Consider the following 144,179-nt stretch of genomic DNA (forward strand, 5'->3'; position numbering starts at 1 on the left):
ATTTACAAAATGTTCACCCAAAGGTTGCACTACATGTCAATTTAACTTTTGACAAAAGTCATTTCTTTTTTTTTTCTTTTTTTTTTTCCTTTTGATTAATTTCTTTTTCACTTATTTGGAAAGAGCTCTTTTAGTTTTTTATCCTTTTTTCACACATTCTTTTTCCACAATGTGTAAAGGGCAATAGACATCAATCAAAAATATCCCATGGATATTTGGACTGAACTAGGCTACACTTTTTCTCAGTCTGTATCTCTAAATCCTACATTTGTAACTCCTATACACTCTTAAAAATAAAGGTGCTTCACGATGCCATAGAAGAACCTTTTTAGTCTAAATGGTTCCATAAAGAACCTTTAACATCTGAATTCAGATTATAAAAAAGTTAAAAAAGAGATGGTTCTTTAAAGAACCTTTGAATGGATTACAATGGGTTTGGCATATCTATGGCATCGTTCGAAGAACCCTTTGAAGCACCTTTATTTTTAAGATTGTACTGGACGGAATATATTTAAATTAACACAACATTATATTGCAATTGTATTAATCACATTTTGAATTTTTGTATAACTCAAATTAATCTGGACATGATTGAGTCAAGTTATTTGGAAAACTTTTTGTGTTAAAAAATAATTAATTAAACATTTAAAACATATATAGCTTCACATAATTGACCCATTATTTGTTTTGTTAATACTTGCGTAAAAGTATAAATTGCCATAAGTAACTATGAAGGACAATTTAGGGGGATAAAACACCAGAGTGTGCTTGTGCTTCAGTAACATAATGCAGGCAGGGAAACATTGCTGCTAAATGCCTTTGTTGCCCTTTTTTTCCGTCTCTAAGCGCTGATTAATTTTCTTCCACCATGGCTTTGATCCACGGCATTTTTTCCCCCCACTATTCTTGTCTTTTAATGACATTGATTTATGCAGTCATTTGGCAGCTTGTATTTTCTCTTTCCTGTTGTCCGAGTCTGGTTTTAATTCAGTTTCCATAACAACCTCAGGGCCGTTCCAGTGGTATTTTATATTGTCTTAATCCCACATTGTTGCTTTTCCGCTTATTACATGCTTCTGTTTTCAGCCTTGTTCATGAGTTTCTCTTTCACACTCTCTTTCTCTCATACAGATCCACCTTTTTTTATTTTCTCCATCATTCCTCTAACGTTTTCCCTTCACCCAGGTGAAAACATTTCTTTTAAATACATGTCTTTTGCTGTCTGAATCTGAAACCACAAGCTGCAGTGTCGATATATTGAGCAGAAAGAAGTATAAGTATAAGTATAAGTACTTTATTCAGAAGGAGGCTGTGATGTTTATCAGTTGTGCACGATTGCTGATGGCCCTCTGGCTCTGGCATTCATCCATCCATCAGAGCTCCAGAGAGGCCTTCACCATCCTCCTCTTTCTCCCCCCAAGGCTCTCAGTGTCTCTATCCATCTCTCACACCGGGACTGCTTCTGACTGGCAGGTCATGTTAAGCAGCTCCTCATACAGGCACCCTGATGCTCTCACTGTGCTTATGGGAGCATTTTGGGTGAATAAAACAGTTCTGCTTTTTAGTAAAGAGAGAGAGAGTTCACACACTCCATGTCAAAACAGATGCAGAAAACCAGATGCACACAACTATAGGCTGTATCGTAGATAGACACTTCCAGCATTGACCACATTGTTGATTATAAAGGATAAACGTGAACATTAAAAAAACATCTTCTTCCAGAGGTGCACATAAAAAAAAAAAAAAAAAAAATAATAATAATAATAATAATAATAATCTTTCCAGAGGCATAAAACAGCTGTCGATTGTGTTATAGACACTTCCAGTATTGCCAAATGATTATAATGAAAGTTGTTTGTGAAAGTAATTTAGTTTTGATGATGCGATAGATTGTCATGCTCTTGATAATTATATAGAAGGTAGTAACCTGCTGCAGTCATATAGAATTCAACAGATGTGTCATAAGTATGGAATGTGTCATAATATTGGCTGTTTTATCGCAGCTTTACATGTGGCTCATGCAGTCATATTGTTATTTTATTTTATTTTTTTCAAAGTGTTATGTAATATCAGCCTGTTTTTGTACTGATGCCAGACTTATCATTCGTTTGTTATGAATAATCTTGCTTTTTGTTTTGCATAAAGCCCTGCCCCACCCTCAACCCACACTGTCATTTGTATGTCATTACAATATTGAAAAAATAAACATTGTGTTTACATGCTACATCTATTAATTTGGCTTAATTTGGCTAATAAGACTTAAAAATGAGGAAAATCACAAGCAATTTATCATAAAAGCCAACACTATTTGTAGAAGAGGTTTTATAATTATAATAATTATTAAAGTTAATTATTTTCACACAAGTCAAATTAATTATTTGCATACTTTGAATCAACCTAAATAAATTAGACAAACAAAACTAAATTTTAAGGATTATTTAAGGTACAAAAAGACTTATTACAGGGGACATGGAATGTAAAGTTCACTTTTCAACAGTGTTAGAACCTAAATGTGTGTTGGCAGTGTGTGTACACAATGGGTGTGGACCTACACTGGTCTCACGGTTTGGTTTGGTTCGGTTATGATTATGCACTGCATCCTCAATTTTCGAATTTACTTCACACTTATACAATTTTGCCAATTAATAAAAGCAGTTAAATATATCAAGAATAAAAATTATTGTAGAACAATGCTAGATTTTCATATGAAATTCATATTATTTTTCTATTGCATCATATTGATATTCGTACGGTTATTAAATTGCACAGTTTAATGGGTAAATTAATTTATCAGAGGCATAGATTCAACAAACACATACATACTGTTAGGCTTTTATTTGTGCACGTAACCTGAATCGATCTGTGGAATATGTGTTAGATGCCCCGTTCTACGGAGCGTATTTCACAGGCTTTTGGCTGATATATTTTTTTATGAACCACCAGATGGCCATGATTTACACACAGCATGTGTCTTATCCAGGTTGTGCTTGTTCATAAAAGCCGAAATTTTAGACAGATTTTGGCTTTTAAAGTAGCATTTTTAATTAATTGTGCTACGGTGCTCGATCTTGCCTCCCTCCACCATTAGGCATGTCCGACTTGAAGAAGTGTTGTGCAGCATTGAAGAAATTATTAATTTTGACACCCCTAGTACACAACCACCCTATACTGATACAAATTCAGCCAGTACTTGTTTTTAAATCTCCACAAACCATAAGCACTTTCTCAAAACAAGCCGTTCACAGATTCTTGGCAAAGTGATGTCACTTTGCACAGGCCCCTCCCACGACTGTTGATGGACACTGGTGTTTTAGCATAGACATGTCCTGATTGAGCTGTAAACAGTCTGCCATTGTTTCGACACCGCATCAGGCATAGGCAAAAATGGTTGAGGGGTTTTGTTTTTGGATGTAAGAATGAACATTGCAGTTATCTTTCACATGCATTTATGTCTGCATGAATCATTTTACTCCTATCTGCTTTTCTAAATGAGGGACAATTCAAGGCAGGTTTTACTAAAAAGTTAGAACTCAAGGATGGATCAGTACCCACTGTTTGTGATCCAGCTGCACCTCCAAAGTGTGTAAATCCCTCAATTTAGATTTTTTGGTATTGTTTGCAAAATCGCATCTTCCACAGAACAGAGGAGCGGGGTGAGCAGAGCTCATTTGCATTTAAAGAAATATGGACTGAAATGGATCACTGTGAACAGAGCTGGTTTTGACAAAGTAAAAAGGTGTTGTTTTACACGACCACTTTTTACACATATTTAACTATAGTGTGTTGCATACATTTCATGAAAATCTTAAAGCATCATACCAGTTTGTGGAAAAGGGGCATTCAATGTCCCCTTTAAGTTAATAACATAAGGTTACCATGGTGTAGGACGAGTCTTATGGTTTTAGATGCATGGTTATGTTCAGGGGGTAAAATATTAAATTTTACTTGATTACTGTACTTAAGTATTATTTGGGGGTATCTTTACTTTATTGAAGTACAATTTAAACTTTTAATTGATTGAATAAAAAAATGTATTTTTACTCCTTATTTTATTTAAACTTTAAAAAGTACTCATTACTTTTTTTATCTCATGCACATTAAATATATTAAATAGAAGCTCAAATGGGTCTTTGACATGTGAAAACCAATTAGGTTTGTTTCATTAAGCACACACATTTCAGCTTCAGTTTTGACTGTCATCAGGTATGTTTCTGGCTTAAAAGCTTGCCATATTTAAATTATCATCACTGATTTTATTTGCATTCATCCAAAATATTACACAGCTTTCTTTGATAATTCAAGTTGTGGTTGTCCACAACACGCATACATGCTGCTTATAACACACATTACACACACATACTTATTACAGTCATATACATATGGGATGGCATGAGCGTGTAAAGGATGGCGTATCCCTTTAAAATCTGAATTTTTTTGTGTGTGTGTGTTCCACTTTGCTTTATTTTAATTGCTGTTGCAGCACTAGATGACTTGTACAATTGTGGTTTGTTTTGTTTCTCTCCTTAACCAAACCTTTGTATGTCTATCTAACAAAACATTTTATGCAATTTAATTTTAATTTTTGCATTGAGAAGAACATAGTTGAATAAGAATCTTCTTTTCATTTATTTATTTTATATTTGGAATACTTGAACTTTTTTAATACTCCAAATTTAAAGCTGCACTTTTATTCAAGTATCTGTACTTTCACTTGAGTATAGTTTTGAACTCCCCTGGTTATGTAATATATATATGTTGAATTTCTGTCGAAAATCACCATATTGTGGTGTGTACTGTTAGGATTGTGGCCATACCACCAACTCAACAGAACAAACTGACAGATGTTTGTGTTTTTTTGCCATTTTGGTGGCAATGAATTGTCTATTGGCTATTGTGCCCTTTTTAGATAATGACCTCTGCATAAGTTTGAACAATGCTCTGGATCTGGTTGAGTCAACGGTGTGTTTTGTTATGAGTAGCTTTTGCTGTATAAACAAAAAAGAGTGACCTTTAGCTTGTTATGAGCTTGGATTAGCTGAGACACACTCCTGACACACCTGAGGGATCGGCTTTCTCTTTCTGTGCCCTCACTCTCTATCTTTCTCTCGCTCTCTCTTTATATATTGATCTTAATATGACTCTTTCTTGCCCATTTCCTCTATCTATTAATCTATTATTAATAATGATTTTATATTGATCCAAACCTGGAGCTTAAGGTAATCTTTTTCCATGCCTCCGCCATTAATTCCCACTTCTCTCGCTCAGTCTTTCTCTCTCTTGCTGTTCTTGTGTGTCTCCCCAGCAGAGTATAAGGAAGCAGGTGTGCTGTCACAGGGAATGAAAGGGCCAATCACCTGGGGAATCAAAGAGCCCATGACTGTCACTCCCCACATCTTCTAACAGACAGCCCACTATTTATACCTCTCTCAGGGAAAAAGTGAGAGCAAGGGAGGAATTTCGTTAGAAAGAGGGAAAAAAAGAAATAAATGGAAAGGCTGAGATGCGTTTGTAGGGGCGTTTGAACAAGAGTGAAAAGTCACAAAAAGGCGAGAAGACTTGTTGTTTCTGTTTTATGGCTGACAGTTTTCTGTAATTTTGTCCTTTAGCCTTTTTTCATTTATGCATTTCCATGATGATGCCGTGTTGTCCATAAATGTGTCCTGAAACTGTCTTTAGTTCTGTCGCTTTGCAAGGCAATGATTGTGATAAAGAAGGAAGGTTTAATGAGGCGATGCAGCCGCTAAACGTGGCAAGTGCTGCCATGAGGAAAACACTCTACTCATTAGTATCTGCCATTCTCTCCAACTTGCATGTGAATGTGTCTCTGCATCTATGATGTTTTGTAGACCTTTTTTTTGTTCTTTTTCTTTTTTTTTCTGGAAAATAAACATCAAAACTTCAAACTGAGGTTCTGAAACTGCAATGAGGACATGCTGTGAAGAAACCCATATCATAATACAGTAACGCAGGGGTGCGTTTCCCTAAAAGCATAGTTGCTAACCTCTTAGCAACTTACTTGGTTGGCAGTATTGCAACTTAGTTAGCAACTATGGTTTTGGGAAACGCTCCCCAGGGCAGTGGATGGCTTTATGTTTTGTGTGCTGTGTCACATTCTCAAGATACTAAACTAAATCGCCAATTAAAATAAACCTATTTTCAAATGGCATTTTTTTTTCAGTTGTGTACCTTCTCTAATTTTTGATTTGATACATTCATGAATAAAATCTCTACATTTACAGGTTCAGACTGGTATACAGTAAGAGTGGATTTGACGGTGATGGATGTCAATGATAATGCCCCAGAATGGACGATGGTCCCTTACCCCTACCTGAGTGTGGTGTCTGCTAATGCCCCACCAAACACACTAGTCTACAAGCTTCAAGCCAAAGATGGTGACGAGGGCATCAATGGAGAGGTAGAATACTTCCTGTCGGATGGTAAGACGATTTCCCATCAGCCCCTTAATTTTATTTCAAATGTTTATTTTTCAGGTTTCTATTATAATAAATGCATTCTTTCTTTCTTTCTTTCTTTCTTTCTTTCTTTCTTTCTTTCTTTCTTTCTTTCTTTCTTTCTTTCTTTCTTTCTTTGAACAGCGGTATAATGTTACGCAAGCTTTATCTATCTATCTATCTATCTATCTATCTATCTATCTATCTATCTATCTATCTATCTATCTATCTATCCATCCATCCATATTATTATTATTATTATTATTATTATTATTATTATTATTCATTGAATGGTAACACTTTAATATAAGGCTTAATTTGTAAAATTATTTATTGCATTAACTAACAATGAACAACATTAATGTTATTACTTTTATTAATCAAGGTAGGTATTTATTTATAAATATGCTGTTTTTCATTTCCATAGTTACTTATAATACATTAATATTAATTTATAGAAGTTGGATATATGCATGTTATATGATACCTAAACCATTAACCAATCTGAACCGATTGAACCTTATTTCAAAGTGTCACCATTATAAATTGTGCATTTAATTTGCATGTGGATGAAAATGCTGCATATTTTGTTATACAACAGGAGGTGACGGGAGATTTGAAGTGGACAGGAAGAATGGTCACTTGCGGACGACAGGCCTCCCCCTGCAAAGAGACAGAGAATACCTACTCACAGTGGTGGCTGCTGATCGACAGGGCAGCCGCAGTCCTCCTGCTATAGTATCCATCATCGCAGGCCCAAGAGCTCCTCAGTTCACCAACGTGTCTTATACAATTTCCATACCAGAAAACACACCAGAAGGGCAACCGTGAGTAAAGCCATAACACACACATAAACACACACCCAATCTCGTAAATGCAGCAAATCTTATTTCCATACTGTAATTCTAGAACGCCCTAAATGCATCTCCTACACTGTGAAAACACCACTTATCCATCAGGGTAACACATAAAAAACAGGATCATACTGCACAGCCATCCCTGCTTCCTCTGCTTCTTGCTGGAGCATCACTTGTGTGAGTCATTGTGTACTACACGATGCAAAATTCATGAAATAATAATCTTTGACTATGTCAGTGTACTGTGATATGCATTAAAGATGCATGAACATCAGAACTTTGTTCTGTTTACATAGCCAGCCCTGAGAGTTTAAACGTGTTACACTGGTAACACGTGACATGGAAAATGAGTGATTACACTAGCCAGGTTACAGTGGCTATCAGTAGCTGCTCGCATCAAATTCAAGGTATTGATGCGTGCCTACAAGGCAACCACCCAAACTCTGCTCTCCAGAAGCTTGCATTCTGCAAGTGAACAGTGCCTTGTGGTGCCATCACAAAAAGAGGTTCAAAATCCCTCTCACTGACCTATTCCTGGACTCTGCCCAGCTAGTGGAATGACCACCCAATCTCAATTCAAACAACATCTAAAGACACATCTTTTTTCCTGCACTTGACCAACTAGTACTAGCACTTACCTTTCTTTTTTTATTTTCTTTTCTTTAAAAAAACGCTATGTGTCCTGCGCTACACTATAACGGAGACTTGTCATGGCACTTGTATACTGTTGTTGTTCTCTCGTTGGTCTGATCGCTTCTATTGTTCTCATTTGTAAGCCGCTTTCGATAAAGCATCTGCTAAATGATTAAATGTAAATGTAAATGCTTTACACCAGGTAATATATACAATAAAAGCTTCTATATTTTTTATGTTTTAACAATTTGCTCTCATACATAGGTGACAAATAGTGCCTTTATTACTTTGTCTTTGCACAGTCAGTGTTAACTGTATAGCCCTTTAATATTAGATGAGTCACTGTGAAACGACTTGCATGATACTGCTACAGAGAAGAATGATTAGCCGTGCCCTACACAGATTTATTAAATCAGGCTTTGCCTTGTAGTAAATTATCCTTAAACCCAGTGGAATAAATGCCTACTAGATCCATTTATGGCAGCTGCATGTCACTGAATATGCATTGCATGCTGTGGTGTATATTATTTTTCTCATACACACCTGGAATTCTGCCATATTGTTGATTTCATTAAACTTAAACTTGACACTTGCAGCCAAATCTTACTGAATCTGTCTGGCTTCATCCATATAGATATGCAAAAACATGGTTAATGTTAGGATAAGTATATTGTTCATGGCACCAAAGTGGGGTGACATTTAAGGGCTAGTTCATCCAATAATGAATACTAGGCCATAAATTACTCAACCTGAGTAATCCTTGGTGTATATGACTTTCTTCTTTCAGACGAATCCAGTCAGAGTTTTTTTTTTTAATTGTCTTTGATCTATCAAGCTGTTTGATGCCACTCAGTGGGTGTTGCACTGCATCAGTCCAAGAGAAATGTAATAAAATGCACATTCATAAAAAATAAAAAAAAATTTCACTGTGGCGGATGACGTATAAGGTCAGCGTTGCTCATGTGCTGTTAAGTCTCGTGAAAACCAGGAGCAAAGGAAGCAAAGTTTCCTTACTTTAGCAAAGGAAAACAAGTCTCCTCGTGGCTTATATCAAAATCCTCCGAAATTCTTTTTTACTAATCCATATTTTGTGCTTTTAATTAGTGACCGTTGTTTTGATCTCTCCCTGCGTTTATGCGTGTGTCACTTCTGAGCGGTGCATTTGCAAAGCTGATCTCATATGTCATTCCCCTGAAACTGCTTCATTTACAACAGGGAGCGCAAGCTAGATTCAAGTTATTATTATGTTTTTAATATGAATATTGTTCTTACAAAACAATTGATTCCCTTCAGGATGCCTTTGTCCACCCCCCGGAGTTGTGTGAGACACTTTTTAATGGATGTTCTTTTTGTTAAACTTCTCTTGGACTGATGCAGTGCATCAAACAGCTTGAAAGATCAAAGAAAATGTTTTAAATAGCTCTTACTGGATCCGTCTGAAAGAAGGAAAGACATATACATCTAGGATGACTTCAGGTTGAGTAATTTATGGCCTAACTTTCCTTTTTGTGTGAATTAACCCTTCGATCTTATCCCCAAATGTTCTGGGCTCTGCCAGACAGCAGAGGCAAACCAAGCCAGCAGGCAACCTCTGGCAATGGGAATGGAGTTGAAATAACCACAATGTTTGTCTGCCGTTAAGCTTCTTTGGGATTACCAAAATACATTCATGTCAATCTTGACTGCTTGAGTGCACGATTATAACAATTGTGCCTTTATTTTCTACTATTTGAATGTATCAAGAAACTGATAAATTGGAGATTATGAACTGAAAGGTCACATAAATGAATGATATAACACTTTTTTTTTTTTGAACAATGCTCATATGATGTTTATATATTTATATTGTCATATAAAATGTTACATATATAGGCTATTGGCTTTATAATAATACTACTACTAATAATAATCTTATATTCTCCCAAAGTTGTGTGAACAGCATATCTCATTTAAATTAATATATCACATAAAACATGTTGCGATTTGTAGAGAACTTATAACATATTTTATGGGGGTAATAATAATAGATAAATAAAAAATTGATGGCAGAATATTTATTCTGGAAGTGACCTATTCCTTCCAATGAAAATAACAACATTTTTGTATTTATTTGTTTTGGATGTCTCAGGATGAGACTAAAGTGAGAGATATTTGATCTGTCATCGGAAATGAGGATTAAAACTTTTCCATTACCACTTGCTTTCCTCAGTAATGGATTTTGCCCCAATATATGTGTTAACCAGCACAGTACTGTATGTTTTGTGATGCTGTGTTATTATAAATTGTTTATTCTACATTTACACAAGATCAATGAGTCTGTGGTGAATCTCTTCCCTGCTGTAGCTGTTTCCATTTATCTTTCCATTTATTTCCACAACAACCACCCAACCATTTTTAGAACAACATAATCAGTTATATTCAATAATCATCATCAATTACACCATAATTGATTTTTGTCAATCAGGTTGTCTCTTTCTTTGTCGTTTCTCATCCAGCTTCCTAGTCACTCCAGCAGTGTCCTTCCAAAAACAGCCAGTAACTTACAGCCTGCTCATCAATCCCAGCAGTCTTTTCAGCATCCAGCCAGAGACGGGGGAGATCAGTCTGACCCGTACTATAGACTATGAGAGTGACCAGCACCACTACCTGCTGCTGGTGCGGGCCAGTGAGAATCAGGACAGTCTCAGTAGTGCTGCTGAGGTGAGTGCTGCAGGTTCACAGACAGGATGCCCATTTAAGAATATTATTTCACATATTCTGCACATTCAATCAACTCTCTTTAAATCATACAATGATTATGCTTAGCTATGCACATTTGTATTTATTTATTTGTGTCTTTGGTGTTTATATATTTGAGATATAACAGTTATATATATATATATATATATATACAGAGAGAGAGAGAGAGAGATAGATAGATAGAATGTTAATTTCTGTATTTTCTAAAACATCCACATTTTTGGACAGTGTTAGATTTAGTTTTGAGTCTGACGAGAAACTGGTTCATTATCTCTTGGTTCTAACTTCATTACTTCTAGAGTAAGATCTACTGTAATGAGTAGCATATGGGAAGTTTTTGCTCATAACAAAATGTATTGTAGTGGAAATGTATTTATTAGGTAGTTTATGGGAAAAAAACATCAATATCACAGTACACTGACTGACTGTCAAGACTATTCATAACAATCTTCAATATTATGATTCTTGTTTGTAGGGAATTTGACTTTAGTCAAATTTTTACTTTTATTCAGTAATCATATTGTGTCTCAACATGCTGATATACAGTTGATTTTTAATGCAAAAATGATATAGTTGAAAAGATAGATAGCTAGACAGACAGGAAAAAACATACAGGAACATGGAACATTATCTTTGCTCAGTATCAACGATAATTTTTACCCACTGAGTGTTTTTTTGGCTATTGCTAAAAATGAACCCATGTCATACAGGGTCACACACGCACACACACACACACACACATATATATAATAAAGAGGGTTGTGGCACTGTGGTAAATGTAAGGGCAACAATTGAACCGAAATCAAAGAGATGTCTAGCAGTCGCGTTCATTCCTTTTACTGTAACATTCCCCTGGAGGTTGTAGTCTCGCCTCATCATGACTTGATCTGGCTGCTCAGTGATCCATACATCTGTCCTGGCCTGAGGCAGGCCAGCCAAGATCTCACTTATTAGATGGGGAATGTCACAAAACAATGCGTGCCACTGTGTGTCTAACTGCAAATGGGGAGCAAGAGGGCATGCAGACAAAAATAAAAATAAAAAATAATAATAAAAATACTAAAAGACTGACAGACCCTTTTGACTTCAAGAATCCTGTGAGACGTGGTCTTGAGAGAAATTTGCCTGTTGCATCCTCTGCATTCAGGCACACCGCATCCCATCTGTCAGCCTGAAATCACTCTATAACTCTTCTCTCATCTCAGCTTCTGGAGACCCCGAACACCTGTGCTAAAGCACCAGTTACAACAAACAATACAAAACACGATTTAAAATGACATAATTAACAATGTGCAAAATGAAAAGGCTTCAGAATCAATAATTATGGCCTATTCAGTCACAGTCATTAGGGTTCTCACAGCCAAGGACACTCTGAAAATATCAGCAATATTTGCAATTGCGTTCCAGCCCTGAAAAAGTCATGGGAATTTCAGTACTGGATATACATTTTCTATTTATGATCTGCTCTAAAAAAAAAAATACTGCTTAGAAATTGCCTGTGTAGAATAGCATCTCCTTGCATTCCATATTGATGTGTGATATGTGAATTGATCTTTTGTGTCTGTTTATGTCAATAAATGAGTCAAACCAGTTCACAAGAAGTTAATCATCTGTATATTCCCAGATTGTGTCTGTCATATCAGATCTCTTTTTTTTTTTTTTTTTTTTGCTACGTCTTTGGATATCATTGGTTTCACTATCAACAGAAAAATTACTTAGAGTAAAACTTATATAATTGGGCTCTGAACAGTTACTGAGAACACAGAACTTTCCCTCAGGGATATTTCTGTCATGTAGCTCTTTTTTTTTTTTTGATTCAGCATTTTATAAAGACGTTTTATTTCATGTGGTTTTGGATTATGGTCTCTGTTAGTGTTAGAAATATGAGTAACACTGTAGACTCTGAACTGTTGTCACAATTTTGACCGTTTCTGACGTTTCCTGTCTATTTTCATCTTTCCGGTCTCTGAAATTGAAGCGAGTAGGTTATTAAAGTCACTTAGCATCTGCCAGGAAGCTTGAGCAACAGTGTCAGGGCAAAAGCACTCACAGTGTTTTTCCTCCTCTAGACAGCAACTTTCAGCTTAATTCAGTCTTATGGGAGACATTAAGTGCCTCTTTTAGCTTCCCTGATGCTTTTGCAGCAAACTGGTAAAAAGAGCTATAACAGGGCAATGAGATAGTGGAGGACATTTGTCCTTTTGTTTGGAGATTCACTACTTCACAACTACTGTATTTTCAGGCGCAGATGCTTGGTTATGTAAGAACATAACTGCGTTACACAAAATAAGTTTGCAGTGAGAAAGGGCCAAGATGAAACTGAATGAATGTTATAAAGAGTGATAGGCCATGACATTTTAAGCTTGTTAAAAGAGCTTTTTGGGAATGTGTTCTTGAAACCACAGCAGCTTCTCAGACTCTGAAACACCGGGATCAGTCATAGTGATGTTCTTACGTACTCCCTGATAATAATTCATACTTCAAGATATTATGATCTGCCCATTTGAACGTAATGTTCCATTAATGATTCACACTTTTCTATTCTGTGCCTTCTGGCTTCCATTTCGCTTGTTTCTCACAGGTGCGAGTGATCATCACAGATGAGAATGACTGTGTTCCTGAGTTCCAGCAGTCCATTTATAGCAAAGACGGCGTCCCTGAGACAGTCACGACTGCAACATCGCTTCTGCAGGGTAAGGCTGTGGACCTGTGTTATCTCAACGTCCTTGTATAAGAACACATATAATAGAATGACCTAGTGTTTATTTTTATTTTTTTTTTTACATTTCATTTTAGTCACTTTGTCATGCTTTTCATTTTAGTAGAAGGGACATTTGAAACCAAATATTCAAATATTCTTATTTTTTCAAACATATTACCATTTAACAAAAGAGTTCAATATCTCAATACAATATTGTAAATTCTCATGTTATAGGCTAGGAGCACGTTTTAGTGAGTTCTTGCAGAAAGAGCGTATTAACAATGTGACTTTGTTCTGTCTGGTGCACAGCTTGCTTAATGTTGTGCAGATGCACACTGTAATATTAAATTATGGTCAGTCAGAATTATTATTATTTTTTTTTTTACAAGAAATAAATTAAAGCTTTCATTCATCAAAACACATAAAATGTATCAAAAGTGACTGTAAAGACGTATAATGTTCCAATTAAAAAAGAAAAATCTACTTCAAACAAATGCTGTTCTATTTACTATTCATCAAACAATCATGAAAAATTTGAATACAAATAGAAATTTGGATAATGTGACACTTAAGACTAGATATTTTGCTGATGAAAATATAGCTTTGACATCATAAGAATTAATTACATTTTAATCTATAGTAATGTAGAAAACATTTTTTTAAATTGTAATTTTATCTAACAATATTACTGTTTTTACTGTATTTTTGGCACACAACATTATTGGCTATGATTGGATTATATACTGTATATACCAGTCATTCTCATGTTTCTTCCATATAAAAAAAGAAACATTATGTTTTAGTTGAAAAGGTGTAATTATCGTCAAAATGTGAATTTTTTCCTGTCTGCACTTTTATTTCCAAATGTTACGTGAAATCCACAATTTAGATTAGAGTCTTCCAAAAAGAGCTTTCCAGTTTTGCCTGCAGTATGCATCAGACACGATCCAAAAACAAGCTGTATAGTCAACCTGTGGCTGTGGCATGAGACTAGTATGGCCCTAGAACGTCAGTTTCTCACAGACACCAAGACATCAAGGTGAGAAGATGCTCTCTGCATCCTCTGTCATTCTGTTAAACACCACCTTTGAAGCACTTCTCCCCTGACGTGCCCTTTCTTGTATCTAAATTGCACACCGAATCTGGAGTCTATGTACTAACTCTTGAGTGTGCACTTGTAACACACAGAATGGAAAACACATGCCCTCAACCATGATAAAAAGAGCTTTCATATTCTCATTAAATTGTAGACAACCACAGCTGCTATCAAAGCACCGCAGAAATGAAGTGATGGACAAAACAACAACTGCAAAGGACAGACCAACTGTACATGCAGACACAATGGCAAACAAAAGAGAACAAAACAAACAAACACTGGGAAGTTACCGTAAAAAAAAAAAAAAACTGTTGGCCTGGAGAATAACAGGTCTTGGCAAGCGATTTGGGAGCTTAACACAGAGACTCCTGACAGAATGGGAAATGTGATGCAGGGAGGAGTACAGCAGATGTGCTGATTAGCAGGTGCATGCCAACCAGCATCTGCACACCCGTCTGTGTGAGCTTCATAACAATTATCTCCACCAACAACAAAAAATATCTTGCTCCCTCCAGTTAAACCTGGATCAACAGAAGAAAGGCTACTTTCAAGAATAATATGCAACATGTGGTTACTTATCAAACATTCATAATGAATGAGATGGACAATTTTATGATTTAAAAATCTGGGGGAACAATGGTTTTTGTATTGGCTGTGGTTTGCTGGATTTTAAGGGGCACTTTAACAGTATGTAGAGCAGAAGATTGTAAGACTCAATGCGGATGTATCAGTATGGAATTATCCCATTTAGGCTACATTTACACGACAATGATGTAGTCAAAAACAGAAAAGTTTTTTCCTCGTATACACAACAACATTTTCAAAACCATTCACGTTTCCTGAAAAGTAATCCCTCAATTCTGACTGGTTAATTGCAATGTTGTTCCAGGATCAACAAGCCCTTGTTGAAATCACGGTCACCGTCATGTAAATGGCCTCTTAAAGTTCTGTCTTTAGCTTATTCTTATTCTTTAATGTTAGAATTAGTTGTAATAAATGATAAATAATAAATGAATTTTGTTCAGTGGAGGGGGATTCAAGGCCTCCCACGAAGATAATCTGGAGGACATGACTGAGCACACACTATCATGTGGTATGTGTGGTTAGGATCACTGCAAAGTCAGACATACTCCTAATATTGCTCAAAGTGGAGCTGAAGGGCAATGTTTCCAGAACATGTGAATGTTTTTCAGCCCAAAAACCAGCTCAAAGCCCAAAATATTTACTGTCAAAATAATGTGACAGAAATTAATTGCCTTGTCAGTCAAGGTTGATAAGGATCATAACAAAAAAACAAAACAAATAAAGATGACAAAAGAACATAAAAAAAGATACATTTCCAAATCATATCAAATCAGGGCAAAAACGTTAAAGAGAATTACCAAATATAAATGTTCAGGTAGGCACTAGCCTATGTCAAAACGGCAATCCAGAAATTAACCAATACCCTCTGAAAAACACATGCTTCATTTTCATTGTTAAAGTTTAGAATAATCTAATTGAAAATGAAAAAAAAAATTGCTCTAAAGTGATCTAAAACAACGTTTCGTTTATTAATACTGTACAATATTCCAATAACAAAAAAATAAATAATAATAATAATAATAAATAACAACAATAGCCGAACTGACCCCAAACCAGCCCAACTTTTGTCCACCTCCACCCCAAAACATTTTTTACTTTCAAAATCAAATTCAAACCCTTTAAAAAGATCAGTGTTGGATTGTTGGACTTCCAGTCAAATGTTGCCAGTGAATCAAATCAAATTAGATAACATTTTAAAAATAATTGAATTACACTTTACAGTAAGGTTCCATTAGTTAACATTAGTTAATGCATTAACTAACAATAAGCAAGACATTAAATACTGTATTTATTAATTTTGTTTACGTTAAGTAATACAATTACAACTTACTATTCATGCATTAGTAAATGTTAAAATTAACTAGATTAACAAATGCCTTTCATGTATTTTTCTTTGTTAGCTCATGTTAACGAATGTAGTTGACGTGTGTGTGTCTGTGCATATATATATATATATATATATATATATATATATATGTGTGTGTGTGTGTGTGTGTGTGTGTGTGTGTGCGTAAATATATAATAATATCTTCTAAAAAAATATATAGTCAGATAAATCCATCTATCTACCTATCTGTCTGTCTGTCTGTCTATGCTGTTGTCTTTATTATAACTTGTAATCTGCACATGTACTTTATCCATTCTGATCATGTTGTTTATAAAATAGTACTAAAAACGCTTAATATACAATTCCGCAAACATTGGTTTTCTAAAGTGCACATTCAGGGAAACTGGACAATATTTACTCCTTTATGTTGACACTAGTTGAGTTGATATGCAAAGCAGCAACTCTGTATCTAAGGTTCATTAGAAAAACATTATTGAATTCCACTGCATTTTAATGTCGTTATCAGATGCAATACGACTCACAGTTGATCGGCAGCCATGTATAACCATTCTGGTTGTTCATTTTACAAGTGTATGTGCCCAAGCTATTTACAAATGGATCCTCAAATAAAGATTGATCCTATTAGCTGATTCTGCATTCCTTTGTTTTAATACCCACCTCCTGTATGTCTCTCTCTTTTGCAGTATCAGCCAGCGATTGTGATTCGGAGCAGAATGCAGAGATCACCTACTACACACTTAGTCCAGATTTCATCATTTCAGCCCATGGTACAATATTTCCGGCAGTCCCTCTGGATTATGAGAGGCCTAACCACCTGTATGAATTCGTAGTGATGGCGGTGGATAAGGGCGAGGTGCCCCGCACCGGCACAGCCACCGTGCGTCTTCGTATGGCCAATGTCAACGATGAGCCTCCAGAGTTCTCGCAGCCTGTGTGAGTTTCTTATGTCTGTCGCTACCCTTCAGCCTCAACACACCATGATTCTGTAAGGAGCATGATAATGGAGGCCCGTTGTTTTTATTTGGCTGTAAGCAGCAGACATTTCAAAGAGCCATGATTTTGTTATCAGGCTAGTAGTTAACATTTTAATTAATCCACCTCCCGAAGAAAAACAAAAAAACAAAAATACTCCCTCCTTTGTGTATTTCCAATGTGTTGCAGTGGTTTCATATCCACACTAACTGCATGTTCATATCTGATACACAACATGAAACAATGCTGTGTTTTTTATATGACAAGAAGGAAATGGAGTGCATTTAAGAATAGGTCAAATAATGGAATATAAGAAGGTGGTGGCAAAACACTTTCAGCTGTCATTCATTTGGGAGTGCATTGGATGGTTGGCAAACAGAAACATAGAAACTGCATTAGTTCAGCTATCCTTGTCTGAACTATTAGAGGCCATTGAAGTGGCTGCATTGCACCAAAGAAGCTGTTCAGTATTTTTTAAATTAGATCTGAATACTCACACTTGACAGTGCTGTGAACATAGTCTGGGGCAGGAGAAAGGGATTGTTTTTTTATTTTTTTTTATTTTTTTTATTAATTCATTACATTTATATAGCACTTTTCTAGGCACTCAAAGCGCTTACATTGTCAGGGGGTATCTCTTCATCCACCACCAGTGTGTAGCATCCACCTGGAAACACCTTGATGCACGTCCTTTTAATCGTTTCAGTGTTTGTGCCCTTTTAGTGTTATTTAGAGCAGGATGATGGACTGTTGCCATTTTCACTACTCAGCAGCTAGTCTCTGGTCAGGGTTGTTTTAGTTAACTAAAACCATTAAAAATAAATAAATAAATACAAAAATAGCTTGAAATAAAATAAATGTTAACTGAAAAAAAAATAATACATGAAACCTATATAATTTTATTCCAGACAGTTTTCAATGTAATACTCCTCATTTTCATTGGTTAAACTTGTTCTAAAATTACTAAAACTTAATATATATATATATATATATATAGAGAGAGAGAGAGAGAGAGAGAGAGAGAGAGAGAGAGAGAGAGAGAGAGAGAGAGAGAGAGAGAGAGAGAGAGATTATATTTTAAAAAACTATAAAATTACTTAAACTTTAACTAAAATTAACATGAAAGCAGAATAATATTAAAATAAAATGTATTTCCAAATATAAACTAAATATTAACTATTAAGTATCAATGAAATTAAAACAATACACTGCTTCCTGTACCTGGACGTTAAGGAGATTAGAGCAATTATGGAAAGTGTATATGAGATGAAAATGTGTCCAACTTATGTGCCCAATGTTATATTACATTTGCCAATAATGTTTGGCATAAACATTGGCTGATAGTTGTTACTCAAGGATTTTGTGTTTACACTTAATGACCCACTATGATGTGTGATGAGATAATATAGGTAATATAGGAGAAATAATATATATATATATTATTTTTTTTGTTTTTTGTTAGTTTTTTTTTTTATATGGAAAAAAAGTCTGTTGAAGGCTTTAGTGCAAGTGTAGATTTTTAATAGCAATACTATCTTAAATGATTGTTGAATTTGTTGTTTAATAAATTCTTGAGCTGTTGTTGAGGATAATATTGACAACATTTGTTAACATTTTGGTTCAGTGTGGCTGGTTGGAAGATCTTGACATGTAACATCGCCACCCTCAAAGGGAAAAACACAAAGAGAACAATATGACTATATTCATCATGGCATTGTATGGGAAACCTCCTCACCATTAAGATGATGGCCCTTGATTTGAACAACGTGTCTCAGGGAGATGTTGAATGTCTATAAACTGTCAGAAAAAATATGTTCAAAAGAACAGTTGTTGGTTTGGTGCCTTGCTAAAGGGTCTAACCTTAATAATGGCATTGAGGATGGAAGAGAACACTGGTCATTCACTCCTCCCAACCTGCAATCCCTGCTGGTGCTGAGACTCAAACCTGCAACCTTTGGGTTACAAGTTTGACTTTCTAACCATTAGGCCATGACTTCCCCTAGATTAGTAATATGTACCAGGGCCATAGCTGGGGTTTGTGGGGCCTCAGTGCAGGTTGGACCAGTGGGCCCTGTTTGAAACTTTAAATTTGTTTAATTTGTATGTTTGCTCTACTTATTTATTTATTTTTGCTATTTACACAATGTTTAAGTTTTTTCAAGATTGTAGGTGTCCAGGTACAGAAAACTGAATAATCAAATGTAAAATAGCACTGCTTAGTCTTCAATGTAAAAATTAAATGTGCAATCAAACCAAAATGTATTCAGACACCTTCAACATTGCTTACATTATCAGAGTTTATTTGCTATACTTTCACCGGCGGCGCCAGGGGGGGTCTTGGGGGGTCTCAAGACCCTGCCAAAAAATGCCTTGACCCCCCAGCCTCTTCCTGATTAAAAAATATATATATTCGGGATAAAGATCCAAAAATGTTTCTCTTCAAACTACGCAGAACAATAATAAATAATAATTATTTTGACATTTATTCATACACTGAACCGAGAACCGTTTCTGTCGGACGCGTTCAATTCGAGAACCGATGAGCTGATGATAACTGCGCATGCGTGATTCAGTGTGAAGCAGACAGAGCGCATCTGAACCGAACTGATTCTTTTGTTGATTGATTCTGAACTGATTCTTTGCTAATGTTATAAGTGCGGGTAAACCAAAGGCTTGAATGAAGGGCAATCATCGCCAATGACGGCATTACATCGAGCGCAAAAGAACCGGTGACCCATTTTTTTTCTCAACTGGTTTATTTGATCGAATTGCCCGAAAGAACCGGTTCACTTGAGCGCCTGCTCCTTTGCCCCTTAAGTGCCCTTTTTTCAAAAGCAAAATTTCCTCGAATTTTTTTTTATCATAACATACACTTTTGTGAATGCCTGCCCACGCCCAATCATAATATTAGTACAATTTATTAATAATAATTTAGCCGTAAATAAAATGACCAACATGATGACCGTTCACCTGACTACGACCTCATCCAACCGGGAAGATTCCTCATGCTGCACGCGCATTTTTTAATTGCTAGAGGATATTTTCAACATCGTGGCAGCTGGTAAGTGGTGTTTCATTCTTAGCGAAGTGATTTTGATGTTTATTTACTTATTATTATTTTACAAGAACGATGTGATGTGAGAACATGCAGATACGTTGTTTATATTGCTGTGTGTAGCCTGTAGTGTAGAAGTAACACTAGCGTGCTGTTTGAGGGAGAAAAGTTTCACAGGCATCGAGGGGTCTGGTCTTTTTTATGTTATTTGAATAAACTTTTATTATATTACAGTACTTATTTATTTTTAACATGTAAAAATAATTATCACAACACTGGTAAGGCTTATTCAGATTTTCTCATTCTCTGAATTATCATTATAAAAATAAAAACAATTCAGAAATGAATTAAAATATAATTATAATTTAAATGTGATGCAAATATTTTTTCTACAATAGCAACAGTGTTTACCACAGCAAGACCAATTTAGCCTGTAAACTCAATAATATCTATCTGGAAATAAATGTAAAAATATCAATGTCAATAAAAATGCATAATATACCTGACATGAAAGTTAAGTGTGAAGGATATGAATAACAAATGTAGCCTGTCATTTGTTTACATTGCAAAGGTGTTTTTGTTGTTGAGTAGCAGTAATAAGCAGTTATTAGCCATGTCCACTGTATTTTTTGTTGGTTTTCATGAGACCCCCCTTGAAAAAACCAGGACCCCCCATTGCCCCCCCAATCAAAATTGTCTGGAGCCGCCACTGTATACTTTAGATAATGGTAACAAAATGTGACAAGAAGAGTTAATCTTGATAATGTCAGCTAACTTTGATAGAAAGGAATGTAATGGATTACAATCAACCAAAAATGTAGACAATTGCTAGTATGTAATTATTTACACAAATTGTAATACTTTGTCGACCAATTACCAAGCAACACTTAATTTTGTCTGTGGTGTAAAAAGGTTGCATTAGCAATTAAAGAAAAAACTATTTGGCAAAACATGGTCAGGTCATAGTGTCTGAATAATTAGTGGTCCCAATTTTTTTTAAAGGGGTCATATGAGGTTGCTAAAAAGAACATTAATTTGTGTATTTGGTGTAATGAAATGTGTTTATGTGGTTTAAGAAAAAAAATAACAAAAAAAAAAAAAAAAACATTTTCCACATACTGTACATTATTGTTTCTCCTCTATTGCCCCGCCTTCTGAAACACGTCGATTTTCACAAGGCTCATCTCTCTGACAAGCGAGGTATGCTGTGATTGGCCAGCTATCCAATGCATTGTGATTGGCTGAATGCCTCAAGTGCAAGACGGAAATGTTACGCCTCTCAACATATTGTGAAGCTTTGACTGGCCCGAGCGACTAGACATGATTTCTAGTCGTGTTTTCTTTTGGAAGGCAAAAACAAAGTAGTTTTGTTTTCTGGGCCCCTTTAATCATCACCATATTTCACCCCACTAGCAACGGCCTTGATATGTACACCTATGGTAACATCACAAACCCTTTAGGGGTAAAGTTACAAAGGTGTATTTTTGAGGGTACTGTCTCAGTGACAAGCTACAGTACCCATAGCCTAATGTATAATTTTTACATATTTTTTTTTTTTTCTGAATGTGTGTAAAGAAATCTTATAGTTGAGCTTATGCTCTGAATTTGCATTCTGGGCTAGTGGTGGTTCTACTAACCTTAACTGCAATTACAGATGTGGTTACATGAATGAAGTGGTCATTAAACTCGGTGTAAGCATTTATATAAAATAATTATCAATATAGTTTTAATAAGTGTAAGAAGACACTCACGAGAGAGAAACATATTTTAATAATGGCACAGACACCCAAATAGCTGAAACACATTAAAAAAAAATTAAGTTGTAGAACAAAAGGTCTCAGGTTACGCATGATACCATGGTTCCCTATCAGGGAAAGAGACACTGCGTCCTCTATAGGTTGCTATGGGGAACACCATCAGCATGACACGGTGTCCAAAGCACATGTATAAACACAACAATAACATTGGCTCGCAACACCCTATGACGTCACTATCTGTTTGACCATAGAATAAAAGGGTACTGGAGGAGCACACCATCCACTTCTTCATCTGAAGGACACAGAGCAGGCATCCCAGGGGCATGGCGAGGGGACACAGTTTCTCATTCCCTCTCAGGGAACCATGGGTACATGCCTAATCTGAGACATTCCTTTTCAGGGAATTTGCACTGTGTTCTCTAGAGGTCTCTATGGGGAATGAAATACCCACTCTGCCATGCTGAGGAGAATGCATGCCAAATTATGTAAAAGGCCAGCACTAAGCACTTCACAGGAGATCATCTGGGTCGCCCCTTGACGGCTGTTAGTGACAATATCCCCTTTGGCCAAAAAGTCAAAGCTGCATGCCCTATAGGAACTTACCTGCTAGCAGCCAAGAGAAAATAAGCTTTGTCCCTGGGAAGATTTCAAAGGCTTGGAATCATATCTAAATAGGGGATATGGTCAGGTGTCTGGTTAATATATACACACTCAACCTGTTAAAAGGCTGATCTGCCCTCATACAAGTTACATGGAGGCTAGAAGGCCTGACTACCTAATACTGCTGCATGCAGAGCTTTAGGGTGCAAAGTGCTTGGCATGACAACCCTCTAAAGTGAGAGGAGTACTAATTCCACTCAACCAATGCACATGATAGAGCTCCCAGGAGCAAGTACTTGGCATAATGACCCTCAAAGTGAAAGGAGTATTATCATACTCACTACTATAAGGAGTATTCAGGATAATGACCCTTACAAGTGACGGAGTACTGCCAAGCTCAAACTAAAGGAGACCTTATCAAGGGGGCTCACAGAGAACCTAACACCTTGAAACAGCTGCAGTATAGAGCTCCAAAGAGTGAAGAGATGAGAGGTGTACTGAACATGCTCACACATGCTTTTGGGAACAAATACTCAACATAGTGACCCTCAAAATGTGGGAAGTATTATAGCGCTCAACATCTTAAGGAACAAAGCACTCATCATAACGAGAGCAAGGGCAGTACTACATGCTTAACCTTAAAGGCTGCTATCAAGGAGGCTCACATAGAGCCTAAGAACTTGAACCCGCTGCAGCATGGAGCTCCAGAGAAGCGTAGTCCTCAACATAACGACTCTTTAATGTGAGAGGAGTACTGAACATGCTCACCCATGTGCATAATGAGAGCTCTCAGGAACGAATACTCAATCATAATGACCCTCTCAACAAGGGGAGTAGTATAACACTCACCACTTTATGGAGAGAAGTACTTAGCGAAACCACCTTCACTCACTCACAGAAAGCCTACTGAGTTCTTAGGTAGCAGAGTACTTATTATAACAACCCTCTTGAGCAGAGGTGTCATACTCAATTCCTCAGTTTAGTTCCAACCCTGCTCCATCATACATTCCATGTAGTTTTCAAATAAGTCTGAAGGACTTGATTAGTTGTATCAGATGTTTTTAATTAGGGTGGAATCTAAACTATGCAGGGCTCCGGCCCACCTGGAACTGAGTTTCACACCCCTGCTCTAAAGTGAGAGGAACACTGCAAAGCTCAACCTAAAGTTCAGCTTATCAAGGAGGCTCAAGAAGAGCCTGACAACTCGAACCAGTTGCAGCACAGAGCTCCAGAGAGTGGAGTACTCAATATAACGACTCACAAAGTAATACCTAATACCTAGTTATATCAACAAACTGAGCTATTGAGAATGAGGAGTTGTCGTCATAGCACAGAGCTCCTCCTCTCGATATCACAGTCTCCGCCATCTTGGCAGGACAAAACATGATTGTTTACATGTGTTGTTAAGTCGGTAGTAGAGGAGGTTCTTGCAATTCTGCACTGTTTTATCATGCCTGGAAGTTACTGCTGTGTTAAAAAGCTTCTCCAATACCTCGCACGATACATATGGAAAACATAGGAACAATGGAATTTTTTTTAGGTTACACCAAGTGCATAACAGCTGTATTTTGAGAAGCTCTCAGGCATCCAACATATCGACCCATATGAGCTCCCTGCAGCGGAATGGCACAGAGGAATGGCACAGAGACCTGGACCATTTACCTCCACGCACATATGGACATTGTGAATTATCTCGTTTTTGATGTAAGTTACTACACAATGCATGAGTTTAAAAGCCACAAGTCTTTGGAAAGTTACAAGGCTTTCTGCCTTGTCTGGGTCCATCTTACGTACAAGCCTCCAGGTGATGGAAACTGCATTGTACTGACCAAAGTAAGTAAATTGACATGCGTTTTAGCATGTTGTAATTACACATTGCATTTAGTAGACACTTCTTGACCAAAATGAAAAAGTAACTTAAATAACTGTGACTATTTCGTAAACACTAGATTGTAACGAGGTGACTTACATCGTAAACAAGATAATTCGCAATTTCCATATGTGTGCATGGAGGTATATGGTCCGTGTCTCTGTGCCATTTCGCTTCAGGGAGCTCGTATGGGTCATTATTTTGGATGCCTGCTGTTTTGCGCTTGGTGTGAGCTCGTTCCTGTAAGGTCCCCCTTCTTTCGACTTATCTTTTGCATTGCTTTACTTTCTTCCTTTTCTTTCACGTATTCGTAGATCCGTCTCTGTTCCGCCGCCATAAAAAATCCACACAAATTAAAGAGCTCTGAAATGTTTAGTCGTGCCTTTGTGAAGTTCTGAAGGCATTGCCCCTGGCAATCGATAGCATGTCCTACCATCATGGCTGACTGGCTCAGACCCCGCCCAAATCAGCCCAAAAACAGCACGTGACTCCTCACTCTCAATAGGGATTGGAATACTCGGCAAATTAACTCCTAAAATGAGAGGAGTACTGCCACATTCAACCTTTATGGCAGCTCATCAGGGAGGCTAAGAAGAGCCTAATCAACCTGACATCTGACAACCCTGAGCCCAAGGGAGCAGAGTACTCTCTAAACTCTTGCCCAAGGAAGCTCACCGAGAGCCTAACAACTTGGCAACACTGCCTGACAGAGCAATGACATGATCCTCCAGTACCCTTTTATACTAAGGCCATGCCAGTAGTGATGTAATAAGCTGTTGCCTGCAAATGTTATTGTCATCTTTATATAACATATGACATGTGAGACATGTGTCACATAAAAGTGATACATCAACTTGAAGACAACTCTGTATAGTTTGTTTCCTATTTTTCTTCGGAATCAGGTTATGGTTCAAACATATATGGTTTAATTAATTTAGTATTTCCACTTGCCATTGTGTAGTGTTTACTTCTTCAGGTAACTGAGTGAAAGTGAAGCAGGTAGTCTGAGATTGTGTGATTAGGTGTGGACGTAGGGACTAATTTGCATATTCATGTTACTGTGTAAACAGGATTAGGTAAGAGTGTCATGATAGTTATATTCAAGCCATTTTAAGCATGAGATTATTTTCAAAAGAAAAAAATATTTAAAATATTTTCACCCCAAAGATGGATTAAAATATGATGATTATTAAAGATGATACAGAAGGATAAAATTTGTTTTGAAAGTTACAAGCATCACCTTTATTAGTTCCCAAAAGTTAATGATTGTAACATTAAAAACTACAATAATCAAGTAAAATGTATGTTAGTTTTTCAGCATTATTATAACAATTATATGTAATCATAATTTTACACAGTCATTGTTTGATTGCTTTGAGAATGAACAGTCTTCTGTTGTTCTACTCATAAGCAACAAAAGCTACAGTGTTATCTTCCTGATTATGTGTTCTACTCTTTCCTTTTCTTCAACTCCCCTTGTGTAGACCTTGACAATGAGGTCTTACCTCAGTTGCTGTATTAATTTGCCTTTCATTTTGCTGATATTTCTGTTGTGCTGACTGCAGACTGTTATTGTTGTTGTTGTTTTTTCATCTTGTTGGCAGAGCTATGGCCCTTGGCCATTTTAATTGACTGATTTTCTGGCAGAGAGCTCACTGAATAAGAGAGGCAGATTCAATCAGCCGTGCATTCAGCTGAAGCTGGAGAAACCAAGAATGGAAGCGGGTGGAGGGTGGGTAGAAAGGCTTCGGTCAGAGGGTCCAAAAAAGAATGAGAGAGACAGGCAGATGTTTTGTTTCCAGTCCCCTAAAAGGCCTTTTTTAATTACTTTATACATTTGTATTCTGGTGTGTGCATCTGTTACTCCATGGTTATACCCAAGAGCATGAGTTTGAGATGTGAATGGCTTAGGAGTCTACTTTAAACATTAAAGTCAGTTTAAAATCACAAATGACCCTATTTACTTTCTTTATACACATGGTGTTATTGAACATGCTGCATCCATTCATGCATGTTATTCCAAAAAAAGAAAAAAAAAGAACATTTTAAACAAATTGTAATTACTTGTACCTCGTCTGCAGTGATTATTCTTCTTGACTGACATCACCCACTCCTTTTATTTTACAACCCTTCCCCTAAAACCACTTACTTTTTTTTCTCCTCACAGAATATCCTGTTTCACTCAGAAATGCATCACATTATGAAAACAAAATGGGTTTCGAATGATGCTTCATGTTGAGCAAAGAAGCATTCTTGCTACTAAACTGCTTTTGAAAACAGCTAAAATGTGCCTTCAGTAGACATTTTGAGAAATTTAGCCTCATATGATACGTGCTGCATTCCTAAAAATTCTACACAAAATCTGATTTCCTCTCAGCATTATAGGTGGAAACTTGTATATCACCTCTTTTTGACATCTTGGGTTATTTCAGTTTTTATTAGGTGAGCATGCAAGTAATAGTTGAGGACTTTTGCACTTGAGAAGGTCCATGCATTTCTTTATAACCGATTCATTAAATACTTAAATGTGGATTGTTAATAGCTGTGATGTAATTAGACTTGCTCTTTGTGACACTGAATTATTATCTGAATTAGCTACTTTACCTCTAATTTGGAGCTGTGAGACTTTGTTTACACTGCATAAAAATGATGACTTTTAGTATTCAGACTGCTTTTTACACTTGAAAATATACTTTATATTCAGACAACATTTTGTCATATTCATTGATAAATGTCAATGAAAAATCAAAGCAAATATTTCAATAATTTTTTATTGTTTTCATGATAAGAGGTGATATGTAAGAACAATTTGATGTAATTAGACCAGGCTTCTAAAAAGCAGATTTCTTATGAATTTCCCCCCTCTCTACCTGCCTGAACACCTACATTGCCTATTTTATATGTATTTATTTATTTATTTATTTTAGAAAGAAAGAAAAAAATAACTTTTAGAAAGCAAGGATGCATTTAATTCATCAGAAGTGACAATAGAAACATTTTTTAACTTTACAAAATATTTCTATTTCAAATAAATGGTTGCTAAAAGGTATAATGGTTTCCACAAAAATATTCAACAGCACAACTGTTTTTAACTGTTTTCTTGAGCAGCAAAGAAGCACATTAGAATGATTTCAGAAGATAATGTGCAGAAAGAAATCAGCTGTTTCATCTCAAGTACGGTAAATACGTTTTAAAATAATAAGGAATATAACATTTTTATAACATTTTATAACATTTTTTTGCATTTTAACTTCCCCACAGACCCTGAGATGTCCCTGTGATGTCCCTTTCACATCCTCTCTGAAACGTATAGCCTTTCTGAAAACCCATCCTTTCCTCAAACAGAAAAGACTCAATTTCTCTATCCAACATAATTTCTGTGAACAGGATAGCCTATATGTGTCAGGTCTGTAATTGAGTAAATTGCAATGTCTGTCACTGTTGTTTGTTCCATTCAGGCAGACTAATTTGCCCAAACCCTCCGCTTCAAGGCGCAGGGCTCCTTCAGTTCGCCTGAAAATGAGCCTTGTCACTCACGCCATAGCATTTGCCCAGTACATCATTACCAGATCTGTTTACTGGCACCAACCTGACCATGGACAAAAAGTAAGATGGATTGAGTGATGTTTATTACGCACTGGCCTGGGCTTTCTTTGCTGTGCCTAAAGCCACAGGACATGTTAATAAGCGGCAATACAGACAGTCCTCGTAGTTGTGCTTGTTGCAAATTTGGTCAAAAATAATTGGGAGCCCAGCTTCAGCATTCTTTTGTGATCATTGGTGTTTGCACATCTCCTTTGTTTTGTTGCGTTGATGGATGTCTTCCGAGGCTTCAGCAACTGAAAAGTTGTTATCTGATTGATAGCTGACATAATGAGTGGACGTATACAGTGAATGCAGACAAAACCGACATTTCACTTGTCTGACTGGTTAATGTTCTTCAAACAAAGTGGCCTCTACGAGCTGTCAGTCACTGTCACAAGACCCATCACCTGCGCTGTTGCCATGGTGATGGCTTAGAAAGGGAGACATAAGCGAGGCGTTTTTTTTATGGTTAGTCCGTGACAGGTTTTCTCAAAGCCTGTGCTCAACAGATCCTCAGAGCTAACAAACCCTTTGACTTATGTCTCTGAACGTGTGTGTGTCTGAGATTGCATGAGCTGATGTGTGTGTGTTTGTGTGTCTATGTTTTTTGTAGGTGAGGATCTCTGTTTGTTTGTGTGTGTGAGCACGCAATCTCAGATCTTTGAGACTTCTAACAGATTACAGGTCGTGGATGTCACACGTGTGTCAGCGCCGGGGTGCAATGACAGGGTGAAAAAGTGCAAGCAATGGTGTCTCCATGGATGACATAAATCACCTACATGAAACGCCTGTCACCTTCCCTCTGTTAGCCATCAATCAGCCCTACACAGGGTGAGATGATGGGCTCAAGCTCTCTTACCCTCTGTCATTCTGTCTGTTTCTATATCTGTCATTTCCTGTGCTTTGATTGGTGCCTACTCTTCATTCTTGAGCTTTCATTCCTCTTTATCGTCTTGTTTCGACCTTTCTTTTGGATTTCCATCTCTGTATCCTTCAATCCATCTTCTGTTTGATAAATCAGTATTGCTTTCACTCTTATATCTGGACTCTTGTTAAGATTGACAGAGACTGATAATGTTCTTTTTTTTAAGTCCAGTTTGTGTTGTCCTATACTTATTGGGTTTCCATCCACACATTTATATTCAAATTTTGAGATATTGCAAAATCCTGAATGGATGCATCTAGATGCAAGTAAAACCACTGAAATGCGTACTCCTACTTTTTTTGTGTGTTTTTTTTTTTTTTTTTGTTGAATGCATATAGTTGTAGAACAATTGAAATATATTACTGAATATATTCCTATTATGTGCATCAAAAACCTTGCCGTAACCTAGTTTGTATGAGCATTTATCTGCACACTCTAAAATACAAGTAATTGGTTACATTGAAAAAAAATTGTTCTCTTGAATGCATTGGATGGAAACTGCTTTGTTTGAAAATTAGTTTTCTAATGTAATGCCTTTTTGCATAAAATAAGTTCACAACTTAGATGAAAACATTGCCCGTATGATCTTTCCCTCCAGTGAACTGCATCGTTAAGATGAACTCAAAAACAAGATTAGATTTTTAAATGAATTATTCAGATGTGTTTGTTGAACTGGAGCAACTGAGTCATCTGGATTTTATTATATTTGACTCTTAAAGACTTGTTCAAGGATTATACATCTTTCCTCATGAACATACCAGAGAGCTACAGTTTTGCACTTTTCATGACACAAAGGTATCAGTAAGCTTGAGGATACTTCTTATGAATATTTTTTCAGGAATTCACCTTTTGCCTTCACAAGAAAAACAGAAACAGCAGGTTTGGAATGAAATGAAGGTGAGTAAATGATGACAGAAGTTTATTTTAGGGGATCGATCCTTTTAACTCAGGCATTCAAATTCAAACTATGGTGAAAGAAATATGGATGTTTGTTGGCTTATGAGAGTTTAAGCCAACTTTGTTTTACAGAACTCTTGATTTATGTTTGTCTCAGTCTTACAGAAGTTATACCTTTGAATGCCTCAGTGGCTTTGCCTATTTGTTTATTTATGAACAGATTTAGCCAAACTGGCATTTATTGAATCTTAAGGTTTCATAGAGGTATCAGTATTCACAGCCTGCACACAAGCAACAGTTTTCTACGCAAGATGTTTCGGATTAATTACTTAACTGGCTGAATCCAGAACACGTTGTCAATCTGGCATCAGGGGCAGTTGACCTTTAACAGGTCTGATATACCTTCAATGTCTTTCTTAGATCAAGAGGAAATGTCTTGCACTCTGTCAAAACAAAAAGTCCATCAGTGTGCAGCCTATGTGACTTTAATGAAATCTTGGTAACTGAATAATACTGAATGGTGGCTGAGACTATGGAAGTATCTCACAGTCTGTCATCGTTTTTCTCTCTTCTCAAATGACAGCACGCTGTGCAGATGTGGAGGCACTGTTTGTCTTGTCGCCACGAGGTGCTGTTCCAATGACAGCATTGTTTCAGATGTTATGAAGTGTGAGTGTGGTTTTGGCAAGAAAGGCTTAGCATGAAATGTGTTGGCTTTGTCTGCTAACAGCCCTTTGAGAAAACTAGTTCAAATGTTTTTCTTTTGTTTTATTATTGTACATTGGAGGGCTGGTCTAATTCACTCTCCCCCACTTGTACTTTGTTACAATGTACTTTGTCCCCGCGTGAGCTTCTATTTGTTTCTGTCTATTTTTTGTGTGTGTGTGTGTGTGTGTGTGTGTGTGTGTGTTTGTTATACAGCTGGAGGTCAGTCTTGAGGCTTGAGTCACTGAAGGTGGTCAGAGCTGTCAGTTTCTTCAAGTTGCCTTTATCTAAAAAGCTTTCACCGTAACAAACTTCAAACTTCATTAGTTTGGAGAAGGTAATGTTTAAACTTGATTCATTTCTCTTGGTTCATGTCAAATTAATTTTGATAAATAAGTTGCATCTGACTATAAGTCAGGACCAGCCAAACTATGAAAAAAGTGTGACTTATAGTCCGGAAAATACGGTAATCATAACAACAACTAGTTAAATTATTTGGATACAGTACCCATGTATTCTTTTATCCTACAACAATTTGCATTCTGTCATATTCCCATTACCTGTTTCACACTTGGACCTAACTCTCCCTGTTCTGTGGTCTCTTCATCTCCTGTCTAGGAAAGTAACATGTTTGAGGACACAGAACTGGTTTCAATGCAAACTCTGATGACATGCCATTGGCCTAATTTTACTGATCTAAAGTACTTTTACTATGTGAATTTTAGAACATATTGTATGTAGCTATCCATAGCTATCTGTCCTCTTCCTCTTAAAGTATTGTAGGATACTCATCTCTGTGTGAACATTTTGACTACTGTTACTTCTATGGACACGTATCAATGGCACACTGAATTCACATTCACATTAGCTATCATTTGCGTGTTTTACACACATAAAATAAAAAAAATGATTTACTCCAGCCCAAAAACTGTTCAAAAACCGCCCAAATGCACTCAAAACCACCAAAACTATGTAATCCCTGATCAGTGTTTATTTCAGTATTTTTACTTCCACGTTTTTCTTTCCTACTATGTTACGGTTGGTTACATTTACAAACAAGAAATAAACACCGGCTGCCGAAGCATACATAAAATAAACCGTTTTATGTGCATTAGCGCCACCTTTTGGACTGGAGTGTAGCCCTCCTTATAAATAAATGATGCCATCAAAACCTTACTGCGAAATGACAATATCCTCCACACACTCGTTTATAAGGCAGCCTCCTGTATATTTGCTAGTCTATTTTATTTAATCCAGTGGCATGATGGGTTTTAACTTCATTCAGGAGATTTTGGGTAACTGCACAACTGACAGACTTTAAGCGCACCGCCAACGGTGCATGTGTGTGTGTAACCATAGCGACAAAACGACCAACTTTCGGAACCTGCACTTCGTTTTTAAAAATGTAATTATGCATTTAAAAGTTTCAGAATGGATTAATTTGGCAGGCAATGCAAAACAAAATCTGAAATTGGGAAGTAGTGAGGGGGACAAAACTCAGATTTTGAAATGTGGGGGGGATGAGTATCATTTGTGTCCCTGTAGCCTAATGAAATCAAGAGGCTATTCCTCTCTTGGTTAATGTAAATGCACCACCAACATTTAAGGTCTTTAAGAGTCATATATATATATATATATATACCTCTTTTTATTGTTCAAAAGTGACAGTAAAAACATTTTTAATGTCGCAAAAGATTTATATTTAAAATAAATACTGTTATTTTGTCATTTCTTATCATCAATAATAATTTATATATATATATATGCTCCTGTAGCCTACACTGAGCAGCATTGAGCACTGTCTCGCGGCTGTAGACGGTAATGTTTTCTCTTGGTTCTTGGTTCTAAATAAATGTGACTTATAGTCCAGTGCAACTTATATATGTTTTTTTCCTCGTCATGACATATTTTTGGACTGATGCGACTTATACTTAGGTGTATACACACACACACACACACACATATATATATAGTCATGGCCAAAAGTTTCGGCAGTGACATCATTTTTGTTTTGCAAAGTCTGCTACTCAGTATTTATAGATTATTTTTTCCACATGTTTCTATGATATACTGAAAAACAAGTCTTAAAGGCTTTTATTGGTAAAAAAATAAATGAATAAATAATAATTTTCTGACTATGTCCCATGTTTTAGTTGTATTTTGTTCCACATGTGCTCTGTGACCCAGTTTCTGTCTCCCGTGCTTTGATTTCATTCCAGGTGTTCCCCATTTGTTTTGATTGAATCCAGGTTTGTCTAGTCAGTAGTCCCAATTGTCTGTAGTTAAAGAGTGTTCACTTCCCTGTTTTCCTGGTGATGTCTATTTACGGGGCGGCAGTGGCTCAGTGGTTCAGTGGTTCATGTAGGTTGTCTACAAACCGGAAGGTTGGTGGTTCAATCCCCGACTCCACCTGACCAAGTGTCGAGGTGTCATTGAGCAAGACACATAACCCCAGCTGCTCCCGATGAGCTGGATGGCGCCTTGAATGGCAGACACCGCAGTCGGTGTGTGAATGGGTGAATGTGTGGCAAATTGTAAAGCGCTTTGGATGGCCATGTGGTCTGTTGAAAGCGCTATATAAATGCAGTCCATTTACCATTCCTGGTCTGCGTGTGATTCCCTGAAAGATAATTAGACTCCTTGGTTTTGTACTCCTGGTCTCCTCGTTCCTCGCTTCATGCTCCTGCCCGTGACAATAATAAAATGAGTCAGTTTTTACAGGGTTGACCTTTGTTCTTCATAACCTCTGCAATTCACTCTGGCATGCTGGATATTAGATTCCGGACCAAATCCTGACTGATTGCGATCCATTCTTGCCTTATTAGTTCTCGGAGTTGATCAGAGGCAGACTGTAGTGAAGTATTTTTATTCTACAGTAAAAGTACTTTTGAAGTGTCAGTAATTTATCTGTTTATTATTATTTATAAAAAAAAAAATTGAATTTTTTTTTTTTTTGAAAACTTTAATTCAAAACATAATATTTTCAATGCACTTTGCAAAGTTTCATATTAAATATCATGTATTACTTAATTACATTAGAAATATATATAGGGTGGCCATACAGGGTTCATACGGAACACGTCCCAGCCAGGATTTTAATAATGTCTAAAATGTCCTTGTTTTGGCTATTTGCACTGTGCAGGTTGATCGTTGTGTAACATTCATGAGAGCTATAAATAGGAGAGCGGACCCACTTTATATTAAGTGGCCTTAACTACTATGTACTTACATTTTAATTAATAATTGAGTACAATGTACTTATTGTGTACATGTTTTTACATTGTACTAATATTTTAAAAAAAACTACATGTAATTACATCTGTATTTAATTTCTGTAATTACATTTGTAATTACACTGTTGACCCATACTTTACACTTTAACCCACCCTTAAACTTACCCATACCTCCAACCCTCTCTCTAACCTTACCCCTATCCCACCTCAATAGCAGCAAAAGTGTTTTACAATACAAAATGAACACAATAAGTACATTGTACTTTTTTATGTAAGTACATAGTAGTTAAGGCCACCTAATATAAAGTGGGACTTGGCACACTTTTTTTTTTTTTTTGTGCACAGCAACGCTTCAAGTCGTATTTTCCATCGCTTTGATAATTCCCTCTAGATCTCACCTTCTCACACGCAACCCCATGATTGGTCGATTATGCACAATACCTGCATGTTATTGGTCAAACTGCTCTGGATGTTTTAGGCAATATTCAAATCCTGGCCGGGACATGTATGAACGTACTAAATGTTTTAATTTTCTTAAGTATTAAAGGTTAAACAACAACAACTTTAATTTATGAAATGTAGTCAGAATCAGAATCAGAAGAGCTTTATTGCAAATTATGCTTGAGCATATAATTAATTTGTTTTAATAAATAAGTGTATAAACAATTGTGCTATAAACGATAATGGAATAGGATTGAGTAAGATGCAGGGATGTACCAGGATGGACGGGTAACAAATAAATTTAAGGATATTGAAGAAACTGTTATTGTGCCTGACTCTCCTGGTATTTGCAGCTCTGAAGCGCCAGACAGATGGCAAAAGTTCAAAAAAGGGGCAACTTGGATGTGAGGGATCCAGAGTGATTTTCTGAGCCCTTTTCCTCACTCTGGATGTATACAGTTATTGAAGGGTGAGCAGGGGAGTACCAATAATCCTTTCAGCAGTCCGAACCGTTCTCTGTAGTCTTCTGCTGTCTGATTTTGTTGCTGAACCAACCAGACAGTTATTGAAGCACACAGTACAGACTCAATGACGGCTGAGTAGAACTGTTTCAGCATCTCCTGTGGCCGGTAAAACTTCCTAAGCTGGCGAGGAAGTACAACCTTTGTTGGGCCTTTTTCACAATGGAGTCAATGTAATTGTCCCACTTCAGGTCCTGAGAGATGGTGGTTCCCAGGAATCTGAATGACTCCACTGCAGCCACAGTGCTGTTCATGATATTGAGTGGGAGGAGTGCAGGGGGTTTCTTCTGAAGTCCACGATCATCTCCACTGCTTTGAGCATGTTCAGCTCCAGGTTGTTAAGACTGCACCAGACAGCTAGCTGCTCAACCTCTTGTCTGTTAGCAGACTCGTCACCATCCTGGATGAGGCCGATGACTGTAGGGTTGTCTGAAAATTTCAGGAGCTTGACAGAAGGGTCTTTAGAGGTGCAGTCGTTGGTGTACAGCAAGAACTGCAGTGGGGAGAGAACACATCCCTGAGGGGCACCATTGTTGGTGGAGCAGTTGTTTGACATGAATTTCCCCAGTCTCACTAACTGTTGCCTATCTGTCAGAAAGCTGGTGATCCACTGTCAGATAGAGCTAGGAACAGAAAGTTGGGTCAGACTGATCTGGAGGGCTGTTGGGATGAAGGTGTTCAAAAGCCGGATTAAAGTCCACAAACAGGATCCTCACTTAAGTCCCTGTTTTGTCCAGATGCAGGATGAAGTACAATCCCATTTTGATTGAATCACCCATGGCTCAGTAAGCAAACTGCAGGGGGCCCAGTAAGGGTCCAGTGATGTCCTTCAAATAAGCCAGGACCAGTTTTTCAAACGACTTCATGATGACAGACGTTAGAGCCACAGGTCTGTAGTCCTTAAGTCCTGTTATCTTGGTTTTCTTTGGAACAGGGATGATGGTGGAGCGTTTGAAGCAGGAAGGCACTTCACACAAGTCCAGAGATCTGTTGAAGATCTGTGAAAAGATGGGGGCCAGCTGGTCAGCGCAGGTTTTCAGACAGGCTGGTATAACAATTATCATTGTTGAATGTTAAATAAGTCCTGGTAGAAATGCATATATCCTCACAAAAACTAATATGTGTTCGCCCAGATCGGTGTTAACAGCTTCAAAAACACTCCAATCAGTGAGGTCAAAACAAGCTTGTAAATCCTGCTCTGTTTCACTTGTCTATCTCTTCAACTTCTTTACTATAGGTTTGGAAGATTTAAGTTTCATCTTGTAGGTCGGTATAAAATTAACCAGACAGTGATCAGACCACCCGAAAGCTGCTCATGGAACAGAGTGATATGCATCCTTTATTGTGGTGTAACAGTGATCCAATATGTTACTGTCTCTGGTGGCAGTATGTATTTTGGCAGTTCACGGGAGAGATTGGCATTATTAAAGTCCCCAAAAATGATTAAAACGGAGTCCGGGTTTTGTTGTTCTGTCTCTGTGATCTGATCAGCGAGTTTCTGTAAAGCTGAGTGAAGTAAAAAGTTGTGCAGTAAAAAGTATGAAATTATGCTTTGGAATGTATTGAAGTAAATTTTTCAAAAGAAAAACACTCTGATAATCTACAGATACCTTTTAAATTTACTTGAGTAAAGTAAAAATACTTCACTACTGTCCCCCTCTGGAGTTGATCACAATTTGTCGACTTCTGCTAGTTCACTTTCTTTTGAGGACTGACCACAGGTTCTCTTGGGGATTGAGATCCAGGGAGTTGCCTGGCCATGTATCCAAAATTTCAATCATGCTAGAAAATGCATAGATCATCACCAAATTGCTCATAAATTGTTGGAAGAAGTCACTCTTGTAGGGCATTTTGATACCATTCTTTATTCATGGCAGTGTTTTCGGGCAGAATTATGAGAGAACACACTTCCTTGGTTGAAAAGCAGCCCTACACATGGATGATCTCAGGATGCTCCACTGTTGGCACATCGAAGGGCTCATGTAGTGTTCACCTTTTCTTCTCTGAACAATTAGTTTTCCAGATGTCCCAAACAGTTGGAAGGGGGCTTCAGAGAAAATAACTTTGCACCAATCTTATGCTGCCCAATCCTTCCTGCAGAATTTCAGTCTGTCCTTGAAGTTTTTTTTTTTTTTTTTTTTTTGGAGAGTGGCTCCAAAAAGAGTTTGCTACTCTTGTTGACACCAGGCTGTTGTCCAAAAGTCTTAGCTTCACTGTCCGTGCAGATGCTCTCACACCAACCTGCTGCCATTCCTGAGCAAGCTCTGCACTGGTGCTGACACGATTCTGTAGCAGACTCCTCAGGAGGAGACGGTCCTGACTCTTATGCTATTAGCAATTATTTAAAATGCAACTGATCACTGATATCTAGAAACGATGGGCCCTATTTTAATTATCTAAACGCAAAGTGTAAAGTGCATGGCACAGGTGGACTTAGGGCATGTCCAAATCCATTTTTGCTATTTTAACGACGGAAAAATGGTTGGTGCGCCCAAGCGCATGGTCTAAATGGGTTGTCCATATTCTCTTAATGAGTAATGGGTGTTTTTTGGGCGTTATGTGCAATAAACCAATCAGAGTCTCATCTTCCATTCCCTTTAAGAGTCAGTTGCGCTCGTGCCTTGATGGATTTGCTATATGCATGACTGAATTTGGCAAGCGCAAAGACAGAACGCGTCTCTGAGATGAAACGGAGCTGCTTTAATTTTTACTATTTGGCATGTTTGTTTGCTGCTGTGTGTCCCTGTGTTTAATAAGCAGCATCTGCGCGTGTTGCGGACCCAAATAAATAACTTTGTGCCAGACTTTACACCAGGTTTGAGTTGGTCTATGGCGCAGTCTATTTTCAACTCCTTAAAATAGCATTACGCCAGCAATTCGCCTCAGCACACCTCTGTTTTTTAGACCAGCACGCCCATGGGTGTACAAATGGGCGCAAATGCATTTGCTAATTAAACGACGTGGCGCTGGATGGGAAAATACGAACGGCGCCGGACTGAAACTAATGAGTCTTCCGTCGCATTGCGCCGGGTGTATTATAGGGAGCAATGTGAATGATCACCACAACAGCTTAAGCTGCAAACTTCCCAAAACACAGCATTTTTTTTTATAGACATAACTTGACAAACTTAACAAAACTCTTCACACGTTTTCAACTTTTTTTTAAAATTTATAATCAAAATTTTTTTAACAGAACCTATGTAGATATTGTCACGTGTCTTTTTTAAGGATATTCTAAATAAATGTAATATTAAAGTTTATAATCTTCTACTGACTTTGATCAAATGCAAATTATGTAAAGGCTTTTAAATGGTAAGAATGTAACTGCATACCGAATTCTTGGTTCTCTTTCCTGCATGTTTTTGTTTGTTCATTGGATTGCTTTTACTCCTGTTTGTTCTATTTGCTTTCCATATCACCTGCACCTTTTTCATTTGCTGTATACTAGTAGCCACCTTTTTGTTCTGTTAGTCCAGTGTTTCCCAACCATTGTGCAACACTGCGCTGGATCTTCAAACTGTCAGTAAAATCTCATAAATCCACCCACCTCTTCAGAATGAAGCGCTGCATGCAGTATGGAGTCAGATCTCTATTCGTTCACAATGCAAGGGTGAATAATGGACTGTTGTTTGAATAAATATAGTGTTTACTCAAGAAACACTATGTCTGTAAAGGCTAAGTTTTTTTGTTTTCTGTTTTTTTTTTTTTACTTAAAAAAAAAAAAAACTTTAGGAAACACTGTTAGTCAACATATCATTGGTAAACACTGCATGTGTAATGATAGTCACAAGCATGATTACTTTTATAGCTTTTATTTAGCCAAGCAGTGTTGTAAGTTGCCTATGTGTGTTCAAAAACAGGTATCGGACCTTTGTCTCCGAGGATGCAGGGCCCAACACCCTGGTTGCAACAGTCCTGGCCAAGGACCCAGATGGAGATGGGATCACATACAAAATTACAGCAGGCAACCAGGAGGGCAACTTTGTCATCGACAGCCAGAAAGGTGAGACATCCTTTGAAGATTTAATATTACTCTTCTGATCTCTCTGACAGACTTTTTAAGCTGTATGAACACTCACTAAGGAGCAGCGCAGTAGAAAAGTCTTAATTCAGTGCTTTCTTTCAAACTCTTTACATTGCATTGCATCATTTTATACTTAAGTTATTTAAATATGAATAATTATAATTTATTAATATTTAATAACTAATTGTTATTTCATGGAAGAGTGATCACAGCAGGGCAGCTATTAAAACAATAGTCTTTATCCTTCTTTTGATGTGTACATATATTAAGATCCCAAAGAAGTCCTATATATGTATTTAATGTAGGAGAGAGAGGTCTAGACATGAAAAATGTGCAGGCCAAACTAAAACTTGTGTTCTAATGTGAAAACCACAACACCAGTGCATACAGTACATCACTGCTGCATAACAGCTCCGATAGTAAACAGACACTTTTATTGTTAGAATACCCAGTATAGAGAGGATGGGAAATTATGTTGGAGGAGTTAGTATGGGGTTTGAAAATCTTTAATCTGAAGGATCCTTAAGGGTTAAATTAAGACACAATGTTTAGTGTGAACATATGGTAAACGGTAAAATCCACAATGGCGAGTGGAGAGTGAGTGAAATCAACAGCAACATCTGTTTGAACAGTCAAGTACATAATGTGCTGTATGTTAGATCACACTAGTTCTTCAATGTTTTTATAAGTACATTACAAAAATACGGACATCAATAATGCTTCAGTGTATCAAAGTTACATTTCAAGTCAGTTGAAAAGTTACCATGTATGATTGCCATTAATCACATTTCCTTGCTAGTGAAAAATTATAAATAGGTAATTATTGTAAATAGTTTCTTTTGGCAAAACTGTTAAAGGTTACAGTTAAAACACCCACACAAGAAAAAAACTGTTAATATGAAATCCTATTTCTGCCTTAGAGTCGAGAGAGAGAGAGAGACAGAGAGAAAGAGAGAGCATTTTATATTGTGAGAAATAAAGTCAGTTGTTAGGAATAAAGTTGCAATTGCAAGAAATGAAATCACAGTTCTGAGTAAGTATAGCCAGCATTTTCTTTTTATTTTAAATATTTAATTTTAATTTTATTTTTTCCTAACTCTAAAGCATAAATAAGAAATGGGAAATATGAAAGATCCAGTTGTAAGCATTTTAGTTTGATTATAAGTATATGCTTTAGAAACCGTGTGTGTGTACAGATCAGACACTCTGAGTCCCTTGATGATTACAGAACCTTTTGCTAGGCATTTGCACATTTCTGTTAACTAATAAGAAAGTGTAGAGTCTGTTTATCTCCTTCAGTTTTGAAGATATTTAGTAATGGCTCAGTAAATATAATACTTATTTACAACTACAAATACAAATTTCTTAACTTCTCAAAGTAACAGCATGTGCTAAACAGCTCATAACTTCACACACCACACTCTCCTCAACAGTGAACGAGTTAGACATGCTTTGATTGAAAGAATTTTGATTGAAGTAGGACTTCACTTGTCCTTCTCACAAAATATGTTTGCTGCTTATGTTCACAGTGCTCCAATTTAGTGCTTTATTCAGGTGATTCAAACATGCACCGCTTCATTGGAAGCACTGCGGTTCCTTGAAGAGTGTCTCTGTTGATTCCCTTACCTGCATTTTCCTCCTTTTCTCTCCTCTAAAGATCAAAGCTTTCCTTTATTGCCCCTTCTACGGCTCATCAGATCTCCGTCTCTCCTGAAATTCCCTCTATCATTCATTAGAGCCTCTCCTCCATTAGGTTGTTTTTGTTGGTGCGAAGCAGGGCTAAGACGCTTGGCGCTCGTTGTTAATTTACTTTAACTCACAGAGGAATGTACTCAGTTTGATTTAATACCCCTTTAAGGATTCAAACAGCAAATTCAATAATATGATCAGGCCTTTTGTATTAAAGACATAAATACTAAGACTGCATCCGTTCCATGAAGGATGTATTTACCGGCACGGCAGCATAGTGTTTATGTGGATAATCAGCCAGATCATCGCCAGCACACAGGACCTGTCAAGCGTTTTTATTTTCCTGTTATTTGTAGTGTTTTGATTTTCCTTTGTTATTTGTCCTGCTAAAAGGCCTCGTGTTAAACAAAGTTCCAACATCCAAATGTCTGGAAATGGAGAAATGAATTGAAAAAGAGAAAAGGCTGCAAGCAAGGATATTTGGCTGACAGGCTGTTAACAGTGCACAAAGCTGATAAATTGTGTAATTAAGGATGCTCAGGATGTGTCCAGCAATCCATAGAAGAGAATACACAAGCTATATATATATATATATATATATATATATATATATATATATATATATATATATATATATATATATATATATATATAGTTATAGTTATAGTTATAGTTGCTGTCCTTCAGTCTCTTGAAACCATTATGGATTGAAATCTTTGTTCATTGTAGTAAGCAGGTATATAAACTCACCACCCCCTTTCTAAATGTTCTCTAAAGAGTTTTCATGCAATATGAAGAAGAAAGATATTTCTGAAGATAAAAGCATGAAATAGTGCAACGTCTTGCAAAAGGCATGAAAAGAGTATCAAGATTATTACAGAGATTATTGAACTGCCAAAAGAGTTAGTGACAGAACAGAAGAACTTGATCTAATGAATAGCTAAATAGTCAAAATAACTAATGAAAATGAGTTAAGACAGTGTGCTGCACACATCAATGACTTGTCAGTGCTGGCAAGAGACCATGGGATAAATGGGATAAGCTACAGCTAAGTGTCACTTACACTATTTTAATAAACCTGCAGAGGAATTTTAATGCCTTCACATTATGCATTGAATTTGTGTGTAATGCTATATTTGTATTTAGGGATATGCCAGTATCAAATTCTCCTTCTGCGATTAATTGCTTATGCTTTTATCATGGTATATGGTATTATCACGGTACTGGAATTTAGGCATAATACAGTATAAATGGTTAAATAACTGTTTTTTTATAACAAAAATAACTGAACATTTAAGTACAATAAAAAAATACAGAAAGATATATAAAGTTAAAAGTTTTACACAGATTAAAGTGCGAAAGAAGTATAAGGACCCATAGGTATCACTTAACAATAAGATCTCATTAGTTAATGCATTAACATTCTCAGTGATCAATAGCTACATTTGCTACTGAAGTTATTAATCTTTGTTAAAAAATACAAGTCTTAGTTCATGTTAGCTCATTAAATAACACAGTTGCAAATTTAGATTTTTCAATGTTTTATTTAAATATCGGAATACCTAAGATTAATGAATGTTCTGAAGAATTGTTCATTGGTAGTTTATGTTAACTAAAGAATTAACTAATGTTAACTAATAGAGCCCTAATGTAAATTGTGAATGAACAATAAAGAATCAAAACGCTTTCAAACAATATCTAAAGCATGTTGCAATCCAGATTAAAATAAAAAGAAAAAAAAGGTTGAAAATAAATAGCCTGTTAAGTCTAAATACTTAATTATTTGGCACTGTGATGAACATCATAGAGAATACACTAATCTGAATGGCTTTTATAAATTATTTTAATATTTTTTAGAAAGTAGCAGAGCTGCTTTATTTATGGGGTTTCCAGAAGGGCTGCATTTTCTGCAGTTTAGCGTCATCTGCTGTTAGAGAGTGAATGTGCTTTCATTCATCTCCCCATGTGCTTCTCATTCATGCTTGTTTACATCAGAGCGCACATGCGTCTTTCAAGCAGCATTCAGCAGTATTGTGCATTTTGACCGAGCGGCAAACTCCTTCTCTCTCTCATGAAGCCAACAAGGAAGTGACTAAAACTGCAGTTCATCGACTGGCCGCTTGAGGCTGGCTGCAAAAAGGAGTAATTCCCATAGACTCTCCATGTTAAAATGCCCAACTTTACAGAAGAAAAAACATGTTTACAGCCTAGTTAAAAAAATGTTGACATCCATGACAACTGTGAGGGGGGTCTTTTTTTTTTTACTCATTTGTTTAAATTATATTAAGCCTTAAAGTCCTGCATAATTAAGGGTGCGGCCACTTCAGTGACAGGTGGATTGTCGCTGCTGTCACCGCCATCAAACTAGGTGGGCTCGCTCTTCGGAAACCCATGGGTGGCGTCATGAACACTACGTCCATGTTTTTATACAGTCTGTGATTTCGACCAGTTGATGGGAATGGTATTCTTAAAATGCATTCAACATTCTGAATAATTTGTAATATTTAATTATTAATGGTATTTAGAAGTGCTAAGATAACATATTGTGCATATTCATTACAGTGATATATTACATTACCAAATACCTGCACATGTCTATTTGTATAATACCTTACTTTTGAGTATACACTACAATAAAATAAATTAACAGTTTTATTCATCAAGGAAGCATTAAGTTGATCAACATTGACAGTAAAGAGATATTAATGCTGTTACAAAAGATTTTTATTTCAAATTAACTTTCTATTGATCAAAAATCCTGAAAAAAGTCACGTTTTGAAGTTTTTATTATTATTATTATTATTATTATTTAACCAGTTTTGACAAAAATAAATGATATAGCCTTTGTGAGACCAAAAATAATAATAATAATAATAATAATAGTTAATTAAAAATGATGATTTAAGCGATATTTAGGTGAGTTAATTATTTAATACACCTAAATGAACTTTGTTGATGCTATTAATACTGTTTAAACATTATTTTTGCTATATCAGTGGTTGATGCTAGCATTTATAAAACTATATTTCAGACTGTCTGTTGTAAGTTACTGTGTTCAAACAAGAATTTAATTTGATAATTTTGATGTATTTTGGATTATGTAAATAATATATATGTCCACCTTTAGAATATTTGGTTTTTGCCGTAGCTCATAGCAGGCATGACAGTGATGTAAAGTGTCATTAAGAGAGGGCCAGTGGCATGCTCCTCACCCTCATGGATGGAGACATTTGATTGTCAAAGCCCTGGAGAAACTTCTACTCTATCTTTGATGTGCACTGATATGTCCTGGCTGCCTCTTCCGTCTGTGTCCTGTTCTAGACTCCACCAGTGTACTACATACTAATCATAAAAGACACTTCCAGCTCAAGGACATATAAATCACACGTGAATCATTACTGAAATGCCTGTAGCTTGAGCTGCCAGTTTGTCAATATGTATAATCCCAGCTCAAGCTCTTTATTTAATTCTGTGTATATCTCTGTTTAAAATCATTGGCAGTGATGCATACCATGGCAGTGCCTCTGTATGGTTTAAAAATGGTACTTTAAAAAAAAAAGACCTTACTGGAGCTCAACAGATTAGCCTGTTGCTCCCATAGCCTGCAGTCGATACAACTGTCGAGAGAATAAAGCTAGAACCTGTGACAAGCCTCCACAAGGCACAGAATCCAAACATACACACTCATTTCAGCCCAAACTAACAAATGAATAGGGAGCTAGTGCGGCTAGGGGTGTTCAGATTGAATTAGAATTGATTACATGTTCTTTTTCCCCTGAGTTGTGCCACAAAAGGACTAGCGTTATGCATTAGAATCAACTCAAGAAACTAGGGTACATGTGATTTTCCTCCTGCCAAGTCAGTGTCAGTTGATGTGCTGGTTTGTTTAATGTCCCTTTGCTGCTAGCTGGAGATAGCAGTCATCTAGCTCTTCATATTATGAATGCAGAGTTGAATGCAGCAGAGTCTAATGCGCTTTCCAGAAAGAGATGGTGCTGTATGGTGTACCGCGGAGGGTCACGTAGGAGCTGACTCCGGCTGTCTCCGCAGATAAGACACAGAGTATGAAGCATAACGATATCACTGGCACATTTGCAACAGCACATACATTCATCCATATAAACATACAATACGTATATAAAGGATTTTGCATAGTCCAAACCTCAGGAATGGCAAATATAATCATCGCCTTAAAGGTCAGAAACACCCTCTCTGCACTGAGAGATTAGTCTTCATGGCTCCATATGTACAGAATTCATCAAGTCATATGTCATTCGCAAACCTACATGTATGAAATAAGAGTTTGTCTAATGCAGTGTACTTAAAGAACGGAGCTCAAATACCCTAATAAGCACGTTTTATCTATTCAGTTGTGATTGCATTAAAACTATGTTGAACTAATGAGGAATCATTTGCTAATTCAAATAAGGCGCAGAGGTTGAATGGAGTTTGAGTGGGATTTAGCTGAGGGTAATGGCCAATTAAATGTTGCTATACATGTTTGCCTGTCACCCCACACAGGATTGATCCGTCTCCGCTCCAGCCCATCTCCTAGACTTCAGGGACTAAAGTACATCCTGAATGTAACAGCTACAGATGATAATGCCTCCGGTGGGCCGCAGTCTCTCTCCGCCATTGTCCAGGTCATTGTAGGAGTTGATGATGTCAACAACAACAAACCTGTGTTTGAAAAGGTACTGTGTATATAAAAAATCAATCTATTATCTATCTATATATTAACTTTATGCTTGTCTGCATATATATATATATATATATATATATATATATATATATATATATATATATATACACACATCATAGACTATCTCTATGCTTGTCTTCTCATTCAAAGAGTTTTCTTTATTTTCATGACTATGGAAATTGTAGATTCACACTGAAGGCATCAAAACTATTAATTAATACATGTGGAATTATATACATAACAAAAAAGTGTGATACAGCTTAAAATATGTCATATTGTAGGTTCTTCAAAGTAGCCACCTTTTGCTTTGATTACTGCTTTGCACACTCTTGGCATTCTCTTGATGAGCTTCAAGAGGTAGTCACCTGAAATGGTCTTCCAACAGTCTTGAAGGAGTTCCCCGAGAGATGCTTAGCACTTGTTGGCCCTTTTGCCTTCTGTCTGCGGTCCAGCACCCCTAAACCATCTCGATTGGGTTCATCTGGCCAGGTCATCTGGGGCAGCACCCTATCACTCTCCTTCTTGGTCAAATAGCCCTCGATGCCTTCAGTGTGACTCTACAATTTTCATAGTCCTGAAAATAAAGAAAACTCTTTGAATGAGAAGGTGTGTCCAAACTTTTGGTCTGTTCTGTATATATATATATATGTGTGTGTGTGTGTGTGTGTGTGTGTGTGTGTGTGTGTGTGTGTGTGTGTGTGTGTGTGTGTGTGTGTGTGTGTGTGATACCAAACCGTTCCCTTGGATGTGTGAACATCAGAGGTTATGGATTTCCATTGAGAAGTTCTCTTACTTGTAGGCCCACAGCATGTGTGTTTAACTGTCAGGTTTCGCACACGGGTTTTCATGCTCACCTGATTGATTGAACAACATAGTGTTTGCAGCCAGGCTTTACCTAGCTGTAGGATGAAAGAGACCATCACAGAGAGGACTGGGTCTCTTGTTATTAATTAGGTGTCAGAAGTGGCCATCAAAGGGAAAGTTGGTGGACTGATTTGGGAATTGCCACCATGTATTTGGAAGGGATTTATATACATCTTCCTTTTTCTTCTCTGTTTGTCCCCCTTGCAGTGTGCTGAGTATAAAGACAAGGCATCAGTTCTGGAAAATAAACCAGAAGGAACATTTGTGCTGCAGGTCCATGCAGTTGATGCTGATGAAGGTGCCAATGGAAAAGTCACATATGGTTTTATGCATAAAGACAGTACTGTCCCTGCCTTCAGCATTGATCCAGAAACAGGTATTAGTTAAATTAAGTTTATGCATTTAGCAGACGCTTTTATCCAAAGCGACTTACAGTTCATTCAGGCTATAAATTTTCACCTATCATGTGTTCCCCGGGGAATCGAACCCCCAACATTGCGCTTGATCTACCAATTGAGCTACAGGAACACTAAATAATCAAATGTCATTGAGATAAAAGTCACAGGATTTGAAACAAAACATGTTTTCTAACCAAACCTGAAGTCTCATTAAGCACTTTCTTATAATGTCATGTGCTCACTGTTGACGCTCGCTCTCTCTCTCTCTCTCGCTCTCTCTCTCTCTCTCTCTCACACAATGAAATGTAAGCCTTGAAGTATTTTCACTAATTCCAACTTGTTTAATTCACTTTAATCATAGCCTTTCAAAGCGTGGCAATTCTCTTTTTAAAGAAATTGAATGCTTTATGAAAAGTAACTGATCATTGAACATCAAATAGTGTGTCTTTTATAGAGGAGAATGGATTGCGCTGAGAGAAACGTGAAGCACGTTTGCAATGTCTTCTTAAATGCAAATGTGAAACTGTAGAGAGATTTGACACTGAACAAAAATGAAGGAATATTTTGCACAAATCTGCTGTGCATCTAAATAATGAAAAAATGAAGGAATATTTTGTACAAATCTGCTGTGCATCTAAATAATGTTGCTTGCTTGGTTTCAAAAGATTGTTTCATTCCTTTTTATACAAGATTAAATAGGGATGTAACCTTACTGCAGGTTATGACAAAATTGTATTATCTGCTGTACTGTGAATTTATATTGTGACAAGTCAGCTGCTTCCTACCTGATTATCATCGGCACCCCGTCCTAAATCGCCATCCTTCACCAGGCTCCCGACAGGAGTGGGTGTGTGAGAGAGGAGGGGCACTGGATGAGCCAGGGCTGGCGGCGTGTGATGAGGCACACCTGAAGGAAATTTATCCTCATTACCGCCGCTGTTTAAAAGCCCAACGCGCCTCTCCTCGAGAGACTGGTCTCTTCCCCGTGCATGCACACCGGTGTCCTCGTGGGTCCAGGAAGGGTGCGTTGAAGGATTCCCGTGCCACCAAAGATGTGACCCTGCCGGACCCACGGTCCCGGTGAGAACTGCACCCATTTACATGGCCATCAGGCCAGAATGCCAGGCCGTTCATCCCCTGCAAGCGCCATAGCCAATGAGAAGGATGTGGCCGCTAGAAGAAGCCGACACCCCAAATGCCCCGGACCGGAGAGGGGAGCGTGTGTGGCGCCGGACTCCGCCCCTTACCTGGACCCTTCCTCCATGAACACTGCCTGACCCACACAATCCCTGCAGCACGGCGAGGACACCAGATTCCCTGTTGTTTTGGACACGTCTCCCCTTTGGCCACTTTAATTTCCCTGTTTTCTTTTATTTTCAGTTAATAAAAGCCTCTCCAAGGCCTGACGCCATGCCCACAGCGGGGGAATCTTTAGTTTGCTCCTCCCGCCACAATATGTATTAGAATCTGGTGAATGTTGTTTAAGTATCAGTGAGAAGTTCAGTGGTAACAGAGGTACTTTTTCAGGTGTTATTATAACTGCTGTGACATTTGATCGGGAGAGGCAGAGAGAGTATGCAGTAACAGTGACGGCCACGGACCAAGCGGCGGACCCCCTCATAGGCATCTGCCAGCTCAACATTTTTATCCTCGACGAGAATGACAACAGCCCCAAATTTGAGAACCTGCGCTACGAATGTGAGCAATGATCACCTTCTTTTTAACATATTTAATGTTTCATACCTGCAGGGTTGTACATTGCTAAGAAGTATAGGCACTTAGTGTAGTTAAATATCCATGCTGTTCTAAGCTTCTTTACGTAGTTTCCTGACCAGATGCTATGCTGGAAGATTTCAACAGCAACCAATTTGTCTGTCCACATCACACATGAAAATAAGGCAAGATTTATAAAACTCAACCTACCAAAGAGTTGTCTCGCAACTGAACTGTGTAAAACAAAATGATGTTTTATTAACAAGGTTCAGAAGGAGCACATCAGATACTTAGCCTAATCTACACCGGTGGACCACAATCAAGTAATCAATACCATAGTATAAATACCGCTGACTTACCTCTATCCAGGCCTTGTCCTCTCTCGTCCTTCACTGCCATCGCTCCTCTTTTGTATCCTTCCGGAGCTCTTCCGTGGGACGCGAGACCGGCGAGCGGAGCAAGTGTCGCTCATTTCCCAATCACTCCACCGGCCTCGCTCTGTTCCCACGGCTCTCGGCCCCGCCCCACCTGTCACAGATGCTTTTTATGATTTTCCATATAGTGCTTGAGGGATTTATCAATGCATGTAAACAAACATGTATAGAGCCAATAAGATAATTAACAAAGCTTTATCTAAAGCTGTTTAGTGGAGAAAGTCATTTTCCTTACACATGCCTAACACTACATCACAGAACTATATATGAAAATGATTTTTAAATTAATTTATTTTGGTTAAGATTTGTCGAAGTATCTTGCACATCCAATTTCAAAGATAGGATCAGAGGATGTGCGTGTTTCCAGTGCAATAATCAGAGTCTTGCCACTAACAGACTTCTTACGTGAGGACACCATGATCGGGACCAGTTTTCTGCGAGTGGCTGCGCATGATGATGATTACAGCACTAACGCGGCCATCACTTACTCCATGTCCGAGGAGCAGCCGGAGTATCTACGTGTGAATCCACTCACTGGCTGGATCTACGTGAACCAGGCAATCTCGCAGGTGAGTCCTGCTCCAAACAGCCAACTTGGGCTTATTTTGTACTGTGTGAAGTCCTGATAGTTGAAATAGTGAGTTCACCTGTATGTGTGGGTGCTCCGTTCCATCAAGAAGTCGCATTTTAAAAAGCAAGTTTCAGACTTGAACTTTCTCAGGAATAGTTTCCAACAGAATGATTCATCATTAAACCCTCCCAGAGGGCAGGAGTTTGAGGTGTGTGAAAACAGATCCAAAATTGTGCTTGCAACATGAATATTACATAGTTCTTGTGTGAAGTTTTAAGATGCTGCGGTGTGAATGATTTAGCAGGTCCACAACTGTTTCTCACAGCACTCTGCTCAGATGATTGATTTGGTGGTAACAAGGTCTTTTACAGATTCAGCTTGTTTTTGTAAAGTTGATGAGAGGAATAACCTCGCAGAGAAGTACAAAAGACTTGTTTAAGCATCAATAGTGATTACTGATGGGCTGTTTGTTTTTGTGTGAGTAGGTGTTTAGGTTTGAAAGACACTGATATAGGACTAACTTTGACAAGAGACATTTGTAAAACGGTTGCTATGACTACCAAGGTCTTGTGTTAGCTGGTGTATATGGCGAGGCTTTGTGTGTCCGTGTTGAGCATTTGTATATTTTATTTGTCCGATTACAGAGGGTGGGTGAAATTTGTGATCATTTCACATCATTCGACTTGCAGACAGCCAGCTATACAAATCTGAATGTTGTGTACACGGACAGCTTCTGTGATTTTGCTGATATACACAGGCATCTGCAGTGAGATGACAATGATTACAGTGATGGATCTTTCTGTTGTGTTGAAACACTTGACACAGTTCCATTTAAAGGTCATCCTTAGTGTTGTAGTTTTGATGCCAAGAATATATTCTTTGCGCAGGATCAACCTCTTAAATAAATAAATTAAAAATAAAACAACTGAACATTTTCACATTTATGCTGTAAAAAGTAAGTGCTCTATTTTAAGTCAAGTCAAGTGTGCACTGTGCACGTAAACTGCCAAAACTCAAATGGAATCGCATTTGAATTTTGCATTTGAATTTCCAACGTCTACACGGAAACCTGTCAGTCAAGTGACAAGGGTGGGGCCATTTTACTGGGCGTGTCTTACTTTTTTTTTTTTTTTACTGTTTTTCCTTCTTTTTCTCAAAGATTTCACTCTGGGATTGCAGATTTAATAAAATTTTCAGTCTTAAATTGTATTTGACGTCTCAATAATTGTTTGATTGTTTCCAGAGGACCTACATCAGCAGGCAGATCATTGCTACAGATGGAGGCAATCGGAGCAGTTCAGTCGAGCTGGCAGTCACCATCACTAACGTGAAGAACCAGCCTCCACAGTGGGAGAAGGACAAATATGAGGTCGTCATACCTGAAAACATTGTCAGAGACACTCCAGTAGTGGTATGCACTTAACATAATGCTAAACATTTATAAACTACTAGATCTCTACAAAAATATATGAATTTTGTAGTTTTATGGCTGCTTTTACTGCACTTAATAACAAGATCAATGTCATACAGGATAACAAACAGTGACTGTCAGTGGTTCTACAGATATTCATTACATAAAGATGTTGATATCACCAATACTAAATATACTGTGAATGTGTAACGAAGAGGCAAAACAAACATACAGATTCTGCTAAGTGATTTATAACTTTGGCCTTTGAGACACACCTGTGAGGCGCTCCATTAATGACCATGTCTTTCAAGCATGCATTGAAGGAATGCTATGAACGATGTGGATAATTTTTAATCCCACAATATGGTTCTGGGTATTCCTTGAGGGGATTGAGTTCCCAGACACTGTCGACTTTACTGTCACATACAGGCGGTTACGACTGACAGTTTGTGCTTTCTGCTTGACCACACAGAGTCTTCACACAGCCTGTCACAAATCCACAAGTACACAAAGGCACACACACACATACACAGGCCATTTAAACTAATGGTAAGATGCTGTAAGATTCTCTAATCTCCAATCCCCACTTCAAGCAGCGTTTCTGTAGCCCTGCCAAGAATCATCTGATCCTTCGCTTCAAATTTTCAGGATGTTGTTTCATTACATTCAATATTTAGGAAGTCAGCCAATCACTGAATCATTGGATAATTTATGGACATTTCTTTTTTTTCTTTTTTTTTTTCATTCGGTTACAAATGCACTGAAAGCATTAATTTGCTGAATTTCCTGGAATACATTTATTGCCATTAAGACCATTATTAATGCAGATGAGCATTTCATGAAGATCAGCATAAATAAAGTGCAAGGAGGAACAAAGGGCAGAAGTTGCTGCATTTTGGATAAAAAATACAGTAAAACTATAATATTGCACTACAGTATTTTATAGTAATATAATTTTAATATGCCAATTTGGTGGTCAAAAAAACAACAACATTTACATTAGGAAACTGATCACTTTATCAATTGAATGGATAATTGCTGTATAAAATAATTACAATTGTATTTATTTAAATGAAATTAAAATCATATTTATCCCAAACTTTCGAATGGTAGTGTATATGTGAATGTTAAACAATTTCCCCCTGGCAGACTATCAAGGCCACCTCTCCGCTGGGCGACCCGAGGGTTACTTATAACTTGGAGGATGGATTGGTGCCAGAGAGCAACATGCCTGTTCGTTTTTACCTAACCCCGAATCGTGAAGATGGCTCTGCCTCTATACTTGTCGCAGAGCCCTTGGACTATGAGACGACCCGCAACTTCATGCTTAGGGTTCGAGCTCAGAACGTGGCTCCTGTTCCTCTGGCTGCCTTCACTACTGTCCATATAAACATCACAGGTAAAGGATATCCTATTTACTATTGCCAGTGTATTCCTATCTGTGCAGTCTCTTGTGTAGTCTGATAGTCCAACTGATCCTTTAACTCAATCAGAATGAAAAAACCCTTATGTAAAAGTTGATTTAGCTCAGTCCAGTTCAAAAAATAAGTGGTGCAGGTCTTATATAAATCATTGAATAGAGAGTTCCGTGTAAACCTTTCATGAACTTAGATCAGATTTAAAAGTACCTTGTATGCACAACCAGTACAGTGAAGGACAAACATATGCATGTTTTTATGATTTTACATTTAATTTAAAGCCATGCTCAGATGTTTCAGGCCTGTAATACCTTTCTGTAATATCTACTTCATGTCCTTTCAGTTATTTTGAACTTAGTTTGTAACAACATGCATAGTTCATAAAGTTTACATAGAACTCTCTATTCAGTGATTTATATCAGACCTGCACGATCACCACAATGTAAACCCAGATTTTGAAGATTATTTATTTATTTATTGTAGGGCTTGTAATTTAATGCATTAATTGGATTAATTAATTATGGAGAAAAATCACGTGTTAAAATTATTAATGCATCTGATGCACTTGCCCCGCCCCAGACCTATGTGGATCATCTGCCATTTCATACAGTCGATTGATGACTAATATGAGGCAGAACAACAACTTACTGCGTGATGGAGCCTAGAAAATGTCCCTAAAATTCAAGATATGGGGCAAAACGCCCATTTGAGATTGTGTCTCAAATTTACATCACATAGTTAAGAAATATCAGACAAGAAGTAGGCTAAGTGCAATATCACACTAGTGTGAATGTGATACTCATCTTATACAACAGTTCATTAAGATAAAATTGTGTTATTTTAGACACAATGTTGTCGGTTTTGATAAATTTTGCCAACCAGAAGATAAAGACAAAGCAGAACTGTTAATTTCGAGCAACCTACAGCGGCATTTCATTTCTTAATCCACGTTTTGCGTGAGTAGGCTTTGAAGTGGCGCTGCACAGACCAATCAGTGTATGACATCAAAGTACTGTGAAAGCGATTCAAAAGCACAAGTATCCATATGCTCTCTAAAGCTCTTGCGGTACTTTGATGTCACACACTGATCGGTCTGATGGTGATGACCCGCTTCAGTTCGAACAAGCCTAATGAGTCAATGAACCATTCATAAGGAATCATTTGCTTCACTCCTGAATGAATCAGCCATTTGAACAAATCGAATGAATAAATGACTCCATTACTTAATCATAGATATAATAATACAATTTAGAAAATAAATTATTAAAGTTATAGTTCACCCAACCAGAAATTACAATTCTGTCATAATTTACTAACATGGTCCAATATATATTTAATACATTTTAGCAAACAAAATATTTCTTGCTGAACCTACGTTTTGTAATCTCTGTTTGATGCTTTACACAACAATGACTTTAAATGATCTTTTGGGAGTAATTTCTCCAAATTTGATGTACGATTAATTCAATTAATTAATCACCACATCATGTAATTCATTAGATTAAAAATTTTAATCGCTTACCAGTCCTATGTTTTTGTTAAATACTAATGACCTAAGATTTTTGCACAGTAGTGTATAATGCAGCATTTTGATTATAATGAGATGTGAAGTGAAGTGTAACATGAAATGCAGATCTTTGTATTAGCAGAGATTATGTTAAGAATACACAAATTTATATTTTCACCAAATTGGTGAATTTTGGATGCATGTAAACATTAAATTTAGATCATTTGAAGTTGGACTTAATTGATTAAAAGGAACAGAGATCTGTTCATGTAATCACTGTGGTGCTTTTTTACAAACCATTTAAATTTGTTGTTTTTGCCTGAACTTTCTTATTTCTTTATCAAACCAATTTACAAGGAAGTGTCTTAATACTGTATATTTAAACTGCAATAAATGCTTTTCTAGCTTAGATTTTTTTTTGTCTTGTTTCCAGCCAAAATATCTAAAAATTCTTAAATTAAGAAAGATTTTCTAGACACGTTAAAAATTAATGTCTTGTTTTCAGAAAAAAAAAAAAAAATAAGTGAGTTTTTGCTTGAAACAAGCAAATGATCTGCTAATGGGGTAAGCAAAATAATCTTGTTTTTTTTTTCTGAAAACAAAACAATAATTTTAACTTGTCTAGAAAAATGTTCTTGTTTTAAGAATTTTTAGATTTTTTTTTTTTTTATTATTTTTTTTGTGGCAGTTTAATCACCTTTAAAATTACATATTTTAATCCATTTGTTTGAATTCCTGATCCTTGTCCTTACACTTGTGAATTTATTTTTATAATCCAATCATGCTCTTAAACTCTTGCTCTACACCAGTTATGACTGCTCCATAATACTAATCTGGCTACAACTCCAGCTACAGTCCTCTTACAACTCCAGTTGTATTAACAAATATTTTTTTAATTTCTGTATTCTTAAAATATGTATGTTAATACATCGTAGTGGTATGAGGATACTGGATACATAAGTTTTGTGATCTGAATGGTAATATCTTCATTGGAAATACTTTATAGTTCCGTGTATGCTGCAAATATATAATTAATATGTTCTGTTGCTTTTGACTTATTTACACCAGCCCTTCTTTCTCTATTTAAGATTACAGCCATTGCAGTGTTCAAAAGAGATGGCGAGGGATCGAGAGACAGAGAGAGAGAGAGAAAAGAGAGGCAGAGCGAAATGAGGGATTGCTGTGGGGGGGGGGGGGGGGGGTCGTAATGGATTGGGCCTTCCTGTTTAATTCATGGTTTACGGCTTTGGCTGATAGAAAATTAAAACCTCAGAGTACATCAGATGGTGATTAGTTTCTGGAATCATTGAACCCATTAAAGATCTTACCCTAAATTCCAATGTCCTCATGTCCCTTCTAGTACTGGGAGCAGCATATTTTAGGAGAGTAGGCTTGGTCTTTCCTCTTGAACACACAGAATCCACTAATGTAATAAAGCTTTGATAAGACGTAATGTCAGAGTTAAGATAAGTCAGATTTGTTTCTGATGGAAAACCAGAGTTTATTTTCAACAGTCTCTTTGCTTCACATGTGAGGATCAGTGCCCCTCATCAGCTGTGAGCAGCTTGATTTCCTCAAGCAGATCTGAGGAGGAGGCTGTACTTGACGTCATTGACTGCTTTTAGAATGCTGAAGAGGGGGCATATTATGGCGAAGGGCCCGAAACCCCACCTCTGACGCAGACAACACAGCCCAGTGTGGACAGTGAGCTGATCCAAGTTCTAATCAAGGCTGTAGAGGATGTCAGGATGTCGTCAACATAACTCCCACCAACGACCTGCCCCCTGTTCCTGCCTGCAGTTCACAAGGAACTCACCTGGATGTGGCACGCCCCCTATTTAGTGCATTAATCCCCCTACTTCTTATTCTCTCACTACTGTTGATCAGTGTTCAGGTTAATGCATTACAAGTAATGTGAGTTACGTAATCAGATTACTTTTTCAAGTACTTTTTAATTTACAAGTAAATATCTGTTACTTTTCAAATAAGTATCGCTAGTTACCCCCCCCCCATTTATTGATTGAAAGCTCTCCTGTCCCCATGTTGAGAATAATCAGGAGTCATATGTTATTTTACTTATGTTATGTTATATTATTAAACTTTCCACAATGGTGGTGCTCCAAGTATTCCAGGCCAAACTTCTTGGTACCATGGACGAGTCCAGACAGAATTCTGATGGCTTCAAAGAGCTGCACACAGCAAAACCAGTCTTAAGTCACTGGGGTATATTTTTAGCAACAGTCAAAAAAAAAAAAAAAAAAAAAAAAAAAAAGTGCAAAAATGTATAAAAAATACAGATTTTTCTTTTATGTAAAAAGTCATTAAGATATTAAGTAAAGATCATGTTCCTTGAAGATATTTTGTAAATTTCCTACTGTAAATATATCAAAACTAATTTTTTATTAGTAATGTGCATTGCTAACAATTATTTAGGACAAATTTAAAGGCAAATTTCTCAGTATTTCGATTTATTTATTTATTTCAGCACCCTAAGATTCCAGATATTCAAATAGTTGTATCTCGGCCAAATATTGTCCGATCCTAATAAACCTTACATCAATGGAAAGCTTATTTATTCAGGGATGAAACATGCCTAAATGTAAATATCCAAGCCAAGGCCACATTATTATTTTTTTCTTTGAATGACAGGGAGCCCAATATCAGTGTGTAACAGACTTATAATAAAGCCAACTGAAAGTCTTTTTTCTTTTATATGCAAAAAAAAAAAACTGATGAAAATTTCATACAACTTGTTTGTCAAGTTTGACCGTTTGACTGTCTGCTGTTGACAGATGTCAATGACAACGTTCCATTCTTCACCTCCTCCATATACGAGGCATCTGTGACTGAAGGGGCGGAAATTGGGACTCTACTTCTTCAAGTTTCAGCTAATGATCTTGACCTGGGACTGAATGGGAAGGTATGAAATAGTGTTTTTCAATTGAAATAGCTATTCACTCAGTCAACCTCCATCTGTTAACACTGTACTCATACAGTACACTATGCTAAACATTATGTTCACTGTTGAAAGATCTGTAAAATTCAAAGAACATTTGTGATACAACCTTGCTTTAAATGTGGATGAATTAAATGATCTTGATACTGTATCTCACTATGACCTCCGTCATATTTCAATGGCAAGACAAACATATACAATATGTAACTTTTAGATTTCATTATTTTGTAGATAAATGTATGTACTGCACACATTCAATGCAATATCAGTTATATTTGTTTATTAGAATTATATGCAGTCTGTCATTCTGTGAAATAGTATTACATTAGAAAGTATCTGTTAGTTCAGTGGTTCTCAACCACATTCCTGGAAGACCCCCAGCACTGCACATTTTGCATGTCTCCTTTGCCTGACACACCCATTTCAAGTGTGTGAGTCTCTACTAATAAGCAGGTGAACTGAATCAGGGTTGTTTGATTAAGGATACATGCAAAACGTGCAGTGATGGGGGTCCTCCAGGAATGTGGTCACATGATCATTCAGAATTTGGCTACTTAATGTTTTTGTGGAGACTAAGATACATTTTTATGTTCATTTAGATGAATAGAAAGTTCAAAAACAGCTTATTAGCAAATGTATTTGAAATATTTGCTTTTGTCCTTGCTGTATAAACCTACAAAAAAAAAAAAAAAAACTACTATACATACATACGTACAATCTTTTGAGTATGTTTCTGTTGATCTATTGGCCAATAGTGAACATGTGACTGTTCTGAAATCCTTGTTGTTGAGCCATGCTGTGGACACTGGCTCTGAAGGGTGTGATTAAATGTTCATGTCTCTATGCATTTTTTTTTATAGAGGGGCCTTTCAACAGTCCTCTGAATTACAAATGCCATGCAATGGCTCAGTAATGAGTACCATTTGTGGGTGTGAATGCCAATATCATTCTTTTCTCTTACAACACCCCCTCACACAGCCCCTTTGTGCCAGATGGGGTTTGCTGCATGTTTTATTAATCTGACCCCTGCAATCATTGTATTATGCCTTCTACATTTAATTCAGCCTCTTACCTGTGTTCTCGACTCTAATGTGGCCAGCAGGGCATCATTTAATACTCACACCATGCTGGTTTAGTGCAGCCATTCAGAGCAGCTTGTCTGGTAATTGTTGTTTGGGCCTTGTTGAAACAGCAGTTGGCACTTCTTCGTCAATTCAACAGTTTTGGCTATCTAAATTATCTTCATTATTCTTAACTTGAATGGCCTTGATTTCTGCTTTACCTGCTGGGAAATTGCCAATGTGCGTTACAGGCATTGCTGACAGAACACACAACAGGAGGTCTCAGTTTCAGGTCAGAACGGTTGGTGAATAAATTATGAGGAAAAGGTCGCATTGTTTAATTACATGTGGTTAGATGAGGCGGAATAGCATTTAACACACATATACATACACATAGGCAGGCCAGTGTTAATTGTTAATACGTTTTTTTAAACACAACCCTGTTTGACCCTGACAGGTTTGGAACTATTTCTCCTCTGTATTTAATTTATTTTTGACCTTTTTTTTTTATTTTTATTTTTTTATTGTGTCTCAGATCTCATACTCCCTACTGAATGACCGTAGTGGAGACTATCAGTACTTCCGCATTGATCCAGAGCTGGGCACCATCTACACAGAGGCTGTGTTTGATCGAGAGACCAAGGGATCTTACCTTTTGGAAGTGAAGTCAGTAGATGGCTGGGAATCAGGCAGGCCAGGGAAACATGGACAGCCTAACTCAGGTACAGTGAACCCTATTTGGCAGAGTTACAATAAATGGTTAAAGCTGATATTCACACTTATTATAAATTATACAACAGTTACTGCCTGTCCTCAAATCTGATTAGTTGAGTAGCATTACAAAAATTCTACAGTCCAAAATCACTGGGACTGAATGTCTGTTTGTAACATTGTTACGTGCTTGTAAATCAATAGATGGCCACAGTTCGGTCATTGAATCATTAATAGAACTAATTAATTAAACCACTTTTATTAAGGAATTCTACTGTTGTGTGTGGTGCAGAAATACACAAAGTAACTGACAATCAGGGTTGGAAATTAATGGGAGTATGGGTCAAAGTTAACACCAAAATGACTGAAAAAATGCCAATAAATTTTGAGTTGGGCCAGAAAGTGCCCCTGTATGAGTTCTTGTCTTTATTTTTATAACATATATATATATTATATAGTTAAGTAATATCAATGCAAACTGTTTTTCCCAAATATTAGCACAAGTGCTGATATGATAATGATTTTACAGTCCAATACACAACGTGTCAATATTAAGTGAATTACCAATGACCAATGAAACTAAATCCAAACAAAGCCACAACAAAACTGTTGCACTTCTATGAACAAAACAGCACTGGGTTTTTTAAATTAATTAGGCAGATCAATAAATCAATGACCCTTTAGGAAGACGTCCACTTGCTTGGTTCCTGAATTAATCAGCCACTTGAATGAATCGATTCAATGAACGACTGAATCGAAGACTCACTCATCAAGACAGTCGTTTGCTGCCACAAAGGGTGGTTTTAGTTTAATATTTAAAGGGGGGGGGGTGAAATGCTCGTTTTCACTCAATTTCCTGTTAATCTTGAGTACTTATAGAGTAGTACTGCATCCTTCATAACTCCAAAAAGTCTTTAGTTTTATTATATTCATAAGAGAAAGATAGTCTGTACCAATTTTTCCCGGAAAAACATGAGCCGCTGGAGGCCTGACGTGTGGGCGGAGCTAAAGAATCACGAGCGCCAGTAGGCTTTTGCATTGAGAGCGTTTGGAAGCTGTGACATTACCGTGAGGAAAAAAAACATCCAAAACAAACCATGGCTAACAGTCAGATTCAGCGTATATTTATGATCCAGAATCAGATCCAGAGACTGAAATTTAACAAGAGCAGCATCAGCAACAACGTCTCTATGTGGTATGTACTGAAACTGTATATATTTGCTTAGCAGTTTTGGAAAATGACTAAGTTCCACTTCATGTGGTCTTTTTTTTTTTTTTTTTTTTTTTTTTTAAGCTGTACATGTGGAAAGTGCAGTTTGATGCCAACATCGCATGTTGTTTACTTGATGTGCTTACGCGCCGATAGCTAAGTTAACAACACAGAGATATTTGAAGCAGTTTTACTCACCGCCTGCGGTTCCAACACACGATCATGACCCTTTTTCGTTGGGACTGCATTATCCTTAAGAAATAAACGATACGCAAATCCGGCGTCAAACTGGGCCTTGTTTGTAAAACAAGCATCCACTGGTCCCTTAATGCTGTTTTTTTTTTTGGTAATCTGTGCAGGGTTGTCTTGCCCTCACAACCAAAAATACACTTCTTTTGTGACATTTCGCGATGCTCTCGCTCTGATCAGTGAATGTCTGTTGTGCTCTCAGTGCTCTGCTATACGGGAGCGCGCGCCCATATAAGGAAATTCCGCTCCATTTAACGTCACACAGACCCATACTTGGAAAAAACTTTCCGAAACTTCCGAAAACAAACCGGAAAGAGTATTTTTGGAACAGAAACAGAACAGAACTCCTTCAAACGTACAACTTAATTTTTGAAACTTTGTTGATGTTTAGCATGGGAATCCAACTCTTTAACAGTGTAAAAAACTCAGTATGCATGAAATAGCATTTCACCCCCCCCCCCCCTTTAAAGTGTAATTTGATTTTACTTTTACAAAAAATATATAAAGATTGGTTTGTTTGTTTGTTTACTTAAATAAAGCAGTTCATAATGTCATGAGATTAGAGTTTATTCAAAAACATTAATCTCATGACATTATTTACTGTGCAACTACATATGCAGCTTCTGAGCCACATCTGCAGTCCAAAGATGGATTTTGTTGGCACTGATTTAATTTGATTGATAACAGCATTATGGTTAACCCTAACTAAATTTAATAAAATGTAAGAATTTAACATAAAATAGTGTATATATAATACACTTCTTGAAATCAGTTTGAGGGGGCAAATATCTCTTCTTAATGGAAAGTAAATGTCACTGCTGACAATTGTGTCTGGAAAGAAATGTATTCAATATCAACTTCATGAACTGTTGTATAAAAGCAAAATCGCACTTGCAGTCAGTATAAGACTGCTATAAATACCATTTAATTCACACACAGTGTGGTTACGACTTACACATAAGTCATTTTAAAACCAAAATGCCTCCCTTAGACATTCAGGAATCATGTAGATCTTATATAATGCTTGTGTTTGTCAGTGTCAATATGGTCACTGAAGCTTCCAATAAATCAAGAATGTAAGATAGTAATTACAGCTGTCAGTCACAACCACTGACAGTTTGAACGTAGCCAGTGGGGTTGTGATCTTCACAATACAGAGCTAAAGAGGATCTAAAGTTCAGGGGAATATTTCCATTAGCTGCATAAAATATTACATTGTATAATCCTTGTTTAATATAGACAGTGTGACAGTTTGATTCGATTTGTTAGACCACAGGGCTAGCCAGAATCTCACACAAATGGATTTTTCATTCATTGTGTGGAATATTAACAATATCTCTTTTGCCTTTGCTTTGCCTAAATAATCTACTAACACTTGAAGTCATTTAGACAAAAGTCGCCGGTTTAAATGTTGATGAAGGTGCCAAAGGAGAGGGGGAAATATCAGGGAGAAGCTGGGACAGTCTGAGAAAGAAATGAATTCTCTCTCTTCTCTCCCAGTGCTGTCTGTCTGCTCAATATTTGCCCTGCACTCCAAACAGAGGAGAAGTTGTGCACTCCAACACATTATAACTGTAGTGAAATACACAAATGTAGATTATCAAATTGACAACACAGCAGTGTCAAATATGGTCGAGCACACAGGAGACTGTTGAGTGTTGATTAGCGGAGAGTCATATGAACACACACATAATTACTCAGCAACATGTGAATGCTAAATGTACTAAGATGCTGTCAAAAATGTCAACATGACAATGAAACAAAACAACACGAGTGCTCTTTGAGCAGAAAATCACACAACAGTCATGCCTCTGCATCTGTGAGGGGAAAACATGACCACGTCTTCATGGCGGGTCTCTGAATAATATGCCAACCTGTCAAAGAGTGGCAGCTTAGCGTATGCTGTGCTCTTTTTACACAACATAACATGTCAGAAAGAGAACGGGATCAAGACTTGAATCAGAATCTATCCGCCTCACAGCCCTGACTGAACTGAAAGCTCTGAAAAGGTCACAGCATGTTTTATTATTTAGGTTTTTCTGTTTCTTTAAAGTATAGGATTTTATTTCCAGTTTTTGGGATAGTTCACCTAAAAATGACATTTCTCCTGTCATTCTAAACCCGTATAACTTTCTTCAGTGGAACATAAAATATATAAACAAATTAAAAAAAACTATTTTTAATGGTTACCAAAATGTTCGGTGACTAGTATTCTTCAAAATATCTTGTTATATGTTCCATTGAATAAAGAATGTCACCACGTTTTGGACCGACAACAACATTAGTGTGAATAAGTGATTTGAATGCAACCATCCCAAGTTTGAATCTGCTTTTTTTCTGATTCCATTCTTCTTGTTCCAGTCGCATATCAGCTCGTAGAGACATTTATGTTTAAATAAAAATGAATAAAATATTTAAAAAGTGGAAATAAGGTGAAATAAAGTCTAAAATGTATTCATTATTGGAATTAAAGTGTGTTGGATAATTTAATAGGCCTTTCACTGAAATAGAATGAGGTGTCCTCACCTTTATTGGAAGTAAGGGGTTGGGAAACATGTAAGGTCCCAATATGGCAGCCACATATCCATTTATGATTAATATATATATATTTGGGTTATTGGGCTACCTTGTTGAACGCATATCATTATATTTCACTTTCTTTTTTTTTCCAAATATAATTAATTAGTCCAATGAACCGTTCGGTACATAATGCGTACCGCGTACCGAACCGAAAGCCTCGTACCGAACGGTTCAATACGAATACGCGTATCGTTACACCCCTAATATATATATATATTAAATTGAATGAGACAAACAGAAGACACAGTGATTTGACAGAATTGGAATGAAATGTCAGATATTTCCAAAGATGGGAGGGAGGAGAGATGGAGAAAGAGAAGTGGGAAATGACAGAGGCAAACACTCGAATGTAAGAAATACAAGAAAAGTGAAGTAAAGATGAGAGTGTCTGAACACAGATTGCTAATCTTGTGTTTTTCTACTCTTGTCAGATACTGCGTATGTGCGTATTTTCATCAGCGACGTGAATGATAACAAGCCAGTGTTTGCTCAGTCTGTGTATGAAGTCGACGTGGATGAGGATGCTGACGTGGGCTCCACCATCCTCACAGTCAGCGCTAATGATGAAGATGAAGGTATGTGAAGATGAGGAGGGGCATTGGATGATGGGTAGATCAGTTTGCTCATTTGTAAGACGGAAGTGGGAAAATATGGAGTATTGACTAGGGGTGAAAATGAGGGTCATAGATTTAGAACCCGACATCACAACTCAGGAGTTAATATATTTTCTACAAATTGTAAGGGAAATGAAGAATAATTAATTAATGAAGAAGAATAAAATCAACGACATGTTTAATTATGAGGTAAAATTTTACATTTTTATTATATATTTCATTTTATATTTAAAGAATAATTAGGAAATTTTAAATATGGAAAAAAAGGAAGATCAAGTAAAAAGGGAAATATTATTTCTATATTTACAGTGATACTGCAGTTTGACTACATTAGGGCATAAACCTCTCACAGGGCTTGGCTAGCACACAGCGATATTAATGAACCACGGTTAAAACATGTTCCCATGAGTTTGAGTTTGTCTCCAGGCTAATGCTCTCATATTCTTCTGCTCCATGCTATAACATCTGAACCATTCATGAAAGAGAGACGGAGAGAGTTGGTTCCTCATCAATATACCTTGAGAACCTAACAAATGCTGCTCCCAAGATAACCACCAGCCTCATACATTGCCATGGAAAAGCCTTGGCTAATATTTTTTGTTTTATAACACACTCCAGAAACACACAAAGAGGATAGTCTACATAATTCATCAGCCAGCCCGTCTTGGTATATAGATGCACTACTGAAGCACATAATTCCCTGTGGTCCAGTTGAATCTATGATTTGATGCAGAAGTGAGGAAGGGAATTATTGTATCAGTCATTCGTCATAATACAGCCTGGAGTTGCTGGACATTCCTTGAGCCCAAAGCTTTACCCTGATGAATAGATTTCCGCCTTCACCGCAGCGCTGACTTAAGACTCGCAGCCACTGGAGCAGAGCCACAGGAAACTGGCGAGACATCAAAGTACATCTGCACTTTCATAAGGAAGCTGCGCTTGATTTTGTGCATTAGCAGAAAATGCTAATATTCCCTAATGCAATTTTGTGGTAGTACCCTAGCCAACACGAGATGGTGAAGATGAAATGGCCATAAGGCTCCTAATGTGTCATTCCCTATTCATTAACCTTGTACCAGCAGGGATATCCAAACACATTGCAAGATCTGAAGGACTGTTAAGCAGGAGTGTTTTTGCTCTGTTTGCTTATCTGTTTCTATGGAGTCTCTTTGCATTTATTACCTACTTCAGAGAGATAAGTTCTAAATACATAATAACATCGGAGTAATACATTTTTTTTATAATATAACATGCTCACAATACATGCATTGCATCTTTCACTGTTTAATTAACAGAGCTCAAAAGGGGATCCAAACATTTACTATAAGTTTTCTCTGTGCTCCATTCCCTTACATCTGTCCGCTTATAAATTAAATGTATACTAAATTGTATCTGCAAATTCAATAAGCACAAAGAAATTTCTGTCATGACAACTCTCGGAGGGATTGGCATGGTAATGCACATGACAATGTTAATGTATTTGGTCTTGACGGAATAGATCTGCTACACTGCTGCTGTGGCAGAGCAAACACTGAGACTGAATGGACCTGAGGTCTGAAGTGTCTGACAAGACCTGAGATTGGACCTGAGGTCTGAAGTGTCTGACAAGAGCTATGTAAAAGTACAGAGAAAAGTTTTAGTGCAGGACAAATCTGAAATAAATGAATATGTTCATGGACCAAAATGTTTAGAAAAAGAAGATCATTTTTAATTTAGTCTTATCTTCACCTAATTTAAAGTTTATTGGTTCCATAGTTTCCAAGTTTCCATGGCTAATCCTGACAGTAACCTCTAAAGTCCATTGAAGCAGTTTATTGTTCACCTGCAGCAAAAAGAAAGCTTGTTATCGTAATTTTAAAATAGATAATTATTATAATTATTTATTTTCTTGGCTAAACATTTTTCCAGCTTGTAGAAGCTTCTGACTTTTACCCTTTTGTTCAGTAGCCTTTATATCAGTGTCAGTGTTGGTCTTTGATTTCATCTTTGTTCCTCTTAAAAAAAAATTCAGGCCAGAGGAGGAAGTTTTCTTTGTTTTCATTAACTGCTCTTATTTTTCAGGTGCTAATGCCAAGTTGCGCTACCAAATTACATCAGGCAATGTAGGAGGTGTTTTTGACATGGAGCCCGAGGTCGGAACCATCTTCATTGCCCAGCCACTGGACTATGAACAGAACAAGCTCTATAAGTTGCACGTCTTGGCCTCTGATGGAAAGTGGGAAGATTATGCTACTGTAATAGTCACCATTGTGAATAAGAACGATGAGGCACCTGTGTTCTCTGTGAACGAGTACTACGGCAGCGTGACAGAGGAGATGGACGGTTCTCCTGTCTTTGTGTTGAAGGTATTATCAGCTCTGTTCAATTTTCAGATCACATGTTTGCTATTTTGAAATAAAATACATTTTGTGGCTCCTATTCATTAATAAATAAATAAAAAGATAGAAAGAAAATGTTAAGAGCCCCTCTAAATGAAACAAAAACAGGTCATGGGTGTGTGATTTACCACATTCTTCTTCCACTAATAGGCTTTTTGAAACGGAATAATACAACAATTCATTGGGAATTGCCCAAACACTGTGTTTCTTAATTATAGTGAAAACTGTGATTGATTTGTTCTTTTGAATGCATTCAACATTTTGATTGAGTCTCAAGAGGTTCATACATAATTATAAAAGTAAAAAAATGTGTAGCGAGTGACATCACTTTATTTGTCCAAAGATGTGAGAGGCTCATTTTCAATATATATATATATATATATATATATATATATATGCACTGAACAAAATTAAAAATGCAACACTTTTGTTTTTGCCCCCATTTTTCATGAGCTGAACTCAAAGTCTATGACTTTTTCTATTTACACAAAATGCCTATTTCTCTCATATTGTTCACAAATCGGTTTAAATCTGTGTTAGTGAGCACTTCTTCTTTGCCGCGAAAATCCTTCCACCGCACAGGTGTGGCATATCAAGATGATGATTAGACAACATTATTATTGCACAGGCGTGCCTTAGGCTGGCCACAATAACAGTCCAGTCCAAAATGTTATCACACAGCACAATGCCACAGATGTCGCAAGTTTTGAGGGAGCATGCAATTGGCATGCTGACTGCAGGAATATCCATCAGGGCTGTTGCCCCTTAAATTAAATGTTCATTTCTCTACCATAAGCCATCTCTAAAGGTGTTTCAGAGAATTTGGCAGTACGTCGAGCCAGCCTCACAACCACAGACCACGTGTAACCACACCATACCAGGACCTCCACATCCAGCATCTTCACCTCCAAAATCATCTAGCCACCTGGACAGCTGCTGCAACAATCGGTTTGCATAACCAAATCATTTCTGCACAAACTGTCAGAAACCATCTCATGGAAGTTCATCTGCATGCTCGTTGTCCTAAACGGGGTCTCGACCTGACTGCAGTTCATCGTCGTAACCCACTTAAGAGGGCAAATGCTCACATTTGATGGCATCTGGCACTTTGAAGAGGTGTTCTTTTCACAGATGAATCACAGTTTTTACTATAGAGGCCAGATGGCAGACAGTGTGTATGGCATCATGTGGGTGATCGGTGTGCTGCTGTCAGTGTTGTGGAGCAAGTGGCCCATGGTGGGGGTGGGGTTATGGTATGGGCAAGTGTATGTTATGGACAATAAACACAGGTGCATTTTACAGAGATACCGTGACGAGATCCTGAGGCCCATTGTTGTGCTATTCATCCACTACCATCACCTCATGTTGCAGTATGATAAGGAATGGCCCCATGTTGCAAGGATCTGTACACAATTCCTGGAAGCTGAAAACATCCCAGTTGCATGGCCAGCATACTCACCAGACATGTCACCCACTGTGCAATTTTAGGATGCTCTGGATCGGCATATACAACAACGTGTTCCAGTTTCTGCCAATATCCAGCAACTTCGCACCGCCATTGAAGTGGAGTTGACCGACATTCTATAGGCCACAATCAACAACCTGATCAACTCTGTGAAGGAGATGTGTTGCACTGAATGAGGCAAATGCTGGTCACACCAGATACTGAATGGTTTTCAGACCACACCGGTCTCCCCAATACAGTTAAACTGCACATTTTAGAGTGGCCTTTTATTGTGGCCAGGCTACGGCACACCAGTGCAACAATCATGCTGTCTAATCAGCATCTTGATATGCCACACCTGTGCGATGGATGGATTATCTCGGCAAAGGAGAAGTTTTCACTTACACACATTAAGACAGATTTGGGAACAATATTTGAGAGAAATAGGCCTTTTGTGTGCATAGATTCATTTTCATGAGTTCAGCTCATGAAAAATGAGAGCAAAAACAAAAAGTGTTGTATTTATAATTTTGTTCAGTGTGTGTGTGTGTATATATCATACAAAAGTTATTGACTTTTTTCAATTTTCTTAGTCAAGTAGGAGTTTGAAGTTTTGAGTGTTGGATGTAGGATTGATGGATAGATTATTAGATCTTATATTAGACTTTGCAGACTGAAGTTTTGTTATATTCTCTTTGATTTTGTAGGTAACAGCATCTGACCCAGATAAGGATGCTGACCAGGAAGCTTTGAGATATTCCCTTCATGGTCAAGGTGCTGAGAGCGAATTCATCATTGATGAGGTGACTGGGAAGATTTATGCTCAGAGAACATTAGACCGCGAGGCCCGGGCAGTGTGGCGTTTTGTGGTTCTGGCAACGGATGAGGGTGGCGAGGGACTAACAGGTTTCACCGATGTCATTATCAACGTGTGGGACATAAACGACAACGCTCCTATTTTTGCTTGTGCCCCAGACAGTTGCCATGGTGATGTACCTGAGAACTCCCCACCTGGCACTTCCGTCATGGAAATGACAGCCACTGATCTAGATGATGCAGCTGTCGGACAAAATGCAGTGCTGGCCTATAGAATTGTGGGTAATGCTGCCCTAAATGGAGCTAACAGCGGAGCAGATGTGTTCAATATCAATCCCGCCACTGGGACTGTTTCAGTGGCAATGTCTGGTCTGGACAGGGAGCAGACTGACTCATATGTCTTGGTTGTGGAAGCACGAGATGGTGGAGGTATGATAGGAACAGCCACCGCGACTATACACGTGACGGATGTCAATGACCACGTCCCACGTTTCCTGGACCGCATGTGCTCCATACGCATTCCTGAGAGCAGTGAGCCCAACACACCAATCATAGAGCTTGCTGCAGAGGATGCGGATGCTGGAGAAAATGGTCAGCTGACCTTTAGTGTGGTGGCCGGTGATCCCGAACAGAAGTTTTACATGGTGAGTCATCGACAGGAGCAACGCGCAACCCTTCGTCTCAAGAAGCATCTGGACTACGAAAGACCAGGTGAGCAACACTTCAACCTCACCATAAAAGTGGAAGATATGCAGTACTCCAGCCTGCTGCGCTGCACTCTAGAGGTTGAAGACTGCAATGACCATGTGCCAGTCTTCATTCCTCACTTTATACAGCTTCCAGCCTTACGAGAGGATGTCGCTTCAGGAACTAGCGTGGCGAGTGTGGCTGCCAGTGATTTGGACTCAGGGTTGAATCGTGAAATCACTTATAGTATTGCTTCAGAGTCTGATCCGTACCATCTGTTTTCTGTGGACCAGTCTGGGTTGGTCACTGTGGCTAGTGAGCTGGACAGAGAAAAGGTCGCACACCATCATTTGGTTATACTTGCGACAGACCATGGTACGCCACCATTGACTGGCACCGCAACTATCCAGATGGCTCTGCTGGATGTCAACGACAACGGCCCTGAGTTTGAGGCTGCATATGCACCAATAGTGTGGGAGAATGTTTTGGGCCCACAGGTTGTGCAGCTTAACCAGAGCTCCACATTACTGAAAGCAATGGACCGAGATTCAGAGGAGAATGGCTCACCTTTTTCCTTTTCTGTTCCTCTGGAGTATCGTTACAGTAATGATTTCCACCTGCAGGATAATGGGAATGACACTGCCACCATCACCGCCCTGAGAGCCTTCGACAGAGAGAGACAGAAAGAGTTTCTACTGCCTGTCATCATGACTGATAGTGGTAATCCACCGAAGACCGTCACGAACACACTCACTATCACCATCGGCGACGAGAATGACCACGCCCACATAGCTGGACAGAAGAAAGTGTTCATCAACTGTCACAGAGGTAATGGCTTTAACAATATACATATGTACGTACTAGCAGATAAAAGGTCAGTAATGGGTAAATTATGTTTCGTTAAATTGGCTTATACAATTTAATTTAAATTAATCTTAATATTTGGTGTGTGGGTTTATCTTTTAAAAAAAGTAGTTTTATTTTTTCCTTTTTTATTGTTTGTTATTGTTTATATAAACCAAGGCATGTTTAATGTTATTTTATGTCCCTGATAATTAGCATAAATATAATAAATCTTTCAAGCAGGTTGTTTCTTCATAGTTATGCAGTACGATAGACAAACCACATCAGTAAAGCTGCTTCCGTGATCACCACAAAAATCTCCATCACCTGCTTATAATTGGAGTGCCATTTAATAGACAGAGCCGTAGATCGCTGACAAGCCATGTCATATCGCGTTCATTATCGCAGATGAATCGCCTTCGATAATGAACGCGATATGGCGTGCCTTGTCAGCGATCTAAGGCTCTGTCTATTAAATGCCACTCCAATTATAATTATAGCGGTGATCACGGAAGCAGCTTTACTGATGAGATGCGCATGATCATATCGTTAGATATATCGCCCAGCCCTAATATATATATATATATATATATATATATATATATATATATATATATATATATATATTGTAATTAATGTAATTGATTCCATAATGGCAAAGCTGAATTTTCAGTCCTGAATTTACTCCACTCTTCTGTGTCACATGATATGACTAACCATTTTGAGAATTGTGGAAGAAAATACAGATTAAATACTTGTTCAGAAAACTGCTTACCTCATATTTTCACTATTCTTATAATTTATTCAGCAAATAATTTTATCCAGCTTATGCCATGGTTACCACACCTCCATAAATTGTTCAGAGCGTTATTTCAAGAATTTTAGCCTTAAAACAACAGTGTGTAAAAATAATTTCTTATACATCCCATCCCAAGGTTGATAGGTTGAGCCCCAGCTGATAATTTAAAAATCTTAGGTTAGCTTTTTTAAGGTTAGTAACAGGGGGTTAAGTCATTGATACTGTATGTGATTATAAGAGATTGAGAGAGTTTAACAGTTGTAAGCTGTAAGTTTACCTGCTTCAAAAACAGCAACCTTACTATCTTGCTACGGAGAGATGTCATGTAGTTTTTCAGTTGTGAAACTATTTTATTGAAATGGTCAATTGCAGGGCAGTGTTTATGCACACATATATGTTTCCGCCGGTGTGCCTGTACAGTATATGTGTGAAAAGGAGGAGAAAGAAAGCATGATTTCCATAAAAAAAAAAAAAAAAAAAAAAACACATTTGTGGCGAGTGGGGCGGGGCCGAGAGGCGTGGGAACGAGGAGTGAGGCCAGGTGTAGTGATTGGAGATGAGCTACACCTGAGCCCCACCGCTAGTATCGAGTCCCACGTAGGAGATGGAAGGATATAAAACTGGAGTGACGACCGTGAAGGACGAGAGAGGACCAGGCCTGGGACATTATTTTAATGTGTGTGCTTTTTATTTATGCGCACCAGTCGGCCGTGAGGGGCTGGTGCGCCGTTTTGTATTTATTTTGGATATTAAAATGATTTTGATTGTGCGCCGGTTCCCGCCTCCTTCTTCCGGGCTTCGGCACCACTGTAACGATATGCAAATCTCCATATTCATCGGGAAGAAGGAGGCGGGAACCGGCGCACAATCAAAATCATTTTAATATCCAAAATAAATACAAAACGGCGCACCAGCCCCTCACGGCCGACTGGTGCGCATAAATAAAAAGCACACACATTAAAATAATGTCCCAGGCCTGGTCCTCTCTCGTCCTTCACGGTCGTCACTCCAGTTTTATATCCTTCCATCTCCTACGTGGGACTCGATACTAGCGGTGGGGCTCAGGTTTAGCTCATCTCCAATCACTACACCTGGCCTCACTCCTCGTTCCCACGCCTCTCGGCCCCGCCCCACTCGCCACAACATTGTTTGTAATTTTCATCCTATTGTTTGTCAGATTGCTTTGCTTGATCGGTGTCTGTGGGTTTTGATTAATTTGCTGTTATATGCTATTGGGGCCTTTGAAAGAACTGAATGGAATTAATTAATAACCTGTTACTGCTTCATAGCTGTGTGTTTAATGGGAAATTGCATACCTTGACATTCACCAAACAATCAGAATTAAGCATTCAACTGCCCTCTGTTATAAATATATATATATATACACATACAGAATAATATATACTGTATTCAGCTTACACTTGTCTGTGGACAGTGCTGAATGCTTACAGTGACATGCAATCACACACCCCCATATCAGCATATGCACATTGTTTCAACATTTATACATACTGTACACTACACCTGACAAGGTTTTTTTTTTTTTTTTTTTTTTTTTTGTATGTAATGACAGGGAGAATGCCAACCAATGTCCTGGGGAAGGTTTACTCACCAGATCCAGATGACTGGGATAACAAGACATATGCCTTTGAGGGACGTGTTCCTAAGTAAGACCTTCTTTTTCTATACATCATTTTCCTTTCTGTCCACATCGTTGCATCATCCCCTCCACATGGTAGCATGTTTATACACGTCTCCCAGCACCATACACTTTTTTTTTTCCCCTGCAGTCTTTGTGTTATTTAAAGGGGTCAAGGGATCTCTAAGAACAATGTCAAAACCTTTCTTCACACATCCCAGCATCTCTCTTCCTCTCTTGCTCTTCTCTATTGATGTTGTACACTTTACTGGAGAGGAGTATACAATGATAAGATGAGGCCAGCTTTTAGATGTCTTGAGCGTATAGCCACCTGAGCCCTTGCTCTCTCAGAATCTTCAGTGCACACAACATAATGTGAAAACACTCGTGTCTTTGAGAAAGATTAAAAAGAGAATATAGATCCAAATGTTTACTCCATTTGGAAACAAAAAAAAATAATTCATTGAAATATGTTAGCTTGTAACATATTTTAATTTGTTTTCGTTCAATCTTTCTATAGATTTCCTGTGCATGTGTACATCCAGCAAGCTTAAGTGTAAATGTTTATTTGAAGCTGAGGTCAGAAGCTGACCCATAAATTATACTTTTCAGTTTTGGGAAGTTGTTGGGTTCAGATTAGGTAAATTTTTTAGGTAAGCTAAATTTATATTTCAGTGCCATTCATCTGCTGTTCAAAATTTGTTGCAATATGCTTAGAAAAAGAAATACTCGCAACCCAAGGTTTCACCACATAAATCATCTATTAGCTTCCACTAACCATTTCTTGAAGTTCATTGTCTAGACACATTTTAAATGACACCGAATTGTGTGTTAGTTGATCTGTTAGATTTACACTTTGGCTTGTTATTGTTTATATATTGGCTGTTGGTCTTCTGTGAAAAGGTTTTAGAGTTATATATTTTGTAATAAGAGCACACTATCTGTCTGTCTATCTGAACACTTTAATCAAATTTTCTACCTGCAGTTATTTTATCCTGAACAAGCGGACAGGGTTCCTCATCATAAAGGAGAACGCTCCTCCTGGGAGTTATGACTTTCAGGTTCGAGTGTCAGATGGGGTTTGGCCGGATGCCATCTCTAGTGTGAAGGTGAATGTGAGAGAGCTACGGGACGATGCCATCTACAACTCAGCCTCACTGAGATTAGCAGGTACAGGTGACATTTACTTCATGACAGCATGATGAGGTGCTGTTTGACATTAAAATGAGATTTCAGATGATTAGTAATCAGTGCTAACTTTTACACATGTGAATTGTTCTCTTTTTTTTTCTTCTCTCCAATTATCTGCAAATTATAAAGCCAGATTACAGTCAGAAAAATCTACATATAAAATTTACATATAATTATATATATATATATATTTTTTTTTTATAAATTCATTCAATTAATTCCATATTGAATTTTCACTGGTCTTGTCTTTTCCGCATCTGTTTAACCATTTATAGCTACCTTGATACTGCAAAAGCACAGAATTTCTGTCACGCTTTGGTATTTATGTACAGCCAACAAGAAACAAGATGCAGGCTCAGGTTAATGACAATGGCAGCTCCGATGCATCATTTTGTTTGTGCAGAACTAAAAGCCTGAAACCTAAGCTATCCTACTGTAAAACTATTCTTTAGCATTTTTGGAATGCAAATGGATTAAACAGTGTGCATGTAATGCTGCTGTGCTACTTCCAATTGAAATCATCATAGTTAAAGGCTCTGAAGCTAATTTGACTGATAATGAATGACACTCTGTACAACACTGTTGAGACTTGAGCCGAGTCTGTGTCAACTGCTTATTTCAGTCAAAGACATTAAAATGGTTTGATGGTTTGGGCCTGGAATCAGCATCTGTGTTAATAGTGTGCCATGTAGTGGCAGTAAAACTCATGGGCATATTGACTTTGGTGACATTATGACAGTCAGCATTTTAATGAAAACAAGACTGAGCAGAAATGAAATGGATTATAACTGAGGTCGGTGTAGTTTTAAGACTATTGAATTGGGGGAAAAGGTCTTGTGGGAGATGAAGAGACATAATATAAAATGTAAGACGATAGCAAACTCATAAGCCTATAAAGAGATTTTTCTTTGATTTCAGCCGTGCAACTGATTTTATAGCACGCATGGAACAACAGCAAGCAGTTTTTATTACTGCTTATTGTGACTTCACAAATAACTTTGCAAATGTCTTGTAACCACAGTGTGTATGTAACTGCCTCTGCTTTCTATAATCTCTGACAATCCCTTATTGAAGTAGGATTATATGTGGCATTAAAAAACAATCTGAGTGACTTTATTACGTTTCCATAGTTTTACCAGATAATCTACTGTGGTCTGTGCAATTACATTTGCCCTATATTTTTGTTTAGTCTTTAAACTAAATAATGTGGTTGTTTACTATTAACCCTCCAGAATATAGTGTTGCCAGTAAATTTAAATGAAAGGCATTCTTTAAAGAAATTTATTTTATGTGGAAGTATTTATGGTATCATAATTATGGATAAATTACACCCTTTTTATTTATTTATTATCGTTTTATGTTCAGCCATTATATTCTACTCAAAAACGCCAAGTAGAAGAGTACGCAATTTTAAGGATTTTAAGGACAGTATTTACAGAGAAATTATGATTATGTAAATTTTAGACTTAAGGAGTTTTGATATGTGTAAAAGTATCTGTTCAGAAAAGAAACATGCATTTATTTAGAGGTGATTTATATTTTTCGTTGTTGTTGAAGTTTCAATGCGACAGTGTTTGCCAAACTGGACATAAGCCTAGTGTTGGAATTGTTCCACACTCAGTCACCTTGAGTCCTTTTGGGAGTCTTGAATTTTATCTTTAATGCCTCAAGAGTTTTATGGTCCCTAGAATTGCTACAGCAAAAAAACAAACAAGGATCAAAACAAGGCTTTCGGTTTCAGAAGTAGACGTCAGCATCTGTCAGTACTTCAGGCATTGTTTAAAATGCACATGAAAATGGCATCCGTCAATTGAGGTATGGGCTAATGTTCTTGCCAAATACTTAAGATGTTTATATCCCTGGAGCCCTGTCTCAACATGCATTGAATTCTGGTCTAACTGAATGTTTGACTTTCCTACTATTTAATGCCTCCTTGACATTTGAAATCCCATTTCAGGAGCAAATGTTGAAGGCAACGGAGAGTCATAAGGCCTGTTTAATGCTGCTGGTTTGACATTCTAGCTTGCTCTGTGCATCTCAGAAAGTGATCTGATTGTAAATTGAAATATAATGGAAAGTATATGCAGAAGCTCTTTAGACACCACGTTAGCTCATTGAGATACCAGAACACGTGCACACAAACTCACACAAGCTTATTCCCATAAAATCTGCTCTGCCTGTACACAAACAGGGCACACACATATACACATTTATGCATAAACTCCCACATTCCGCAGGACAGAGAAACATGAAAAGCTTTTTGAAGTTGAACTTTTGAGGCTTCTGACTGCTTAGCCAGTTTGGATTTATCTTTAAAAAAATTAAAATGTCTCATGTTTTGATCCCTGTCTACCTGGAGTTTTCCACCCCAACAGGACTTTGAAGTTTCATTAAGAAGAGAAACTGGGAAAATATTGGCATTCAATCACCAATTCACAAAGACATATTGACCAACCACACCGTCCCCAAGCCACAACAGCTATAAACTATAAACCTCTATACATCTATTGACTAAGAAAACAAATCTATATCTATATGACAGGTTACAACATAAGGACTCACTCAATTATATATATATATATATATATATATATATATATATATATATATATATATATATATATATATATATATATATATATATATATATATATATAAATATATATATATATATATATATATATATATATATATATATATATATATATATATATATATATATATATAAAAACTGTACCGTCATATAGATATAGATTTTTTTTTTTAGTCAATATATGTATAGAGGTTTATAGTTCAATAAAATGGAAGAAAAAAATAAATGAATTAAACTATTTAGCTATCATCACAATTTATTTATTTATTTATTTATTTTTGACATACCTATTTTCATAAATCCCCCTGCTCCCCTATATATTTTTAAGATTAGGTTGGGTGTGAGGGAAAAGGTGTTAAGATCATACATTGTTTAATGCCCATAGGGAGGGAAGCAGCTGTCATGATGAGTCTCTTCTTCACACACAGCTCCTGATGGGAGCAGACAGCCACCCTTCCTGTACCCCCCAAAAGCTAATCACAGTTTCCTTCCTTGCCCCCACCTAAACCTCCCTGATTGACAGTCTTCAAGCACTAATGATTCACTTACAGGTTATTCAGATCTATGCTGCACAGGGAATTGAACGACAGCCATCAGAATGGGTATATAGGACTGCGAGAGTACAGACACTGACACAAACGCCGCTTAAATTCTAGAATTTATAAACCACATGTATTTTGACACAAAACAAAAACGAAGCTTTAAGGATTATTAGTAGTGTCCATTCAATATGTTGTGTACCGGGTGTCATTAGTTACATGTCAGAATGGAAAATATTTCAATAAATTTAAAAAACAACTAAAACCGTGGTAAAACACTACACTATGTTGTACTGACTGTTTTCTTAGTTTCTTAAGGGTGAGGAGTTCAACCGTGCCACTCTCCAGTACTAGCCCCAAGGGGACAGACTGAGCTTGGGATCTCTCTCAGTCTAACTCCTCCCCTGGGGCCACTGTTCAACCACCCTCACAGTCCCAAACTGTAAGCAAACCATCCCAATTACAATAATCCATTGGGTATTGTGAGGAAAGCATACCTCCAGCACAGGAAAATCCATGGTCAGATGGTTGCTGAAGTGTCACGATTTGCCTACAATGTTCAGAGGCTGTGGTCAGCATCATCATGACGTGCTGGGAACCGTGACCATAAAGCACAGGCACCTATTATCATGGTGGCAATGGCTTGCCGCATGCAGTAGTTTTGAGCTCCCAGACTTTTTGACACGGCATGTCAGCTGGAGTTTGTGCGAATAGCCACTGACAGGCACTAACCTCACTTAATGACAAGGAGATGTGTTGACGAGGGAAATCGTTACCATGCATTTTTCATGAGCTCTGCACCTCAGTTTAGCGCTGTATTAAGAAAGGTGTTTTTTTTTTTTTTTTTTTGTCTACCGTATTTTCGAGTTCTTGTAGTTTAGGTCAAATTTATACAGTTCTGTTATCCTAATGTGTCATGCATTTATGTTTGTGTCTCTGACAGACATCTCCGCCATAGAGTTCATGGAAGGTCGTGGGAATCTGAAGAGCAGGTACGAGCTGCTGGGCGACTTCCTGTCAGACATGCTGTCTGTGGGGGCAGATGATGTCAATGTTTTCAGTCTGGTGGAAGTGCGGCACAGGACTCTGGATGTGAGGTTCTCCATTCACAGCGCACCATTCCTCAGAGCAGAAAGAATCCATGGATACCTTGCAGCTCATAAACAAAAAGTAAGGCTTGTCAGAAGCACTTTGATATGAATATAGACATAGTTGACATTGTAATAAACCTAAAAGCATTCACACTTCAGTATGGATCAAATAAAATTTTTAACACAGATTTACATTCGTAACTAGATAAGACCTGATGTATTAACCCAGGCCTCTTGGTACATTTTCAATCAAACCTAAAGTGTCACTTCTCACTTTCTTTTCATTGATATTACACATAAGCTCCATTTCCTTCTTAGAAAAGGCACTGCTAAAGGTAAAAGAGCTGTGATGTGAATTGGATCTAAATGCATCAGTCTCCTACGCAAAATCATTGATCAGGACCATTTACAAGGCATAAAGAGGCTTGGAAAATAGTCTGGAAATGGTGAGCTGAGATACTGAAAGTATTACGGATGGAGGCTAGAGGTTATTAATGACGGGAATTCTAATCCTCGGGAAGAAACTACTCAAAAGGTTCCCTTTTTCTTTTTCTCATTCATTTCCCCCCAGTTCGATTCTTTCCATTATACTCAGAGCTAAAAGTAGTGAGAGAAGAAAGTGAAAATTTAGGGAGCTAATTACAGATGACCTCACTGATATGGAAAGTGAAGAGATTTCAAGACAAATGATGGTGAAAAAAAAAATGTTTTAGTGTAATGAAAATTGCCTTGGTTGAGGTGCATGCATTGGCAGGGTTTTGAGAGAGATCAGAGAGAACAGCCAGTTCATGCTCATGTACAAAACTATTGCCTCTGAATCTGATGTAATTGCGTTTTTCTATTTTTGGCTGGTTTGGCGGCTACATTCCCTGCACGTCGGATGTGTTGAGTTGGCCGTGTGATGTTGGCTTACAAGAGAGCTGGAAGGAATAAGTGTGCACCGTAGGAGAGAGACAGAGATGAGCCCCTCTCACATCTGTAACTTTTAGATGATCCTTAATGCACTGTTGTGATCTCAAGCAGTCCTCTCTCTTCCCCCTTGCTTACTACATTGCTCCCTTGCACCACAATGTGCACTTTGAATACCTCAAGTTTCCCCCGCGGCTGTGCTAGGATGGGGGAAGCAGATTTTCAGAACACACTGCTCATCTCCCAGGGGCATGCCCTTCTATTTCACCCCCTAACACCCCTTATGCAATATACACAACTAAAATTACACCCTGTGAAGTGTCAGACGCTGCACAAAAACACACACTGTTGCGTCAAGCTCGAAAACCAAAAAGGATTCTCCCTGTAGTGATAGTGAGTCCTGATGAAAGACTAAGAGTCAATAATAAACATGCGGGGAAATAAGACTTCAGGGAAGCTTATTTGTTGTGAAATTTGAGGGTGAAACGGTTCAAATGGATGCTTACATTTAGGTCTTCAGCAGACAAAACTACAACAATTTTGCAGGAAAAAAGAAAACAATTCTCATAAGACTAAAAAGGCATGTTCCACAAATAGTGCACCTATAGCGAGCAGGTCAAGATACAGAATGAACCGATGAGGATGAACGAACAATTACAGCCGTTCTACATTTAATCAGATGCCAATGAATTCCCCACTCTATTTGAGTGCACATTATGAAGGAGAGGGAATACAATTATTTTAAAGCTTTCAGCTGGAATTTCGCTGTCAGAGCCATTTCAAACTGGCCTTTCTCATAAACGCATCTCACCACCTCGGCTTTTGCTGAAATCTTCGTAATTACAAATCAAACACGAAAGCAGTGCATTTTTGCCTCTGCCCTTTTGTTCGACTTTATTCAGGGAATTGTTGACTCACGCACACCCACACTATTTCTTTTGTTTTCCCTTTTTTTTTCTTTTTGCCTTCCCCACTCTTTTCTCTCAGAATAATTTTGAATTTACTACTTGGTTAGTTGCAACTTTAAGTGCTATGTGGCGCAGCACCTCCCATCGATCCCTTTCCCTGTGTGTTTTTTTTTTTTTTTTTTTTTTTAAGTGAATGCTTGTTCCTTTAGGTTGGCTTTGGCAAGAGACAACCTCTACTATTTCTTTAAAAAAGAAAAAAGAAAGAAAAGACTCAGTGATGTTTAACAGTATCATGTGGATTGGTTCTACACCTCACCACGTCGCTCACTCACCAAAACAACTTTTGGCAGTTGTTGAACCCATTCTTTATAAATGAAATACACACTGTTTTGAATCTTACAACAGAAGCATAAAAAAGACCACTGGTCCAACATGAAGGTTAGTGCCTCTAATTGGGGAGCACAAAACTAACCCCAACCATCATACCAGTTTGTCTTTTTATGTGTGCATGTAGATTCCACTTTGCATATCTCTTGGGTGTCATCCTGTGCTATCATTGAAGCCTCTGTGGAACAGTTTTCCCTTAGGGAATTCTGGGTATTGTAGTTCCAAATTCTGACAGGAACCCCAGTGGGACTCTGAGAAATGAGCTGACATTACGATTGAGCAGGAGACGGACAAGAAGTTCCACGCTCTCCTGCAGGAATTGGGAGAGAGATAAATAAACAGAGAGTGAGAAAGAGAAATGAAAGCGTCCAGAAGAAGGATAAGACATGGGAGTGGGTTTATCTTCTCTGCTGTGTAAGCTCCTGTTACCTGAGCCTAACACCCTCATATAAACTAATGGTTTATTAGTTCTCTGCAAGTGCAAAATGAAATGCGAGACATCAAGAGTTGCAGTGTTTAACGTCCGAGGTAGTAACATGCAAATCACCTCCTCGAGCAGGCAAGAACGTGGGAGTCAGACATGAATGCTCAGGAGGATCCACGTTGTGTGTGCGTTTGTGTGTGTGTGCAATTGTGTGTCCATAAAGACCTAACACCGTGAAAAGATGGAGAGAGATTCAAGTATGTGTGTGGGTGAATGTTTAACACCAGTCATCTCTATGCTCTGCAGCTTCAAATGTGTATGTGTGTTTGTTTGTGTCTTGAAAACAACTCCTGGATCTGATCCACAGGGACTCTGCATTGCAGTAAAGTCCATGAGTAGATCTGCAGTCAGTTGGGCATACACACTTGAGATACACATGGACACTCGAGCCATTTAAGGTCAATTAACGGAATTCAATGAGAGATCACACTGACTTTGATTATATATTTAAAACTACGCATTATTGGTTTCGCGGTCAGGGGCCCAGAAACACAGAACAATTAACAACAACAACAACAACAACAAAAAGTAACTAAATGCTTCCACAGTTATGTGAATTTATGGCACTTGTAAAAGACCTCTAGTTCTTGGAAACTGTCTCAAATTTGAGCCACAGAGGCTTATGTATCCTGCCTTGTCCTCTGCGTTGATTATGGTGTATAGGTATACACATTATCTAATCACTGTATTTAAATTCTATATTATTTGATGTAAAATAAAAGGTAAAATGTAAAAATAAAACCAGTGCTTCCAAATGCTAGGGATTACAACATATAATTATAATTATATAATACAGAATTATATATTAAATCCAATTATATAGTGTTGTTTATAACAATTATAATGTTGTAATGCCTAGCATTTGAAAGAAAAAAGGTAACTAACTTACACAAATTGTGCATGCCCACATTATGTCTGTAATGTTTTCTGGACTGCAATGTTTTCTGTCATGAAGTGACAACCTCCCCTGATGTTTTCTCTGTCCCATCTCTTCAAATGCCACCCCGCATTTGGGCTCCGGACTGAAATGGGTATTAGAGAGGATTGGCACAGTATCAAATAAGGCTGGCAATGTGTGATGAGGTGGATCTGAAGTTAATGGTGCTATTAAACGCTGAATGCAGCTCTCCTCAATTTACCGGTTTCATCCTGTGTGCATACGCAAAGGTGTTTGTGCACAAAGAAAGGAAGGGGCTATGAATGCTGCTAAGGTATGCCTACTACGGCAGTCACATTATTAGATTTTTATTGCACCATTATGAACTCTAATTATTATGATGATATTCTACAGTATATATATATATATATATATATATATATATATATATATATATATATATATATATATATATATATATATATTAAAACAGAAATCTAAAATTAGGCAAAAGTATTATTATTATTATTATTTATTTTTTTTGGCCAGTAAATCACACTCAAAATAGGGAGTGAAACAAAGAGAGCATTTGTCACCATAAATGTACAGTAGAAAAATTATTTACTGTTGATCAGCACTTCCTGCAGACTGGGGTGCAGACTAACACCCTGACTTAAAACCAAAGACCCTGGAGAGCTAACTTTTAACTTTTTATCTTACACTTACTTATCTTACTTGTATCTTATCATACACTTTTAATCTCTTCCAGGATGATTGTGTCTAGCACTAGTATCTACACATTGTGTTGTCATCATCTTTTTGACATTTTATGACAAGTGGCAACCTGTGTTAAGGTGCAAACCTGCCACCTGCTATGTTGAATTGCTGGTTACTGCAAGTGGATTATTTACAATATCATCGTATATGTAGTATCAACACAGCTATATTTTATTTTTTTTAATATCATGGTTACCGTCAGAACTGGTATATTGCAACACCCTAAGCACCAACCTGCACAACGCTTGCCATTTCTATCGTCTTCAGGGCACTCAGAGAAGTCAGTGAGCATCTCATTATTGTGTCCTTTCAGTTCTCCCACACGTTGCCCAGGAACACTTTATTTCTCCTTTTATTTAATATTATATGTTCATTTTTATTTAACATAAGATTGTTTCAGAGGCCTAACACTGCTCCCACTAATTCTATCCTCACCCCACCATAACACAATGTGATATTTGCCTGCCCACTCCAGTTGTGCACATTGCACTGTATCCCTGTGCTCCCTGGGAGTTGCCCCTTCAGATCACACATAAAATCAACATAAACAGCATCATCAATCACCCACCACCCTGTGACACAGTGGCTGTGTAGAAAATAACTCTCCATGAGCAACCGCCAAGTCTGAATAGTGTCCCGGCAAATAGGTCCCAGCTAATCTTGGAGCAGTTATCACCTTGACCATCTGTCTCTATCTACTCTCTGTTTAAATCTCTTGATATCTCTTGTTTCTTCACTCCTTTATTTCTCTTTAAGTGTGCTGACCGCATGAGTTAGTGGAGGACAGGTCAATCACTGTGTGACTGCTCAGTCCCTTGAGCAAACTGCACCACTTCAAACGTGTGAAAGTTAAGAGTTTTTTTTGGACATGGGGTATCTGTACACCATTTATGTGCTTGTGGAAAAGCAGAGGCTCTGGAGTGCATGGTGTGTCAAAGAATGAAACCGAGTGAGAGTGACACTAGTATCTCTTAACACACCTAAATGCAATATAATTATTTATTTATTATTTTTTTTTTTACTTGGTTGGACTTGTTTTGAATGAATCAGTGTAAGTGCTGCTGTGATACTAGCTTAGCAGTCTAAGTAGGTTAACCAGCAGGACTTCCTTGGTCAGTGAGCTTCATGAGGAAGACCTTGCACCTTGGTTTCCTGACCAACTAGACCAGCTCAAACCATAGCCGCGTTTCCACCGCAGGAACTTTACCCAGGAACTAGGGACTTGGTCCGGTACTTGGTGTGTTTCCACCGCAGGAACCAGGAACTAAATAAAAGTTCCGGGTAAAAAATGCCCCCTAGAAAGTCCCTGCTGGCGAGGTGGTACTTTTTTAAAGTTCCGGAACTTTCGGGGGCGGGACTTTAGCGCTAAACATGCTGATTGGTTGAGTTCACGCAGCATTGGTTGAGTTCAACCACCATTTATTCGGATCAACATTTTCAAAATATTACTGTTATTGTGTCATGAAATGTAATTTTAAAAGTATTTCAGGCGAGAATGTAGTTGTTTGAAACTCAAATATGTTGTTTATTTATAAAGACAGCGCCTATTTAAAAATGTGTTTCGCCGATCTCGTAGACGGTGAGCTCCACTCGATCAGCGGTAGCTCAGTCCTCATGTATCCGCAGAGAGCAGCCTCTCCTGGGATAGACCTTCTGATATGCCCCGCTGGCTCTGATGTGTCTTTAGTGGTTAAAACATAACATATAATTCAGCTGCGGGGTAAATCTAACAGGTTTTCTTTGGTCTGTATTCAATTTATCTATATGTTAAAATGAAAATAAAATATTATAATATAATATTATAAATATAATATTTCGTTTCATTGTAATGGCTGCATACACATATCCCTGAACTAAGTACATTTCTGCAGCTGTTATTATGCTTAAATGAAACCAAAAGAGGCAGTGGTATTTTATATCCTATTTCGTTTTATTGTAAATATACTGAGGGGAAAATTGCAGTAGCCAAAGCGATCTGAGTTCACGCAGCATTGGTTGAGTTCAACCACCATTTATTCGGATAATTTTCCAATATTACTGTTATTGTGTCATGAAATGTAATTTTAAAAGTATTTCAGGCGAGAATATAGTTGTTTAAAACTCAAATCTATGGTTTATTTATAAAGACAGCGCCTAATTAAAAAATGTGTTTCGCCGATCTCGTAGACGGTGAGCTCCACTCGATCAGCGGGAGCTCAGTCCTCATGTATCCGCAGAGAGCAGCCTCCTCTCGGACAGATCTTCTGATATGTGCCGCTGGCTCTGATGTCTCTTCAGTGGTTAAACATAACATAATTCAGCTGCGGGGTAAATCTAACAGGTTTTCTTTGGTCTGTATTCAATTTATCTATATGTTAAAATGAAAATAAAAAAGGCAAATGTATATAATATTTTGTTTCATTGTAATGGCTGCATACACATTTCCCTGAACTAAGTACATTTCTGCAGTTGTTATTATGCTTAAATGAAAACGAAAGGAGGCAGTGGTATTTTATATCATATTTCGTTTTATTGTAAATATACAGTAAGGAAAATTGCAGTAGCCATGACGAGCAGACTGAAGTTATCAAGTATGCTGCTGTTTATAGATTTACCGGACTTGCATCGTCGCGGACATCACACTCCCGAGAGGAATGCACAAAGTCTGAACCAACTACCGAGGATGCACGTCCAAAATCAGCGTACTTTTTTTTTTTTTTTTTTAATCAGCGGTACTTTGTATTGAGAAACGCGCGCAGACCTACGTCACCAGTCTATTTGCCTAATCTACCCGGTACTTTACACCGCGGTGGAAACGCAAAAAGCAACAGGTCTGGAGGGAAAAAAGTTCCTGGGAAAAAAAGTTCCTGGTACAAATGTTCCGGGTAATTTCGGTGGAAACGCGGCACATGTAACAAGCAAAAACCAGACCGAGCTAGCACGGAAGTCATAATGTGCGTCACGCTGAGAAATGCAATACAAAAATTTCTCAAATTCTTCAAATACAAATGACAAATTATTTTATTACAAAACTGAAGCAATAAATGTAATTTTGATGCCAAAAATAAAAATTTGACCATCTATTCGCACTCATGTTGTACCGAACCCACAAGATTTTGGTTTATAAAACTTTAAAGATCAAAAAATGTCATAAAGGTATCATAAAATTAATTCATTTATTAGATTTAAATAAAAGTCTCTTCAAAAGAATGCTCAATTTAAGTTTTGGCTACCTGGACTTTTAGTGGAGGGACAGAAACATCTCAGGCTTAATTTTTGTTTTGAAGATTAACCAAAGTCTGTTTTGGGACTGGGACAACATGAGTAAATGATGGATGTTCAGTTTTGGGGGAATGCTTTAATGTGTTATGACATCTTTCACATCTAATTATAGCACAAAATAAAGATAAATGACCCTCAGAAGGTGTGTTCTTTGCTCTCTTTTAGTTTATGTCGTTTTTTTCTTTCTTTCATCTTTATGGCAGCACTTCACAAGTGATGGACTTACTTTCTCTGTTTCCATTTCCCTTTCCCTTCCAGCTCCAGTCTTTTCTTCAAGTCAACGTGACCCAGGTTCATGTAGATGAGTGTGTGGATGCTGACTGTCGGGGAGGAGGGGGCTGCACCAGCCATCTGAGCGTGACTGACAAGCCGGCGGTGGTCGACTCAGGCAGCATGGCTCTGGTGTCGGTGACTGTGGAAGCCACAGCTGTCTGCAGTTGCTCAGCACGTGAACACCTCCACCAGAGCTGCTCTGTGTATCCCAGAACCCCCTGCCACAATGGAGGAGTCTGTGTGGACACGCAGAGCGGATACAGGTGAGAAAGTACAAGTTTTCCTTTGAGGGCTGAAGAGCTTACTCTAATGGCTTTATTTCACTTCGCATATGGAGGGAGAGTGAACATGACAAACAGTGAGATGTTTACAACAGATTTCCATTAGCAGTCTGTAATCTGCAGCTGTTTCCTGAGCATATGCAATGTATTTGAGGAAACAACCAATCACAGTGTCTAAACATTACATTAGTTTGAGAATTGTTGCCTGATGAAACGGTCTGTAAATCACAATCCACATGCACTTAGATGCATAGATGCCTCTTCACCATATCACTTTCATTATATGATCAAGTGAACTTCCACATAGATCCAAACCACTTTTTGTAAGACTAATCTTTTCACTTCTGAGCTTTTGCACAAATATAAGGCTGAAAGATCCTTTCTTTTTCTGTTATTCAATTATCCAGTCCTGGCATGGATATTGATTTCCTTCCCCGAATAACAATACTGAGTGACTGGGATTGGACGGTTTTGGGGGGAGCAGGTAGCTTGTGATAATTGTTAGAAGGGGATTTTTTTATTCTCTCTCTCTTTAGAATACATAGAAACTTGGCAGCTGTGAGTTAATAACATCAGTCTAACGCCAGTTTCTCTTTTTCTTTTTTCTTTTTTTTTTCAACTGTGGCAGTAATTGAACGAGGCAGGCGATCCATGTCCCATATTCATTATTTTGAACAAACTTTTCTCTGTTTCAAAATTAGTTTCCAAGCAGGAAGTTGTGTATCTGCCTTACACTGGAAAATGTAGTTCCAATTAGCAGTTTCTTTATGTAAACTATGTATGTTTATGTGCAAAGCTGGGCAGATTTGTCATACATCACTTCCAGTTAAAACATAATGAGCCAGATCTTATAATCATGCTAATTCTTGCATATCTAATTCAGTCCTTCAAATGCATGTGCAAGTGTGATTAGAATAGCTGGACTGAGATAATTGTGCCTTCCCACTGGAACAGGAATATACATCAACCCCAAAACAGTGACCAGTATTGCAGAGATCAGTAGTGAAATAGTGAGAACAAATCTTCACATCATTTAAACAAGAACAAATTTTATAGGCTATGAAGAATTTCAAACATTTATTAGAGAAAAAATATAATTTGTAATACAGTATATAAGTTCCATCAGTGTTTAATAATATGCATTAAAATAGATTATTTTAAAGCCATTGTTGTGTACATTAAAAATGACAGTTGTTTTATTTTATTTATTTGTTTATTTGTTTGTTTGTTATATTGGCCAGAGCTGTTTTAAGAACCTGTTGTTCAGATTTACATTTATCATACAAGGCAAGATATACCTGACAGAGAGAGATGGTAAAAAATGTGAGTTGACAGTACGATGCGATAAGATTGTAACAGCTAGCTAGGGCACTGCTGGATGCTTAGCAGTGATTTATAAAGCTCAGTGTTTTAGTATGTATGGGTTGATTTGGATCCAAATCAAGAGAGCAGCTGCCATGTGGAAGCTCCTAATGATATCTGAGATGTGGTTGCAGATGTGAGTTGTGTTATAATTGCTGCTTGTGGTATGGAGGATTTTTACTTCCCGCAGGGAAATTCAAAATGCGGAGCAATAAACATATCTTCTAAAGGGGGGGATTTAAAAAATTAATTTGCCTATTGTATAATTGATGTGTTGGCCTATTACCTTAGCACCCATTGAGACCACACTGCCACCTCCCATAACACAAACATGCACAAGCCAGTTTCTACACCTGTATATTTTACAGGGGAGAATGACACACTTGAGCCCCTTTCACACTGCCATTCCGGCAAATACACGGATAAAGTGTATTTGCTAGATTTTGCACTTTCACACTGCCAGTGATTACCCGGGATAGGTACGTGCTTTCACACACAACCCGTAAAGGTCCCATAACGACACGTGACATCAGCGCATGACGTGTAATGCACGAGTCGAAAACGCTAGGCACGGTGTCAGAGTGGAAAGTGAGGAACTAACTGATCTCTGCTTCATTACAGTTTGCACATATTTTTTCATTGCGAACGTTGATCTTCGTTCAAAACAGCCGGTAAAAGATTTGCATGGTAACACACGTCATCACTTCGACACGGCATTAGATCTGGCTTTTGTTCACACAGCTCTTGTCCCGGGTTGAACCTGGCAATATTACTAGGTCCCCGACCCAGGTTCAATGCTGGAATCAATACTGGGACGTGTTTGCTTTCACACAGAAGGCGACCCGGCAATGTTCCGGCAATATGCCGGGTCCAACCTGCAGTGTGAAAGCGCTATGCAGTTCTATTACACATTCTATTACACATTTTTCCCAATCTCTATTGCATGACATGACCTTACATCTGTCAGTGCACAGAAAGAGACAACACAGGTAAATATCCAAAACACAGAGCTTTGAGAGGCTTTGGAAGAGAAAGCAATAATCACAGGTAAGTGATAATAGTTCAGTGACTCTAGCTGAGACTTAGGTGATCGATGACACTGTCCTTGATTTGAAGGTTTGTGGGAAATCGGGAATGATGAGCAGATGACTGAAGATGAAGGGATCATAGAGCAGATCAGGTAAGTAGTCAGGTAAGTTGATGCAAGAAGTAACAAGAAAACCAGACACTGAGATGGTGACAGGAAGGTGGCTTTATATTGTGGTTGATAAGTGCAGTCAGGTGAGGAAAATCAGAACTCTGGTCACTGACTCTGTGACAACATAGTAGAAAACCTTACCAGTACAAATACCAGTGCGAGATTTGTACATGCAATAAAACACATGCAATAGCTAAGCATCCCATTCTGACATGCAGTATGTCTACCTCATTTTAATTACCTTAAAACATATGGAGAAATTAATTTAGCTCTCAGTGGTTTAATTAAAAGAAGAAAGTAAAACTTAGGATTTGCAAGCGGTCAGACCTAGTGAGCATGTAATTTTCTGAGCTGGCGTTGTGGGCCAGAGCGCTCCATGCCTCAAGCCGTCCTCTAATCCTAATAATGCCCACAGGCAACAAGCTTAATGTTGCCACTGTGTTACATCAACCTTCCGGTCGTTTTCAGCCTTCATGCGTAAATGTGTTCAAAACCTTTCAGTTTTTCAGTGTCATAATATGAGTTTTTATATGTAAAATGTTTATTTTGAACTGTATGCTTTCACACGGAAATATTTATCAAGCATAGACATTTGTATGAAAAATATGGATTTGTATGCATTGATATGACATGGTCTATACAGAAATCTCACTTTGGCAGAATGAAATTGCTTGTGGGTGCCTCACTCACACTGCTTGGTTATTTCTGTGTCGAGAGAGACTTAGACAATCAGGCAGGAGAGTGCTTTATATATCACTGTTTTTCTATACAAATTCACATGCATCAAACCTCCAACCAGTCAGGAGTGTTTATCTCTCAAGGTCCTTCTTTCTATAAGTCACTTTCATTCAGTCCATGTACCATATCTCTGCTTCATTAGAATTAAACTGATAATATATAAAATCAGGACAAATCTTTTGTAAATGTACATCAGCAAGAATGGCTGTCAATTTCAAGCACATTTACTCAAAAAGTATAAACCCCTGTTAGAATAGTCATCCAAAATAAAATAAAATAAAATCGAAATTAATTAATTAATAAATATTCTATTTCCACATCTGCTGTAAAGGCAAAAACATCTTTTGGAAATTATAGATGGATTTCCTAGGGAGAATGGATGCTGCGAAATACTGTATTTATCATACTGTAAGTAGGATGTTGAGCTTTATTATGTATAGATGATAAAATGTAGAACTGCAGTCAATATAAACATATACACCCTCAATTATTTAATTTAAGTCTAATTAAGAAGCATCTTTTCAGATAATTGTCACCATTCAACAAATAATGACAACTCCCAAGTTTAGGGGATGAAATGAATTTTGTTTAATTTGCTGTGTTTGTGAAATCATAGTTTTAAAAATGTGTTTTATGTTTTTACTTGAAGTCTGAATTTTTGTGTATACTAAAGTGTATACCCTATACAAAAGTGTTAACATTTATAGAAGCATAATTTAATATTTATCTTGTAATATATATTGTTTGTTTAAATATGTGGTAACACTTTAGTGAAGGGACCGATTCTCACAATTACCTAGTTGCTTATTAGTATGCCTATTATTAACATATTGGCTGATTATTAGTTATAAAGCACATATTCTGCATGACTGTATTCTACATCCCTAATCCTACCCAATACGCAACTTCGTAACTACCTTACTAACTATTAATAAGCAGTAAATTAGGATTTTATTGAGGCAAAAGTCTTAGTTAATGATCTGTTTATAACGAGAAATTGACCTTTAAATAAAGTTTGACCAAATATGTTTACTGGGAAATAAGAAATACTGGTTAACACTGGAATAATGATTTTTCAGTGTAGTGTTCAGCAGTAGCATAGACTATATGCTTTATTAAAATACCATTTCTGATATGCAGATTCATGTTTGCAGTATGTTCCAGCACAGTGTGCATCACTCTCCAGAGGGATGGATCTTAAGAGGAGCAACATATATAGTCAGGAAGCATGATTAATGATGGATTTGTAAATGGAGGGCAGGGTGGAGATTGTTGTAGGTTTCTCACAAGCTAACCAATGGATTCCTCTGTTTATGCTGGAAGGAAATGGGCGAATGGGAAGGGGTGAAATGGAGGGAGTAAGAGGATTGTGTTCAGCCATCATGGCAGATATTAAGACCAGGATTCACTTGAGGAGATAAATCGGTCTGATTTAGTTCATCAAGCAGAACCGAGCTGAGTCTCTCTCTTTTTTTTTTTTTCAATGATGAAAGAAGTGCTTCTATTTTAAAGTGCTTCACTGTCTCTCGGGTGTTCTCTTTATCACTGACTTGAGTACTCACTCAAAAGACACTCTTAATATTTTAGATATTGCTCAAATTGACCCCAGTGAATTGAATGGGACAGAGGCCACTTCTTTTCTGATTTAGAAATATACATGTCCCTGCTGCCATTTATCAAAGGATGTTGTTTTCTTGCTGTTTTTATTCACAAACAACTGCTTTGTAAGAAACGCCTCAAAATGCGTGATCAGCAAACATTTTGCTCTTTCATTTTTCCACTCCTTTCCTCAGTCCCTCATCAGACCAACTTCAATATTCTCTTATGCTTCAGTGGAACTGTCTCTTTCATTGATTCTGCCACATAATTTGATCTCCACTTTAAATCTCCCTCTCCAAGCACCCCATCATCCATCCCTTAAACCCTGCAGACCAACTCTTTCCAATGCCAGATTTCAGGGCTTATGTATTACTCAGTCCTCTGCCTAAACAGGAGTCACCTGACATAGATTCTAGTGAATCTTTATGAAACTTTAGCTTAAAAGGGTATTGTACCCCAGATGGAGTTACTTTATTGTATCGATTTGGGCAGTTGAAATGTTGTCTTATTGCAACCAGATTGGCTCCTCGGTCTTGCTAGATTTGTGTCTTGGGAAAGCATTAGTCGCACCAGTCTAGAAATGTGTCCAAATCCAGCTTGCTGTGAGGCTGACAGTAATCAATGGGCCTACATTAGGAATATAATTTCTGTGCCATTATCGTGGAAAGTTTTCTCTGTGGTATGCATTATGCTTTTATCCCGCACGTGTATCCATCTCAACACGCTTGATGGATGAGTCGAGAATGACTGTCTGACACACCACCTGAAAATGTTTTAGACAGATTCCTGTAAACTCTAGCATCTTATGAGAAAGGATGAAAAAAAAAAAAAATCTAATAAAAAAAAAAAAAAAACACCTCACTGAAATTATTTTTTACAATATTTTTGGTGTTTGTGTGCAAGTAAAAATAGCTTTGTACTGGATACAAATGTTAATTCAGTTAAAGGTGCATTTATATATATATATATATATATATATATATATATATATATATATATATATATATATATATATATATATATATATATATATAAATGCACCTTTAACTGAATAACATTTGTACCAAGTATTTTCACTGAACATAATTAATTATGCATATTTCCCTTTTGTGTGATTTGCTAAATCTTTATATATATATATATATATATATATATATATATATATATATATATATATATATATATATATATATATATATATATATATATATATATATATATATAAATATATATAAGATTTAGCAAATCACACAAAAGGGAAATATGCATAATTAATTATGTTCAGTGAAAATACTTGGTTCAAATAACTGGTTTGGGGGATTCTTAGACATCTGACCAGCAAATGTTCAGTGAGCATGTCTATAGACTACTGAATAAAATATTATTTTCTTGGCTATAGACAATAATATTTTATACTAAGCCAACGCTTTCTAGAAGCATGTAGCTGTGATTGTAATGCAGAGTCAGAGATGTTCAGATCCATTTGCAGTATCTATTAGTGAAAGGTCAGACAGGCAGAAATCAGACAACAGCGTCAAGGATGGCGGGTGTATTCAAAGTATTTGTCTCCGATCCCTCTTTCGGGAGAATGGGGGTTACATGCATAACCAAAACGTTCTGTTCCATACACACAAAACGTCCCTAGGTTACGTATGTAACCCTATTTCCTCGAGGGAACGATATGCTGCGTCGAGCGCATTTGGGGAACACCTTTAGCAAGAACAACTCTGAATATCGTGTGCAATCAGTCCAATGGAAGAGCGTGACGTCACAGGTCGGGTGACGTAGCGACCAGGAAGCTATAAAAGCACGTGCCGCGCAGCTGGCTTCAGCTTAGAGTAGGGACGCAAGCGCCAGCAGGGGTGCCGGGAGAATGGCTCTGCGACGCAGCGTCTCGTTCCCTCGAGGAACTAGGGTTACATACGTAACCTAGGGATGTTCCTCTTCGGGAACTCGAGCTGCGTCGAGTGCTTTTGGGGAACGATGTGCCAACGCTGCCAGACTACCAAAGCCCTGCCTAGTGTGTATCCGAAGAGCACAGCTAAGTCGAGAGGACAGAAGAGCATGGAGCGGCTCGCATATCGAGATTGTAAAATCTGGCAAATGTAGAGGGCGTGGACCATCCCGCAGCGTTGCAGATGTCCAAGAGGGACACACCTCCTAGAAAGGCCTTAGAGGCAGCCATAATCTGTGTAGAGTGAACCTTGGCTCCCAAAGGAAGGGGAAGACCAGAGGACTCATATGAGACGTTGATAGCCTCGACTATCCAACGACTAAGGGTCTGCTTAGAGGCAGGGGAACCCTTTTTAGGAGGACCGTAGCAAACAAGCAATTGGTCAGATTTTCTCCACAGGGCAGCTCTGTGGATGTATGCGTCCTGTGCTCGCACTGGACACATAAAGTTTAGTTTTTCCTGGTCCGGCTTCCGAAAGGGAGGAGGACAGAAGGCCTGCAGTACGATATGTTGTGGTGTAACAGAGGGAACTTTAGGAACATAACCCGCTTGAGGGTATAAGAATGCTTTGGCCATACCAGGGGCAAAGTCTAGGTAGCTAGGGGCCACCGAGAGGGCCTGAAGGTCTCCAACTCTCTTTAGAGACATAATCGCCAGTAACAGGGCAGTCTTAAGGGTCAGATGTCTATCTGAAATATCTTGAATTGGCTCGAATGGAGCTTTGCAGAGAGCCTCTAATACCACAACCAAGTCCCACGGGGAAATACGGGACCGTACTGGAGGTCTCAGCCTCAGTGCACCGCAGAGGAAACGTGTAACTAGGGGGTGCCTACCCACTGACTGACCATCGAAAGGGACGTGGTAAGCAGCCATGGCCGCCACATACACCTTTAGGGTGAAGTGAGTTAACCCTGCAGAGAGCCTAGCTTGTAGAAACTCCAGAACTGTACCAACTGGGCAGTTAACAGGGTCAAGCTGGCGGTCTCTGCACCATGAAGTGAAGAGTTTCCACTTCAGGGCATACAGTTTCCTCGTAGAGGGAGCTCTGGATTGGAGGAGGGTCTCAACAACCTCGGTTGAGAGACCGGAAGCTAGGAACTGTGCCCCCTCAGGAGCCACACCCACGACTTCCACAACTCCGGGTGAGGGTGGATTATTTTGCCCTGCGCCTGATAGAGTAGATCTGTCCTGATCGGAATCTCCCATGGAGAGCCGTCGAGGAGAGAGATCAGATCTGCGAACCACACTCGGCCCGGCCAGAACGGGGCTACTAATAACAGACGGACCCCGTCCCGGCGTACTCTCACCAGAACTCCCGAGAGCAGAGCGATGGGGGGGAAAGGCGTACAGACGAAGCCTCTGCCAAGTCTGTGTCATGGCATCTAGTCCCACTGGTGCTGGGTGAACTACAGAGAACCAGAGGGGACATTGCGATGTCTCTCGAGTCGCGAAGAGGTCCACCTGAGCTTTGCAAATATCTGCCATATCTGCTTCACCACCTCGGGATGAAGCATCCACTCCCTGGGCCTCGGCCCATGTCTCGACAGCATGTCTGCTTCCACATTCAATCTCCCAGGAATATATACTGCTCTTAATGAGAGGAGTTTGCCCTGGGACCACAGGAGTATCTGCTATACCAGCTTGTACAAGGGGCGTAAACGCAGACCCCCCCCCGCAGACATGACAGCCTCTCAGGTCTGGGAGGAAATATTTAAATGCTCGATACACTGCTAGCATTTCTAGACAATTGATGTGCCATGTCAGATGGTGATCGCTCCACAGACCGTTGGAAGAACCAAGGTTTCTTCCATATGTCCAAGGCACGAAGGCATCGCCGCGTGACCTTGATAGTTCGCAATGGATTTCCTCGAGAAAGACACCTCGATGTCGAACCGCCATCTGCTCTTATTGAGCTAAAATCAACCAATCGTCGATATAATTCAGAATGCGGATGCCCTGCATACGGAGGGGTACCAGAGCCGCATCTACACATTTCGTGAACGTGCGGGGTGAGAGTGCAAGGCCGAAGGGAAGTACTCAATATTGATAAGCTTTGCCCCTGAAAGTGAACCTCAGAAACTTCCTGTGTTGTGGAAGGATGGATATGTGGAAGTATGCATCTTTGAGATCTATTGTGACAAACCAGTCCTCGGATCTGATTTGAGCTACAACCTGTTTGACAGTGAGCATTTTGAACTTCAGTGACATTACTGAGAGGTTTAATTGACGTAAGTCTAAGATCGGGCGCAACCCCCCATCCTTCTTTGGATCTATGAAATACCGGCTGTAAAACCCGGATTCCCTGTCTAGAGGAGGGACCACCTCAATGGCTTCCTTCCTTTAATAGGGTATTCACTTCTTGTTCCATCACAAGAGCCTGCTGGGGGCCGATGACTGTCAGTGTAACACCATTGAACCTTGGCGGTGGACAGCCGAACTGAATACAATAGCCTCTTTCTACTGTGTGCAGGACCCATTCAGATACATTTGGCAGTAGCTTCCACGCTGCTAGATAATGTACTAAGGGAATCAGTCTCTCGAGACTGATCTCTGGTGTAAGAGGCCCCCGAAGGGGTGGCGAGCTTCCCAGCTCCACTACACTCACGGCGGACATAACTGGGAATGACGCTCGCGGGAGACCGCTGCACCCTGAAACACTGGCAGGGTTGGCAGACTGGCCTCCAAAGGGCAACGGGGTGAGATGGGCACCATATAATGAGGTGGACACCGCTCTACCCCAGTAGGGGCTACCCTCAAGGTCACTGCGACTCTGGCGTCAGGACCTCTTCGTCGAGGACTTCCTGGCTTCGATAATTGTACAAAGATCTGATTTTAGCTTGGAAGTCCCCAAGTCAGAGCGTTTTTGAACCTCGCGGTATGAGGAGCCTGTTAGTGGCGTGGGTAACTCCTGCCCAGATAACCCACGAGAGCGACGAGGGAGGAAACTCTGGAACGCCGCCGCCTGTTTGCGTGCCTCCTGGAACCTGTCGACGACGGTATTGACTGTGTCGCCAAACAGGCCTGAGGATTGAAGCGGGGTGTCCAGGAGGCAGACCCTGTCATGTTCTCTTATCTGAGACAGGGTCAGCCATAAATGCCTCTCCGCGGCCACCAAGGCTGCCATAGACCGCCCAATCATGCGAGCGGTCTCTTTGGCTGCGCGGAGGGAGAGATCAGTGGTCCATCTAAGCTCTGCGATATCGTCGGACTTGATCCCCTCTCCCTCGTCTACATCTCTTAGCAGGTCGGACTGATATGCTTGGAGGACGGCCATAGTGTGAAGGCACGCCCCCACCTGACCTGCTGCCACATTAATGTTGATGTTGTTTTTAACGGTTTTGTGGGCAAGGCCAGAGCCTTCAGACACGACACCGAACCGGGTGACAGATAGCTCGCAAGCGTCTGTTCAACCCAGGGCATCGCTCTGTACCCTCGCTCATCGAGCCCTGTGACATTGCCATAATATTGAGAGTCGGGGCCGAAGAGACGGGTTGAATAAGGGTGTTTCCACGACCTCGCTATTTCTTCGTGGAGGTCGGGAAAAAAGGGAAGGCTCCGGGCTGCAGGTGGCTGTCTCGGCCGCAGAAACCGCTCATCTAGTTTGCTTTTCTGCGGTTCATGTTGTTTCTCTGCAGGCCACCCGATTTTTAATTTATCAACTGCATGAGTTACCACCTCCAACAGCTCCTCATACTGGGGCAATAGGGGTGGCGAATCCCTACTGATTGTCTCCACATCCACCTCATCGGACGAAGAGAGGTGGAGTGTCGACCCCTCGCCCTGGGGCGAAGAAACCGACGAGTGTGCTTCCGAACCCAGGGTTTGGGTGCCGGATCTGGCAGATGAGGAAGGAGATAAAGACTGGCCCATCTCCATACCCTCCGCAAGATCCACCTGCGAACCCCACGAGTGCAGCAGCCGTTCTGCCTCGGCAGAAGCGCGGCTAGCACCGCGGGGAACGTTGGTAAAGGCTCCCTCCTCGAAGAGAGCCCTCCGGGATCGAAGCGTCCGCATCGGAAATCGATCACAATGCGGACAGTGGGCTCCCTCGAGAGCCGACTCGGCGTGCTTCGACCCCAGGCAAACCACGCATAAATCATGTGTATCCCCAGCCGTGATGTAGCATTGGCAGGGAGGAACACACAATTTATAGCGCGATTTGGATTCTCCCTTCACATGTCTAGTCTTAGCTTTGCACTTTGGCATTGTGTCTTTATTGGGACGGACAACAATTAATAAGACTTACAAGACAGACTTTTGAACATGCACACACAGAGCGCTATTCAGAGTTCTTCTTGCCAAAGGCGTTCCCCAAAAGTGCTCGACGCAGCTCGAGTTCCGGAAGAGGAACTGACGTTTAGTGGATCACTCCTCAGCCCCACCCACTGTGAGATATAACTGATCAGAAATCCTCTATGTGTGTTAAAAATCAAATAAAATCTGATTAATTATTTTTTTTATGTGCTGCATCGTTACTCGTTACAATTATAAAAATGTTACGATTCATTCCATTACAAACCACTGCCAGAACTGTAGATGGCAGGTTTGATGAAGCTGGCACATCATTGAGCGAATCAAGCGATTAAGAAGACTGCGCTTGCTGACTGAACTGCTGTGAAGAGAGATATGAACACCGAGCCGAGCCAGATAATGGCTCGTTCACGAGTCAAGAACCGGTTGCATCGGTTCTCGGATGACCAGTAACATTAGTTCTTTCTGACAGTTCGATTCAATAAACTGCACCTGGGCTCATAACATTAGCACAGAATCAGTTCAGAATCAATCACCAAAAGAATCAGTTCGGTTCAGACGCACTGTGTGTCGGTTTGCTTCACGCTAAATCACACATGCGCAGTATCATCAGCTCCTCGGTTCTCGAATCGGACGCGTCTGACAGAAACGGTTCTTGACTCGTGAACGAGTCATTATCTGGCTCGGCTCGGTGTTCATGTTCAGTTCTCTCTTCACTGCAGTTCAGTCAGTGTACTGTTTGAGTAAATGAATTACTCCGGGATATTGGTTTGTTTTAACTCAGAGGGAGTGTTAGCCACATAAAAAAGTTAACAGCTTAATTCATCTGTGGATTAATGCGTATTGGAGACGCAAACCATTTAAAACGATTCAGTTCGATTTGGTGAACTGTTTCAAAAAGATCCGGTTACATTCGTTCGCGAACCAGATATCACAAACTGCTTTGTTTTTAACTGTCTTACAACAGACACGGAAGAGAAGACAATGCTGAATAAAGTGGTAGTTTTTGCAATTTTTGGACCAAAATGTATTTTCGATGCTTCAAAAAATTCTAAATGACCCTCTGATGTCTTACGTGTTTGAAACAACATGAGGGTAAGTTATTAATGACATAATTTTGCAAATTGGGCTAACTAATCCTAGTAACCGTTTTTTTGTTTACAAGAAGTTACAGTCAAAGGAATTGTGATTGTCCTTTAAGGGAGGGTGAAATGCTAGTTTTCACTCAATATCCTGTTAATCTTGAGTATCTATAGAGTAGTACTGCATCCTTCATAACTCCAAAAAGTCTTTAGTTTTATTATATTCATAAGAGAAAGATAGTCTGTACCGATTTTTCCCGGAAAAACACCACCGACTGGAGGCGTGACGTGTGGGCGGAGCTAAAGAATCACGAGCGCCAGTAGGCTTTTGTGTTGAGAGCGTTTGGAAGCTGTGGCTTACAGGCAGATTCAGCCGTTTATTTATGATCCAGAATCAGATCCCGAGGCTGAAACTGAACGAGAGCAGCAGCAGCAACGACTCGCTCCGAGCGGGGCTCAAACCCGGGTCTCTGGCATGGGAGGGGACACACTAACAAGGAGGCAGAGATATTTGAAGCAGTTTTACTCACCGCCTGCGGTTCCAACACACCATCGTGACCTTTTTTCGTTGGGATTGCATCATCCTTAAGAAATAAACGATACGCAAATCCGTCATCAAACTGGGCCTTGTTTGTAAAACAAGCATCTTCGAAATGCAGGGAACAAACACAAACACTTGCACAACTCCGTTGATGCTCTGTAAAAATAAACTCCATCCACTGGTCCCTTAATGCTGTGTTTTTTTTTTTGTTTGTTTTTTTTTTGGTAATCTGTGAAGGGTTGTCTTGCCCTGGCAACCAAAAACACAATTATTTTGTGACTTTTCGCGACGCTCTTGCTCTGATCAGTGAATCGCTCAGATCAGTGAGTCTGTGCTCAGCCTCGCTATACGGGAGCGCGCGCTCTTCCGGCAGAAGTGCCCTAGGACCCATATAAGGAAATTCCGCTCCATCTAACGTCACACAGAGCCATACTCGAAAAAAAAACTTTACGAAACTTGTGACAAACCGGAAGGAGTATTTTGGGAACATAAATACTCCTTCAAACATACAACTTAATTTTTGAAACTTTGTCCATGTTTAGCATGGGAATCCAACTCTTCAACAGTGTAAAAAACTGCATTTCACCCCCCCCTTTTAGGTTAATCATTTGAAATAGTAAAAACAATATGTTCAAACTTTTGACTACTTTCTTTAATAGGTACATAACACAATACTTCTATGTTTACTTTCAGTACTTGAGTAGTAAATTTTAAAATAGACTACTTGCAATACTTAAGTACAAAAAATGTTGAATACTTTAGTACTTCTACTTAAGTGTGGTGCTTAAAGAGCACTTCAACTTCTACTCAAGTCACTTTTTTGATAGAGCACTTGTACTTTTACTCAAGTATGGGTCTCTAGTACACATCTCTGGTTGTGTCCCATCTTGCAGCAGTTTCATGTTCAATGTGGATAGACAAATTGTTTGCTGTTGAAACTGCTAGACGAGATATGGCGATGATAATCAGAGCTTGATGTAGTTTGATGGTCAGTCCTATAAACATATCCTCGCCTGTCTTCTGCTATGGCATGTTGTTTTAGTAAATATGGGAATAGTTTTGATTAGCACACAATGCAATTAGAGGACTCATGATGCGTTTGATTGCTTTATTGGGTGCATTGACCTGCCTAACTATCTTTCTTTGTCTCAACTGTCATAAGTGCACAGACATTGTCATCCCATGTAATTTTCCTTTCAATCTGCCAGTTAGAACTGCAGCTACGAGAGAGACATCGAGGAGATAGAAAGAAACGAAGACAGAAAGAGACAGATAAAGGAGACACACGGAGGAGGGACAGGCAAAAGACCCATGCATTTTTTTTAAGACTATGATTTGCCAAAGAGGCACTGACACAGGGGATCTGAGGGCACAGCAGTGCTTGGGTGGCAAACCAAAAGCAAGCATTCTGTTGTAGATGTTTCCAAGCAAATGATGCTGTTTTTGAGCTGAATCAAGAGCGTGTGCAACAGGTGGGGCTGATTCATCAGAAAGCAGAATAAGAGGATGTTGATTACTGTTTGAGTCATGCCAATGCATATGAAGTGTATCTTTCATATGGAAATGCGTGATAGCAAAGAGATGCACAACATCAGACTTGTATTGTATGGTCTAGTGTTTTTCCAGTTTTGTAGAGGATGTTGTTTTCGGAGGTTCCCTAAATGAGAAAATATTCAAAATAGTCTCAATGTGTCCATATTATGCTCATTTACAAGGTCACAATTCTATTCATGTAGTTTGCTAGAATACATTTGCATTATTTAAAGTTCAAAAACACGATACTTTTTCATACTTGATATTGATGCAGCACCCTGCTTTTAAAATCTCTGTTTTAGCTTTTGTTTATGGTAAACCACTTAGAGCATGTGTCGGAAATTTTACTTCCCTTACCATATGGATCATATATCTATGGTAACCAGAGTATAGGTATTAAAAGTATATAAAATAGTCTTTGCCCTTGAAGCCAAAAAACAGTGTCTCCTTGATTTAGCAAATTAACTTCTTTGATGGTGGGCCTAAGCAGCCGGTGGGCAGGTATTATGCAAATGTGTAACATGGTAACATTGCAGTGTCAAAAACAAGCAATTCAAGGCACCTAATGTAATAGATCATTTATCATTAATATAACACACGGAAGGATAAAATGTAAAAAAAAAAATGTCATGTGTCACAAATGTAATATTAATATGTTCATAGGATAATATTGTGAGGATAATGATAACATAAAGATTATGAGGGATCTATAGTCTTTGAAGTCCATTCTAAAATAACTAAAGGGGATGCAGGAAATGGTCTTTGAAGCGTACCTCACTTTCTGGCTGTATTTGACAGGTTGAATCACTGCAGTGAGGTGGGAGTGGGATAAAGAGCTTTGAGAAAAATCCAATTTGGATGTTTGGCTTACATGAGTCTTTAGCCTGGACTTAATAGGATAGTTCACCCAAAAATGAAAATTGTCATCATTTACTCATCCTCGTGTCATTCAAAACCTGTATGACTTGCTTTATTCTGTGAAAAGTCATATACAAGTCAGTGGAGGCCACTGTTGTTTGGAAACCCACTGACATTCTGTGTTTTACAGAAGTATGTCGTACAGATTTGGAACAGCATGAGGGTGAGTAAATGATGACTGATATAAATAATTATTTATTCAAGAAAGCATTCCAAGCATCACATGGAAGGCTATTCCAAACTTCATGGGCCATACAGTGAAAATCCTACTTCCTTTTCTAAATTTTGATTATAAATATCTCAGTGGAAGTTATGTATATTAAGCAACATTACAAACATGACTGTTGTTGTTCTGAATATCAGCATTGCTTTGATTGGCTTAATTTGAACTATTATTCATTTATTTATTTGATTAGTCAATTAATCAATCAATCAGTATCTTCTCTATGTAAAAGCTCTTTGAATTTCCACTGTGTCTAAAATTTTGGCTTGAGGGTTTTCCAGGTCAGTCCAGTAGCATGTGTATAAAACCTGAACCTCATACTGTTTTAATAAGAGCTTTTGATTTCCTATGTGTATACCATAGATGCCAGTGCCCGGCTCAGTTTGAGGGACCCGAGTGCCAGCAGACAAAACACAGTTTCCATGGCAATGGCTATGCTTGGTTTCCCCCTTTAAGGCCATGCTTCGAAAGCCACCTCTCGCTGGAGTTCATCACAGAGGTGGCAGATGGCTTGCTGCTCTACAGCGGACCCCTCTCCCAGCTTCAGCAGTGGGAGCCGGAGGACTTCATGGCCATAGGTAACCTGCACACACTCTCACCACAGGTTGAAATGCGAGGGAAGGGTATTGCAAATGAGCAACAGCATTAAGGCAGAACATTGCTTCGGTCTCTACATTATTCTTTCATATCACAAGCTTAACCTCTGGCACATTTTCTCTCATATCCCAGTAGCACTACACATAGAGAGAGGAGAATGAAAAAAGGGGTGATAATATGTTTATTTTAGACAGAAAGGGATGAAGAGACTCTTCCGTGTCTGCGGCAGGATTTAGTGTTTCTAATAAAAAAAGTTTTATTACTGTTACATTTTCTTACTCAGGGGAGATCTGTTATCATCTAACAACCTAAACCGAGAAGAAGAGAGAGAGAGAGAGAGAGAGAGAGAGAGAGAGAGAGAGAGAGAGAGAGAAAACACATTATTTCTATTTCTTTTTGTATGTGTGTTATAAAATTCTGGAGTATTGCTGCACCAGTGGCTTGTGTGTGCAGCCATATTAGCTCATTAAGGGTTAACAAAAGCACTCATTATATCAGTAAAGGCTTATTTGTCATTCATCTGGGAGAATGATTACAATAGGGGAATAGACATTTAGAGCTTTAATGAACTAAGAATTCAGATAAGAGAGCTTTTGCTCTTGATGGGTTCACTGATGTGTTGGCAAATGTGGATAAGTAGAAGATAAGGCTGTATGTGAGTGTAATCAGTGTAGGGTGAGATGTAGAACATATGAAGCGAACGAGAGAGGAATGGATGGCAGACAGAGGATCTGAGGTGAGAAAAAGAGAGTGACAGGGAGTGAAAGATGAAGATTGAGTGAAAGGTGCAACTGTTGATAGGTTTTCAAGGTGGCCTCAGAAACAAAGAGTGCTGAAGTGGTGGAGATCTCTCTGAGCTTCAGTTTAGGGTCAGTATTAGGGTGAGAGTGATAGTCTGATGCCTCTTTTCAACCGTGGCAGAACTGCTGCTCAGCAAGGGATCTCTGAATATCTGTCATAACCGGTCCCTGATCCCATTGACTAGACTAGATGAATGATGACACACACTCTTACACCATGTCTACAGCTGAGTGTCTGAGAGCGGTGCAATGTGACCTGACAAAAGCCAACAGAAACAGTTATGATCAGTCATTCTGTCACTGAATGTAACACAACAAGACGAGTTCCCAGTAGTAAACTGATGCCCCATTCTATTTATGACGCATTGCTAACTCTTGTGCTACTTTTGGTGTAAGGGAAAAAATGTTTGCTGATGATTGTGAGATGAATCCAAACCGTCACACTTGGGTACACTGTTGAAGTCAAGCCGCTATTAAACAACATCACTAGCCAATAGCACTTTTGTTCTCGGAATCATTAAATCCATGAAATACTGTTTATTACATTATTACAGTATTACTGTTTTTTAGAATTCTTCTGAACATTCTACCCGTCATCCGTCATTATTCACAAAATTATGCAATCTCAGCACCCTTAGTTTTAGATTTTTGTATACATTAGACTCTTAACAATAAATGAGCCCACTTCTAATGTTTATTTTCCAATGTACCATAATAGTTTTATTTAGAATATTTAAACAGTGCCATCGGATTTTGTGAAGTATTGAGACACATAGATTTATCATTCACTCTGTACACAGCCAGCCGGTGCATTTGTGGTAAAATATTGACAGACAAAACTTTTAGCTAATGCGAAGACTATTCCAACACGTGTGGGATGTTATTGTCCAGTCATTGGACATCATGTTGTTTTATGGTTATATGTACTGAGCATTCAGCAGTGACCTCTCTGACCTGTCGCTGCGTAATGTATGTACTGAGAGGAAAGACGAAAGTGTTTTATTTTTTATTTATTTTTTATTTTTTTAGACTGAATGCTGTCTTCTATGTGAATAACTAACCATCAGTGTAGGATTTCGGTATGGAGAATTATTATATATATATATATATATATATATATATATATATATATATATATATATATATATATATATATATATATATTTCTTTTGAAGGCTGATTGCTGTCTGAATCTCCTATTTTATCAGCCTATTAAACCGTACCTCATATATATATATATATATATATATATATATATATATATATATATATATATATATATATATATATATATATATATATATATATATATATAATTATTATTATTATTATCATTATTATTAAAAAGAATGGTTTTGTATATGTGGTACAAGTAAAAGGGGACTCTTGAGCTCCAAGTGCCTGTTTTTAGAAAAGGCTCCAGTAAGTTAATCTGAAAAACTGTTTTCTTCTGTAAAGAACCTTTCGTTCAATGGAAAGGTTTCATTGATGTTAAAGGTTCGTCATGGAACCAGCAATGCTAAAAATGAACCTTTATTAATTGTTATTACACAATCAGCCCACAATCAATCATGCCACAACGTGTGTAACACTTGGGTGTAATAATACTTCATTTATTTACATTAGGATAGATTTGCCAAAAAAATGAATTATGTCATTATTTACTCACCCTCATATCATTCTGAACCTTTAAGACTTCTGTTTATTTTCATAACAAAAATGGTTGCATGGACTTTCAGTGATGGGACACAAATTATGAGAGGAAAATATTAATGTCTTAATTTGTGCTTAGAATGCGAACGGATATCTTATGGGTTTGGAATGTCAAAAATTTTGTGTAAATAAATAATTGGAAACGCTTAATGTGGCAATACAACTGCAAATGCAGTACAGACATGACATTTATTTGTACAGTCGGTTATGCTGCACAGTGTCTCCAGCTGTTTCATTTTTCAATCTAAAAGAAAAGATGTATTTTATTTTTTATTTCAATATGTTTATTAAACAGTCTAGTAGAGAAAGAGAGAGGAAGAGAAACTGATTAAATAGATAAAAGAAGTGCAGATTTGAAGGAACTGCTGAGGAGGAACAGTAAGTGGCACAGCTAAGACATGAATTAAATGGAGAAAGAAGTTCATGTCTGGGTTAGAGACGAATATGGTGTATGAACGGAAAAGGTGGAATGAAGGAAAGCATGCGATGAGTAATGATGAATGGCAGTGCGGAGGACAGCGGAACAAGTGTAGCCACAGTACGAGTCTCCATGCATTAGTCTCTCTCTCTCCAGTCCTCCTCGCCTTCACTCTATCAGACCTTATTACTTACTGCTGTTCTTCACCGTGACCTATTAAACCTTATCATTGGCCTGCTGCCTGCCAGTTTTACGCCTCTGCTCTTCTTATTAAAAACACTCATGACACTTATACTACAATGCAGTTGCTTGGTGTACACACACACAGGGGCCTCCCACACACATCCCTGAGAGCAGCAGATCATGTCGGTGTGTCTGTGTGAGTATTAGTACTTCTGAGTTGTTTAAGAATGTATTCTGGATTTGTTGGTTGGCTGGAAACCAACTCAAGACCTTTGCAACACGTCCAAGGTCAAGTAGTGTTTGTTTGGCTTTGATTTGAGGTGAGCTGAACATTGCTGCTAGTCAATAATCATTTCCAGTGGGCATTTTCAGCTGTAAGAATTTATTCTGACTTTAATAAAAAGAAAAAGAAAAAGTTAATGTTGACATGAAATGCCTTTTTTTGTTGTCATATTGATGATTTCAACTAAATGTGTGAATAACTTGAGCGAACATACAATTTCCTTGTAAGCTGTTTTTTTATGTTGAGGCACGCATACATGTTTGCCTTGGGTGTTTCACACAGTCAAAGCGTTCAAGGCATAGCTGTATACATTATAAAGCAAACACACATGACATCTCTATTAAAAAGCAACCGTCTTTCTTCACCTCTAGCACGAATTCCTTCTCAACACATTTTTTCTTATTACAGCCTGGATTCATATTCTCTAGACAACCTCCGACCTCTTCCTCAATTTATTTCCATTGATGGAAATGGGCACGGACACGTGCTTGAAGACTTCAGGTCACATGGGTATTACTGGTGGATACAGTCTCCTTTAGAGGTTAGACAAAGATTTGGGGGGTGAGCATGTCGAATCAATAGACAAATTAGAATGACAAATCTAATTTATCTGATCAAGGACACTTATCGAATGATGTGTAGCCTCATGAGGTCATTTGCACATCAGTGAACAGACTTGTGCCTGTAGATGATGCACAGGGCCTTTTGTGAATAGATTGCATACTTTATTAATTTCTTAGTTTTGTCAAGGATTTTAAGGTAATACATCATAGAAATTATTCATCTAAAATGCACTTTTATCGAAAAGCAGTTTCTAATGTTGGTTTCCTTTAGAGAATTGTAAAAAAAAAAAAAAAAAAAAAAAAAAGTAATAATTGAAAATATACGTGTATTAATATTAAATGATACATGATCTTGATCTTTTTAAATTAAATATGTTTTATTTTTTTATCTCATTCTCATGCATATATGCCATTTTACAGAATTACTACTGTCCCACAACAAATGCATTTAATTATTCAAATCTTTTTACTTTTTACAAAGATTTTTACTAAGATCATTTTAGTATCTTCTGACACCCACAGTAATGTTTAAAATATCTTAATATATGTATCTTAAAATATTTTAAGCTTAATATATGTAAAATCATAATTTATCTGGTACTTTTAGGGTCCCAAACCCTAACCCCTTAAAATTCTACTTATGAAAATAATATTGTAATATTTTGTGCATTTTATTCGGTTGTTTTTAAAAATATCTTTGGTGATTTGTAAAGTGAATGTAATTATATATATGAAACTTAATGTAATAATAATAAAAAAAATAAAAAAAATGTGTCCCTCATTTTCAAGTCTCTACTAAAACAGTATTTTAATCCATTGGCTGAGACTGAAATGAACTATGCCCCTATATTTATGATCACAAATTATTCCTGGGACCCCCTCTCTCATAGCTACATGGTGAGTGGATAGGCCCTATCATTTTGAGGTAAATGTGCTCAAAAGTCTGAAAATGTGTGTTTAACTTTTAGGAATTTGAAATAATTAATACTTTTTGTACAGTTATACAAATGTTTAGTATTTTAGTATCTTATAGAGGTGTTTTGGTATGCGAGTTAAAATTCTAATTAAAAAACATGACTGTCACTACTGAAAATGTGCAGTCACAGCCAAAACAAGGGATGTTTTGTGAAGAATAAAACATTGAATTATCAACTAAAATATTATGAGAGTGTTTGGTTCAGTCTATATTCAAACTAATGAATTCTTAACTCTGAAATCAGTATGATTAACTTTAGGCATTTTACAAAGAAAAATTGGTCTCAAAAATTACACTTTAAATATTATTACTGAATGATTTACTGGTGAAAACGTTTTAATAAAATATCAAAAAAATATATTTACAAGCTAAATGTAAATAAAATCTTAATTGATCTTAACTTTCTGAAAATACAATATGTGAATTAACTGCACAATTACAAGAAATGTGTACCTTGTATATTATACAATTTGTATTAAAAAAAAATGTTTGGAAAATGATTTGAACCAATTCTGTCGAATGGAGTTGTTTGTGCATGTGTTTGTGAGCTTTTGCACACACACACACACACACTCAGGAGGAGCGTCTGGCAGATGAAAGTGAGCACAGAGATACAGTTACACCCAGAGTGTGATGCACCCATTACGGTCAATTTACAGAAACCTGGTTCACAGTGAACCCTCTCAGACTCATCATGCCACAGCAGCTCTCAAATATCCCTTTCAACTTACACTATTTCAGCTCATTTGCTGAGCCACTGATGGGAGGGCCACTAGGTGGGGTTGTCAAGGTCCTTATGCCACCAGCCCTCCTGCTCGTCCCTCAGGACCGGCAAAGAGAGGCCATTTCTCATGCTTAAAAGGGGAAATGCATTTGGGGGCAGGGTGGTCTGAGAGGAGGAGGTCAGCCTCCCTTCATCTTCCCTCCCCCTGACACAGGGATTAATGTGCAGTGATGTCGCAGGGAGACCAGCATGAATTAGGGATGAGGAGCAGAGAGCATAGGCGACCCCATGTGACTTCAGAGAGATCATTTCTGAGAGCAAAAACATGCAGCAGCCTAATTACATATACAGATTGTGTTCTCTGAGTATGACATTCACATATGTAATATGGAAAGTGCTGGCCAGCAGTCCAGAGGAAACAGTGTGCCCACTTACCCTGCTTTTACTCTCCCTGGTTTTCATCTGTGTATTAAGCCCATGAAACACCAAAACAACAGGTCAAAAAATCTGCACTGAAAAGACTTCAGCCAACAGCCAACTAGCACATACGTTTTCTGCCTATGTGAGAGAATATCTGCAGGTGGAAGTAGTCTATATTTGTTTATTTAAAAAGAAAGGGAAACTAGGTCTGCAAATTAACAAATTGTAAAATAAGCAGCGCTTGCTTACCATTTTGAAAATGGATCATGCTGATCACTTTCTTTATTTGAGATGCCCATGTTGTTATAAAAGTAAAAACGTGTATAGACCTTAGTCATGGGAGGTCCGTATTTTAAGTTTTGAGAGGAATGAAAACGAGGCTGTGAGGGTTAAAAGTACAGTGCGATAAACAGATTGTATGATGTACAGATGTTTTAAAATACTAATTATTCAGTTTCGAAAGCTCCAATTTGTGAAAATTACATGATCTAGGACCTTTATACAGTAATAAGACTAAGTTTATCCTTCACAGCCTCATTTCCATCCATGTAAAATTCAATATGGTGTCTAAACTTACTTAGGTCTATTGGAATGCTAAGTAAGGATAACCTAAAATAAGTCATTCTAGTAATTCAATGCTTTCATCACTTTTGCTTTTCTTTTTGTGCAGAGGTTTGTTAAGCTGAACAGCCAATCAGATTGATCTGTCTCACCGACTACTGATTGAGTTTTGTGCTCAGTTGGCACAAAAGTCATTGAAAGGGTCCAACAGTGTGGAACGCCTCAAAAACTGAGCTGACAGACATTCTCAGACAACAGATGATAAGCTCAGTGCGTCATGCCCTTTAGAAACTTCCAATAGACACATCCTATTTCTTTCTGTCTTACAGAGACAACTTCATAACTTCCCCTCATTACAGTCCTCTCATATCAATACCATCCTCAGATTTGTAACTTTTCCATCTCTCATTTTTATTCATGTTGCTCTTCCTTTTCTCAATCCCACTTCATCTGCACTAAAATGTCATGTCAGCCCAAGAAGACACGGTCTTGCTCTCAGTCGCCAGTGCTTCATGTCTGGGACAGGATTGGTGACTGTGTCAGTGTAGGAGAGTGGTGCTCCATTCTCAGGGGCTTCATTCTGAAAGGGGCTTCTCATCCCAGATTACAGCTCTGCTCCACACCTAGCAAGTTCACTGTTATCTCCAGCTCAACATTCGGATCCCATCGGGAGTTAGTCTGGAGACATCTACAGAGAAATGGAATGGGAGAGAATTCAATGAGACCATTGGAATCCACCAAGATAGGAACAGTTTAATCTCTGAGGAGTTTATTTCATTATTTCATTCAGCTGTTTGAATTATGGCATGAAGTCTATCTGTAAAAATATAAAAGCATTTGCAGTAAAAATGCAGTAAAACACTAATATGAAATGACTTAAACATGACTTAGTACTTGCAGCAACTTGTGTTGGGAAGCACATTTTTTGTAGTTGGTCACCAGGTTTGCAGACATCTCAGGAGGGATTTCGGTCCACTCCTCTTTGCAGATTATTTCTAAATCCTTACGGTTTCTTGGCAGTTGTTTGGCAACTCAATGTTTCAGCTTTTCTATAGATTTGAGGTCTGCAGACTGGCTAGGCCACTCCATGACCTTAATAAGCTTCTTCTTGAGCCACTCCTTTGTTGCCTTAGCGGTATGTTTTGGTTTATTGTTATCCTTGAAGACTTATCCATGACCCATCTTCGGTGTTCTGGCTGAGGGAAGGAGGTTCTTGTCCAAGATTTTTTTAGTACATGGACCCGTCCATTTGCCCCCTCAATGCAAAGTCGATCTGTACCCAGAAAAACATGCCCAAAACATAATGTTTCCATCTCCGTGCTTGACTGTAGGGATGTTGTTCTTGGGGTCATAGTCAGCATTTCTCTCTCTCTCGCCAGAGAGCTCAATTTTGGTCTCATGGGACCACAGCACTTTCTTCCAAGCCTTCTCTGAATCATTTAGATGTACATGTGCCTTCTTGAGCAGTGGTATCTTGCGGGCTCTGCAGTATTTCAGTCCATTGCGGCATAGTGTGTTACCAATCTTTTGCTTGGTGACTGTGGTCCCAACTCCCTTAAGATCATTAACAAGCTCCTCCGTGTAGTTTGGGGCTGATCCTTCACCTTTCTCATGATCATACTTACCCCATGAGGTGAGATCTTGAACAGAGCTCCAGACCGAGGCCGATTGACGGTTGTTTTGTATTTCTTTCATTTAAGAATAATCCTACCAACAGTTGTCTCCTTCTCACCAAGCTTCTTGCTGATGGTCTTGTACCCCATTCAAGCCTTGTGTAGATCTACAATCTTGTCTCTGGCATCCTTTGACAGCTCTTTGGTCTTGCCCATAATGGTGGGAGAAGTTGGAATGGAAAATACAGATTGTGTGGACAGGTGTATTTCATTTACAGACCCTTTCCCCGCTACACACAGAGTATGTACACATATAGTATGCATGCACGCACACACACACATATACACACATGCATATATACACATAAAATGACTTACCAGAGTTATACTTACTTAACACCTGCAAACTGCAGAGCAATTTTTTAAACTTCTGAGCCATCATGTCCATCATTACACTATTAGTGTCTAAGCATGTGTAATTAATTGTTAGCTCTTTTCTTTTAAAGATTCTCTTTTATCTAAAGATTCTAAATTGATTTAATTGAGCTAATTCCAAATTGAATTTGACTAGCTAATGTTGAAATCAGTATATCTCAAACAGTTCTGTTTATACTACTTCGTGGCCAACGAGCATATAAATAAAATTATAATTTACTGTAGCTATGAGCTAGGTAGCACAGAATCTGGGCAAGATTGTATTTCAAAATACATGACCCAAGACAATGCTTCTTTATAAATGAAACACTAATATATTGATCTACTTTTAAGGTTACATGGAACTACTCCGTGAACACACATACACACACACATACAGTTACTGAAGATGAGGATTGACTGAAATTGAATTAAGTCCCAAGGTTCTAGTATTGGAGAATCACAAAAGCAGAGATTTGTCATTTGTGCTGAAAAGCAGGGTTCAGACGAGTTGGAGATTCGCTTATTGTCTCGTCTCAGGGAATCCCGCGCCTCGGATTGGTTGCAGATCTGTTGTCTGAATGACGTCTTTGAAATTGGTGACAAAAAGGGTTTTCCTTGTAACTGCTGAAGTCGGTTGTCTTAGCTACGGATGGTGAAGCACTGGAAGTTCTTCTTAGAGTTTCTTCTCAGCTTTAGACTTTGAAGTTTTCAGCCGTCATTGAGGTTTCAATTGAGTATCTGAGTTCTAGATGACTTGATCACTCGATGGTACAGCGCGTGAGGTAAAAGCCCAAGGGTGTACGAAAACAAGCAAAGAATCTGTCTGTGTCATTTGGTTTTAAAGCAAGCCGATTTGGTCCCTCCCAGAAGTGGCTGTGCCAATCGGACGCTGTTGCAGGGCTTATCCACGCCCCGTATTGTTCCTTTCCCATGCATGAATTAAAACACTTTTTAATTCATCACTGTGGAACTGTCTTTGCGGGTTTTGTTAATAACTTCTATAAAGTTTCTTAACGTGCATACGATTCCAGATTTCATTCATACTAAAGTAGTGCAAATAAAACAAGCTTTCATTCAACACTAAACTTTCCATATCTTGCACATATTTAATGGCTTTATCTGCTAAAAGAAGACATAACACATATTATTTGTGAATCTATGCCCTTTCATACTTTGAAATGATTGTCATTTGAACTCATCTATATGAGTTCTTTTGTTTGTACAAAGGAAAAGCATGTGTTTTTCTGGAATGTAGAGAAAGGAGGGAGAAAGTGGGGATAGTCCTGAGGTGTCTGTCGCTGGAAACTTTCAGTTACAATGTTGTTTGATCTGTTGTTCAGTTAAACGTTATTGCTCTTCCCGTGAAACATGAAGCCGAGTCAGCAGGGGACAATCAACCATTTGCTGGCATGGCTCTAAACAAAAGGGTTTTGATTCTTGGATTATCAACATTCTTTGTCTTATCACTGCTTTAGACGACTCTTGAAACAACTGGGTGCCTTGGTTTCTTTCCTTTGATCGATTTTACAACTTGCAAAATGGTTAGGGGGTGAAGCTTTAGATGTCTCTGGAATGTAGAGTTTCAATGGCTCATGTGATGATTCACAGGTTTATTTGTGTCTGTTCGACAGGGTCCCTACACATGTGTACACCAAACTCCCCCTCAAACAAGAGAGTGAGACAGAGTCCATCAGCACTCATGAGCCACTTGAATGGGTTAAAACAGAAGGATGATGGAAGACATTCACTGTCCGAAACATCCTGTGCAAGAAATAATATGAGAAATAGAGTGACAGCGATAATAAAGCACAGATGGACGACACAAATCAGCCAGTTTTAATGACGTGAGAGAATTAGCCAGGACAATCTGTCTGGAGAGTCAATCATTTGATTGGAGCTAATGAAGTGGGTACATGTCTTTTGAGAAGCATCTAGCGTTGCTAAATTACAGCTCATCTTATACAGAAAAAAAGAAAACTGTGCCCAGTGAAAGTTCAGTTTCATAGTTATCAGACAATGACCACCAGCAGGTGCGACATAGCTGAGCTGAGAGGAAGTGCGTGTTATTTACAGGAATGAAAAACAGCATCAAAGGAAGAAATTGAGAGGATGACAAAAATAGAGGGTGAATTTGAAGACCTATTGAAAAAGAGGGTTTGAGACACAAGACAGACAGACATGTAAGCCAAAATGGGCACGGTGGGCTTATTTACCAGCAAGGTGTTTCTTCCCGTATGTTTCTTATCTCTGTCAGATCATACAAATCTTAAGCGAGTCTACCTGGCTTCATTAATTTTTAATTTGCCAAATGACTAACTCAGACAAAAAGAATAACTTTGTCTAATCATTTTTCCTATGATGCCAGAAGATAATATAATCCTAATTGAGGTGCTTGCTTGACCCGTTAATGTGAAACAAAGCGGTAGTTTATGCAATACATTTGTTAGTCAAAAGCTTGCTGCTAGTTGAGCTTATATAATGCTTTCAATAGGTAGTTTTTTGATGGTGCACATGCTTAAAGTTGAGTCTTAACAACCGTCCTCCACTCCTTCATAGTTCTGTGTCAGTGTTTTAACAATCCACCCATCTACCCTTTCTTCTCCTCTCTCTCTCTCTGTCTATCGCTGTCTCTTCTCTCTCAGAACTGATCGACGGCACTCCCACCCTGAAAATTAACCACGGCTCGGGTACATTGGTCCTGCAGTTGCCGGGCAACGTGAATGTAGCGGACAGACGTTGGCACAGACTGGACGTGAGGAGCAACAGCAAAGTAAGTGTTCACCATTAGCAGGCGACTGACTGCTGAGCCCAATCGAGCCGAGGCCCTCTCTCCTTGCCAGCTTCCTCCTATAATGCTGTGGTCACAGCTGTTAACTAGGGTTTACTTGATCCTAGACATTGTTTAGTGTGATCATTTGTATGCAGTGTTGCCAGGACTGTTTCGGATTCAGCGGCTTCTCCGTTGATGCTAGGCTCCGTAGTAGTCCTGGCATGTAGTCTTGCTGTGGTGCAGTTTGCCTTAGGGTCAGTCTGAAATTGCTTGAACTTATAACGCTTATTTTTCAGTACAAACAGGATGCAAGCATCCTGCTTTGTGTGAAAGGAACATTGCAGCTTGGAGCTTTTAGACTGCAGTAAAGATAGTTTGCGGTTTGATATTTTATGCAGCAAAGCTCCTGTCTATAATCCCCTTTGTAAGTCCACTAGTAAGGAAAGTTTTAGGTTTTAAGACTATTACTAATAAATATGCAGACTGCTGGAATATAAAATCATTGTTTTAGGTTGTGCTAGATTTGTGAACAGTTTCACAATTGCATTTTATCGGGTGTCAGTGTTTCTCTTTGCTCTGTCCCCTTTTTCTTGTATAATAATGTCATATGTTGCTGTTCCGGTGAATAACGGCCCATAGGACAAATAAATACATTTGTGTGTGTGTGTGTGGTCAAATATATTTTAAATATATGCTAAATATATGTTGCAAACAGAGAAACTCAATTAAAAATATTTTGAAATAGGAAATATATTTGGTTTCAAACTTCATATAGCCTAGCAAAATATATTTTAAAATGAATTTCTGGGGCAAGAAAATGCTTTTTCTTATTTTTGTATTAAGAAAAAAAAAAAAAAAAAAAAAAAAATAAATAAATATATATATATATATATATATATATATATATATATATATATATATATATATATATATATATATATATATATATATATATATATATATATATATCTTTTTAAATGTATTCTCAATTCTTTAAATGTATTCTCAATGTTGTGCTGTATTGGGTTGTTCCATGCCATTATGTAAATCAGCTTATGCACTGTCATTATAGACTATAGCCCTGTTTAACCAGAAATGATTTCAGATTTAAATCTTTTACAAGAATTACAGCAAAAGCCAGTTTGATGAAATAATATATATTTTTATCGATACTTGAGAAATTCTATTTGAATATTACCAGTGTAAACTCCTTTGACTTCTACGGACTCAATTAAATTCCTTTCAATGTTAAGAAATGTGAATAACTGTAAGAGGTCTTTCATGGTGCTACATATGCTGGGGTGTGAATTTGATAGGTGCTTGATATAAAATAAATGGTGCTTTAAAAAGTTCTTGAATTAGGTGTTCATGAAAGAGTGGGAAACCCTGATATTAATCAAGCAGTTTAATCTAAGTCTTCTGAAGAGACATGGTTGCTTTATGTGATGAACAAGTTTAATTTATTTTATTCACATATAAATATTGATCAAAATACAGAGCATATCAAATACTGTATGGTCATTGGCATCTCAAACGTATGTATGAGAACAAACCTCATTGGTTCTCACATCCAGCAAGCACATTTGAGCTTCAGAAGACTTGGGTTAGAAGTTTGGAGCAACATGAGGAGAAGTAAATGATGACAGCATTTTAATTTTGAGTGAATTGTCCTTGTTTCCACGTTCTATGTTATGTCTGCATATGTCTGTCCGTTTATGTTTGTACAAAAACCTCAACTTTGACTGGGGTCTCAGACCCAAGGACAAAGCTTGAAATATGGACCTAACTTTAAAGACATTTTGAAAATGTTACATTTATGTTTACAATCTCAGAGAACCCCAAAACATGAATCAATCCAATACATTTTTACATTCTACATGTTTCAGTACACACTGTACCTCTTCTGCCAGATGATTTTATTCATTCTATTTTTCAGCAGTGTTTTTGATGAAGTTAGATGTAACTCAAACATTCCTTTTTCAGGAGGTTCGATTTACACTTGACCGCTGTGCAGGAGCCACTATCATGGAGATGGAGGGAGTGGGCAGCTGGCTAACTACTGAAGACCACACTTCATGTGAAGTTACTGGCATCACACCAAACATGGACAAGTAAACCACTTCCATTATGTCTCTTTACACACCAATGCATAGTTGTTTAAAATATAAAAAAAAATTGACCCTGATGAATCATTAAAAATCGTTCTTCCTCCATGATAGCAGGACGCAGTGGACGAGTCAATGAAACAACCATTACCCTCCTTTTTCTCACTCTACATATGGGACTCATGCCAATTATGGACTCACTAATGTCTATAATACTTATAATTACAGAAAGGTCTCAATCTAAAAGGTCAAATGAATTATCATAGTGAATCTCTAGAGAAACATGACCTCTCCATAGCATACAGCACATTAGTAACTCGTGTGAGAGAAGCAAATGAGGCTAGGGTAATGACCTCTTCTTATGTGCTTTCAGGCATCTGAACGTGACACAGGTGCTTCAGCTGGGAGGAGTGAATGAGAACCTGCCATATATCTACCCACAACTACAACACAAGCACTTTACGGGCTGTATCCGAAACCTTATCGTGGACAGCAAGGTGAGGAAATGCATGCATCTCAATACAGAGAGAGACAAATCTTTGACAAGATAAAGAAGCTTTATTATGCAAAGTCCTAGAACAGAGATTATTTTTATTTTTATATGATCCATATGAGACCATGTCATATTATTATTTTTTTTAGTTAAACATTTTGTGAAAACCATGCTACATTTTTGTCAGGATTCTTGATGATGAACAAAGGTCAAAAGAACAGTATTTTTTAATGTTTTCCCTTTTTAGATTCGCAAAGACAGAAAAAAAAAAAAAAATGCCATGACTTCTTATGGTTGCGTCCACCCTCAGTTTTGAGTTTTTTTTTAACAAATATACCAGCCATAGATTTTTCTAGTACATATCCCAGCATAGTTCTGTCAGAATATGTACTTTTAACCATTTAGCTGCTGAGGGAGATTTGACTGTAAGCTGTGTATTGCCTAGTTCACACTTTCTCCCTCCAAGAAGTGTATTTGAAGTGAGGTATAATAGACCATGCCACTGTCCATAGTCTTATAACCCGATCTGTGATTTCACCCCACCTTATGTCAAGGTTTGTTACAATGAGTGACTATTTGTTTCTCATTGTAAATTTATGATTCAGCTGAAGATTCTTGAGTCTAAAACACTTAACCAGTGGTCATCAGACACAAAGAAACAGAAGAGAAGTGTTCACTTAGGTTACCGGGGCTTGACTGGAGAGGAAGCCATAGACTTTTAAAGGAGGAAGTACAGAGGTAGAATTGCGTTTCTCAATCAGTTTACTTTTGCTGTCTCCCTGTTAGTGATGTGATAATTCTGAGTAGGCTTTCTGGTGGCAAATACACAGTGTAACAACAATGAGTTTTACATAGTAATTAACTCAAATGATATATAGGGAATTTGAATAATTAATCAAGAATTTGATTAATATATATCTCAGATGACAGTTACATTTAATTTTATTGATTATGAAAAATAGCTCAATTGCCAATACCAATACTAATCACAGGGCACTGTAATTTACTCATTAATATGTCAATATTACATTCTTCATATCAATTATTGTGATCTCTTACTGTAAATTACTGCAGATCAAACAGTGGATTGTCCAGCAAGCCAGATTGACCTATCAGTTTTCAATAGAGATATCACTTTTTATAATTCAAGGAAAAGTATTCTCTGGCCATGAAAATATTATCCTATCCTTATGATAAATTTAGTTTCTAAATTTAGAGCTTGTAGCTAAAAACCAAAACATTTCAGTGACTCGTAATGTGAGTGGGGTGGAGTCCAGGCCAATCATTTTATATATGAGTTTTTAATAATTCAACTAGTAATACATCAAACTACAAATCACACAGAGTAAATATGCGTACGAAAATACAGACAATAAACATTTACAAGACATAACGGAATCCAAATAAAAGAGAGAGAGAGAGAGAGAGAGAGAGAGAGAGAGAGAGAGAGAGAGAGAGAGAAGTGGAGAAAGCGAGAGAGATCACAGAATGAGCTCAGGTATGAAAATCAGTCAGTAAACCTTAGTGGAACCAACAACAAATCAGATCATAATAACACTTTAAACCAGCATTTAAATCTCCATAGAGAAAGTGATACTTGCAGAAGTGTCCCATGTGAGTGTGGCGTGAGATCGGCGTCGAGCTTGTGAGCTTTGCGCGTTGAAACAGCCATGTGCCATGAAACGGAGGCCATGTGACGCGCGTGCACGCTGCGCTTGGCGTGAGCGTGGAGCACGTGGTCCTTTGTTCTGTCCTCGCGCGGTATTTGAAAGGTTCAACAAACATTGTTCCAGAATTCGTCTTCCTTGCGTGGAGAGGCGAATAGTTTAATAAACTTAGTAAAGAAAAGAAAAGAAAACGAACGAAACGAAAGCTTCCAAAGGAGCCATTAAAATGGCTTTTTCTCTCAGCCCCTGTGCTGAGGGGGTTCGCGCTATGAGCGCGGCCGTAAGCAACGTTGGAGAGCAGCGTGTCCGAGAACGGAGAAGAGAAAGAAGAGCAAAAAGAGCGACGAAGAGAGGGTGGACCTTGTTTGGTCAATTCTTATAGCTTGAAATAGTTCACGCCCATTTTCGAGGGAGCATCCAATGAATGTCCGCGATCTGAAGCGGAGGGAAAGTTCCTTTGTCTCGGTTGAGACAAACCCCTGATGATTTAGGGCCTGTCCGATTTCATCAGGAATATTAAAGCAAGTTCATTATTCCAGATTAAATACATTTTTCATTACTTTGCTCTAGATAAATGGGTCTGTCAAAGCATGACGATTAGAACAAGACTAAACATAATAGGTATATGTGATCAAAACATGAAGTTACATTAAATATGTGTAATTCTACATCTGAAAGATTTGCTTAACACATGATAACACTGCAGATGTTGGGAAACATCTAAATGTACCAAAAGGGAATACGTAATACATTTATACAGCATAAAAACTAACAGGTAACAAATTCATTCCATAGAATGCATTGGGGAGAAGATTTGGCTTCTCTCCTCTCCAGTGTGGTCGTAAACTTTACGACCTGCAAAAGTGGGGGTTGCAGAGACATGGCTCTCTTTGAGGAAGTTAAAGTGAGGAAAGACATTTCCTAAAGTATAAGCTTGCAACTTATACTCTTCACATAACAAGGATTAACCATTTTATGCAATCCATAAACATAATTAAAATACATATTAATAATAAAATGAAAGTAAGGAACTTATACGAAAAGTTCCTTTGTCTCCAGTGTTGGAAGAATTTGGGTTGGGGGTTTTCGTTTCTTCTTTGAAGCTCGCATGGGCATCGTAAATAGTTTAAGTCCAGCCAGGCTGGCATTTAGTACCAACAGTCTGAATTTATAAAACAGAATTTAACCCATGAATCGCTGACCTGCATATCTGTTACATCTCCCCCTTTCGTCAGATGAAGTCCCTGTGTGGACATCATCGGACGGCAATCATCAGGATGGGCAGATGAAAGGTGAATCGTGATGGTCATGTAGCAGGTGGGTCATGATGGCAGGTGGTTCCTGAAGCTGAGGACTCCCCTTGATGAGGTTCGGTGTTGTCTTTGACTTGGCACCCCCTTTCCGGGGATTCCATCGGGGACCTCCAGCCACAGTTGTCGTGAGTTTGGCTGTAGAGGTTTGCATCTCGTTGAGTACCCTGTATAGGATGAAGGTTACGCCAAGAGTCAGGGCGGGACCAATGACGGTGGAGATGCACCGTGCAGTGTCGGCAGCAGTCCAGGCTAGGACCGCAGATGACTGGTTCAGAATGGGCTGTCGAGACAGTGCTTGGAGGGCTGTATCGACAGGAGTAATGTCAATGTGTTGGGTGGTACCTTTCAGTACTTGGTCCAGCAGGTTGGCACGGGTGGCGGTGTCATGCTGGTCGTAGGTCAGCATAGCTGAGCGCACAGGAGTGTTGACGAGCCATCTGTTACCCACAATCTCTGCTTGCGTTTCTGTGACTTGTGTACGAGGCTTGGCTTCGGCAGGGCAGCGCGTATCGCTGACCCAGGGTTGCAGCTCGCAGATTCCTTCAGAGTTGTGTCTGAGGAAGGGTTTGCTAAGGCAGAGATAATGAATGTCTTTGGTTAAAGTACACATGTGCATGTTTGGGGCCAGGTACAGCTGTGTGTTGCTGTCGTGGTAGGCCACCACATTTGGGATGTGTGTTTTGGTGTGGGTGTTGCTCTTCCACATCCTGACACTGACAATGTCTTTAGGTCTGTAGACTTGGTTTGACTCGCTGATGAGTTGGTTCAGGAGCACGTTCACTTCTCTCTGTTTGGGGTTTACGTGCCGTAGGAAGGCGCTATCCAGAGAGTTGGCCAGGTGCATTCGTAGCAGGTCAGCTGGCATGGTGATGGTGTAAGACAGCACAGTTAACACAAGGCTTAAGGGTATCATGTGTGGTGGGGTTTTACTCGTGGTTAGGCTGACTTTGGAGGAGCTAACCTCCCACAGCATGGCTGTTGTTAATGCTGTTAACAGCTGAGTCTGGGTAAAGTCCTTCTGGAAGACAGTAAACAGTGGTTTCAAGGAGTTTACAGTCTGGTTCGCTGCATTGACACTGGACATAACAATGTTAAACATTCTGGCGGCAGCAGCGGCTCTAAGCAAAGCTCCCGGGAACTGTTTGGAGCGGTGGTGGTGTCCACCTAACTCCATTTGTGTAACCGTCACTTTCTCATGTTGGCTGAACAGGTGTTTGACATCGGCCTCAGTGTGAGTGAGGGAGTCCTCTCTCCATCGGAACCTTGTACAGCTGTATTCGGTTACAGTGCTGGGGTAGTGTGCCCTGTCATCGGTAGTCAGGAGTCTCAGCGGTTTTCTCGGTGGCAGCTGTCCTCTCTTTGGCTGACAGCACGGCACGGCAAACCACAGCAGCATCCTGGTACAGATAATAGGGAGAGAGAGAGAGAAAGGGGAGAAAGAAACAAACAAGGCCTGTCTTTGGTTGGACAGGACAGTCTCTTTGCTTCGTGGGCGGCGACTGGGTTTAGCTCGCCCTCGCCCATGTTTTGCCACATCTTGCTCTGGTGCTGCGTGGTGCAGCACATGCTGCGTCATGGAAATATATTGGCAGTATCCCCCTTTTGCTCCGTGGCATTACACGCCCTGGCATTGTGATGTCAGACGGTGCACAACCCACAATATTGTTCTGTGCACGCAGCATGGTTTGTGTATCATGCAGTGGTCTGGGGCTTTGGTTGTCAGTGACTGTAGACTGGTTGCCAGGGTGGATGGAGGGGTCTGAGAGGTGGTAAAGTCATTATCAAGGTTTCAGAAGCCTGCATGTCCGCTGTGTTGGTCTGTGTAGACAACGGAGCCTGCGTAAGCGATTCTGAGGTAGGCAGTTTAGCTAGTAAAGTTCTTGTGCTGTGTGTAATCACTTCAACCTTGAATGTGGGTGGGTGGGTTGGGAGTGACCACAGAATGTTGTTTAGTGTGCCAGTTTTGGCAAGGGTGTCAGTGTGATCTTTAAAGTCCTCGTCTAGACTTGGTAACTTTGAGTGTCCTTTTTCCTTCTTCCAGTACACGATCACATTGTGTGTTTTTGTGATGTTATCACATTGCTGGAACAGGTGTTGGTGTTTGACATGCTTGTTGTTTGCAAGTGTGAGTCCGAGTTCCACACATTCAGGTGAGGATTGGAAGAAACCCAGCGTGTGGTGTAAGGTTTGACCACCTTGCAGGTTGAGTCGAACAGCGACCCCTTTGGTGTAAGCTGGTACCACCGTACCCTGTTTGTTGACTAAGGTACAGAGGCTTGAACTTGGGCCTGTTGTTAGGGCGTTGTACTCATGGCTGGCTGCTGGGGTTCCCGTGACCTCTGTGACCTGACCGTCTGGCTCTGTGGGAGTTCCCGTGACCTCTGCGACCTGACAGTCTGGCTCTAGCAACCTGTGTGGCTGGAGAGAAAGAGGTTCTCGCACTTGAGCAAAGTCTTTTAGCTGTTTGAAGTTCAGAAAAGGGTCAAAGTGTTCTAGCAGGTCTTTGTCGATGAGCAATGTATGAGTGTTCATTGGTGGGACATACATGGGATGTATTAGACTCATCGGAACGAATGTCAGGTGAATGGAAACAACCTGTTCAAACTGGATGTCATCCTGTCTGTACACCTGTACATTCAGTTCATAAGTTTGAGGTGTAAGAGTTCGATCTTGTCTCTTAGCTTCAAATTGGAGTCTTTTGAAAAGGTAAGATGAGATCACCGTCAGGTTTAATCCTGTGTCGATCAGGTCTTCCCTGTTGACTCCTTTTTGACCCACCCCCTTTTTGACAGGGCTGCCCAGGAATGTTGGCATTAGGGCAGGTGGGACGATCGGTGGGTGATGAGGACCGGTCTTGTGTAGCTCGCTGCGAAGGCAGGTAGTCAAAACAGCATTTTCTGGTACCTTGTGTTTGTGGTACCTGGCGTGAGGACCTGTGCTGTCTCGTTCAGGGTGTGCAGCTGTTGACTGTGGAGCTTGGGTGTTGCCGTCACCTTGTGCTGTGACAGTTAGCTCTGTGGTCTGTAGATGACGGGCAGTGTTCTGGGTGCTTGGCTCATCTTCCTTGTGAGTTTTCATGTGAAGAAGCACTTTCAGCACCCTCAGGATCTCTGCTGTCTCAGACGTGGCTGCACTGTGTTGCCCTCTGCTGGCTTGGAACGGTATTGACTCTCTGTAAAAATGTCTGTGACTGTGGTGTTGTAGAGCGCCATCTAGGGTTAACTCCAAGCAGTGCTCAGAGACAGAGACGTTGGGGTTTTTCACAGTCTTTTCACAAATAGTCTTTTGCTTGGTGCAAGCTTTGTGGGCTAAGTTCCGTAACTCTTGTGTAGTTCTGTTACGGGGACACGCTGGGACTCTGAGATGAAAACTCCAACTGGCATGTAGGTTTGGGAGGAACAGAGTTTTTAAGTTGAAATCCTGTTCCATACCTGGTTCGTTGCATGCTCCGAAGTAGGTGTTTCGTAGCTGACTACAGAAAGTCTGTGGGTTTTCAAATCGGCCCTGTTTGAGGTCCATAGCAATAAGGAGCCCATGGTCTGAGTTTGGATCAGAGAATTCAAGAATCAAAGTCTGTAGCAGTTGCTGGTAGTACGCTTTGACAGTCTCTGGTTGACGATCCAGAAAGCAATGCACATCACGGCTGGCCGTGATTTTTAACAGGTACAATGTGTTCACATCTGTCACGTTGGCGACAGTTTGCAAATGAAAGTCAATGGCTTGTAAAGAAGCATGAACATCATGTCCTCCTGCAGGATCTGGAATGAATGTAGAGATGCTTCTGGCTAGCTTGTGAAGTTCTCTGTGAGCAGTGCAGGGTTTGGTGACATGCGTTCTCTGGAAGGGTTCTCTTCCCTCCGTTGTTGACAGATGTTCTTGTAAGCTGGCTGGTGATTTCCTTAGAAGGGAGACTACACCCCCTTTTCCAGCTCTGAGTTCTTGGCTGAAAGGGTTGGAGTGGCGGCCCGGGAGAAATTTTGTGGTGTGCGTTTCTCCGATCCAGCCACTCTGTAACCTGTGAGATTGTCTCAGTTCGGTGTGAACAGTGTCAAGTTCATCTTGGAGCTTGTTGAATTTAGCTCGGGCCGCTTGCAAGTGTGTTTTGCAGGCCCAGGTTTTATAGTCTCTTTCTTTCAATTCAGTCTCTGCTCTTTTTAGGAGAGTGTCACCTTGCTGGAGTTTTTTTGGTGAGGTCTTTTCTGGCTTCTCTCTCCAGCTGTTCTCTTTGATCCGTGTCGAGGCGAAGATCTTGCAGGGCATTGTGAAGTCTTTCAACTCCTGTCTGTAGCTCTGGATCTGTGTCGTCCTCTTTCTCGCGCTGGTTCTGGGTCTCGAGGAGGAGCTGATCGCGATGACTCTGGGTTGGGGCCTGGTCCTTCCAGGCCTCCTCCGCGATGTTGCTCCGTTCACTGAGCCGTGCCTGGGCGACGAGAATGTGAACTAGGCTTCCGAAGATCCTGGCGAGTTCTCTGTAGTAGTCGCTTTGGTTTGGATCGCGTGCCATCAGTTCATCTAGCTCGGTGTCTAGTTGCTCTGGGTGCTGCAGGTTACTGGCGTCCTTGGGCAGGAAGGGGGTCGTCACTGCTTTCAACCATGTCGAGAGGTGGCCCCCGTGGACTGCTGGACTGGATGCCTGGAACATCCTGATTCTCTGTCGGTGAGAGAAGCACAGCACACACACACAAAAAGACCAATGCAAGTTCGTTCTACATTTAACGAGCTATATTCATACGGGCTGTGCCGTTTATGAGAATTTTGGGGCTGACTGATGCAAACAGTCAGACAGTTAAGTAGCCAATTAACTTGGGTCAACGAAGGACCTGAAATGGAGATTTGACAGGCAGTAGCCTAGCGGGTCGTGTGATGACACCGGCTGCTGGTGGTCGCTCTACTATTTAACTTCGTTGGTGGCTCCCAGGTTACTGTCTCTATGTGAAATGAAAGAAACAAATCACAACAGAACAGAGGGTAGAAAAAGATCAAAGTGAAACACAACACTTGAAATGAGATGAAAACAATAGAAACACAATGTGTTAGTGGGAACAAGGAGGCCTGAGCCTACTGCTAGGTTTTAAGATAGGGCCAACAGGTGAGTGGGCTATCTGGGTAGGAAACCTAGAAATATGGTGTGGCTTAAAGAAGTAAAAGGGTCAGAACACTTAAAATATATCCGGGGGAATATCTAATATTCTGTGGCTTATAATAAGTGGATAGGTTTTATCATTTTTGGTTCACCTGGTTGAATTGAAGTCATTCAGGTGGGAACCAGTGGCTTGGTCAACCTCCCCGGTGCTCCCCAAACACTGAACCGCAGTGTCCCCGGTCCTCCGTTACTCTGGCGTTGCGCCCTCTCAAACAGCTTGTGACTTTTAACACAACCGGCAACACCAAGATGTCAACCGCCAGACAGCACTACAAAATTGGGCTGTTCCCCAGAACCCTCTCTTCGAAAAGAAAGTGGGCCCCGATTTAGCCCCCGGTTTAGGTACTGGTCCCAGAGATTGCGTCGTGTGTCGGCTGGACTGATTGATCACCGTTGGAGTGCCAAATTGCTGATGTCTCCACTGCGTGCCGCAAACGAACAGAGATAAGAGGGACCGAGTTTCACTCACAGCCAGTGTTGGTAACGCCGGTCGGCCCCCTTGCTCACTGGAAACCTGAGATGATTGTCCAATCACCAAGGGAGTTCTACAATCAAATACACAAAGGATGAACAAAGGAAACTTTAAGTTAATTAAGGTTTGGTTTGTTTAACATCAATTGAGTAACTATGTAGAAAGGAAAGGTAACAGCTTTACCTAATAATGATAAAACAAAGAAAGGGAATTATAATAATGGTAATTATTAAAATAACCTAAATCAAAAGAGAGAAGAAAGAATAATACAAATCAAAATAAAAGACAGGAATGAAACAAGGGAGAAGGAGTAGCTGGTTTTCACCACAAGGTGGGGGTAAGTACTGCTCTGTCTTTAACCTGCTGAGCAGAAAACTTAATTCAAATTAAAAATTCAAAACTGGTTTAAATCAAAATTTAAAATAAGCATGTAAGAATTAAGAGGAAAATCTGAATAATATCCTATAATAACCATTGATAGCTTGTAAGTTATCATTAATGATCATGAAATTAATCAAACAGGGTGAGATTAATCAAAAAGGGTAAAAGTGGACATGCAATTTCAAAACAGAATGGAAAAGACAGAGGTCTGTTAGTCGATTTAACAGGAGACTGCCACTAGATGGCTTACCTTCTAAGTGGGTCAATCAGTGGTTGACCTGACACATCTAGATTTCCACTGTTAACAATTACATTTTAATTCAAATCATGTTTGAACCAAACTCAAAGTAAATGTAAACAGTCAAAGGCAGGGAACATTCTTTTGTTTCCCTGTAATCATATTCGCACGAGCAAAGCTGTAAATGCAAATAATTCTCGAGAATTTAGACATCCAATTCAAATATACATCACAGGGGATTATAAATTAGCAATCAGAGCGCATTATCTGAAATGGCCACAGGTTGGCAGCTTTGCACTCATGCAAGCTGGAATCAGAAAGCAGGGCGTACCCTGAAATTTCTAACCCACACGTTCCCTCTAGTGTTTAGATAGAGGAATTACAATTTCAATATGACTTAGAATTTATCTGATCGTTTGTCAGGCTGATTTTCTGCATCAAAAATCACAAGTAACAAACAGAAAGTTTTAATCTCTGAGGTGCTATATTAACATAGGTTGAAGAAGGATCCGTTCACTTCCAAAACACAACTGTAATAAAAACAGGAATTTTCCAACTGTTGACTCCAATAAACATTTATCAAAATAGCACTTATGATTTAAATGTTTTAGGTTTAAAAATCGGGTAGCTAAGCCAATTTTAGACCAGGAGTTTTTATCGTTTTATTTTTGAATATTATGTGGTTTACCATGAATTCAATAACGATATTTAATAACAAGGCCTTTTTACTGAATCAGAGGAACATCGCTCATGTTCAGATTTACATGTTGCAACTAATAAAAGATTTCTTCATCTTTTAATTATTCATATTAAAATGTTCTCACTGTAAAAAGATTTTGGTCTTTCTTAACAGGATACTTTTAACATTATACTGCAGTTTACTTTCATTAAAATAACAGTGACTATACTGTTAAGTTTCTATGAATACCTAGGTGCTACTGACCAGCTTTTTGCCTCAGTCAGTTAGGAGTGAGTTCGCGTCTTGCGACTTATCTCACCAGTAACGTTACATAATTTCATAGTGCACGTGCAGAAATTATTAAAAACCATATACACAGATTGATTGCTCACAAAACGAAGTTTGAAATGCCCGCGTTATCTCCACCAAAATGTAACAACATTGAGTTTTACATAGTAATTAACTCAAATGATATATAGGGAATTTGAATAATTAATCAAGAATTTGATTAATATATATCTCAGATGACAGTTACATTTAATTTTATTGATTATGAAAAATAGCTCAATTGCCAATACCAATACTAATCACAGGGCACTGTAATTTACTCATTAATATGTCAATATTACATTCTTCATATCAATTATTGTGATATCTCTTACTGTAAATTATTGCAGATCAAAACCGTGGTATGTCCAGCACACCACTATAGACCTATCAATTTTCAATAAAGTTATCACGCCTTATAATTCAAGGAAAAGTATTCTCTGGCCATGAAAATATTATCCTATCCTTATGATAAATTTAGTTTCTAAATTTAGAGCTTGTAGCTATAGATCAGACACATCTCAGTGACTCGTAATGTGAGTGGGGTGGAGTCCAAAGCCAATCATTTTATATATGAGTTTTTAATAATTCAACTAGTAATACATCAAACTACAAATCACACAGAGTAAATATGCGTACGAAAATACAGACAATAAACATTTACAAGACAACGGAATCCAAATAAAAGAGAGAGAGAGAGAGAGAGAGAGAGAGAGAGCGAGAGAGAGAGAAGTGTAGAAAGCGAGAGAGATCACAGAATGAGCTCAGGTATGAAAATCAGTCAGTAAACCTTAGTGGAACCAACAACGAATCAAATAATAGCAACACTTTAAAGCAGCATTTAAATCTCCATAGAAAACGATACTTGCATGGCCCAGTGGGTGAGCGTGGTACCGGCGACGCACGTGTGATGTCACGTGGTCCTTTGAAAGCTGCGCGCGTGGGCCGGAGGCCGTGTGACGCGCGCGCAAGCTGCGCTGGATCTTGGCGTGAGCGTGGAGTCACGTGTTCCTTTGTTGCAAAGAGGTGTTCGTTCATCTTCGCGCGGTATTTGAAAGGTTCAACAAACAATGTTCCAGAATTCGTCTTCATTGTGTGGAGAGGCGAATAGTTGAATAAACTTAGTAAAGAAAAGAAAAGAAAACGAACGAAACGAAAGCTTCCAAAGGAGCCATGAAAATGGCTTTCCTCTCCTCAGTCCGTGTGCTGAGGGGGGAGGAGAACCAAGCGCGGCCCGAGGCCGCGCGGAGCGACGTGTCCGAGAACGGAGAACGGGAAGAAGAGCAAGAAGAGCGACGAAGAGCCAAGAGAGAGGCGGACCTTGTTCGGTCGACTCTTATAGCTTGAGATGTTCACGCCTCTTTTCGCGTGAACCACCCAATGAACATCCGCGATCTGAAGCGGCGGGAAAGTTCCTTTGTCTCTGTTGAGACAACCCCCTGATGATTTAGGGCCTGTCCGATTTCATCAGGAATATTAAAGCAAGTTCATTATTCCAGATTAAATACATTTTTCATTACTTTGCTCTAGATAAATGGGTCTGTCAAAGCATGACGATTAGAACAAGACTAGACATAATATATATATGACCAAAGATCTAATTTTTAGATCGAATTACACATTTAAAGATTTGTTTAACACATGATAACACTGCAGATATTCCCAATTTATATGGGAAACCTCTAATGTACCGCAAAAACAATACTATACACATTAAGACTACATTTGAGTACATTCTATCATTCTTTTGTAAGGATTAGGTTTCCTGTCCTGTGGTCCTGTGAGCTCGTAAAATTTTACGAGCTACCAAGGAGTGTGGGGGTTGCAGAACATTTCTTTTTGAGAAAGTATAAGATTGAAATCAAGCATTTCCACTTATAAGTCAGCACTTTAACCATTTACCCAGGATTAACCATTTTATGCAATACACAAACATATAAAATACATATTTAATAAAGGACTTACAAAAGTAAGGAACAAAAAGAAAGGTTTCTTTTGTGTGTGTGTGTGTGTGTATGTTAAGGAATTTGGTTTCAGGTATCCTTTGAGGCTCGCATGGGTATCGTAAAGTAATTTAAGTCCAGCCAGGCTGGTATTTAGTACCAACAGTCTGAATTTACAAAACAGAATTTAACCCATGAATCGCTGATCTGCATATCTGTTACATGGGTAAAAACACCAAAACTTTATCCCCAGGCTTAAACTGTCTGACCACTGCCTTTTTATCAAACCAGCCTTTCATCTTCGACTGAGCAGCAGACAAGTGTTGTGTAGCCAATTCACAAGCACGGTGTAACTTGTAGCGAAAGGAGCTGACATAATCAAGCAGATTTTTTGGTTGAGACTCATTCAACCAATTCTCCCGAAGCAGTTTTAAAGGACCACGTACATTATGAGCGAACACTAAATCTGCTGGACTAAAACCAGTAGATTCCTGCACAGCTTCCCGAGCCGCAAATAGCAGAAGATGTACACCATAATCCCCTTTCTTTTTCATTTTCAAGGCAATAGAGCACGAAGCATAGATTTAAGGGTTTGATGAAACCTTTCAAGTGTACCTTGGCTTTCCGGATGGTAAGCGCTTGAAAAACAATGCGTGATGTTCAACTGACCGACCACTTGTGCAAACACACGAGACATAAAGTTTGTGCCCTGGTCTGTTTGAATTACCCTAGGGAGTCCAAACAATGAGAAAAACTTAACCAGTGCCTTTACAACTGCAGGTGCAGTGATTTTTCGCATAGGTATAGCTTCAGGAAAGCGTGTTGAAGCACACATAATGGTCAATAAAAACTGGTTACCAGATTTGGTACGGGTCAACGGACCCACACAATCAACAATAACGTGATCAAATGGTGAATCAACAGCTGGTATGGGGAATAAAGGGTATGGTGGAATGGGTGGATTCGACTTTCCAGAAACTTGACACGTATGACATGTTCTACAGTGTAACTTTACATCCCGTTTTAACCCTGGCCAAAAAAATTGGCGCAAAATACGACTGTAGGTTTTGGTAACCCCTAGATGACTGGATAACGGATTGTCATGTGCCAGACTCAGTATCTCTTTGCGAAAATAGTTTGGAACAACAACCTGTGTGACAACACTCCAATCGTTCTTTGTGGAAGCGTAAGATGGTGTCCACTTACGCAGCAGGACATCGTTTTTAAGAAAATAACCAGAAGCCATATCTGCAAGCTCATCCTCAGAAACAACTAATTCAAACAAAGAGGAGAGAAACGGATCACGCTTCTGCTCTAAAATCAAATGTTTCCGAGACATCTGCGAGCCACCAAAGCTCTCCAATTGTTCCTTTGGCTCTTGCACAGACTTTGACTCCATTTCAGGATGCATCATAAAGCTACCCTCTAAACCATCATGCTCCAAAACATTAGGTTTAGCCATAGAACGCGTGACAGCACATACAGGAAACACTGTGGGATATTTCATCTGCAATTCATCAGGGCCTTCAGAGACAAGGGGCACAGTAGTAACTTCAGGATTTACTAGAATTTTACCCCCAGCCAAATCATTTCCCAAAAGAAAATACACTCCTTTAATAGGAAAAACAGTGCATGCAGCCACTGCAACTGGACCAGACACCAGGTCAGACTCGAGCTGAATAGAGTGCATGGGCAAATTTACAAACTTCATTCCAAAACCTTGCACCAGCTCATCGCAGCTTAATGAAGTTTTATCTGAAAGAGGCAACACACTTTGAAGAATAATAGATCTAGAAGCAGCAGTATCACACAAAATTGATACTGGGACCTTTACGCAGCTGTCAGGCAATGAGACTTCACCCTTCATAATAAAAGGAGAATAAATGTCCAAGTCCTTGTGTTCAGTTTGAGGGGGCTGTGGTACTATTGATGTTTTGACTAGCGCAACTGCCTTAGGTTTCTTTTTATTCAACAGAAAACAGCTGTTTATTAGATGGCCACGCTTTTTACAGTAAGCACACACAGGCCTCGCCTTAGTTATACTGTCTTTAGGACTGACATGCTCATTAAAGTGTGGGCTCATTAAAGGGTGCGTAATAGGACCACGCTGCGACAAAGGAAAAGGCGGCTTTTCAAAGCTCTCTTTGTGGATCAGAACATATTCATCAGCTAATATAGCAGCAGCCGACACAGTAGTGACTTTTTGTTCATTCAAGTATGTTGCAATTTTGTCTGGCAGACAATTTTTAAATTCCTCCATGAGGATTAAATCACGAAGCTGCTCAAAGTTCTTCACCTCTTGTTCAGAACACCAACGATCAAACAATAGAATTTTCTCACGACCAAATTCAGCATAACTTTGGCCCTCGGCCTTCTTATAACGGCGAAACTTCTGCCTATAAGCCTCAGGAACCAACTCATAAGACCTTAGAACTGCAGATTTCACCTGGTAATAATCTAAACTTGCATCAGGCGAAAGAGAAGCATACGCCTCCTGGGCTTTACCCGTAAATACACACTGCAGAAGAAGAGGCCAAACCTCCGTAGGCCACTTTAAGGTCGTTGCTACTCGTTCAAACAGCACAAAATATTTGTCAACATCTTTGTCAGAAAAAGGCGGGATTAAACGAATGCATTTATTAACATCAAAATCGATGTCCATAGCAGAATCCCTGCTCAACTGTCTAGCTTTAACGCGTACTGATTCACGTCTTCCTGTCTCCTCGATTTCAAATTTGCGCAGCTCAAACTCATGCTGGAGCTCTTTTTCCTTAAGATCTAAGCGTCTCATTTCCACCTGTAACTCAAGTTTACGCAGCTCCGGATCTGGATGCGTGACAACATGTGAAGGGACAGCGCTGATAGGAGAGAGAAACTTTCTTTCAGCTAAGGCAGTGTGCAATTGATATTTAATATCTTGTTTTTTATCTTGTTTTGAGATGTGCACTTTAAAATGAGCAGCAATCGAGATCAGATTATGTTTAGTGCATTGTTCAAATTCTTCTAAATTTGGGTGAGCTACAAAGTCCTCTAGACTAAATTCCATAATGAGACCGAAAAAACACGCAGTCAAAATAAAGAAAACACATAGAGAGGACAAAAAGACCGCGTCAAGCCTCATCCAGCCAACAGCAAAATGCAAAACAACAGAAGCCAAAATACATAATAGCTACTGTTATTTGGGAAATGCACTGTGAAGTGAAGTGGTGATTCAGAATAGCGCACAGCAAAAACACGAAGCAAACCAATGCACCCCTCTATCTGTACCTGCCTTACACAATCTCACCTGTCTCACTAAAACCCTAGTCTTCACGCAGGTTCTGCGGCGGGTTTTTATGCACTGAAAACAAGTAGGTTTGAGACGCCAAATAGACGACCACCCAATAGCCTACGGACGTGCTCCCGAGATAATTGCTTTCGCAGCTAACACTAACCGCTCCCCCGCGACACTATCAACACAAAAAGAAAATAGGTGAAGCCCAAAGGACAACACCTCTTCAGCCTAACAGGGGAGAAAAGGCCGCTATCAATCAAAAAATAGTGCACGCGAGAAAAAACACTTCACTCACCTGCATTTCCCGCGACAATACCAAGTAAAGGGTCTCAAAAATGAAGAAGAATACTCCTAAACACAACAAATAAACTTGTCCATCAAAGCGCGTATGCTTCTGCTTATAATGCGCCGCACGGAATTCCCAATGACTGGAAAACCCCTCGGGCAATGACGTCATTACGGTTACTCATTCATAAATAGTTCAAAAAGCTTGGCGCGAGCTGGGAACAAAGAAAGTGACGAAAAAGTACACCAAAAATCCCTTTAAGCGCAATAAAAAAAGCGTTTTGACTATATTCAATGTAAAGAATGACTTGAACTACAGCTTTTTGGTACAATATAGCATGAAGTGAAGCGGCTTGCAATTAAATTGTAGTAAATCGAATTAAACCACATGCAAAACAATTTTCCGACCATATAATTTTGTTGGAAAAAAAAACGTTAACTCAGTTAATTAAAAATAGTTGTGACGAGCCCCCAATTATGTTACGGTCCCTACAAAGGTCTAGGAGTTTAAAGGGACGCATAACATAATAGATGGACACGGCTGGAGTATCCTAAAATAATCATTTATTTTAACACAAAATACTCACAAAAGTAACCAAAATCATGAGATAGGGAGCCCAGCAACATAATAAAGAAATAACTAAACTAAAAGAAACAGGCTGGGGCTCCCTACTCCAAAATAACAACAAAATAGGAGCAGGAGACAAAGTGGTAATGGAGAAGTCTGTGGCTGGCAGCGAGTCACTGAAAGGGTCCCCCTCCATCCATTTTATAGCCTTGTTTCCCCAGCTCGACCAATCAGAATCTGAAGACAAAAGAATTAAGAAATGAGCACTACTAATTAGTTGAGGACTCTGGGCCTGGGCGTACGTGAGACGCACGTAAAACAATCCAAGGTTTTTATTTAGCACAGTGGCTAAGTTAACAAATTACCAGACGCCACCTGATTCAAATATTCCACCAACGTTAAATAATAATGACTTTATGAATTTCTAAACTGATAAAATAGATAACATTAGAAATACAATAGCGAATGTAGATTCTACAGCGTCTAACACTTCAGTTTCATCCATCGCACCCAAAGATAAACTGCAGTGCTTTACAAATATAGGACAGGAAGAGCTAAATAAACTTATCACTGTATCTAAACCAACAACATGTTTATTAGATCCTGTACCCACTAAATTACTGAAAGAGCTGTTACCTGTAGTGGAAGAACCGCTTCTCAATATCATTAACTCGTCGTTATCTTTAGGACACGTCCCAAAACCATTCAAGCTGGCGGTTATCAAGCCTCTTATTAAGAAACCAAAACTAGATCCTAGTGTACTGGCAAATTATAGGCCTATTTCAAATCTTCCATTTATGTCTAAAATTTTAGAAAAAGTTGTGACTGCTCAATCGAGCACCTTCCTGCATAAAAATGATCTGTATGAAGAATTTCAGTCAGTTTTTAGGCCCCACCATAGCACAGAAACTGCACTTGTTAAAATTACATATGACCTGCTCCTTGCGTCAGATCAAGGCTGCATCTCATTTCTAGTCTTACTTGATCTCAGTGCTGCGTTTGACACCATAGATCATGACATACTCATAGATAGATTACAAAACTATACAGGTATTCAAGGGCAGGCTCTAAGATGGTTTAGATCCTACCCGTCCGATCGCTACCATTTTGTTTACTTAAATGGGGTGTCATCTCATTTATCATCAGTAAAATATGAAGTGCCACAAGGATCCGTCCTAGGTCCCCTTCTATTTTCAATATACATGTTGCCCCTTGGTAATATTATTAGAAAATACGGAATTAGCTTCCACTTTTATGCTGATGATACTCAGCTATATATCGCAACAAGACAAGATGAAACTTCTCAATTATCTAAGCTAACAGAGTGTGTTAAAAATGTAAAAGATTGGATGACAAATAATTTTCTCCAATTACATTCGGATAAAACAGAGATATTAATTATTGGACCAAAAAACACTACACAGAATCTTGTAGATTACAATATGCAACTAGACGGATGTACTGTTACTTCCTCTACAGTCAAAAATCTGGGTGTTATATTAGACAGCAATTTGTTGTAATAACAATGAGTTTTACATAGTAATTAACTCAAATGATATATAGGGAATTTGAATAATTAATCAGGAATATGATTAATATATATCTCAGATGATGGTTACATTTAATTTTATTGATTATGGAAAATAGCTCAATTGTCTATACCAATAACTAATTACAGGGCACTGAAACTTAATCAGTAATATGTCAATATTCCATTCTTCATATCAATTATTGTGATATCTCTTACTGTAAATTACTATCAATTTTCAATAAAGTTATCACGCCTTATAATTCAAGGAAAAATATTCTCTGGCCATGAAAACATTATCCTATCCTTATGATAAATTTAGTTTCTAAATTTAAAGCTTGTAGCTAAAGATCAGACCTTTCAGTGACTCGTAATGTGAGTGGGGTGGAGTCCAAGCCAATCATCAGTATATGGGTTTTTAATAATTAAACTAGTAATACATCAAATTACAAATCACACAGAGTAAATATGCGTACGACAATACAGACTGTAAACTCTTTACAAGACATAATGGAATCCAAATAAAAGAGAGAGAGAGAAAGAGAGAGAGAGAGAGAGAGAAAGAGAGCGAGCGAGCGAGAGAGAGAGAGAAAATGGAGAAAGCGAGAGAGATCACAGAATGAGCTCAGGTATGAAAATCAGTCAGTAACCTTTTTGGAAGCCAACAACAATCAGATCATAGCAACACTTTAAAGCAGCATTTAAATCTCCATAGAAAACTGATACTTGCATGGCCCAGCGCGTGAGCGTGGTCTTTTTGTGACGCTTTGTGCACTTGTCCTTTTGAAAACAGCGTGCGTGTGCCGGAGGCCATGTGACGCGCGTGCAAGCTGCACTGGATCTTGGCGTGAGCGTGGAGCACATGGTCCTTTGTTATGTCTTCGCGCGGTATTTGAAAGGTTCAACAAACAATGTTCCAGAATTCGTCTTCCTTGTGTGGAGAGGCGAATAGTCGAATAAACTTAGTTAAGAAAAGAAAACAACGAAAACAAAAGCTTCTGAAGGAGTCATGAGGATGGCTCCTTCTCTCAGTCCCTGTGCTGAGGGGGACTGCGAACTGAGCGCGGCCCAAGGCCGAGCCGAGGGACTCACGGGAGAGCCGCGTGTCCGAGAACGAAGAACGAGAAGAAGAGAGGGCGGACCTTGTTCCTTGACCTCTTTTCGCGTGAACATCCAATGAACGTCCGCGATCTGCAGTGGGAAAAAGTTCCTTTGTCTCTGTAGAAAACAACCCCCTGGTGATCTAGGGCTTGTCAGATTTCCTCAGGGATATTTCTAGAAAGTTCGTAATTCCAGATTACATACATTTTTCATTACTTTGCTCTAGATAAATGGGTCTGTCAGAGCATGACGATTAGAACAATACTAAACATAATATATATAAATGATCAAAACATGAAGTTACATTCAAATGCAGAAGTACACACATTTAAAGATTTGATTAACACATGATAACACTGCAGATAGTCCCAATTTATATGGGAAACAGTAATATACACATTAAGACTACATTTGAGTACATTTTACCATTCTTTTGTAAGGATTAGGTTTCCTGTCCTGTGTAGTCCCGTGTGGTCGTAAAATTTTACGAGCTGCAAGAGTGGGGGGTTGCAGCACATGGCTTTCTTTGAGAAAGTTGGTGAGAAACAATTCCAATTTATACGCTAGTAAAATTATAATCCTCGCATAACAAGGATCGTTTGCGTGTGTGTGCTTATGTGTGTGTGTGGGGGGGGTTGGATTTCATGTCCCCTTTGAGGCTCGCATGGGTATCGTAAATACTTTAAGTCCAGCCAGGCTGGCGCCAGGCCCAGGCATTTGGTCCAAAGATGTTTCATTTGTATGCCTGGATTTAACACATGAATCGATGACCTGCATATCTGTTACATTGTCTTTTGAAAATCATTTTTCCAATGTTACAAAAACTGCATTCTTCCATCTTAGAAACATTGCCAAGCTACGAAACATGTTATCTGTTTCTGATGCAGAAAAGCTAGTTCATGCATACATGACCTCTAGACTGGACTATTGTAATGCACTTCTAGGTGGTTGTCCTGCTTCGTCAATAAACAAGCTACAGGTAGTACAAAATGCAGCGGCTAGAGTCCTTACGAGGTCAAGAAAATATGATCATATTACCCCAATTTTACAGTCTCTGCACTGGTTACCTATTAAGTTCCGTATCAGTTACAAATTATCATTACTTACCTATAAGGCCCTAAATGGTTTAGCTCCTGCATACCTAACTAGCCTTTTACCACGCTACAACCCATCACGCACCCTAAGGACACAAAACGCCGGACTTTTGGTAGTTCCTAGGATAGCGAAATCCACTAAAGGAGGTGGTTTTCACATTTGGCTCCCAAACTCTGGAATAGCCTTCCTGATAATGTTTGGGGTTCAGACACACTCTCTCTGTTTAAATCTAGATTAAAAACGCATCTCTTTCGCCAAGCATACGAATAATGTATCTTTTAAATTGTGAGTGTAGTTGCATCTGATCAAATGTGCATTTTTATTCATTAGCTTGGGTTAAACTAGTTTTACTTTGTTGGATCAGCAGCTATGCTAATGATGTCTCTATTTGTTTCTCTGTATCTGCTGGGATCTTCATCCCGTGGTAACTAGGATTTACACAAGCTCCAGTCTGGATCCAGAACACCTGAGAAGAGATGATGCTGACCCTCAGAGGACCCCAGATGATGCTAACCTTGAATCAACAAACAGAACTTACAATTATTGCTACATGTGTGACTGCATCATATAATAACTATTAATTAATAATATTGATAGTTCATTGTCTAGCTGACTACGTCTTGTATTATTTTTTATTTTTTTTTCAAAATCCTGTCAAACGTGCACAAACTACTAGCTACTACTAAATATTGTAGAAACATAATTTTTTTTAAAAGTTGCTTTGTAACGATTTGTATTGTAAAAAGCGCTATACAAATAAACTTGAATTGAATTGAAAAAATGAAAAAAATATATAAAATACTATTAAAAACTAGGTAAGTGGATAATTCAGCAGAAAAAAAATACTCTAGATTGTAGAAAAATCATGGGTGAAATCTACTGAAATATTTTATAACGAAATAAGTCTTAAATCTGGTAAAATCTTACACATTGCTCTTTGTATTATTGTAAAATACATTCATGAAAAAAACAAGTATATGCATTTATATAAAAATATAAAAGACGTTTCTTAAATGTACATCACAGTAATAAAGGCAGCACTATATGATAGATAGGACAGAACAAGAAAGATTATTATTAATCTTTGATTGTGTAGAAAAGTATTATAATACTAAAGGCACCAGAGTGCTTATGCACATCCTGTGTTCAGAATGATGAGTTTGAAACAAAACGGAGTCACAGTGTGCAGCCCTCAGAGTCCGCATAGAACAGTTAGTACAACACACAAGCTGCTCAGCTCCTGTTCATCTTCAGTTCTCTCTTCACAGCAGTTCAGTCAGTGCACTGTTTGAGTAAATAAATTACGCCGGGATATTGGTTTATTTCGACTCAGAGAGAGTGTTAGCTACGTTAAAAAGGTAATTAACTAAGTAATTTGTGGATTAATGCTTACTGTGGATGCGAACTGGTTCAAACGATTCAGTCCGATATGATGAACTGGTTCACTAAGAAGAACTGGTTAAATCAAACGATTTGTTCGCGAACCGGACATCACTAGTACAAAGGGAAGAGATTTTAATATGTAGTGCATTAAATATGTGCATTAGTTTAATGAGCTTATTCTTTGAGCAGTTTTAAACCTCATTTAATGTGTGCTCTTGAAGAGTTTCATCGTTCTGACTGTAGTAACCAAACAAGACACACAGTCTGAACTCTAAATGGAGGATGTTAGACAGCTGCAGCGGAGAGAAGAGTTAATGTGAACTTGAATTGAATGACTTTTATATTAATCTGTTCCTCACATGGAACTATGGAACAGCTTCAGAACACTCGAAAATATTTTGGTGCTTTATAATGTTTTTGTGCCTCCCGTGTGGCTCAACAATAACACTTAAAATAATAGTACATGCACAGTATCTGATTTGGATCGGTCTCGTCTGAATGATACCCGATCCACAGAAAGTGCCTGGATCGGAGCCGATCCCGATAGAAGGAATCGGAGTCCCGATTCCGATACTGATTGTTATTCATGCCGGCGCTAATGATGTTCGACTTCGCCAGTCGGAGATCACTAAAAATAACATTAAAGAGGTGTGTGAACTTGCAACCACGATGTCAGACACTGTAATATGCTCTGGTCCCCTCCAAGGGACAAGGACTGGTTTTCCTTTGCTAAAGTAAGGAAACTTGGCTTCCTTTTGATCCTGTAAACAAATGTTGGTTTTCACAAGACTCACCGGTGCATGTGCAATGCTGGCCTCATACATCATCCTCTCGGACCTGCTTCTGTGTACAACTGGTGGTTCAGGCTATATTAAAGTGACTATGTTAGCAATATGGATTTTTCTTACACTAATGTATCAATTCGCTAAAGGCCTTTGTTTTTCAATGGATGGACACTTATTTCACTTATTTCAAACTGATTTTGTGATTGGTTATAAAAATTACTTTTAACTTAAGAGTTGATCTCTCTCATAGTAATGTAATCCACATAATACAATAGGCTTCATTGAAGCAACTACATATTCGTTTGTTAATGGCTCTAAATTATATTTTACAATTATTAATGGAGATTTTGAAATGGTTAACTTGGGATTTAAATCAGTGGCAGAAGAAAGTTCTACACATTAGTTTTTTTTTGTATACCCATTTATGCTGTCGAATTGTTGAATAAAATGTAATACCACTCAAGTAGCCTTTCAATATGGCTGTATAAAAGCAATGTTGTAATTGCATATCACATCTGAATTACAGCTGTGGTGACCTACAGCCAGATGGCTTCTTATGAAATATTGCTTATATATTACAAATTTTGAACTATGGACCTAAGTCACCTTTGGAATTGCAGGAAAGTGTGTTCTTCCAGTCAGGACCATCAAAAATTTCACTGGAATGGATGTCCTTCATCAATAAGGTTAAAAACTCTCGTTGGACCACCCTCATCTGCTGCCCCCTCTCCAATATCATCCGCATCTCTAAAAATGACATCCAGCTTTTTCTCTGGGTCAAACCGCTGATGCCGAAAAGCGCGAATTGTACTTTCCAGGATGTTGTCTCGTGTGACGCTGATCTGATTTGATGGTGGTGCTGATGTAAAATCCACTCTCTTCTGCATGTTACGCAGTAATGAATTAAGATCAACACTGAAAATAGAAAATACTAAAATGTGTCAGTCTTTTTTCTACATGTAGATTAAAAAATATTTCAACAATGTCAATTTAATCTAAAATATATTATCCACTGACTCTGGTTTGGAGACTACTGCAGCTGACGCTGCTGGAGAGCGCAGGGGTGACGTTGCTGGAGGGCGCAGGGGTGACGTCGCTGGAGGGCGCAGGGGTTACGCCGCTGGAGAGCGCAGGGGTGACGTCGCTGGAGAGCGCAGGGGTGACGTCGCTGGAGAGCGCAGGGGTGACGTCGCTGGAGGGCGCAGGGGTTACGCCGCTGGAGAGCGCAGGGGTGACGTCGCTGGAGAGCGCAGGGGTGACGTCGCTGGAGAGCGCAGGGGAGACGCGGCTGGAGAGCGCAGGGAAGACGCGGCTGGAGAGCGCAGGGGTGACGCGGCTGGAGAGCGCAGGGGTGACGTCGCTGGAGAGCGCAGGGAAGACGCGGCTGGAGAGCGCAGGGGTGACGCGGCTGGAGAGCGCAGGGGTGACGCGGCTGGAGAGCGCAGGGGTGACGCGGCTGGAGAGCGCAGGGGAGACGCGGCTGGAGAGCGCAGGGGTGACGTCGCTGGAGAGCGCAGGGGAGACGCGGCTGGAGAGCGCAGGGGTTTGCCTTCAGCCTTCAGCCAGCGAGCTGAAGGCAAACAGAAGGATGGAATCAACACAAGACTTCAATGGTGTTCCTTCAATAGAAAACAACTACAGAACATGGGTAAAACATGGTATTGTTGAGGTAAATTAAGCAGGTATGTGACGTCAATTAACTGACGTGATATACTAATTAGTCCAGTGTATCTGGGACTCTGCATACAGCAGAGTAGTCAGAGGTTAATGCACTTGGTTGAGAGAGTCCTTTTGTCCCAGGTGGTATATTATTGTCTACTCTACTGACGTCAGCCTGGCTGTTGTGCTTCCTAAGAGCCCTCTGCAGATGGAGATGATCAGAGTCTCACACCTGGCCGGTGAGCAGCGAGATGATCTACACTATCTTGGCACAATCAGTTGGAAACTGCTGTAGCTACATCTTGAAGAGCAGACATCATTGTAATGAGAAGCTGCTGCAATCCCACGCCACACAAGAGAAAGTCGCTGGGTGGGCCATGGGACTTGCACATGGTAGTGCAGTGGAAGTGATGAAAATCATTAATTAGTGCAACGGGTGCAGGTGATTAGAATGCAGGTTTGTTAGGCCAACACTTTTGAGAAAGTTCAGCCAGTTAGTGAATTCAATTCACATGGATTATTTTACCAATGACCTTGTTATTTTTCTGGACCTTGATCATGTAAGGATCCATACTGTCTATGGAGGGTCAGAAAGCTCTTAGACTCCATCAAAAATATATTAATTTGTGTTCCTAAAATGAATGAAGGTCTTACAAGTTTGGAATGACATGAGGGGGAGTAATTAAGGACAGAATTTTCATTTTGGGGTGAACTATCGCTTTATATGATTTTGCCTTTTGGTAATAACAACAAAGCAATTAATAATATTATTAATATTAAGAATAATATTTTAAAAGATAATCGTAAAAAAAATAAAAATTGATCTAAAACAACACATCCACTAATGATCTATTCTTTATAATTACCTGGTCCACGAAGAGGGTGTTCCAGCATAAACCGGGCAACCTCGACATTCTCTCCACCCTGGTCGCTTCTTACCCTCACAGGTAAACCAAACTTTTCAACAGCAGCAAGAAAGCAACTCAACACAGTTGTTGCACGATGGTTGTTGCTGGCTCTGAGAAACATTTTGCGGCTGTACCCATCAATACCACCATGAATTACAATTCGCCAACTGTAGAAGAACAGATAAAAAAAAATATATGCATTCAAGTGTAATGTGTAAGTTTGCTAGAAACATGTTATGGCCAAGTTTGGTATGGTACATAAAAAGCTGTGGTACAAACAATACTACAAGAAAATTTTTAAGAACACCTATAAACAGAGAGCGTCTCACTTGATCAGTTTGTGATTTCCATCAATGTGCCACAGTGCCAATGGTGCTCCTACACAATATGATCTTGGTATGATGTTGAGCTGAACCCCTCGTAGAGCTGTCCCCAGTGGATCCACTGCTTTAAGCATTGCTAACAGCCGTGATCTTTGTACTCTACAGAGATAATGAAAGTGTTTTGAAATAATTAAAGCAAACATAAAAGATAATCTGTTGTACAGTACACTTGACATGCAATTAGAATACAATTAGAAGCTTCAATTGTTATGAGAAGTAAACAAATATTAATAAATATTTTGAAAAGCAATCATTACTTTAAAGATATTTATGAAAACATGAATGGGGTGTCTGTATTTGGTGACAGGGTCATTTAATCCCTTCCAGCTCTAATGATTGCTTAGCATCTGTTAATAACACTATATAGAGACAAACATTGCTCATAAGTTCTTACCTAACCTATTATTAAGCCTTTCATAAAAAAAACCACAACTGACTCCGAAGAACTAGTTAATTATAGACCAATCTCGAATCTCCCTTTTCTGTCCAAGAAAAGGTGGTATCCTCACAATTATATACCTTCTTAGAGAAAAATGGTATATGTGAGGATTTCCAGTCAGGATTTAGACCGTATCATAGTACTGAGACTGCTCTCCTTAGAGTTACAAATGATCTGCTCTTATCATCTGATCATGGGTGTATCTCTCTATTAGTTTTATTGGATCTTAGTGCTGCGTTTGACACAATAGACCAAAACATTCTTTTGCATAGACTATAACACTTTGTTGGCATTAATGGAAGTGCATTAGCATGGTTTAAATCGTACTTATATGACCGCCATCAGTTCGTAGCATGAATGAAGATGTATCATATCGATCACAAGTGCAGTATGGAGTACCTCAAGGCTCAATACTAGGGCCGATACTCTTCACGCTTTATATGTTACCCTTGGGAGATATCATCAGGAAACATGGTGTTAGCTTTCACTGTTATGCTGATGATACTCAGCTCTATATTTCTTCACGGCCCGGTGAAACACACCAATTTGAAAAACTAATGGAATGCATAGACAATATAAAAAACTGGATGAAGAGTAATTTCTTGCTGCTAAATTCAGAAAAAACAGAGGTGTTAATTATAGGACCTAAAACTCTGCTTGTAATAACCTAGGACACTGTCTAAGACTTGATGGTTGCTCTGTCAATTCTTTGTCATCTTTTAGGAACCTAGGTGTGCTATTTGATCCCAATTTTTCCTTAGAAAGCCACGTTTCTAGCATTTGTAAAACTGCATTTTTCCATCTCAAAAATATATCTAAATTACGCCCTATGCTCTCAATGTCAAATGCAGAAATGTTAATCCATGCATTTATGACTTCAAGGTTAGATTATTGTAATGCTTTATTGGGTGGTTGTTCTGCACGCTTGGTAAACAAACTACAGCTAGTCCAAAATGCAGCAGCAAGAGTTCTTACTAGAACCAGGAAGTATGACCATATTAGCCCGGTCCTGTCCACACTGCACTGGCTCCCTATCAAACATCGTATATATTTTAAAATATTGCTTATTACTTATAAAGCCCTGAATGGTTTAGCACCTCAGTATTTGAATAAGCTCCTTTTACATTATACTCCTCTACGCCCGCTACGTTCTCAAAACTCTGATAATACTTAGAATATCAAAATCAACTGCGGGCGGCAGGTCCTTTTCCTATTTGGCGCCTAAACTCTGGAATAACCTACCTAACTTTGTCCGGGAGGCAGACAAACTCTTACAGTTTAAATCAAGATTAAAGTCCCATCTCTTTCACCTGGCTTACACATAACATACTAATATGCTTTTAATATCCAAATCCGTTAAAGGATTTTTAGGCTGCATTAATTAGGTAAACCGGAACCGGAAACACTTCACATAACACCCTATGTACCTTCTACATCATTAGAAGAATGGCATCTACACTAATATTTGTCTGTTTCTCTCTTGTTCCGAGGTCACCGTAGCCACCAGATCCAGTCTGTATCCAGATCAGAGGGTCACTGCAGTCACCCGGATCCAGTACGTATCCAGACCAGATGGTGGATCAGCACCTAGAAAGGACTTCTACTGCCCTGAAAGACAGCGGAGACCAGGACAACTAGAGCCCCAGATACATATCCCCTGTAAAGACCTTGTCTCAGAGGAGCACCAGGACAAGACCACAGGAAACAGATGATTCTTCTGCACAATCTGACTTTGCTGCAGTCTGGAATTGAACTACTGGTTTTGTCTGGTCAGAGGAGAACTGTCCCCCAACTGAGCCTGGTTTCTCCCAAGGTTTTTTTCTCCATTCTGTCACCGATGGAGTTTCGGTTCCTTGTCGCTGTCGTCTCTGGCTTGCTTAGTTGGGGTCACTTCATCTACAGCGATATCATTGACTTGTTTGCAAATAAATGCACAGACACTATTTAAACTGAACAGAGATGACATCACTGAATTCAATGATGAACTGCCTTTAACTGTCATTTTGCATTATTGACACAGTGTTTTCCAAATGAATGTTGTTCAGTGCTTTGACGCAGTGTAATTTGTTTAAAGCGCTATATAAATAAATGTGATTGATTGATTGACCTAACACCACGTGCTCGCAAAAAACCACTAGCAACTCTGTAGCCAAAGTTTGGGAATTGTGTAATGAAGTCTTCAAGATGTTTCTTGAGGTCCTTGTCAGAGATAACGCTTAAGGCCTGTCTAACAGACAGACTGTACTCACTGAGTCTTCTCTTGACAGTCAATTTACTCACACCCAGTAATCTGGCCATGTCTGGAATTGAGAAATGCAACTCAAGCAGAAACTCCAGCTGGTCATAGGTGACTATTAAAGTTGGGCATCCTCTTTCACCAGAACATAGCACTGGAATTCTAAATTGTGTAGTTGCATCATTCATGGTAGCTTGCAACAGACCACAAGCTCTGGATATTTTCTCAATTGCCTGGTCAACACACCCAAGAGGCAGATCAACACATTGCAGTAAAAATTCCATAATGTTTTCTGCCTGGCGGAGAATAATTTCAGTTTGTTCTGACAAATTCTTTTCAAGATTTTCACTGAGGAGGCTTAGGAACCCCCTAGCAGTTGTTTGATGTCATCAGGAAGTCTAAAAAAAAATAATCAGAGAGAGAAAGTAAGAGAAAGCATCCAAGATCATGGTTATATAGTAGTGAGGTAGATCTACTCTGCTGTCAACATGTCTGCTATTATGGTTGTCAAATGGTTCGGTTTAACTCCTGCCTGACTTAATAAACTTTTAGTTATTTCTAACATTAACTATATGTTTTTATTTTAGGTTTAGAACATGCCTAATTATTCAGTATATGTGCTCATTTATCTGGTACACTTTATTAACTTATTAACCGCACTTAATATTTTGACTTGGTAGACTGGCCACCAGAACCTGGAATCTGCAGATAAAGCAAGATTCAGTCTCAAAACATTGCATTAACAATTATAGATCATATAAACATTACTGTTTCCAAACTTGCTTCGACTAATTATTTACATTCCTGAATTAACGTTTTTCATTATCACCAACAAAAATCTCAGTGTATACTTTGCAAAACCTGACAACATGTGAAATATTTAGGTTAAACGACAAAACTAGAACAAAATGCTTGTCAAGACATTATGAATGAAGTTCGGTATGAAGGTCGGAACCAGTAGGTGGCAGTCTAGCTTGAAATTTCTAGAAGTAGATAATGTTAGACATTTTAATTTAATAATTACAATCACCTTAAACAACATTGCTGTTTGTTGGTTCTCAAGCAACATCGGGAGA

General features: G+C 38.8%; 1 protein-coding gene across 1 annotated transcript; it reads left to right on the plus strand.

Moving 5' to 3' along the window:
* The first annotated feature begins 6,214 nt into the window (after positions 1-6,214).
* LOC113070832 (neural-cadherin-like) lies at positions 6,215-115,387 on the plus strand. Its single transcript, XM_026244252.1, has 25 exons — positions 6,215-6,437; positions 7,054-7,279; positions 10,438-10,642; positions 13,263-13,374; positions 17,095-17,344; positions 38,833-38,975; positions 45,207-45,379; positions 46,459-46,627; positions 48,177-48,347; positions 49,193-49,365; positions 50,611-50,778; positions 51,928-52,177; positions 56,496-56,623; positions 58,256-58,442; positions 62,902-63,045; positions 65,146-65,429; positions 67,614-69,237; positions 71,625-71,718; positions 72,676-72,860; positions 76,957-77,183; positions 84,966-85,243; positions 101,024-101,238; positions 112,571-112,698; positions 114,682-114,809; positions 115,177-115,387. Exons 1-25 carry the CDS (start codon positions 6,215-6,217, stop codon positions 115,352-115,354), a joined length of 6,063 nt encoding a protein of 2,020 aa, XP_026100037.1. The 3' UTR covers positions 115,355-115,387.
* The last annotated feature ends 28,792 nt before the right edge of the window (positions 115,388-144,179 follow it).

Source organism: Carassius auratus, unplaced genomic scaffold (assembly GCF_003368295.1).
Source record: "Carassius auratus strain Wakin unplaced genomic scaffold, ASM336829v1 scaf_tig00005328, whole genome shotgun sequence".
Lineage (NCBI taxonomy): Eukaryota > Metazoa > Chordata > Actinopteri > Cypriniformes > Cyprinidae > Carassius > Carassius auratus.

What these genes read in the sequence shown, in the direction of transcription:
- LOC113070832 (XM_026244252.1), top strand. Translation starts at nt 6,215, where the DNA reads ATGAATAAAATCTCTACATTTACAGGTTCAGACTGGTATACAGTAAGA. An exon ending in AACACACCAGAAGGGCAACC is followed by an intron (nt 7,280 to 10,437) that starts GTGAGTAAAGCC and finishes TTTCTCATCCAG; the next exon opens with CTTCCTAGTCACTCCAGCAG. An exon ending in ACATGGACAGCCTAACTCAG is followed by an intron (nt 58,443 to 62,901) that starts GTACAGTGAACC and finishes TACTCTTGTCAG; the next exon opens with ATACTGCGTATGTGCGTATT.